Source organism: Vitis vinifera, chromosome 5, assembly GCF_030704535.1.
Source record: "Vitis vinifera cultivar Pinot Noir 40024 chromosome 5, ASM3070453v1".
NCBI lineage: Eukaryota > Viridiplantae > Streptophyta > Magnoliopsida > Vitales > Vitaceae > Vitis > Vitis vinifera.
In genome coordinates, this window is record NC_081809.1 from 12777740 (window position 1) to 12921918 (window position 144179).

The 144179-nt window shown below is 35.9% G+C and overlaps 3 protein-coding genes across 8 annotated transcripts; 1 reads left to right on the forward strand and 2 right to left on the reverse strand.

The window, feature by feature from the left end:
* Nucleotides 1-19629: 19629 nt before the first annotated feature.
* Nucleotides 19630-26664, reverse strand: LOC100266687 (uncharacterized). Of its 5 annotated transcripts, none has more exons than XM_010651933.3 (5): nt 26478-26664; nt 26273-26393; nt 25789-26034; nt 20222-20360; nt 19630-20081 (listed from the first exon to the last, which is right to left on the reverse strand). In XM_010651933.3, the coding sequence occupies exons 1-5, from the start codon at nt 26555-26557 to the stop codon at nt 19960-19962; spliced, it is 708 nt and encodes a 235-aa protein (XP_010650235.1). In that variant the 5' UTR covers nt 26558-26664; the 3' UTR covers nt 19630-19959. The 5 variants fall into 5 exon arrangements, with proteins under 5 accessions (XP_010650235.1, XP_010650234.1, XP_010650236.1 ...); XM_010651932.3 differs by having other exon boundaries at nt 25789-26037; XM_010651934.3 differs by having other exon boundaries at nt 19631-20081; nt 20222-20338; nt 25785-26037; nt 26478-26663.
* A 2262-nt stretch (nt 26665-28926) lies between these two features.
* Nucleotides 28927-69867, reverse strand: LOC100244238 (probable DNA primase large subunit). The gene is made up of 19 exons (XM_010651936.3): nt 69517-69867; nt 68932-68993; nt 68747-68850; nt 68533-68614; nt 68393-68452; nt 68130-68187; nt 66806-66825; nt 66375-66458; nt 66211-66275; nt 65607-65655; nt 65474-65521; nt 65296-65385; nt 65095-65154; nt 61353-61412; nt 46138-46212; nt 38288-38373; nt 29388-29481; nt 29140-29311; nt 28927-29034 (listed from the first exon to the last, which is right to left on the reverse strand). Exons 1-18 carry the CDS (start codon nt 69650-69652, stop codon nt 29186-29188), a joined length of 1359 nt encoding a protein of 452 aa, XP_010650238.1. The 5' UTR covers nt 69653-69867; the 3' UTR covers nt 28927-29034; nt 29140-29185.
* Nucleotides 69868-81390: 11523 nt separating this feature from the next.
* LOC100266580 (bet1-like SNARE 1-1) lies at nt 81391-90857 on the forward strand. Of its 2 annotated transcripts, none has more exons than XM_002285644.4 (6): nt 81391-81631; nt 87088-87139; nt 89004-89151; nt 90081-90137; nt 90216-90275; nt 90378-90857. In XM_002285644.4, the coding sequence occupies exons 2-6, from the start codon at nt 87126-87128 to the stop codon at nt 90465-90467; spliced, it is 369 nt and encodes a 122-aa protein (XP_002285680.1). In that variant the 5' UTR covers nt 81391-81631; nt 87088-87125; the 3' UTR covers nt 90468-90857. The 2 variants fall into 2 exon arrangements, with proteins under 2 accessions (XP_002285680.1, XP_010650239.1); XM_010651937.3 differs by lacking the exon at nt 81391-81631 and adding an exon at nt 86604-86735.
* The last annotated feature ends 53322 nt before the right edge of the window (nt 90858-144179 follow it).

The following is a 144179-nucleotide window of genomic DNA, read 5'->3' on the forward strand; positions in this document are numbered from 1 at the left end:
TGAGAATGCCTAACGTGAATATGATATCGATAAGGAGACAAATGAAGCAAAATGAACTGGTAGTGATATGTGTAATGAGGATGCGAAATGAGCATCGAACCTGAGATGGGTCGCTGTAAGGAGAGAATAAGACGCGAAGGGAATGAGATGAATCACAAGCAACGATAAAAACGATGGCGATACAATGAATACGTGAAGAAAAGTGGTGATCGACCTAGATCAAACATGAAGTGAAGTCACATCAATAATGAACGTAATGATGGAAAGGACAATGACTCGGAGTCCTTAGGAGAAGGTCACTCATCTCTCTCACAAATAGATATGACGAAGCAATACAAATAACATGGGATCTCAGAGAGCTCACATACGAACTCCCAATAACGAACATACTCGATAAAAATGACCCCCAGACATCAATATACATATCCAATGATCGAGAACACTATGCACATACACACATGTGCTAATAATAATGATAATAATAATAATTTTCTTTTTCTTTTTTCTTTTTTTTTTTTTTTTTTTTTTTTTTTTTTTTTTTTTTTTTACATATATACAAATACGCGTACCCTGAACGTGAACAAATGAACCCCAAAGATGATATCAATAACAAATGGACACACCCCCAAGTGATAAGGTAACAAACAAACTCTCTCTGACGAGATGACCTTCTCAAACCAAGGATCTCTAAACCAGTGTCGGTGAGATAGATGATGGAAATGATGTGACTATCCTCCATGTGATGAACTGAGGAGGCTCACCACTCAGGGTGGAGAGAATATGAGACAAACAAATAGTAGATAGGATAAAAAAGAAGAGATGAATAACACAACCAATAAGATGAGATGAAAATGCAGAGGTGCAGTGATAGGAAAAGATGATGATAAAAACATGCCCCTAGGTCCAAGGCTCATGAAACTACCAAACAATGCATGCATACATTAAAAGGGCCCCTATCCCGGTGTGAAAATGTGAGCAAGGCGATGAGAAAGAAAGGCTATAATGCGCATGCGAGGCTCAATGGGCTAGCAACGGACTATGTATCAAAAGGGAATAACAAGGTAATGGCTAACCAAAATGATGGCCACCCATCCTGCGACCATGGTTTCAAACATAGTACCTCTTTAGCTGATCCACATTGGTTGGCTCTGAGAGTCGGTTTCCATCCAAATCCATCAACCATGCAGCGCCCTCTGGGGTCAACTCCCTAATGAAATAAGGTCCGCTCCAGTTGGGTCTGAACTTCCCTCCAAGACCTCTGATCAATCCTCTAATGACCATCAAGACTGAGTCATCCCTCTGTAATGGTCTATCAACAATCTCTGCTATTTCCCTTGCCGATGGGAGATGAAGGAAGAAATGAACTCATCTGATCTCTGTCTCAAACCCTCAAGCTCTCTCCTCGACACCTCTACGACAGTTTTAAATGAAAACTGTCACAAAAACTCCTGAGCTAGGTCATCCCGTGTCCTGCCTCGCAAGGACTCCAAAGATGTGAACTAGCGCTGGGCTGCACCACTCAGAGATGAAGGAAACATAGTGATCATCTGTGACCCGTCTAACCCATGGGCCCTCATCACAGTACTGTAGAGTCGCAGATAAGTGTAGAGACAACTGACGACCATGTACCTCTCAATGTCAGGCATCCTGAACTTGGCTGGTGAATTGGCCACTGGTATACTATCAAGATCGTCCCAAGTCGATGAACTACCAAATAATCTCAACTGCCTGATACGCTACTCAATACGATCCACACATGCATGAGCATCCGCAAGTGAGGCAACCTCAAAATAACCACGTAACATATATGGTGGGGCCCGCGACACTGTCGAGCCAAGTGGTGGTGGTAGATGTGGTAGTGAATCACAAGGCGTCTCATCCTGAACTACAAACTGTCTACTCTGCTGACTGTCTATCTCCTGTTTAGGACTGGCCGGGGCCCCCTGAATAGAAGCCATGGTGGTCGTGAACTGATCAACTGTGACAACCCGCTGATCCATATCCGACCTCTCTAAAAAAACTGAATCAATCTCCCCTCTGCTCTGATCCAATGAGGTAAATCCAAACTGAGAACCAAGACCCAATCCAAAAAGCATGAAGAGCGGAATAAGAACATGTCCCAGGGAGAGTACGAAAGAAATGATAATCTGAACAGAAGCCAGCAAGGCATCCAAGCGAAGACGGACTATCCGATCGTACTAAAACTCGTTCGGATCTCAGTGCACTCTCAACAGGAGACTAAAAAGATGGAGTATCAGATCCAAACTGTGACTACGGAGGCTCTGAAAGCCCTCAGATGCGCCCACGCGTAGGGAGGAAGTCCTAGTCGAATGATCTACGGCTCAACTTACAAGGTGAAGGTGGCTCTAAGAGGAAATGGGTAGACTTCAAAAGATCCCTAGCAGAAGCGATCGTACCCTCCGGCGGTACGCAACCCTCTGCACGCCTCCAAAGAGACGGGAAGCTTCCATGCAAGGTGGTCATCACCTCCACACATGCACTGCCTCGACATCCCAGGGGGTTTCCTATGGTGAAAGCTCTCGCAACTCTCAGCACTCAGTAATCGACTAAAGTGCACAGTGATGGTGTGGGTGCATCCGAAAACCCTAAGAAGCTAAAACAGAAGATGAAACACACTGGCCACACAAATATCCTGAAATCTAGCTCTGGGCTATACAAGTCTTCATAGTTCGGACTCCAATCAGCATCAATATGTAGGCCACCTCCAGAATGCCCCCCAAACATAGATATAGCCCATCGCTAGACCCTACTCCTAATCACTAGCTCGGTCGAAGAGCAAACAAAGTAACAAGTCTCATATCAAATACGAGAGCGAGGAAAACAATGTCGACTGAGACTAGGGACTGGGAAATAAGGGGATAAGTGTGTGTCCCACACAGACAGGCAACTCATGCAATCACATCAGGATGAGAAGAGTCATGCAACAGACAGTCATGCAAAACAGGTATATATCATCCAAATCTACACACAAGTCAATCAAGAAGAATATCTGACAAATGATAGCATGCTCTATGATAAACAAAATAATATATAACTGAGAAAATCAATAATGTCAAATCAAATGATATACAATGGTGAGTCTATACATGTGAGGTAATCAGAACAAACATGGCAAAATCAGAATGACTATGATAAGCAAGGCAAGATGATCAATCAATATAATCAGCATGTCAATGTACTCAACAAACATGGCAATGAAGCACAGAAAAATCAAAATCCTCGATCAAGATAAACAATCTCATAATCAGCATGTCAAATATCTCATACAAATATATCAATGAAGCATTAAGAAACTGGCTATATTAGAATCCCTAACCGAAATAATCAACCAACATGATCAACATGTCAATGTCCCAAGTGAAAGCTCGGGAACTCTCGATGTGCAATCAAGAAATGAGTACCCACTGATCGACTCACCAAACGTCACGTTTGCTTCACTTTAAGTTCAAGCTTGACCCTCTAAAACTTCCCCAGTGGAGTCGCCATTTTGTGGACCCCGCATTTCGGCTCAATGCGTTTCCCACTCGATGGCGAAACTCGATTTTGATTTGAAAAATGATTTTTATTTATTAAAAAGAAATGACTTGGAGTCGCCACTTATTTTTGTTTTATTTTTAAAGGGTAAACAAAATAAGAAAGAAAAACCCTAAGTGTGACTCCTTGTTTTGGAAAAGGTGGTCTGTGAAAACCGGATCGGGTTCGGGGGTCAGGTTACTCATCGGGAAGGTACGGTAAAGACCGTAGCACCCCTCTAAGCCCCTAAAGTCGGGTCTCTACTAATACAGTAAAACTGACGTGGCAATCAACGAGAAAGTCAATGGATATTCACCTAAATCATGCACAATATGAGAATCAAAACACGCAATAGAGATTGACTAGAAATGGAGTGGATGCATACCTCGGCCACGAGCCACAATGCGTACCTCGGCCACGAGCCACAATGCGCTCTCCCTTCTCCTCGTTTCCTCTGTTTTTTCCCCGAAAAATCTTCTATCCTCTCCTCAGCTTCCTCTCTAGAAATCCAGCTCAAAACTCCCCTTCTCCAACCAGCTTTCCCTCTAAAAATTCAGCTCCAAAACCGTCCCCCTCTCCAGCCAGCTTTTCCTTTCTTTTCTCCTCTGTTCCTCTCTTCCTCCGCAAGCCATCCCCGTACCCCGTCCCATCTGCCGCCCCAAAAGCAGCCTACTTCAGAGGCCCTCAGAAAAACAACAAAAATAATCATCCTAGCTAGCTCCAGCTCCTCGGGGGAGGGGGGTCTACAGAAGGTTATGGTAATGTTCCCATTGAGTATGAGGTCATAGGTGATTATTCTACATGGTGGTTGTTTTGAGGCGCATTTGACTTGTCTTCCACTGAGAACCTTTTTTTTTTTTCAAATTTTAGGTTAAGGGGTCCATTGAGATATAATGGAAATAATTGAGATGAGGTTTGTTTGTTTGTTTATTTGTTTGTTTTTAATTTTAAATTCTATTTAAAATTAAATAATATTTAATATTATTAAGTATTAAGTTGTTGGTTTTTTAATATTTTATTTTTATTATGTATTAAAAAATTAAAAAGAAAAAATTAATACATTTATGTTACTTTAGTATAAAAAAAAAGTTAAATATTTTAATATTTTTATTCAATAAAAAATTTTAAAAAATAAATAACAAGTCAAAAAAAGTTAAAAAATAAATAATTTGAAATATGAAAACAAATTATTTTTAACAAAAAATTTAAAAAATAAACCCCACTTGAAATGGTATTTTTTTAACTTAATTTTAAATAAAACTAAAAACTAAACACTATTTCACAAGTGTTAAGTATTCCTAATATTATTTTTTTTTAATAAAAAAATCAATTAATTATTTTTAATATTTTTTAAAAATATATTTTAATCTTTTATATTCAATAACAAATTTAAGAAAAAATAATAATAAATTAATAAAACATTTAAAAAAACAAACCATTTAAAATTTGAGAACAAGTTGTTTTTAGAAAATGTTAAAAACAAAAAAAAAAAAAAAACCAACAACAACAACATCAACAACGACGACGACACCTAAATAAAGTGCTTTAGTTATTGAAACAAAGTAATGGGTTAATTAAACTTGAGCCTTTGATGCCAAATACTAGAGACCAATGGGCAATGGCGGCGCGAGCTGCCTTAACAAACATGTAAATTTGTGAAAATAAATAAATAAAAAGACAGCTGGCACTTTATTGACTTATGATCCGTGAGAGTATAACACGTGGACATAAAGCAGAAAACATTTCGTGTAAAGGGTTGCTTCGTCCTGTGTGAAACTAGTAAAGATTTTAAAATCACCGCCGTTAGGATAAAGACAAGTGATATTATTGGGTTTTATTTGGTAATACAACGCATCATTGGGGTCAATGAAACACCTATCAGCGCATTCATTACTTAAAATATTGTATGTATTATCACTTTCTCTTTCTCCATCTTTGTTATTGAATTTAAAGTTAGATGGTAGAAGCAATTTTTAAACTTACTAAAATGCTATTTATAGTCCATTTTACAGTTATTTTAGAAAGCGTTTTTAATATTTTTAATATTTAAAATTTTTTATTATTCAAAGTGTTAAAGTATATTTTATAACGATTTTAGGAAATATTTTTAATATTTTTAACATTCAATGATAAAAAGTTTCAAGTATTAGAAATATTAAAAACGCTTCTCAGAATCACTATCAAGCAGACTTTAGATTATGTTAGTTTATGATTTTGAGAGGAATTAAAGAATGCATTTTGGAGTAATTTTAGAAAGTGTTTCTAACATTTTTAACACTTGAATTATAAAAAATTTTAAGTATTAAAAATATTAAAAGCGCTTTATAAAATCACTACCAAACAAACTCTAAAAGTGATTTCTTAAAAATACTTTTCTTACAAAAATTGGATGTTTGATAAATTTTATAAAATCAATTTTGAAAAATTTTAAAAATCACTTAAAATAATTTCTAATTAATCACTTGATAAATAATTCTTTCAAAAATTAAAAAAAAATTATACATATAATATATCATCAAAACACTATAAAACCACTTAGTGACTTTTAAAATTTTTTAAGAAATTAAAAATTCTTTTTTTTTTCTTTTTAAAAAATTCTATCTCCTACTAGCTTTCTTGATTTAAATATATATTACTTAAATGAAACTTTGTAATATCAATGTGGTCATTTTGAATTGTGGATTTAGGTTTTAATCTTTAAACAAGTTTTATTAATTTTTTAAAAATAAAATATTTACTTCATACATCTCTTATAAGATTTTGGCTAAATATACCTCATTTCTATTAGTATGAAATTTTGAGTCCATTTAACAATAATTCTAAAAAACGTTTTTAATCTAAAAAAATATTTTTGAAAAAATATAAGATGTTTGCAAAATTTTGAAAATAATTTTAAATTATGAAAATAGTGTATTTTGGAAAAATATTTATAAGTAATTCTCGTAAAAATAACTTTAAAAAGAAACACTTCAATTACAAATACTTCGAGTAAAAGCACTCCCAAAGACATTCTTTCTTGGATACTTTTCTATTATTTTCATTTACTATTTTTACTCATCATCCATCTCACTCAAAATAATATAAATACTTGATAAAATTTTAAATTAGTGAAAATCAAGTGTATCTTTCTAAAATATTAAGAGGAATGAATGAAATTAATCCAAAATAAAAACTTATTTGGAATAGATAGTTGGGAGAGGTTATATTGGTAAAATTAAGCTATTTAAAACAATATATAATTTAAAAAGAGGAAAAAGAAAAAGGAAGTGGAAACCAGTAGTAAAGTAAACAACATTCTTTTATAAAAGTACAGATTGCAGCATATAATGCTTTGAGGCTCATTGGAATCCTACATGGAGAAGAATATGCTCCAAACAAGTCCGTAACAATCGTGCAACATCTATCATTTTCCACGTGGTGGCAACAAACACAAGATTCCATCACAACTCTCCCATGTGGTATGTTTTCTTCAAACTCTATACATTATTCTTAGTTTTAACTCATTCTTCTTCTATTTTTTTCAATTTTTGGTATGCATTTGTGAGCAAAAATACATGCAATTTAGAAATTGAAGGAAATTGAAAATGTAAAGCTCGTTCAAGAAGGAAATTCAAAATCTGATGGTGATTAATGCTGAGGTCATGCCAACCAGAGTCAAGTTCGTCTAGCTTCACTAGAGTTAGGTGGACCTCCTCCCTTGTTTGTGCTTCTTGAAGAGTCTATCTAGTTTCCTTAGAGTTAGACGGATGTCTTCCTTGCACCAAAGGATGTCTGAACGGGTGGTTCAGGGAGGCCCCTCCAAAGCTTAAGTCAGACAAGGATAGCTCTAACTATTTTGTGTGAGAGAATAAGCATATGTGAGTGCGTACCTTGTTCGTGCTTTTTGAAGGGTTTATATAGGGTTGATGACATCGTCACTATAGTGCTGACTATGCACTATAACCTTTCTTGTAATAATGATTGCCCTTAGGGTGGTTGGACAATCATATCAGTTAAGGGCGACTGACTGGTGCTATCTGCTAATGTGCCAAAATCTCGGACCATGCGGTTGACTATCCATTTAGTTTACCAATGTTTGGGATTGTGTGTAACAATTAATTGATATTGACTTTTGGACGTAGTTTTGTCTGTCGCTTAAATGTCAAGCGTCTAATTCGCCGCTTAGATGTCAGGCGTCTAGGTTGGCGCTCAGACATCAGGTGTGGTTTGCCCGTCTGAAAGGTCCAATCAACTTGGTTTGTCTGTCTCATCTGGCATTCTAGGAGTCCAGCCGGCTTGTCTGGCAATGTGGGAGAAGGAAACTTCTCACTTCTGGTGCCAGACGGAGCTTATGTCCGTCTAAATGGGGTGGTCCCAGACGAACTATGTGTTTGTCCTGGTCGGTCAAGGGGTCTTGAATTTGAAAAGGACACGTGAAGGGAAACCCCCATAATTAATATTCTACTTTATTTAACTCTAATGTTATTTTAGATGTCATAATTGGTCTAGAAGTGAGTAACACAAACTTATTATGTTTTGGGCTAAAAGAAATGCATAAATGCAGAGCATATTATGATTTAGATTCTTTGAAATTTATTTTGTTTCTAAATATTGCATTGAAGTAGGTTACATGTTTTCATTCTATTTTGTGAATTCTTTTAATTGGTTTATTTTATTTTATTTTTGTAGTTATGGTTTTAGACTACTATAAGCTCCTAGAGTTAATTCCTTTTAATAAGAATTAAAAAGAATGTCTCAAACCTCCACAGTTAAAGCATTCAATATTCTTACATTTGGAGAAACCTTTTCTTTTTCCATTAGATGATTGTTCATTAGGTCTTTTTCCTTTTCTCGATTCTTGATTCTTGTAAAAAATTTTATTGAATTTTATGACCCTTTAATCCTTTTGGCCATGTCAATTCATCACTAGTTAAATCATATGGCATTTCATTATTCTTTACATCATCCTTAGAAACCTTTAAAATAGAGTCTTTACGCTTTTGAGAAATAGGTAGGATCATCTCATATGTTTGAATAGAGCCTATAAGGTTCATCAACTCTTATAAAATCGATGTCTTTACTCTCTTCTATGACAATTACTTTAGGTCTAAATCTCTTTGGAAGATATCTCAATATTTTTCTACCTTAGAATCACAAATAGGTTCTCTAAGGTTGAATGAAGAATTTACAATATCACTTAATTCAGAATAAAAGAAAAAAAAAAGTTTGATTTTCATACATCCTAATATTCTCAAACTTAGTAGCAAACATTTGCAATTTAGAAATCTTTAAGACATGCATACCTTCATGAATGATTTGAAGAATATTTCATGTTTTCTTTGCACGTTTACAATTTGTTATCCTACGAACTCATTTGGACAAACTTCATTAAAAATACTAAATAAAGCCCTAACATTAACTTCACTGTCTTCATTATCGACTTTGTCTCATTGATATTTAGGTTTAAGTTCTCCTATTGATCTTCCTTAAGCATCAAAGATGAATAGTGGTTCCCAACCATATTCAAGTGAGTTTCACACCCTTTCACCTTGCATTTTGAGAAAAAACATCATTGTACTTGCCAATGGGAATAGTTATTTCCATCAAAATATGATCGACTCAAAGGAGCACCAATTTTTTATTGTTCCATATTGGAATTATAGGATCAATAAAATTTTGATTTTTATCATATTTGATTAATAAAAATTTGATTTTTAAACAATATAGACAATAAAAATGGAATTTTTAATTAATAAGATAAAGAATCAGTTTTTTATCCTGCTTAATTAAAAAGTTGGCATTGCTCAAATACCACTCGAACAATAATCAAAATTCCAATAGAGAACACCTAGAGGAAGTGAATGGGTGATTCAAAAAAATTTAAATAAATTATTTATAATAATATGTTTAAACAAATAAAAAACTGATTTTTATGGTTAATTGATACCCAAAGATTTAGGGATAATAATACTAATTATCATAATAACCAACCTAGCAAACTCAACAATAATCTTAACAAATTAACTTACAAAAATGCTTTTCTACCTTTTTCATAAAAAATAAAATAAAATAAATTAAAGGGATAACCAATTGAAAATGATGAAATCATCCCGCTTTGAAAAATTAACCCTTCATCTTTTTTCAACCTAAAAAGTACTCATTTTGGATAAAAATGGTCTGATTTTTTTTTTTTTTTTTTTTTACAAAAATAACTCTTTCTTTTAAAATACAGATATAAATAATAAAAATATTGGAGGGTATTTGGATTACTCTTTGAGTTTAAAAACAGGAAAAAAATAGTTTTCTTGAAAGGTTAGTTTTAAAATGGCCAATTTTAAATTAAATATCATGAGATTTATGCATGTACCTTCATGTGTTGGGATGACTTCTGCTTTTACATCTTGAGGTCAGCTTAGCATTTTTCTTCCATAAGCTTATTTTATTTTATTTGTTAATTTTAAATTAACTAAAGTTTGTGATTTTAATTTTTCAACTTTGTTGATAGAGACTAGAAAGGTTAAATTATTGATTAAACCATTTTTTCTATCTTATTCAAACTCTTGTTTCCCAATCATTTTCACTTTCGTCTCAAGCCTCAATAGGGAAACACAAATCTTCTTTAGAAGAAAAAAAAATTACATTTTCCAAAAATTGGGTGAATACAATAATCCTTAAACTAGAAGAGGAAATGAAAATATCAAAATAAAATTTATTCATTCAATCCTAAAGTTAAAATATGAATTAAGAAGATAAAATTTAAGATTTTGTTTGAGTTTTTTTAAAGTAATTATTGAATGCTCGAACACAAGCATGAAAGAGTAATACTAATATTTTATTAATTTTTTACTGAATTTTTATACGAAATTATCAATGTTAACACTCGAACACAAGCATGCATGGAGAGTCAATATCAATGTTTTATTAACTTTTTACTAAAAATTTTATATGACGTTAACAATTTTTGTCAACGAACAAACAAAGAATTTACAAATAAAAAAGCGATAATAAAAAATAATAATAGTTTAATGTGACTATAATATTTAAAAACAAAGGATAAACTAGTATAATATTATTATGCCTTAGGAAAGGTTATGGTAATGTTCCCATTGAGTATGAGGTCATAGGTGATTATTCTACATGGGTGGTTGTTTTGAGGCGCATTTGACTTGTCTTCCACTGGAACCTTTTTTTTTTTTTTTTTTTTCAAATTTTAGGTTAAAGGGGTCCATTGAGATATAATGGAAATAATTAAGATGAAGTTTGTTTGTTTTTTTTATATTTAATTTTAAATTCTATTCAAAACTATTTTTTAGAATCACTATCAAACACACTTTAAATCATGCTGGCCCATGATTTTGAGAGAGATTAAAGAATGCGTTTAGGAGTGATTTTAGAAAGTGTTTCTAGTATTTCTAATACTTAAATGATAAAAAATTTTAAGTATTAAAAATATTAAAAGTGCTTTATAGAATTACTACCAAACAGAGTCTAAAAATGATTTCTTAAAAATACTTTCCTTACAAAAAATAGGATATTTGATAAAATTTTTAAAATCAATTTTGAAAAATTTTAAGAATCACTTAAAATAATTTCTAAGTAATTACTTGATAAATAATTCTTTCAAAAATAAAAATAAAAATAAAAATTTATACATACAATATATCATCAAAACACTATGAAACCACTTAGTGACTTTTAAAATTTTTCAAGAAATTAAAAATTCTTTTTTTTTCTTTTTTTTTAATATTCTATCTCTTACTAGCTTTCTTGATTTAAATGTATAAACTTTGTAACATCAATGTTGACATTTTGAATTGTGGATTTAGGTTTTAATCTTTAAATAAGCTTTTATTAATTTTTTAAAAATAAAAAATTAACTTCATTCATCTCTTATAAGATTTTGGCTAAATACACCTAATTTCTATTAGTATGAAATTTTGACCCCGCTTAACAATAATTCTAAAAAACGTTTTTAATTTAAAAAAATATATTTTTGAAAAAATATTAGATGTTTTGCAAAATTTTGAAAATACTTTTAAGATTATGAAAAATAGTGTATTTTGGAGAAATATTTATAAGTAATTCTCGTAAAAATAATTTTAAAAGGAAACACTTTCATTACAAATACTTCGAGCAAAAGTACTCTAAAAAACATTCTTTCTCGGATACTATTTTTATTATTTTCATTTACTATTTTTACTCATCATCCATCTCACTTAAAATAATATAAATATTTGATAAAATTTTAAATTAGTGAAAATCAAGTGTATCTTTCTAAAATATTAGGAGGAATGAATGAAATTAATCCAAAATAAAAATTTATTTGAAATAGATAATTGGGAGAGGTTATATTGGTAAAATTAAGCTATTTAAAACCATATATAATTTAAAAAAAAGGAAAAAGAAAAACGAAGTGGAAACCAGTAGTAAAGTAAACAACATTCTTTTATTAAAGTACAGATTGCAGCACATAGCGCATTGAGGCACATTGGAATCCTACATGGAGAAGAATATGTATCCAAACAAGTCCAAACACGATGTGTCTAATAATGTCTATCTCCAAAACTGAAAAATCAAAAATAAAAAGTCGGTAACCATCGGGCAACACCTATCATTCTCCACATGCTGGCAATAAACACAAGATTCCATCACAACTCTCCCATGTGGTATGCTTTCTTCAAACTCCTTTCATTATTCTTAGTTTTAACTCATTCTTCTTCTATTTTTTTCAATTGGGTATTCATTTGTAAGCAAAAATACATGCAATTTAGAAATTGAAGGAAATTGAAAATGTAAAGCTTTGTTCAAGGAGGAAACGAGAAATAGGTAGGATCATCTTACACGTTTGAATGGAGCCTATAAATTCATCAACTCTTATAAAATCTATGTTCTTACTCTTTTCTATGGCAATTACTTTAGGCCTAAATCTCTTTGGAAGATATCTCGACATTTTCCTAACTACCTTAGAATCATGAATAGGTTCTCCAAGGTTGAATGAAGAATTTACAATATCACTTAATTTAGAATAAAAGAAAAAAAAGTTTGATTTTCATACATCCTAATATTCTCAAACTTAGTAACAAACATTTGCAATTTAGAAATCTTTACGACAGGCATACCTTCATGAGTGACTTGATGAATATTTCATGTTTTCTTTGCACGTTTACAATTTGCTATCCTACAAACTCATCTGGACAGGCTCCATTAAAAATACTAAATAAAGCCCTAACATTAACTTCACTATCTTCATTATCGACTTTGTCTCATTCATATTTAGGTTTAAGTTCTCTTATTGATCTTCCTTAAGCATCAAGGATGAATAATGGTTCCCAACCATATTCAACTGAGTTTCACACCCTTTCACCTTGCATTTTGAAAAAAAACATCATTTGTACTTGCCAATGGGAATAGTTATTTCCATCAAAATATGATAGACTATTCAAAGGAGCACCACTTTTTTATTGTTCCATATCGGATTCATAGGATCAATAAAATTTTGTTTTTTATCATATATGATTAATAAAAATTTGATTTTTAAACAATATAGACAATAAAAATGGAATTTTTAATCAATAAGATAAAGAATCGATTTTTTATCCTACTCTAATACCGATTAAAAAATTAATATTACTCAAATACCACTCGAATAATAATCGAAAATCTAATAGAGAACACCTAGAGAAGGTGAATGGGTGATTCAAAAAATTTTAAATAAATTATTTATAACAATATGTTTGAACAAATAAAAAACTGATTTTTATGGTTAATTGATATCCAAAAATTAACTATATATGTTGAGAAATGTTAGGGATAATAATACTAATTATCATAATAACCAACCTAACAAACTCAACAATAATCTCAACAAATTAATCAATAATTAGTTATGGGTATGACCATCACAACCACCAAGGTAACAAATAAAATAACTTCATAACCAATTAAGCAATCAAACCAAGATATTCAAAGTCATCAACTAGAAAATAAGCGGGAATAACTAGATATGCACTTTTTAGGAAAGCCCTGCAATATATTAGGATTAATCAAATTAACCTAATCTAAGTACTTCAGACATAATATCAAATATAAATAAATAAACAATGAGACATAAGATTATTTATGTGGAAAACCCCCACAAACTTGTAGAGATAAAAAAACACGAGGCCTAAAACCTACCAATTTAAATCCACTATTCGAAATTAAGTTACACAGATTTACCTGACTACTTTACCCTAAAGACTTATTCTCTGGTACCTACAAATTAATCCACGTCCATGATGCAACAACTCCTTGTTACTCCTTAGGACAAAAGGAATTTAGGTTTTTAACCAACAATTCAAAGATCCAAATCCTTGAATGAGAGATTGGAAATGGTGTGACAATAAAGCTTTCTCTCAAAGAGTCCCTCTATAGAATAAAAGGTCTCTAAACTCTTAGATCTCTATGATCTCTAATCTCCTTGCCTGAATCTCTAACCTTCAAAGGGTTATTGGAGATGTATATATAAGTACAAGCCAAGAGAGTCTTGGTATCTTAAGTTTCCAAATTAGAGTTTGAGTGAAATTCATACAAAATACTTTTCTAAACACGACAAGACTAACATGACTGCTTGAGCGTTCCATGCTGCTTGAGTGAGCTGACCACTTGAGTGGGATTAATTGTTTGGGTGTCCCATTCTTTTTGAAAAATCATTTTAAAAACATTTTAAGTTCAAAAATGATATCAAATTTTGTTATACCTCAAAGAAACCTTGTATGTCATAAGTTAAATATTAGTAGATGTACCTATGACTTCCTACTACTTTTGATTTTCAATGGAAAGCAAGTCATTATCTAAAAAGACTTTTATAATCAAACATTAATTAAAACAAAATTGTCAATAATTACACAAGACTCAATGTCCTAACAATCTATGTATCATAACATTTCCTCTCATTCTTGATAGATTCTTATCTCAATTTCTCACATACACTCTTGTATGCTTGATACCTATAGAGAATCATCTTGTGAACGCTTCTTATCCATCTGAGTCTAGACCATGGCTGATAAGTGGCTTTTCTTTCGTTTCTATGGGTACCAATCTCCTTCATCCTACGTTCACCCAAAGTCATCCTCAATTGATCTTAAGCATAGACCTACAAAGACAATGGTTAAGATAAAGGGCGAGCTAGTTAGACTAAACCCACTTCAACGATCTAGTCAGCCATGTTTCGTTATTAGAGAACTAAAAAATAGAATTATGTGTTCATTTTCCCTTCAATGAGTAGCTTTGCTTCTTTTTATGGTTTTAAGGGAGAGAATTGCATCATCTTCTAAGTCATCCATTATGAGCGATATTGTAATGTTATTAATGGATCATCCATTTCACTTTATAAATGAATAGTTTTAGCCATTTCCATCATTAATGAGGGGTCCTCTATTCGAGGGTGGTGGCCTTTGTCTCAAAACTAAATTCCATAGAGACACCAAAAATTGTCCAAGAGGCACTTAGAAATGACAATCGAAGGAAAATAGTGATGGAAGAAATGAGTGCACTAACAAAAAATAACACATGGGAGGTTGTTGATCTTCCCATAGGAAAAAAGGAAGGTGGGTTGCAAATGGGTGTTTACCACAAAGTTTAGGGTTAATGGCACACTAGAAAGATACAAAGCAAGACTAGTGGCAAAGGGGTACACTCAAACTCATGGAATTGATTGCCATCAAACCTTTGCACCTATGGCAAAGATGAACACTATTCTGATTTTATTGTTCTTTGCTACTAATCTTGATTGGCCATTGCAGCAACTAGATGTCAAAAATGTCTTTTTACATGGAAACTTAGAAGAGAAAGTTTGTATGGAAGTGCCATTGGGGTTGGAAGAAAAATTTGAACAAGGCAAAGTATGCAAGCTTAAGAAGGCTCTTTATGGACTTAAACAGTCACTTAGAGCCTGGTTTGGAAGATTTACAAAGACAATGAAGAGTATGGGATAGAACCAAAGTCAAGGGGATCATACCTTATTCTTCAAACAGATAGAAATGAACAAGGTAATAGGCCTTATTATATATGTTGATGACATAGTCTTAATAGGAAATGACCCTGTAGAAATGGAGAAACTAAAAAGGCAACTAGCTAAGGAATTTGAAACCAAAGACCTAGGGAAGCTCAAATACTTCCTAAGGATTGAATTGCACACTCCATTGAAGGAATCGTAATCTCACAACAGAAATACATTCTAGATCTACTAAAGGAGACATGAATGAGTGGTTGTAAACCGACGTAGACCCCAATAAAACAATCTCACAAACTAAATGAAGGAAAAAAGAAGGACTCCAATGAATAAAGAAAGATATCAATGCCCAGTGGAGAAATTGATATACTTAGCTCACACAAGGCCTAACACAGCCTATGCAGTGAGTGTGGTAAGTCAATTTATGCATGATCCTAGAGAAGTGAACATGGAAGCAGTATTTAGAGTGCTAAAGTACCTAAAGTCTTCACCTAGCCAAGGCATTCATTTTAAAAAGGGAGAGAGTTTGATCCTAGAAGCATACACGAATGCTGATTAGGTTGGGTTAATAATAGACCAATGATCAACATTAGGGTATTGTACCTTTTTAGGAGGAAACTTAGTGACTTGGAGAAGTAAGAAGCAATTGGTGGTAACAAGGTCTAGTGCAAAAGCGGAATTCAGGGCTATGGCACATGTAATCTGTGAGCTTCTTTGGATCAAGATAATACTAAGTGACCTTGGAATCAAATGGAAAGAACCTATGAAACTCTACTATGATAACAAGTCAGCCATCAACATTGCATACAATCTAGTGCACCATGATCAAACTAAGCACGTGGAAGTGGATTGACATTTTATAAAAGAGAAACTTGAAAATGGGCTAATTTGCACTCCTTATATTCCTACAAAGGGGCAACTAGTTGATATTCTAACAAAGGGGCTTCCTACTCGGCAGTTTCAAACTATCTTAAGCAAGCTGAGCATGAGAAATATTTATTCCTCATCTTGAGGAGGAATGTTGGAAAATTTGCCAGTTGGAAATTCTAGCAAACTATGTTGACTATTTTTCCAACCCATATGAGTTGTAATAATTGTATAGTTGTACATAGAATCTCCAAGGATTTTTTTTCCTTTCTTAGCATTCTTCACTTATCTTATTTATCTTTGATAGCATGATCGTAGGCACTATTTCTTAGGCTATTTTTATACAATTATTCTATATGTATTCATATGTAATCCTATACCAAAAAAAAAAGTAGCAAAAAGCATTTCAAAAAAGGGTTCTAAATCTAAATGAAAACACAGAATAAAAATATTTTGAATGTATTTGATTTGATTTTGATAAGAAATTGTTTTGGAATGGATATGAGAAAGTCTCATTGAAAAGTTTGATTGTATTAGCATTTTGAACTCAAAAGTTTTTATGAAAATAATTATATGTTGTATCTCTGGCTTATAATTGTAATTGAAAATGTTTGATTCATAAAACTACATTGATATTCCTTATTGAGCTTTAAGTTCATGCCCCTTCGTTGATAATTTTTCAGGTACTCTCAGCTCAGGCGAGAAGTGATGGCTAGGCTGTGAAATTTTTATTTGTTAAGATTTTGGTTCAAACTTTATTTTAGACATTGCTTAGATGTTAAAATTTAATTTGAGTTTGGATTATTTGAGTTTGGAGTTATTTGGACAATAATATTTGGGTAGCTGTATTAGTTTTTAAAATTGAGAATTGAAGATTATAAAATTTATTTATTTTACTACTCTAAACAGAAATTTGATAACTGGTAATTTCTAGTTACAAGATGAATGTTTGTGTTGTCTTTACTTTGAGTCTTCGAGTTTGAGATGTGAAATGACTGTCATACCCATGAAGTAGGTTTTGGGGCATGACAGTATGGATGAATCATCCATCCCTTATAATTCTTAGCTTTATTTCTGTCATTCAAAGGACTTGAAAGTGCGAAGAATCAATCCTCATGGGCTTTGGGATACTTGAATTTTCATGCCTGAAATATTAACAAAATATCTCCATCCTTGTTGGAAACAGTCAGTCTCTGGTCATTTTCATTATGTCCACCATTTTCTATGGAGCTTGTAGGAAAAACTCGTCTAAAGCAACACTTCCAAAGTCACTACAAAATCCCACATTTTGAAACAATAATACTGTTCAATGGAAAATAGTATCGTAGAAAAGGAATGGATGGTGGTATGCACTTTCCTTCCATCTCATCCATTCGGTCAAAGGTGCCCCACTCATTCCTGGTTTTTTTTTCTTGTCCTTTCTTTTTCATTCTGTCACTTGTAGAGATAAATATATTGTTAGATACTTAGATCTTTATTTTTCGAAAGGGCTTGGGAGTGCAAGGAAGGAGGACGGATTTGCTTTGTAAGTAAGCCAATCAGAGACCGAAGACATTTCTGTAGGCCACCCACCGCCAACCTTTAAAAAAGTACATAATGTCACTGTCATGCCCTCCATTTCCTTCAAGCTGTCACAACTCCTTTGCTAAAACAAAATTATACAAAGAAGAGTCGTCACCAATAAAATAACAAGAAAAAAAAAGTTTTTCCATCATCAGCCAGGATAAAGAACGATAATTAAAAAATATAAAAAGCAAAGAAAATAAACAACCAGGAATCCATCTTGGATTCTTCTTCCTCTATTTTTTCCACCACTCAATCACCAATATCCTTAGGTTTGACCTCTTCGAGCGTTCCCATATTGTCCAATCCACATATAAACATTATAACAGCCCAATAATTCACCTTCTAACACCATAATAGTTAGATAAATGGACTTGGATAGAACTCATCCCAAAAGCTAGCTCAATAGGAGAGGGTATCCAATCCACATATAAACTTCATAACAGCCCAATAACTTGGCGATGTGGGACAAATTAACGACTAGAACACTTACCGATTAAAAAACTAAATCAAAAGGAGAGTCATAATATGTGAACCTTATAGTTTTGACTGGGTTTACTGTCCATAGTATTGACTAAAAAACAATATTTTCTTATGTCTAATTGCAAAATGAAAAATATCAAAGAAAATCAAATGTAATTAAAATTAATTAGAAATTTATATATTTTTATATTGAAAAATTAAAATAAGTGAAACGATTTTGAAATAATATATAAAAATAATTTATTAAATTTAAATTTTTTTTCTTTTTCTTTTACTTCATCTTTTCTTCTATTTTCCTCATTTTCTTTCCCATTGCACGTTCCTCAAATTTTCCTGCAACCAAATATAGCCAAAGAGATTCTAAACCTAGAACTCTTTCTAGAAAGTTGAGGCTGAAACCCTTTTGTGGAAAAGATGTTCAAAATAGGCTTTAGAATACCATATATAATAATTAAAAAAAGTAAAATCCCTTCTAGAAATAAGAATTCAACATTATTATGAAACTTCGCATCTTCTATTGTAGTAACTTCACTCAATTTCAAAAGAAGTTAAAACTCCTATTACAACATAGCTGAAAAACACCATTTTGGAGGTAAAGACAAGGCTCTATTTCATTGCAGTCAGATAGCCAAGAAGCTTGTTTTCACCTAGAGTATTTTAACTTGTTCCAACCAGGAAAGAGTATCTGAAATAGACCAAGCAAAAAACCCAATTCTATCACAAATGATGCTACATTATCTGCACAACTTCCCTACAAGTACATGCAGCATGAATTTCCTGAGTTTGCAAATGTTCACATGGTGCATGCCTTCTGAATATATCAAAATGGGAATTTGAAGAATTAAACATTTTCCCTCTAACAGTCAATACTCAATAGAAATTAGTCATCTGCAAGGTTAGATATAAACATGCCCAAAGAATCCCCATCATGGCATGAGGAATAAACTCTGAGCTGACATTAGAGCATATGGAATTTTGTACTTTGTTCTGGTGAAAATCTCTTGTTAGAAGACAACAACCAGCCAACCCCACAAAATTATGAGATACATAAGGCAACATAAGACTGAATTTGCCCTGTATAAAACCTTGACAATTGCATAATTATCTATTTGCATGGCTAGAAGCTTTCTCTTGACTGTGTTTCTGCCTCTGTACTTTGCAATTTAGTATCATTTCACTCTGAACATCAAGCATTTCTTTATTCCAAAAAAAAAAACAAAAAGTAAACCGGTGTTCATGATTATATTAAACAGACCTATACATTATTGAAAATTAAACCAAAAGAAACATTATGACAAAAAGTTCAGTTTATGTATAGCAATAAGATGGATGGCAAGTGGATTCCAACTCTTGCACGGTTACATTCTTTAACTTCCACCAAAACATAATTGTCATCAACCATATACCTGGTTACTTTTAGGTTTGGTTTTTTTTTTTTTTTTTTCCTTTCACATAATTCACAGGCTTAACTTAGACCACCATGAGAACATAAGAAAGGAAAAGCAAAAAGCTAACCCTCTAAATTGCAAAGATAACACAAATCAATGCCACTCCAGACCTCCCAGTGTAGTAGAGCCCACTCCTTCCCATGCTTGATTGCAGCCTACTTCATCGCCATCAACACCTTCCATGTTGCAGTCCCACCAGCCACTTCCATTTGCATCTGTGAGCACAACCAAGAATCTCAATTTCCTCTTTATATTGCTTTAAGATGAAGAAAATGGAGAGATAAAGAACTTAGAAACCAGAGTTGATGGAAGAATAGCTTTTAACTGCTACCTACATGTGAGATGGCATACTTACAGTGATTAAATAGAGGTCTTGGTTTCTTGTTACGAATAAAATTCTCCAGCCTTCCTGTTTGCTTGGGCTTTGGATCACCTCCAAGAACTACCAAATGCTTCCTAGAAATGCCACCTTCTAATCCATGCAAAATTAGTCCCTAGAAATATAGAGTTCAAAACCGAATAGCTTCTCTATTTTTTTGGGCTGCCTTTTAATAGTACATAATTAGGTACATGATTCTTCATGTTCTAAATTTTGCATTCAAAGCTCAAACACATCATAAACATTGAACAGTTTACCAACTTATCATCCAGTAATTTGGGAAACAAATGAAAATAAAAAATGAAGAAGAGTACAAGATCAAAGGGAATGTACATAGAAGATGAAAGAACAGAGCACTTCAAATTTTGTAATGAGACTAGAACTCAGTAGGTGTTTCAAAATAGAGAGATTTAATTAGGATTCAACAGTATAAATGAAATAAGGAATCAATCACTTCATAAGATTTGGCATCCCTAGTTTTAATGCATTCAAGTTTGTAATAACCAAATGTAAGATATACATATCCCTTGCATCATGCAATATAGACAGGCCATGAAGACATCTTGAATTCCTTGAATAAACATTCATAAGAGGAATTTCTCACTTTATTCAATGAAGTTGCTAAAGATACCAAAATATAGGCAGCTAGTTTGTAATATGATTTTATCAACTTCCTCTTTTCCAAACAACCCAATGAAATCCATTCAAAAGACCTTGTTAGAATTTTTCAGTTATTGCTTCGTTTGTACAAGTCAATACAACTCAACTCAACAAAGGCTTAACCCAAATAATTAGGGGTCTACTACATGAATACTCATAGTTAATATAATGAGACATACCAACCTTAAAATTATGTTGGTAATTTTGCTTCAAAAATACAATAATCCAAAACTACCTAAATACAATAAGACATACCAACCTTAAAATCATGTTGAAGACTTTTAAATGAGGGCACAGGTAAGTAAGTTTCAAGTTATTTACCTCCTTTCAACTGTAGCACGCCATTGCTATTTACCTCTTTTCAGCTGTAGCATGCCATTGCTATTTACCTCCTTGTGTGCCACAAGCCAAGCAAAGACTTTAACCTTAGTTGGACTTTAGATTTTCTAAAAAATCCAACTAGATAGAAAGGAATTGGATCAAATGTATTAGACAAGTCCAAGTAGAAAGATTTTGTTGAGAATGAGCTTGAAGAGGACAATGACCAAACTCTCGCATCCATGACGAATGGAGACAAATCCACATAAGGGAGAGATAATATGAGTCTTTCAAGATCCTCAATCTCCAAATCATTAAGGTTACGATGGAAATTAAGGTCCCAAGGAAAAGAAGAGGCATTGCCAAAGATAGCTAAAATGAAAAGATTTTTAATGATAACAACTCTATAAAGGCTTGGAAATTGTAAGCACAAAGGTTAATTCCCCCACCATAAATCTTCCCAAAAACAAATTCTCACCTTGCCACCTACCACAAATTGAATGTGAATAGATAAAAAAAATGGAAAACCTGTGCAATTGCCTTCTAAGGGCATCGATTTGACCATCTAATAAGAATATTAGTATCCCATCCGTTAGGTGCATCCCATTATTGCTCAAAATAACCTAATGTGAAGGGCAAAATTTTGCTAAGAAACCTCAAAAGCCATTTCCTTAAAAGAGTGTGATTCTTCAAAGATATCTTTCTAAACCCCAAACCTCTAAACTCCTTAAGCCTACAAACTATTTCTCAACTAATAAGATGATTCTTTTTACCCTCATCGACCCTTGATCAAAGAAAATCTATTACAATTTCTTAATCTTTGATGTTATTAATGTTGGAATTTTGAAAAAAGAAAAGAAATAGCTAGGAAATTAGAGAATTAGAGTAATTCTACCTTCTAATGACAAATTTTTTTTCCACCCATCCAATCTCCTTGAAACTCCATCCGTCACTGGGCCCCAAAAGATGTTTACCTTCAAGTTCCCCCTTAATAGAAGGCCTAGGTAAGATAAAGGTCAATTTGAGACTTAACATTCAAGTATAGAAGCCAACCCAGAGATTAGATCTTAACTTGTATTGATACCAAGGACTGATCTTACCCAAATTGATCTTAAGCCCTGATAAGTGCCTCAAAACAAGTAAAATTAGCTTGAGTTTTTACAAATTTTTTGTAGAAGCCCTTGAGAAAAAAAATGTTAATCCTATTCTTGCCTACTAAAAACCCTCTAATAAACCACTTTCCTCCAATCTCAACAATATTTAACTTAAAACATCAACTGCAATGGTGACAAGGAAAGAGGAAAGCAAATCTCCTTGTCTTAAACTTTTAGTTGGCTTAACCCATCTTTTAGCATTACCATTCACCAAGACCACAAAACTTGCTAAGGATAAAGACCTCCATCTTGAACTGAACCATTCTCTCTAGCACATGGTTTAAAAACCTTCAATCCACATGGTCATAAGCCTTTTTTAAATCAATGTTGAAGACTACTACTTCTCTTGATCTCGTTCTCTCATCCACCAATTCATTGCTAATCAAAATTGTGTCCAAAAACTACCTCCTTTGAACAAAAAATTCCTTAGAAAATGTAGATGGTATCATTGGAGAGCTTTATAGATATGCTCTAGTAAGACTTTTGCTATGATCTTGTAAAGACTAATGACCAAGCTAATAGGTCTAAAATTTGAGATTTTATTGGTTCAACTCTTTTTGGGCATAAGGGCAATAAAGGTGGAATCAGTGCTTTGTTTTATTACCCCATTATTGTAGAACTCTTAAAAGATCCTCCTTGAATACATCTCAACACTCTTAAAACATTGTGATGGCAAATCAATCAAGCTCAAGTGCCTTTTCCTTAGCTAATTGAAACACAATAATGTAAACCTCCTCTTTTGAAAAGAGGCAACCCAACCATGCAACCTTCTTTGTTGAAATGGGAGACTAATCCAATCCTTCTAACCTCCAAGATTGTCATGGGGCTTAGAGTATAACTTTCCAAAAGAAAAGCACTATCCCCTCCAAGATGTGTTCAATGTTATCTAGAATTACCCCTTCTTTAAAACCATTATCTCCTCCAAGATGTGTTCAATGTTATTTAGAATTACCCTCTCTTCAAATAACAAGGACTTTACGAATTTCCTATTTCGACTACCATTAGCCAAACTATGGAAATATTTTTTACCTCTAATGCACCTCTTCCTTTAACAATATCTCCTTCAATTCCCCCTTCTTTAAGGCGCTCATTCTTGAAATCCCAAAAGTCCAATTCCCTACCTGCTTACTAGTATCAATGCCTACAATGTCAATAAGAATACCTTTTTTTTTCTTCTCTAAATCTCTAAAAGACACCTTATTCCATTCTTTCAACTTTGATATGAAAAACTATAACTTCTTCATGAATTTGTGACCTTTCCAACCTTCCACTTAGCATTCCATCATAAATTGAATCTTTCCTTGAAATCTGGATGTAGCAACCATATGTCTTCAAACCTAAATAGAGTTGGACACGCTTGAATAGATTGGTATCTAGAATAATTGGAGGTCAATCTAAGAAGTACTTCTTAGAGGCTTTAAGGGAACCTTTCCTTCCACTTATTTGAATACTGAAATCTACCCAACCTCATGTAAACTAGGGATTTTTGCATGTTTAACCATGTGAAAGACACATTTCTAAGAAGAGGGTCGACTAATTCACTTTCTCTTGTGAACTAATTAAAATCCCCCATGCTCAATGTATTCTACTTATGACATTAAATCCCCTTCCCCCTACCTCTGACACATGAACACACACGTATAAAAACCATTTCGAAAAAGTTAGGCAAAAAAGGCCTTACAGATCCATCCAAAAATCATTCCTAAGATTCAAATTATTGGAACCATAAATAGAGATAAGCCAAAAAACCCCCTCTTCATATGAATTCGATTTAATGATCATTCTGCATCCTTTCTTGTACATGTTAATTATCATCTAGCCTCTATGCTAGCTTGACCATATTGAATATCTTTGTTAATTCATATTCTAAAGGGAGAGAATCTTATTATTTCTAGAAAATGGGAGAGTTTTCTTAATTTATTATGTGTAAGCATTTTTTCCTTTGTTATAATCGGGGAGTATTAGTGATGAAGAGAATTTTGGAATATAATTTTAGATAATAAGGACATTTTGTTTAGTCTAAAGGATACTTTGGTGGATATCTTGAGATACTTAGATGGTTGATTACTCTATTCGGATCATTTGAGTAATATCTTGTATGTGATTGATCATTTTGTCTATGTTTGCTTAGATATTTTGCATACTTTGATTTCTATTTTCCCTATTAACAACACACTTACCTTTGTCATTTTTATTTAAAAAAAGAGACAAAATTTTGGATTGTTTTTTTCTTATTGTTTCTCCTTACAAACTATGATTCATAAGTACTTTCTTGTTTAACTATGCTTCAAGTGACAAGTTGTTGTTGTACTACAACTCCACCTAAAACCTAGTTCTTCCTATAAATACCTATGATTAATATTGTAAAAGTGATGAAAAGAGCCTTGGAAAAAAATGATCTACTATCACTAATCACTCTGCCTTAAGATTGACATTTTCAAAACGCTTACAAGAAGGCACTTCAAAAATGCAAGAGTTATTGCTTCAATCTACATAGCCTTAGTATGAAGTTCAGGTGATCTACTAAGAAGCACAAAGGAGGGTTATAGCAAGGAAGTGAAGTACAAGTGTTGGTCACTATAAGTTTCTTAAGAGTTGGTAGCACCTAAATTAGGTAAATCATATACTCCTCTTTCACAATTATTGAATTTAATCCACAATCCAATAGCCCATTGGTTTTACATCTATAGAGGTTTCAAGGGGGAATCCGTATGTGGTTTCCATTTATACCAATGCCTCAATTTGTGATTGTTGATTTTCTTTATATTTATTGTTTTTTTATTACCACCAAATTGATTTAGTTGATTTATAATTAAGGTATAAGAAAATTAAGTTTGAAACCTTAAAATTTAATAAAAATTGAATTACCAATTTACTCCTTTCTAGCTACTGCAAATCAAGAACAAAGAACTTGCACTCAATTTTCCATTTAGTTTTCTAAGGCATATCCTCTGTGAATCATTTGTTCACTATGATTTCTAATATGCTTCATAAATCATATATCACTATGGGTTTTATTCTTTTTCACACTTCATAGCACAAATAGAAAACACTTTAAGAATCAATCTTTAGTAAAACTTTACTAAAAAAATGAAGTATTTTGGGGAACAATCCAATCTGGCCTTTTGTCAAAATTCATGTTGAGAACCATGAGAGAATGCAATATTCTGCATTGTATTGACAACCATCACCTGAAAATTATAGGAGTGCCCAAAAGTCTACTCTTGTAGAGCTCAACAGCGCAACAAATACTTCTTTAAAAGATAGATTAACAAAAAAATGAATGGGTTGCAACGATGTGGCACATAAATTAAACAAAGAGACCAATAATATAGCGAGAAATAACAACTGGAAGCAAAATTTAAGTGAAAGAACAGCACGCAAAAATTGAGAAAGGATTGACAAACCTACAGATGGGTCTTTCCTCTTTCTCGATTCTGGCACAGTATTTGTGTGAAAACTTCCAATATCATCAACGCCAAATGAACCCATAAAATCTTCTTTTTCTTTTCTAGAATGCTTGAGCTGTTTAAAAACCTGTATATCAATAGCATAATTTGCTTTATCTTCTCCCCTTTTCTTGACCCCAATGTGTCCATGAATAGACCCACATTCATTGCTGCAGCCTAATGGCGACGAGAATGGTTTCTGCTTCCCCTGCTAACAATGTTATGTATCCAGGAAAGATTTAATTGACAACAATTAGGAGAGAAGTAAAACCCCTCCTAAAACCCTAGAAAGAACTAATAAAACAACGTTTGGCTGCAGAAAAAGACATAAGAAAAAGGGAACAAAATTCCCAAAAGCCATCAGAGTTTTTCCTCCAGAAACACAATTTTTGTTTTTCTATTCAAATTCTAACAAACAAACAGAGGGTAAACCCAACATGCCATACCTGAACGGTTTTCGGGAGCACGGAAGTTGTGTGCAACCGTCGGTCCAGGAAGTCAGAAAGCGAAACGTGCGAGTCCTTGGTAGGAGATTTAACAGGCATACCTTGATCAGAATCCTTGGAACTGAAAAGAAGAGGTTGATAAGCAGAAGCATCAATGGAAGAAAAGAAAAGAAAAAAAAAAAAAAACAGCAATTGGGACATTTACCTACTAGAAGACCTTTGAAGAAATGTCGAGGACAAAGAGCGCTGGTCCCATTCCCTAATCGAAGGATTCTTCGACTTCATTTCTCTGCTTCACACTTCCCTTCTTCAGGTTTAGAATTATCAAGTTCGCTACCGATGACGTCATGCCCCTCACTTTTGGCGCCAAAACTGAAACTTTCCCGGCATTCAAAATTTGGAATCAAAGGAAAAAAAAAGTTTTTCACATTTTCATTAATATTTTAATAAAATTTTAGTTTTAAAAGGTGTTATTTGATTAAAAAGGATAAATCATCCCCATTTTGTACCTTGGACCATGTTTTGACTTTTGAGTCCATAAAAGCTTTATTTAATTTAAAAATCTAATATTTAATGGAGTCAAAATATTGTGGTGGAAATCTCTCAAACCTTAACATAATGTTGATGTCCTTCAACAATTACGCTACAAAAAGTGAGCCGGAGGCCTATTTGATATCACAAATGAAAATCATTTCCTTATTTGATTGTCGAAAAGTATAAAGAAAAGAAAAAAAATATAAAAAAAATGATTTTTTCATATTTGATTGTCTTATAAAATATTTCAAAAAAAATTAAATATAATTAAAATTAATTAAAAATTTATGTATTTTAAAATTATTTAATCTTTATATAGATGAATTAAATAAATTTAAAGTAACAAATAAAAATAATTTATTATCTTTAATTCTATTTTTTATTTTCCTTCACTTTTTCTTTCTTTTTACTTTTCTTTTTTTTTTTTTTTTTTTTTTTTACATTTTCCCTCAAATTTTCTAAGAACCAAACATAATCTAAAGATATTTTTATATTTAATATAAACTTGTGTGGTCATCAGAATGTATGTATGCCAATTATGTAAAAAGAAATTAACGTTTCTTCATCCAAAGAATTCCCAAATGTTTGAGGATTCCCTTTGGTCTATGGGTAATCAATTCCAAGCGTCTTCTGTCATAGACACAACTAAGCTCCTATGCATTATGCCAACCAATTTTGCTTTGATTAGTGTTAACTAAGAGGGTGATTGCCTGATTGGTTAATTAAGCATCCGTTAAGATATATTTTTCATTATTTATTTTTTTAAAATAATAATAAATTTTATTTAATATAAGAGAATTTTTAAAGACTTATAATGAAAATATAATAATTTTAAAATTTTTAAATGATATAAGAGATATTTTTTTTATAAAGTGGATATTTGATAAATCAATTTAATAACTTAATTCAAGTCCTTAAATAAATTATATTTAATAAAATGATTTAATGATATAACTTAAAATAAAAAATAACCTTAAATAATAAATAAATACAAATAACTTATTTATTTTTATTTTATCTTTTTACCCTTATTTATCTTAATTACTTCCATAATCTCTTTGTAATTCCAAAATTTCTATAATTACTTCACCTCCTTTATTATAATTATAATTTATGAAATTAAATATATTAATTTGATGATTTAAAATAAATTTTAAATTAATTTTATCAAAACAATATTAATATTTAAAATAAAAATTAGGAAGAATTATCTTTTGGGGGTAGATGACCCCCTAAATTAACAAAAGGTTCATATAACTCCTCAAATTGAGTTGAAGGATATGAAATAGTAACGGACAAATATACCCTTTAAGAACACATATAAAATATTTTATAAAATTAAGTTAAATAATTTTTTTTCAATAATTTTTTTTTTCAAAAATACTAAATTAAATAAAAATAGTTTTCAAAAATATTAAATTAAATAATTTTTTTTCAAAAATATTAAATTGAATTAAAGTATTTAAAAAAAATATTAAATTATTTTTTTAAAAATTTTAAATTAAATAAATTTATTTTTAAAAATATTAAATTACATAAAAGTATTTTTTTAAAATATTAAATTAAATAAAAGTATTTTTCAAAAATATTAATTTTTTTTCTCAAAATCAACAAATGGCATTTTTAAAAATACTGAAGGATGATATCCTTCAACTCAATTTTCATACTTTCATTGGGTCTTAGGCTCAATTTAAAGAGTTACCTTTTGTTAATTTGGGGGTCCATCTACCCCAAAACATAATTCTCCCTAAAAATTAAATAATAAATTTTAAATTACCAACTTAAATATAATTTAACTTAAAATTAACTTAATTCATCAAATAATAAGTATTAAGGATTACCAAATACCTCATGTTCTACTTTTATATAAAAGTTTCAAACTTTAAAAACAAAAAATGCATTCAAACAAACCTAATTTAATAACTTAATTTAAATTATCGAATAAATAAAAAACTTATGAGTGATTTTGAGAGAAATAAGTGTTTCCAAGTATTGAAAAACACTTATTTACAAAATTATTTAATAAATCTAAATATAAATTATTAATCTAAAATTATTTAAGTATTCTCAGTTATTAAGTGTACTCCTGTGACTATGGTTGATAATATAGCACCACCGAAGACAGTAACATGTAATGGGATTGATTGATATACAATTTTGTTGTTGCTGCGATTATGCATCTTTTCATGGCTGAGATTTGGCTATCATCTCCTCCTGCAGTTTAGCATCTGCATTCAAAGAAATGACATAACATAAAGCAGGAACAAGACAACATTTCAGGTATATCCCACTGGGTATAATCGAGCTACGAGGGGCAGCATATCATATTTTACCAAACAGTTTTCTTTGTCAGAGCTATTACTGGACCGGATTGCAAATTCATCTAGCAGGATCTACTTTTGGATGCAGGATCTTTTGGCTATCACTGAAGTATTGGTTTGGATGATTAATTCCAGCATCACAGGAGGAGCCATGAACAGCTTCAAACGTTAAGGTGCATGCCAACTGCACAGATGTTACCATGTTGTAAATAACAAAACCATCTCGATGTGTATCTAAGGTTAGTAGTAAATTCTATAACCTGATAATGTCGATTTCGGACTTTGTCCATTACATCCTCCATTGCACGATTGCCCACACCCATCTTGCCAAGAGCAGCTCTTAAATTCTCCTCACTGTCACAAAAATGACAAATCAGTCAACGCTTTATTCAATTTAAACTCCAGAATTAGTTTGTTATTTCTGTGAATATAAAATGTTCATTTTGCATCATTAGAGGAATAAAGCATTATCATGTTGTGCAGCAAGTCCCAGAAACCTGTACATAATCATTGTGACTAAAATGAGAATCCTAAGATGAACACAAGTAACAATCAGAAAGGATATTCACATGATAAGAGTACTTGGACAATTTTGAAATAGCTCCAAAAATTGGGTTCAATACAAAATAAATCCTCAACAGTAAGTTGGTCATCTGCAATTGGGCAGATGATTATGCCAGTAAATACCAATATATTTCCGGTAGACAGGGTTAGAAGTCGTTAGCAGAAGTCCAAAAAACATGTAGCCATATGTGGTTCAAGCTTGCGAAATGAAATGATGATTTTTGATGGCTTAACTGAAAGAAAACCATGCTACATGGAACTACTGTGTTAGCACAAGGTACCTGTGTTAACACAAAATGAAGCATGTACAAAGATGGGATTCTAGTTGAACTTGAGAAGTTGCAGTAGTACAGAACTTTGACTTGTAAAACAAACAGTTGGTAATTATACTACAATGATACCATATCTAAATAATAAAAATCGAACCTTCCAAAATAAGAGCATGACAAACATTGTACCACGATCTTACTACAATAGTTAATTGTTTAGCAACATCCAAATAGAAACCATTTGGAATTCTCCAGACTCATTCATGTTTAAATGGTACAAAATGAAAATAAAAAGCATAAAATAAAATAAAATCTTGATTTATTCAAGTCACTATAACCATTTATGACAGAAGATTACATTGATAGAAAATAATGAATTTTAGTCTAAAATTGGGAGTATAATCTACATGAGTACCAATTGTAAGGAGAGGTTAGGATGAGTTTCAGGCAAGAACTAACTTATCTATGGGTGATGGCAGAAAAAGTTAAATTCTGACATGATGTGTAGTGTGATGATTCTTTGCTGAATGTCTCATTCCTCCTTGTTCTCCATTGCAGTTTCTAATAAAACTTGCGTAGCTGATGTTTGGGATAATTCCCATGGCAGGGGGGCATCGGAATCATGCCTTTTTTGAGGCAGTTGCATTATTCGAAAATGGACTGTGGAGCTATTCCTATCCACAAGAGTTGGTAGCATTTAGCAATGACGAGAATACATTGCTGTGGCTCATACCGAGGATCGAGACTGAGGAGGATGTTCTTGTCCTGCCAAGGTAGTTTGGGCTATGAAAGTGAGTTTTTTGCTGAGTAGGCTTCTTGAGAAAAGGTTTTCAAACTCTGGATCAGCTTAAGAGGATGGATTTTAGCAAACTGGTGTTGTTTGTCTAAGAGTGAAGAAACAGAAATTAATTATATTCTTATCCATTGTGATATCCCTTTTCGATATCTCGAGTGCTTATCTAATGAGCCAAGGATATTTTATAGGCTGGCATTGGAGTTTTGTTAGGCAGAAGCATATAAAAGTTTAAGAACTGCATTTTTCATGTTTATTCTGAACTACTTGGTAAGAGCACGATGGCTTAAAGACTGTTTTATTTACACTCTTTTTACTTAGGTCTAATAACTTGGAGATAGTTCATTGTGCTTGTTTGATCTTATTGATTGTTTGGGATCCTGTCAGTGAAGTGATATCTTTTGTTCTTTTTCTTTTCTTTTCCATCTATTGGTGCCATTTGTATACTTCTTGTATCCTTGGGTTTTGCCTCCTCTTTTCTTGCTGCCTCTTTAATAAAATGATTTTTTTCCTATTAAAAAAAATCCACCAGATGGAGCTTTAGGATAGGAACACACCCTCCACACTGAACACCAAACACTATGTTCCTTCATTTCTCCTGTATTTTGTCCAATAGAAAACCATTTTCTAAGAAATTTCCAAAATATTAAATTTCATAAGCAATTTAAAAATATGAACACTATGTATCCAGTAATTTTTCATTCAATTTTTTGGTTCTTCTGTTATGATTTACAGTGTTGGATCTTTTTCTTCTCTCATCAGTGTCAGAACTCCAATGTCTTCATCTTATCTTACCACTTGAGAAAACTCTAAGGATAAGGGTGGATTTGAGGGAAACCATAACAGAATCATGTAGAAGTGCTTAATGTAATAGAGGGTGCAGATGGGAATATATAATGTTCATACAACCACAACTGGTTCATAGTCAAAAGTTAAAAATTTAAAGGTCCATTTTGAAGCTTTGAAATCATGGAAAGCAAGTTCATGAGAGTATGTGGTTGGAACAATATAGCAGCATGGGAAGCTGAATGGGGACAAAGCTCAAGAAGCATTGGATACAAAAAAGACATTCTTTATCATTACCAAAAACACACGATTCATATCATAAAATGGAAGGGCTCAGCTCTTGGCAACAGGGATGGAGATGGAACAAAAGTAAAGCATAATACATTGTAGTAAAACATTCTTTGGTTCCTACATACTATAGTAATGCTTGTGTTCAAGGTGAAGTCCTCATTAGGATCAAAAAGTCTCTATGAGGATTGCCTCAAACAAAACTTTTGCAATCCAAATTATCAACGTGGATGTTTTTGGTGGGGATGTTTTTGGCTTCCAGATGGGGTCATCTCCACCGGCGCCAAATCTTATAGAGATTACCGGCGAAGCTTTGATGGAGGAGGCTTCCAGGTACACAGGTTATCATCCTTGCTCTCTGTTCTCTTCGGGGAAGCGAGATTTCTCTTCTTCTTCTACTTCTCCTGGGCAGGATGGGGTAATCATCATCATTGATGGGGGATCCGAACGGGGTTGTTGTTCAGAAGCAGTTGGGGGAGCAGATTTGGGCCCTTTAAGGGTGATTTTGGCGGATGGGAAGGAGGCGGAGGTTTTTGGTTTGTCGAGAAGGGCTAATGGGGTTGTCGAGGAGGTGATAGAGGATGTTTTGAAAAGGGCTATTCAAGAGGTTGTGGAGGAGAGGGACGAAGTGGGTGAACCGTGCTGGCATTCCAGTTGCTTGGCTAAGTTTAGCCGCTGCTTAGGAATGCCAACGGAGGGGTTCGAAGGGGAGATTTTGTTTTTGTTGAAAAGAATGAAAGAGAGGAAACTTCAGAAGGGGAAGTTGGATGTTAGGAAAAGGAAAAAATTGGAGTCGTCAAAGTTTGAAAGGGAGTTAAGAAAGCTAGAATGGACTGTGAACTATCTGGGAGGAGAAGAGAGGGGGGAGTTTTTGCAGGTCTAGATGAAGATTCATTTGACTGTGATAAGAGGAAGGTGATCAAAGCCTTGATAAAGAAGAATAGGGTGGATTTGGTTTGCTTATAGGAAACCATGATCCAGGAAATGTCAAGGGGTCTTGTTCGTAGTCTAGGAGTGGGGAGATTTCTAGAATGGGGAGCTGTGGTTTCAAGAGGTGTTGTTGGTGGTATAGTGGTGTTCTGGGATAATAGGGTGTTGGAATTGGTCGACTTAGAAAAGGGAGTGTTCTCAATTTTTTGCCATTTTAAGAATTGTGAGGATGGTTTCATTTAAACTTTTACAGGGGTTTATGGCCTGACCCTAAGGAGAGATAGGGAGTGTTTCTGAGGTGAGTTGGGGGCTATAAAGGGTCTTTGGAATGGACCTTGGTGTGTTGTTAGGGATTTTAATACCATCTTAAGCCCTGAAGAGTGCGACAGGGGAGGGAGTTTGAATTCAGACATGAGAAGGTTCTTAGAAGTAATAGAAGACTTAGAGTTAAAGGACTTGCCGTTGCTTGGGGGTCCTTTTACCTGGAGTGGAGGGGTAAACAATCAATCATTTTCAAGGCTAGATTGATTCTTGGTTAATGAGAAGTGGGATTGCCATTTTAGTGGTTCGAGGCAATGTGTCCTCCCGAGACTTGTGTCTGACCATTTCCCGATTCTTTTAGACGGAGAAGGTCTGAGAAGAGGCCCCTCCCTTTTTAGATTTGAGAATATGTGGCTAAAAGTGGAGGGTTTTAAGGATCTTTTGAAGTCTTGGTGGGAGGGGGACAACTTTAGTGGCTCTTCAAGTTTTATTTTGGTGGAAAAACTAAAGGTCTTGAAGTCTAAATTGAAGGAGTGGAACAAAGATATTTTTGGCAAGGTTGAATACAGGAAGGATTTGACTTTGGATCAGGTGGAGTTTTGGGATGCTAAGGAGAAGACTAGTAGACTATCTTTGGAAGAGTTGGAAGCTAGAAAAGAAGCGAGGGAAGAATATAAAAAATGGGTTTTACTAGAAGAGATTACTTGGAGGCAAAAATCTAGGGAAGTGTGGCTGAAAGAGGATGACAAAAATACGGGCTTCTTTCACAAGATAGTCAATGCTTATAGAAGAAGGAACAATGTGGACAGAATTAGGATTAATGGTGTTTGGCTTTCGGAGGAGAATGGAATCAAGGAAGGGATAGTCAATGCTTTTAGGTCTTTATTGTCCAACCCAGGGGACTGACGTCCTCCTTTATTCGGGCTGCAGTGTGAGACTTTGGAGAATATGGATGCTTTTGCTTTGGAAGTGTCGTTCACAGAAGAGGAGGTGTTTGGTGCGCTGCTAGGATGTAGTGGGGATAAAGCTCCAGGGCCTAATGGCTTCTCTATGGCTTTCTGGTAGTAGTTTGCTTCGGACTTTGTGAAGGATGATGTGATGAGTTTCTTCAGGGAATTCTATGAACACGGTAAATTTGTTAAAAGTCTAAATACAACTTTTTTGGTCTTAATCCCAAAAAAAGCGGGGACTGAAGATTTAAGGGATTTTAGGCCTATAAGTTTGTTGGGAAGTCTATACAAGTGGCTGGCCAAGGTTTTAGCCAATAGGCTAAAAAAGGTGGTCTCTAAGGCTCAAGGGGCTTTTGTGGAGGGTAAACAAATCCTAGATGCAGTGTTGATAGCCAATGAAGCCATTGATTCGGTCTTGAAGAATAATGAGAATGGTATTTTGTGCAAACTTGACATAGAGAAGGCATATGACAATGTGGACTGGTCTTTTCTTCTCACAGTTATGCAGAAAATGAGTTTTAAGGAGAAATGGATTAGGTGGATCAAGTGGTGCATATCCATTGCAAGCTTCTCTGTGTTGGTTAATGGCACCTCTACGGGTTTCTTTCAAAGCTCAAGGGGATTGAGGCAAGGCGATCCATGTTTGCCTTATTTATTTGTGATTGTCATGGAGGTTTTTAGCTCTTTTTTTAAAAGGGTTGTGGATGGAGGTTTTATGTCAAGTTGTAGGGTGAAGGGTAGGAGTGAAGAAGGGGTTCAGATTTCCCATTTATTGTTTACTGATGATACCTTGGTGTTCTGCCAAGCTTCTCAAGACCATTTGACCTACCTTAGTTGGTTACTTATATGGTTTGAGGCCGTGTCGGGGTTGAGAATAAACTTGGAAAAGAATGAACTCATTCCAGTAGGGAGGGTAGAGAATATTGATGATCTTGCTTTGAACTTTGGTTGTAGAGTGGGTAGTCTCTCGTTCACTTATTTGGGCCTTCCCTTGGGTGCTCCGTTTAAGTCAGTGACAGTATGGGATGGAGTGAAAGAGCGTTTCCGTAGAAGGTTGGCCATGTGGAAGAGACAATACTTATCCAAGGGAGGGAGGGCGACTCTAATCCGAAGCACTTTGTCGAATTTACCCATATATTTTATGTCCTTGTTGCGCTTGCCAAGCTCAATTAGATGGAGACTAGAACAAATTCAAAGGGATTTCCTTTGGGGTGGTGGTAATTTAAAGCAAAAGCCTCATCTAGTAAAGATGGGAGTTGGTGTGCTTAAGTAAGAAAACAGGGGGTTTGGGGGTCAAATGTCTATCCATTCTCAATAAGGCTCTTCTTTGTAAATGGAATTGACATTTTGAGAGCGACCTTGTGGAATCAAGTGATTAGAGGGAAGTATGGGGAAGATAGAGGGGGTTGGTGCTCTCAGGAAGTGAGAGAGGCGCATGGTGTGAGGTTGTGGAAAGAAATAAGGATGGACTAGGAGTTGGTGGGCGCTAGGATTTTATTCCTTGTAGGTAATGGGCGGAGGGTGAGATTTTGGAGGGATAGATGGTGCGGGGATTCTCCTTTATGTGTGTCATTTCCTTCCTTGTTTGCTTTGTCTGTTGATAAGGAAGCGTGGGTGGCGGATATTTGGGACCCCTTAGCTGAGGGGGGTTGGGGGGGGAGGGGGGGGGGGGGGGTTGGAATCCCTGTTTTTCAAGAGCCTTCAATGATTGGGAGGTGGAGGAGACAAAAAGATTCTTGGAACGGCTTCATGGGAAGAGAGTGCTTGGAGATGTGGAGGATATGGTGTTTTGGACTGAAACAAAGAGTGGAAAGTTCTCGGTCAAGTCTCTCTACCTTGCTCTAGAAGCGGGTTGTCCTTTGTTTCCTTCTAGCTGCATTTGGCATGTGTGGGTGCAACCCAAGATTAGTTTCTTTGCGTGGGAGGCTACGCAGGGCAAAGCCTTAACCTTGGATCTTGTTCAGAAAAGAGGATGGGCCTTGGCGAATAGATGTTTTATGTGTCTTGAGAAAGAGGAGACCATAGACCATCTTCTTCTACATTGTTAAAAAACAAGGGTCTTATGGGATTTACTCTTTACTTTGTTTGGGGTGTCATGGGTGCTGCCTTCTTTAGTTAGAGAGACTCTCCTTAGCTAGCATGGTTTTTTTGTGGGCAAAAAGTGCAAGAAGGTGTGGAGAACTGCTCCTCTCTACATTTTTTGGACGGTTTGGAAGGCGAGAAATAGATTAGCCTTCAAGGATGATGTTTTGTCAATCCAGAGACTCAAATACTCTTTAGTTCTTTCTATTTGGTCAGAGGCTAAGTTGCTTATAGTTGATTGTCCTTTAACTATAGTTAATTTTATTGATTGGTTGGGCTCTAAGGTTGTTTGCAAGGCCAGCTGGGTGTTTTTCTTCTTTTTTGGCCTTTGTGGCGGTGGGTGTATATGTATTGTATACCTTGAGTCGCTTTTTTGGCGTCTCTTTTCATATGAGATTTTTCTTTACTTATCAAAATATATATCTATCTATATATATATATATATATATATATATATATATATAATGAAATTTTTAAAAGGAAATTTTATAAATTTCAAAATAAGACTTAAATAACCAAATTTTTACAAAGAAAACTTTATAAAATTCTAAATAAGACTTAAATAACCAATTTCTACTAAACTTGACCCTCAATAATTTAAGTTAGCAAGATTTTTTTCTTTCTTCCTATTATTGAATAGATCTTGACAACTCATCCCATTAGGATTCTTTCTATTTTTGGAATTTTAGTAACCATATGAAGTAGGCATTCTCAAAGCTATCTACTCGTAAACAGTATCATGTATCATGAGTAAATAAATAGAAAAAAATATATATAAATATATGAAACCACATAAATAATGTAAGGTAAAAACTATAGAGCAAGATAAGATCAATTTCACATAATTTAGTAGGGTTAATAAAGGTAAATATGGGCATTCATCAGTATCATATATATGTAAACATTGACCTATGGAATTTTTTATGGACTTAATTTAGAAGTTAATATAACACTTGCATAAATTTTTCATCACAAAATGAACTTTCAAATGTTTTTAACCATAACTTTGAAGTCAAAGTTCTAAAAGGCCCCCAGTAAAAATTATTATGCTAAAAATTCCAAGTTCCTACAAGTTCCTACAAGTTCCCAACTAAATACACCAAAAATAAACTATGATCATAGACATATATATGCACTGCCTGTCTGTATTCATTATCAAGCCCTTAAAAATTAAAAGATAATAAAAGTAATATATACTAGGTTGGGTCAAAGATAGGAATCTTGTGAAAGGAATATGATGCACATGACCTTGATTAGGAACAAGTTATGACTTCACCCTTCTAGTTGTGTTATGTGACTTTTTTTTGTTCTTTTCTCATGTGGTTAGACATTTTTTATTGCACATGAATTACAATTATTATATTTGAAATTACACCCTCATTTTTGTATTTGTGGTTGAAGTGTAATGTCGTAGTGGGAGTTTCTTCTTCTTCCTCTTCTTCTTTTTTCTTTTTTTCTTTTTCCATAGTTATTATAAATTACAACTGTAAACCAAAACATATATTGCAAAATATTATTGCTATACAATATGATAGTTGATACCTGCCATATGTGGTCACTGATTAGGTATACCATATACCTCTTTAGTGATGCTTAAGGAGTTTATTCAAGTTCTTATTCATTCCCTAGCCTCATTCTAGTTTTCAAGTTTGTCATCATGAATACATGGATTATGTGGTCAGCTATGGACCCCAACTTCATGAAGTTACATTTGGTAGTTAGAAAGTTTGTTACAGCTTTTTTCTTTTTATCTCATTGCATTGTTTCACTTTCAATTTTAAAATAATAATACTTTTTGTTGACACTTGTGTTGGTTTTCTTAAAGTGTTATGTAGAAGATTAGATATATTTGTTTATATTCATAGTTATTAATTTTCGTGTACTATATTATGTATCCCATAGCCAATATTTGGGCTCTTTTTGGCCAAGTTTCCATATACTAATAGCTGGGGTTGAATGGCTAGCACCTGAACAATTGTAACAGAGTAAAAAATTAGCTCTACATTGAGCTGATTGATGAAACAAATTTGAGTATTTGAGACCATTAAGTGATAAGGATTTGTTGGATTAAGATGAATTATATGTTAGAGAAGGCAAGTTTTAAAAAAATAAAAAACAAAAACGAAAACAAAAATTGAAACAAACAATATAATAAAACCTTGTCTCAAGCAAGTTTGTGAAGTTTCCCATAATAATGTCAAAGAGTTAAATAGAAAGGTATGATTTATAAATCTTACCTAAAATGTCGATAAGGGCAACCGTGATGATCGCCTACACCAGGAGTTGATGAAATAATTTTTTGACAAGAATAAGGTGTGTAATCCTGCAAAGGAAAAAACAAAAATGTTTTGAATGTTGTTGGTTTACATGCACATATAGGAAGTCATATCTTATTTTTAAGCACTTTTAAGTAAAAAGGTGAGCAAAACATCAATATGTGTACAAATAACATCAATAAAAGACATAAAATTGCATATATGTTTCAATCATTGTTGTCAAAATTGCAATATGGATTATAGCATCATACAATTCTTACCTCATCTAAGCCATTTCAAGTGTAGATAGGAGTTAGGAAAGATCCTCGGCTCAAGTGTTTTCGACCGCCCTAAATCAGATGAGGACTCATGCTTGTTTGGTTTGGGAACAGATTGGGCCAGGCCTTAGCATTATTAAAGGGATCTTTAGATCCATAGGGCTCAAAGGAGATCTCTTTGGGGGGTCAAGAGAATAGGAGCTTCCCTAAGTTGTGTTTTCATCAAAGGGGGTGTCTTCAAAGTCAGGCAGCTAAGGGGGCTCACAAATCCGATGTGCTAGCTTCACTGCAAAGAGGTTTGAAGGATGTTTTTTCAATTATTGGCTGTAATCTTGTTGGCAAGCCTCGTCATCGGTGGATCATTCCTTGTGCACAGATGACGAAAACTTCTAATTCCCAATTTTTTCCCTTTTTAAAATTTTGAAACCTCTAAGTGGCATGGTTTCCTTTCCTCTTTTCTGTGAGGTTGGTTCTGATTACATGGGAGAAGAGGGGAGGACATGACAAGAACTGGTTATCATTGACAATGAAGTTGAGAATTCTCTCTTGGAATAGTAGAGGTGCTTAGTAGTCGTCTGCACCCATCCACGATCAAAGAAACTCTTTTAAGTTGGCATGACTCCTTTGTAGGAAGGAAACAGAAAAAAGTATGGAGAGCTACTCCTCTGTACATTTTTTAGACTATTTGGAAGGAAAGAAATAGAATAACACTAAAAAACAACGAGCAGTCTGATCAAAAGTTCAATAAAATGTTCTTTCCTCAGTAACCTTTTAGCAACTTTATTTCTATTTATGGAGAAAGCAAGCAGTGGTAGCAACAAATCATGCTTTTTCATGTCTTTATCCAGAGAAAGAGAGAGCATTCAAAGCTAAGGCACAAACCATATTGTGCTGTTAACAAACAGGTCAAAATTCTGAACAAAAATGTAACCACTTGATAAAAAACAAGCTTAAACAAATACACCTAATATGATCCACTCATGACATGTATGCCATAGAATAATGATGAGGAAAGCTAAGTATTTTTGAGGTTTCTTCATTGAAAAGAAACCCTTTAAGTATGTTACAACTTTATTTAAGTTTAAATGACACATTTATCATTTATTATAGAGGTCATAACAGGTTAGATGAGTTAGTTTTGTCAAACCTTTACAACAGAAGCACAATTAGAACTAGGCAAATCTACATCAACTTTGTGCCAAGAACATTTAAAACCATATAGTTTTGGTAGGTTGCCTAAAGAACTACTACCTTGCTTACTGCTGGCTCAATCAATGGGAGGGGTTTTCAAAAATCATAATTTGCATAATACAGAATGAAATTCATGACTGCTTTTCATTGACCGAGATTCATTTCTAATATCGGATCGTTCTTTCAATCTTCAATAGCCTGCACCCACTCTTTCTTGGTCCACTATCCTGTCTTAGCCAGCCCTGTCCTCTACCCCAATGGAGTAGGTGTGGTTTATTTTAGATCAGGTATGCTAGGGATGAAAAGAACCATATACCTGCATCAACTTCAGGCTAGTGAGAAGTGTAGATAATTATGAGTTTTTTTTTATCTTTTCTGTTAGTTTTAGTTAGTACTTTATCCGTTTGGCATTCAAAATAAATAAGGTCGGCTTGAATTAGAACTCTTTTATTTTGTTGTTTTGGATTATTCTTTAGAGTTATCTATATCCCTAGTTTTTAGGAGAAGTCCTTGCTAATCAGTTAGAGCAAGAGCCTATTTATTTCCCTTGTTTTTTCACAAAGTTAAAAAAGAATAAATAAAAAAAAAAAAGGTCTATGCATTAAAGACTTTATGGTATCAGAGCAGAAAATCTTATGAATCCCGGCAATGGTAAAGACGGCAATGACAGGTAGCAGTGGCAGAACTGATGCATGAAGAGACAGCCAGATTCAGGCGAAAATGCAAACAACAGCAACGTTCCAGGTCAACGATAACGCCTCCCTGTAGATTACCACACACAAATTAAATGGGAAAAATTATCTTCAATGGTCCCAGTCCGTCAAATTGGTGATTTGTGGCAGAGGAAAGTTGGGCTTCCTCACCGGAGAAACGAGTGCACCAAACAAAACAGATCTGACTTATTCGTCATGGGTAGCAGATAACTCAATTGTAATGGCATGGCTGATAAATTCAATGGAACCAAAGATTGGTCAGATTTTCATGTTTCTCTCATCCACAAAGGCAATCTGGGACTCGACAAGAAAAAAAATACTCGGATATGGACAATGCAGCACAGTTTTTTGATTTAAAAACAAGAATAAAAGAAATGAAGCAGGGAACGATGAGTGTTACTCAATATAACACTGAATTACAAAATATTTGGCAGGAATTAGATTTATTTTATGAATCTGATTTGGGATGTGAAGATTGCTGCCTGAAACAGAAGCGGATGATCGAGAAGGAGGGTGTCTTTGAGTTCCTTGCAGGCCTTAATAGGGAACTTGATGAAGTCCGTGGACGGATACTAAGCAGATCGCCATTTCCATCAATCAACGATGCCTTTGCTGAGGTAAGAAGAGAGGAGGATCGAAAACGAGTCATGCTTGGAGATAAAAACAACAATCAAGGGCTGGTTGATGGCTCTGCCCTTGTCTCACGCAGTGTACCAGCGGACAAAAGCAATGGAGAGCAATGAAAATGCCTGTGGTGCGACCATTGCAACCGTACCAGGCATACTTGTGACACTTGCTGGAAAATTCACAGAAAGCCAGCAAACTGGACACCAAGGAGACAACCAGAAGGTAGAGGATTCCAAGCCCAAACCTCAACTAGTGATCCGAATATTAACTTCAACAAATCAGAAGGATCCGAAAGTGCTACCATCCGTCTTAACAAGGAACAAATTGAGCAGTTGTACAAACTTCTCAATCAATCCTCATTAACCAGAATGAATGGGGATTCTAATATAGGATCATGTTCAGTAGCTCAGAAAGGTACCTTTCTTACTGCTCTTAATGCTGCACGTACAAAAGGAATGGTGTGGATTGTTGATTCTGGAGCATCAAATCATATGACAGGAACCACTAAAGTGTTTTCATCCTATATACCATGTAATGATGGTCAGAAAATTAAGATAGCAGATGGTACACTATCCTCAGTGGCAGGAAAGGGCACTGTTTCTTTTTCAGATTCATTAGAACTGAATTCTGTGTTTTATGTACTAAATTTATCATGCAATTTGTTGTCAGTAAGAAAGCTAACCAAGGACTTGAATTGCACTGCTAAGTTCTTCCCTTCTTGTTGTGAGTTTCAAGATCTATCTTCAGGGAGAACGATTGGGAAAGATTGGGAATGTGACGGACTCTATTATTATGAGGATTCAGCCATGGAGAATGGACAAGCTAATGCTGCAAGTAGTGAGTTAGGTTCTTTTTCTAGTAATGATGAAATAATGTCATGGCACTTTAGGTTAGGCCACCCCAATTTCTTGTACTTAAAATCTTTTTTTCCAGCCCTATTTGGTAATAAAAATGTTTCTGATTTTCAATGTGAAATATGCCAAATTGCAAAAAGCCATAAAAATACCTACCCACCATGATCGTATAAAGCCTCACGACCTTTTTCCTTGATACATAGCGACATTTGGGGTCCCTCACGAGTTCCAAACTTAACCAATACTAAGCGGTCATATCTTTTATAGATGATCACACACGAATTTGCTAGATCTACCTATTAAAAGAAAAATCATAAACAACCCAAACTTTTAAAGAGTTTCATTCTATGATCCAAAATCAATTTCAAACCGACATTCAGATCCTCAGAACAGATAATGGAACAGAGTATTTTAATTCCATCCTTGGACCTTACCTAAAAGACCATGGAATCATACACCAAAGCTCATGTGTAGGCACCTCCCAATGAAATGGCATTGCCAAAAGAAAAAACCGCCACCTCTTAGAAGTAGCTCGATCCCTCATGTTTACTACCCACATGCCAAAACGTTTTTAGGGCAAAGCTATCTTAACTGCAGCCTTCTTAATCAACCAAATGCCCTCTAGGGTACTCAACATGAAAACACCCTTAGACACACTGCTTCAATCCTACCCTAACTCTTGGCTTCATCAGAACTTACCCTTAAAAATCTTTGGTTGTACCTCATTTGTTCACTACACAACTCCCAGTAGGTCTAAGCTTGAGCCTCGTGCCATTAAATGTGTTTTCCTGGGTTAGTCATCCACTAAACATGGGTACAAATGCTTTGATCCCATTTTGGGTAAGCTTTTTATCACTATGGATCTCCAATTTTTTGAAAAAAAAAACCGTACTTTCCCATCACCACTCTTCAAGGGGAGGATATGAGTGAAGATTGCTTTCAGGAAATATCATCACCTCAATTGCCAAATAGCCCACCAACTGAGCAACTGCCACCATTACTATCTGAATCACCCATTATAACTGAATCTAGAGTGCCATCAATGCTCGAAAATTCTGTTACAGGGGAAGATACTAATTCACCACCTGCAGAACCACCAAAACAACAGCTCCGTGTCTATTCTCGGTGACAGCCTTCTCAACAAATAGAGCTCAACACATCATGAGTTGACCAAAAGTCTGAACTGGAGATTGAACCAAAATCTGACAACAACAGTCCACTTGATGTTCAAAGTGAACTTGCCAAAAGTCTGAACCAGAGATAGAACTAGAATCTGACAGCAACAGTCCACTTGATGTTCAAGGTGAAACTTGTGAGGAAACAGGTGACAACTTAAACAAGCCAGTAGCGCTTCGAAAGGGAGTAAGATCGTGTACCCAACATCCAATCTCAAACTTTGTCTCACACCACAGGCTGTCAACCTCATTTCAAGCATTTGTTACCCATATTTCCTCTGAAGAAACAATGCCTAGGAATATACATGAAGCCTTGAAAAACCCAAAATGGAGGGAAGCTGTTATGGAGGAAATGAAAGCCTTGCAGAAAAATAATACATGGAAAATTGTTGATTTACCAGGTGGTAAACATCCAGTGGGCTGCAAATGGGTATTTACAGTGAAATATAACCCGGATGGTTGAAAGATACAAGGCCAGGCTTGTAGCGAAGGGATTCACCCAAACTTTCGGAATTGATTATTCTGAAACGTTTGCTCCGGTAGCAAAACTAAATTCAACAAGGATCCTTCTTTCTTTGGCAGCTAACTCTGATTGGCCATTGTATCAACTTGATATCAAGAATGCCTTCTTGAACAGAGAGCTTGTTGAGGAAGTTTATATGGAACTTCCACCCGGATTCTTTGATGACCAAGGTAACAAAAAGGTGTGTAAGTTAAACAAATCTCTTTATGGTCTAAAGCAGTACCCAAGGGCTTGGTTCGGAAGGTTCTCCCAAGTGCTAAGATGACACGGATATAGTCAAGGATATGTTGATCACACTATGTTCTACAAACATTTGGTTGATGGAAAAATTGTTATACTAATCGTGTATGTAGATGATATTATACTTACAGGGGATAACATAGACGGAATGGAGAAGTTGAAGAGAGTTTTGGCAATTGAGTTTGAAGTTAAAGACCTTGACCTCTTGAGGTATTTCTTAGGAATGGAAGTGGCGAGAACCACACAGGGAATTGTTGTGTGTCAACGAAAATACACAATAGATCTTCTTGAAGAAACCAGGATGCTAGGCTGCAAACCGATTGATACACCTATGGAAGTTAACTAGAGGGAAGGAAATTTAGATGAGAAAATGTCAATCGACAAGGGGAGGTACCAACACCTAGTTGGTAAGCTAATTTATTTGTCTCATACTCGCCTAGACATTGCCTTTGCAGTCAGTCGTGTTAGTCAACATATGCATTTTCCTACTAAAGATCATATGGAGGAGGTGTACGAGATCCTGAGATATCTCAAAACTACTCCCGGTAAGAGGCTGTTTTTTAGAAAAAATGAAGAAATGAGTCAAAATTTACATAGATGCTGATTAGGCAAGGTCAGAAAGTGATCGACGTTCAACTATTGGGTACTGTTCCTATGTTTGGGGAAATTTAGTAACGTGGGACGTAAAAAGCAAAGTGTGGTGGCTAGAAGTAGTGCTGAAGCCGAGTTTCGTGCAATTGCTCACAAAATTTGTGAAGGTTTCTAGATTAAACGAATGTTGAAAGAGCTGAAAATAGGAGTACACCAGCAAATGCAGTTTTTTAGTGACAACAAGGCAACTTAAGAAATTTCATGAAATTCGGTTCACCACGATAGAACCAAACATGTTGAAGTTGATCGACATTTTATTAAGAAAAAGATTGAGAGTAGAGTCTTAGACATTTCTTACATGCCTACAAAAGAGCAAGTTGCGGATGTTTTAACAAAAGGTATGTCTAGAAGCAACTTCGAGTATATGGTTAGCAAGCTAGGCATGTTGAATATTTTTTGCCCAGCTTGAGGGGGAGTGTAGATAATTATGAGTTTTTTTTATCTTATCTGTTAGTTAGATAATTATGAGTTTTTATCTTATCTATTAGTTAGTACTTTATCCGTTAGGCATTCAAAATAAATAAGGTCGGCTTGGATTAGGACTCTTTTATTTTGTTGTTTTGGATTATTCTTTAGAGTTATCTATATCTCTAGTTTTAGGAGAAGTCCTTGCTAATCAGAGCAAGAGCCTATTTATTTCCCTTATTTTTTCACAAAGTTAAAAAGTAATCAAAAAATAAAAAAGTGTATGCATTAAAGACTTTAAAGGGTTTATAGGGTTCCCACTAAACCTATCCTGTTTAAAATTTTAACTACAATTTTGAACCATAAGGTGAATGTAGACCTCAATATTCCACAATATGCCAACCATGAGCTTTCAATAAAGGGAAGAAAGTTCTATAGGCATTACTCCTGTTATAGAAATCAATATGGAATCCAAAGTAGGCACATAACTCAAATCAACATCAATACAATAGAACACCATTACTACATGGGACCCAGTTTTCTTCAGAGCATGTAAATAACTAAAAAACTTCAGATGATCATAGAAGGGGAAGACTTTAAACATTATACTATGGTTATGTGCTTGGTTATTATTCCTATTATCTCTCTCTTCATGCAGAAATACGTCTATACAAGCAAATCTTTGTTATATAAGAATACATGAATGATGGTAAGTTCTTTTTTATCTTCCTTTTAATTGTAAAGCTCCCGCACTGGAATTCATACTTAATATAATTGTAGTAGCATTGTTATGGATAATTACAATACTTTGAGCCAAGAGTTGAATTGTAGATCTATAAGTGCAGAATGACATTCTTTGGTGAAATATTTCAATCTTTTCTTTCATAGTGGAATATGAAACCTTTTAGAGCAATTTTGAGAGCATAAAGACTTGCTTCCAAGTTCCAAATTTTTAAATAAACGAGCATGGTTAATAAAATATGGATTTGAGCAAAGTAGTAAGCAATTATTCTAATTTTGGTCTTTTTAGTCGTATAAAATTGGAAAAGAAAGGGCCCAAACCTCTTAATGGCCCACAACTTATGACATGCAGTGAAATAACCGATTCTTGATCTCCTGTATGAAATCAATACTACATCTAAATGCTCTTTAATGGTGTTAAGGTGATGTCTTACTGTTCTCTTTCCTTCTTTTCCGTAGTTATGGCGTATGCTGTAAGCATATTCTTTGTCAAACCTTTCAGAACCAACCTATGACAAAAAGAGCAAGCAATAAGCATTAAATTAAAGAGCACATAATCACAAACATTCTAATATAACATTATAACCATAAAATATAAATATGCATAGATAGATATAGAGATAGCATGATAGATAGAATGTCTACGGTGTGCTACTTATCCCTTGACCTTAGAGATCACTCACTGACTTTGACTTTGTGATATAGGACAATGAAAGCACTTTTTTTATATATAGAAGAGAAATTGGGCTAAGAAAGCAATTAGATGAGAAGAGAAGAAGAATTTAGATGAGAAATTACAAGAGAATAAGGATAGAGAGAAAGAGAGAAGAAAAATATTCTGAATACTTAAAAGAAATTGATAATGATCTACATTGTTATAATCAGCCATATTTATAAGTAAGAAGATACCAATCCTAAAGGAAATACAATTTTAATCCTAGTTGAAGTACTAAACTAAATGAAAAGCATTAAAACTAAATTACAAGGTCAACTTTAACAAGAATAGAAATCCCAATTTTAAAGCAATAGGAATTCTAAAATTTGAGGCAAATAGGAATCCTTCCCATCCTCTATGTCCACATCAAGAATAAACTTGAAATGAATAATCTTGATCCTATCAATTCTCCCCAACAAAAAAGGACTTAGCCTCCAATAAATTACTGGTATGGTACTGTTGGAAGTTAGAGTCAAATATCATTTGAATTCCTTTAGTTTTAGATAAGTTATTTGAATTAATCTTTGTTGTTTAAATTTTATGCTTATCAGATTAGGCGTCTTATCTAAGTTTGAAAATAAAGATAGCTATCTATTTGGTAGTTATCCTATTTTTTTTAGTTTAAATTCTGGTTTCCTAGATTTTGAGGATTCTATTTAAGTGTCCTGGTATAAATTAGGGTTATATGTTATTCTTTGGAGTAATGAAGATTTAATTACGGTGCATACTAGTTTTTCTTCCTTCCCGATAACATGGTATCAGAGCTGATTCTTAGTTAAGGAAAAACAATGGTTAAAACAGCCATGGCTGGAGCAAACAGAGGCAGTGTCACGGAGGAATCTACGGATACCTCTCAGATGCCCTCTACAATTGCTCCCATTGTAGTCACTCCAGAAAATACCCCATTACAGATTACAACAAAGAAACTGAATGGGAAGAATTTTCTCCAATGGTCGAGTGATTCTGATGGCGATCCAAGGACAGGGAAAACAGGGCTACCTCGATGGCACGATCTTAGAACCAATAAAGACAGAACCTTCATACACAACCTGGTTTGCAAACAACAATATTGTCATGTCATGGCTTGTGGACTCCATGAATGATGATATCAAAAACAACTATCAACGTGATCCAACCGCAAAAAAAATTTGGGACTCGTTGAATCTCTTATTAAGACTTAGAGAATTCTGCCCACTTTTTTGAGTTAATAAATATGGCACAAAACTTAAACCAAGGAGATACAGACATGAGCACCTATTTTACCTCTCTTTCAAAGCTGTGGCAAGAACTAGACCTAGCAGATGACTTTCAATGGACGTGTACAGAAGATTGCGAAAGGTTTAAGGAAAGAATTAACAAGGAGCATATTAACAATTTTTTGGCTGGACTCAACCAAGACCTTGATGCTGTTCATAGTTGAATTCTAGCCATCAAACCTCTACCTGAAATTGAAGAAGTGTTTGCTGCAGTATGACTAGAAGAGACACGTAAAAGAGGGATGCTTGGTCCAACAAAGACCACTGTTTCAGTCCCATCTAGTGATAATTCTGCCCTAGCTGCTTGTGGAGTTGATGGAGCTCTTGGAGATGCCCATGGAGATACTCATAATACACGAAGAAGTGGTAATCTCTGGTGTGAACATTGCCAAAGATCTAACCATAATCGTGAAAATTGCTGGAAGTTGTACGGGAAGCCACAAAATTGGAAGGACAACAAAGGAAACAGGAGTACTTCTCAGAACCCGAGAGGATTCCAGACTGCATAAGAACCTGGAAACAAGACTGGTGAGAATTTGTTAAATGTCTCACTAAATAAAGACCAACTTGAACAGCTTTACAAGTTGTTAACGCCATCAGTTGCTACTGTCTCGCCTCCATTAGGACTTAACACATCTTTCTTGGCCCAAAAAGGTACTTTTTGGACTGCTTTAAGCAATACCACTGAAAAACTGGACCCTTGGATCATAGATTCTGGAGCTTTAGATCATATGACGGGGTATGCAGGTTCCTTCTCTGCTCATAATCCTGATTCAAGGCATATTAAGGTGAAAATTGTAGATGGTTCCCTTGCAACACATGCAAGGACTGGTACAATTGTTCTAAACCCTCATATAACCCTTTATCATGTTTTACATGTTCCTAAATTGGCCTGCAACCTACTATCCATTAGCAAACTCACCAAAGATCTTGATTGTTCAGTCCAATTCCTACCATCTCATTGTGAATTTCAGGAAGTGACTTCGGGGAAGAGGATGACAACTTTGAGAATAAACAAGCATCTACTGCAAGTTGTGTATCTTCTTCTTTGTTTAGAAAAAATGAAATAATGTTGTGGCATTTCAAGTTAGGCCACCCTAATTTTCAGTACTTGAAACATTTGTTTCCTTCTCCTTTCAGATATAACGATGTTTTTCAATGTGAAATTTGTCAACTTGCCAAGCACCAATGTTCTTCATATCCATCTAAAACTTCCTTCCACACCATTCACCATGATCCATAGTGACATATGGGGTCCTTCACGAATACAAAGCTTAACAGGAGAAAAATGGTTCATCACATTTATTGATGATCATACAAGAATAACATGGGTTTATCTTCTAAAAGAAAAAAGTGAGGCTGAACAAACCTTCAAAAATTCTCATCTCATGGTCCAAAATCAGTATAATACAAGAATAAAAATCTTACGTACTGATAATGGTACTGAATACTTTAACACTTTACTTGGGGCATATTTGTTGGAACAAGGAATCATTCACCAAAGCTCGTGTATAGGTACCCCTCAACAAAATGAAATTGTTGAGAGGAAAAATAGACATTTATTAGAAGTGACCTGATCTCTCATGTTTACTACTAATGTACCAAAATATTTGTGGGGGGACTCGATCCTTACTGCTTGCTACCTTATTAATTGCATGCCAACCCGTGTTTTGAGTTTCAAAACATCATTAGATATGTTCACCCACTTATACCCACAAATCCGAACCATAGGCTCCCTTCCCTTAAATGTTTTTGGTTGTAAGTCCATTGTGCATATTCAAGACACCAATCAAAACAAGCTTGACCAAAAAGCTATGTCATGTGTGTTTGTAGGATGTTTAACCACACAAAAGGGATGCTGTTGCTATTCTCCCGAAAAAAGAAAATATTATGTCACTCTGGATGTCACCTTCTTCAAAAATCAACCTTACTTTCCCAAAATTTCACTTCAGGGGAAGAATGGGAGAAATGAGAATTTTTGGGACTTGTTTCAAATCATAACACCAACACCTTTTCCAGTTTCTAAACCCAAACCAGAGTCAAACAAAACTCCTACTGCCCAGACCAATACCTTGGAACAGCCACCTTTAAACACCTCAATCACTCAGCCAATCTCACTCAAAAACCTGCCAACAATTTCTCCAAACCAACCAGCAACAACAATCTCACTCAAAAACCTATCAACAATAGCTCCAAACCAACCAGCAGCATCTGAACCTTCTCAATTTCAGTCCACAGTAGCAACCGAACCTTCTCAGCTTCAGCCCACAGCAGCAGCCGAACCTTCTTAGCTTCAGTCCACAACAGCAACTGAGCCTGTAGTAGTGCCCACAACATACTGTAATATTAGGCCAGGGGGAGCTCAACAGCATCAACAGGAGCTTCGTGTTTATTCCCGGCAGATCCGACCAAGAGAAGTAGGGTCCACCATGGTTTTTCAGCCCTGTCAAGAGTCGGATCCTAGAGTTCTTCCTGAGGTAAATCATCTTAATCTTCCAATTGCGGTAAGAAAAGGGACTAGGTCCTGTACACAGTATCCTATCTCCAATTATGTTTGTTACAATCATCTCTCACCTTCATTTCAAGCTTTTATATCAAGACTTGCAAAAACAGAGACTCCAAAGAATATTTATGAGGCCTTGAACAAGTTAGAATGGAAGAAAGGAGTCTTAGAAGAAATGGTTGCTCTTGAGAAGAACCATACATGGGATATTGTTAACAATCCAGAAGGGAAAACAGCAATTGGATGCAAATGGGTGTTTGCTATAAAATACAAATCAGATGGATCCATAGACAGGTACAAGGCGAGATTGGTAGCTAAGGGATTCACACTAACTTACGGAATTGAATACCAAAAAACATTCGCCCCGGTTGCCAAACTCAATATCGTAAGAGTTCTACTATCCATAGCAGCAAATCTAGATTGGCAGCTTCAACAACTAGACATAAAGAATGCATTTCCCAATGGAGACTTGGAAGAAGAAGTCTACATGGACTTACCACCTGGTTTTGATAAGGAGCGGAAAGAAGGAAAAGTCTATAAACTAAAAAAATCTCTTTACAAACTAAAACAGTCGCCTCAAGCATGATTTGAATCACGAAGGCCATTTTACAACAAGGATATAAGCAAGCTCAAGCTTATCACACCTTGTTTTTCCACCAAAAAGATGGTAAAATTACTAGTTTAATTGTATATGTGGATGATATTATACTGACAGGAAATTATTATGCTGAAATGGTAGAATTGAAAAATAGGCTAGCTATTGAGTTTGAAGTTAAAGATCTTGGATCTTTGAGGTATTTCTTAGGAATGGAAGTAGCAAGAAACAGGAGTGACATTTCAGTCTCTCAAAGAAAGTACATCTTAGACTTATTAAAAGAGACTGGGATGCTTGGTTGCAAGCCAATCGATACTCCAATGGATCCATTGAAAAAAATTAGGGAATCAGAAAAAAGTACTCCCATTGATACTAGAAGATATCAATGATTGGTGGGAAAATTAATCAATCTTTCCCATACAAGACCTGATATTACTTTTTCCGTAAGCATGATAAGTCAGTACATGCATGCTCCATTCGAGCATTTGGAAGTTGTATACAGAATCTTAAAATACCTTAAAGGGTCTCCGAGAAAAGGGTTATTTTTTAAGAAGGGTCAAACTCGGACCATAAAAGGTTATACAAATGCAGACTAGGCAGGTTCTGTGGAAGATAGGAGGTCTACTTCCGGCTATTGTAAATTTGTTTGGGGGAACTTAGTAACTTGGAGGAGCAAAAAACAAACTATAGTCGCAAGAAGTAGTGCTAAGGCGGAACTTTGGGCCATTGCTCATGGCATATGTGAACTCTTGTGGTTGAAACGTTTACTAGAAGAGTTAGGTGTAACAAGAATTATGCCAATAAAGATGTACTATGATAATAAAGCTACCATAAACATATCTCACAATCCAGTTCATCACAACCAAACTAAACATGTGGAGGTTGATTGTCATTTTATGAAAGAAAATATTGAAGATGGGACCGTCTGCATGATCTATGTGCCCACAAGTGAGCAAGTTGTTGATTTGCTTACAAAAGCTCTCACAAGAAGACCGTTCGAACAGCAAATTACCAAGTTAGGCATTGAAACCTGTACAACCCAACTTGAGGGGGACCATTGGAAGTTAGGGTCAAATATCATTTGAATTCATTTAGTTTTAGATAAGTTATTTGAATTAATCTTTGTTGTTTAAATGTTATGCTTATCAAATTAGAAGTCTTATCTAAGTTTGAAAATAAAGATAGCTATCTATTTGGTAGTTATCCTTTTTTTGTTTTAGTTTAAATTCTGGTTTCCTAGATTTTGAGGATTCTATTGAAGTGTCCCAGTATAAATTAGGGTTGTATGTTATTCTTTGGAGTCATGAAGGTTTAATTACAATGCATACTATTTTTTCTTCCTTCCCGATAACAAGTACTACTTGAGAAGATTGAAATTAAGTCTTCAAAACTCTTCATCTATAATCCAAGTCACATTAGAGACTAGTCTACCCTACCATTTGGCAAGATAATGGTGATAAATAACATAAGAAGATTCATTAACTTCATCATCTAGCACGTCCTCTATTTGCTCCATGTGTGGGACCAATAAAGACATTATTGGTCCCACACATGGAGCAAATAACGGGAATTTTTAAAGTTATAGTGGGACGAATAAAGACAATATTTGATTAAGGGCCTTACAAGCACCTCGAGAAAGAAATATATTCTTCACATTGAAAATTAGACTAATGTCCATGTCATTTGGTAAGGCAAGTAAATATTCAATGGGCCTAAGTTCGTGAATGATACAAAAAGATCCATTTTCTTGAGGAAACAACTTCTTGAAGGAATGTTTGGAGTATCTCTTAAGACAAATAGAGACCATGAAATAATCCTCTTCATTAAATTCTTGATTTCTATGATGCACATCAACATAAAGTTCATAACTTTCATTATTTAATACAATTTTATATCATATATTAGCATGAAGATCATGAATGAGTTCAAGGAAAAATTCGTCAAATTTAGAAGGTCTTGATTTGGACTATAAAAGCATGAGATCAATAGGTTAACCAAATGACCATAAACAATCTCATATGGCAATTTTTTTGTAGAACGATTATAGGCAAACTCAGCTTTTGGCCATATTGAATCCCAATGACCTCATTTCTCTCTAACAAGACTCCTAACCACATCCCTTAGACTACAATTAACAACCTCTATTTGACCATCATGAGAAGAATGGTCACAAATCTCAAATTGTGATTTTCTTGTAGAATAATTAACATAATTGTTATAGGCAAACTTTGTTGTTGGCAATATCATATCCCAATGACCTTATTTCTCTCCAACAAAAACTCTTAAGCAAGTCTCCTAGACATGGTTAACAACATCAATTTGATCATCAATTTAAGGATGAAAAGCTAAGGAGAATTCAGATTGGTGCCAAAATTTCTCTAAAGGTCTTCCAAAAATAACTAACAAATTTGATATCTCTATCAAACATTATGCTAGTCGGTAACCAATGAAGCCCAACTATTTACTTGTCGAATAATTTGGCCAAATGTGAAGGCATCAGTTATTTTGCTATAACAGATAAAATGTGTTAAAAAACTTATCAACCACAGCAAAAATAAAATCATGTCCTAGAGGTGTTTTTAACAACCTAAGGATATAATTCATACTAAGGTCCCTCCAAAGTGTGTGTTGTATGGTTAAAGATGTGTACAACCTAATGTTTCTCTTCTTTACCTTAGCTAGCCGACAAGTTCAACATTGCAACACAATTTTACAAATATCTCTTTTCAAGGAAGACAATAAAATTTATCCTCTACCAAAGTGACCAGCTAGACCTTTGCTATACAACTCCTAAATCAAGAAATCTTGAATAGAAATACAAAGAATGCACAGTTTATACCCTCTAAAAAAGTAGCCATCATGGATGATTTTTTTTTTATAACTAAAACGAGTATTGTATTAATGAAAAGGTATACACAATGTATGCATATACAAAAAACCAATAAGGGTGATAACACAACCGCACCCTACGGGGAAACCTAACCAATTCACAAAATCTATCAAAGAAGTAATGCTATCCCCCATGTAAACCCAATCCCAAAATAAATACAAAAAAAAAAAACTTTTAAAAGTTTGATCTAAGCATTCCTTATCCTCAAAAGCTCTCCTATTTCGCTCCCTTCGAATGGACCAAAAAATGCATAGAGGAGCAACTTTCCAAGCCTTTTTCCCTTTTTTGCCAACTAGGACACCATTCCAACTTGGAAGCACCCCCCTCGTAGAAGAATGCATCACTCACTAAATATGAAAAAGAGCACAAACCAGCTGCCACAATGTACTTGCTTTCAGACAATGAAAAAGTAAATGATCTCCTATTTCCTCTTCAGCATTGCACATGTAGCACCTGTTTGGCATCCTCCATCCCCTCCTTATGAGTAGATCCTGTGTCAAAATCTTAGCCCAAGTTCCCTCCTAAGCAAAAAAACTAGTTGTAACAGGGGGTCTAAGAGTTCTACACTGTACTGTGCACAAAATGCTCCACCCTCCTACTTGCTAGAGAGGAGTAAAAGGACCGAATTGAAAAATCACCATCCTTAGTCTCCAACCAAACCTAGCATCAAAAGCACCCGAAACGATGAAGTAATTATGCAACCTCCCGAATAAGAAATCTACCCCTTCTAACTCTCAATCATTGAATTGTCTAATAAACCTCGGTCCCCAACTACCCCCATCCCAAATATCTACCACCCAAGCATCCTTGAAGGAAGCTATAGCATAAAGACCCGGGAACTCATCCGTCAATAACAAATCACCACACCATCTATCTTTCCAGAATTTTGCTTGATTCCCTAAACCAACCTGAAGCCTTGTTTTATCTTTGAAGACCTCCCAACCATTTCTAATTGTCTTCCATACTCCTACACCATACCTCCCTCTCACCTCCTTTGTGCACCACTCCGCCTCCTGAATCCCATACTTACCAACGATTACCTGCTTCCAAAGAGGGTTCCTTTCTTTCACAAACGTCCAAGACCATTTACCCAAAAGTGCCTTATTGAAGAGAGAAAGGCTTCTAAAACCCAAACCCCCATTTTGCTTCTCTAAACACACAATCGACCAATTAACCAAATGAGGTTTTTTCTCCAACTCTCCTCCTTCCCACAGGAAATCTCTATGCATTTTTTCCAATCTGGTCGCCACTCTTTTGGGATAACAAATAGGGACATAAAGTAAATGGGCAAACTAAATAAAGTAACTCTTAATCAACGTTTACCTTCCACCTTTTGACAAATATTGTCTCTTCCACAAAGCAAGCTTTTTTGGGAACCGTTCCTCCACACCTTCCCATGCCCTACTAGACTTGTAAGGAGCACCCAAGGGGAGGCCTAAGTAAGTGGATGGAAGAGAACCCACCTTACAACCTAAAACCTCAGCAAACTCCTCCAAATTTGGAACCTCCCCAATGGGAATCAATTCACTTTTCTCCAAATTAATCTTAAGACTCAAGCATGCCTCGAACCACATAAAAACCCAACTCAAGTACTCCAAGTTTTCCTTGCTTGCATCACAAAAAATGAGAATATCATCTGCAAAAGAACAAATGGGATACCTCAACACCCGCATTATTCCTCTCTTTAACTCGAAAACTCTCAATAAAACCACCATCATTTGCCCTTGAAATCAAATAGGAAAGGATCTCCATCACCAAAATAAATAAATAAGAAGACAAAGGATCTCTTTGTCTCAACCTTCTAGAGCTGCCGAAGAAACCAAAAGGAGAGTCATTGACCAAAACAGAGAAACGGACCGTAGAAATACACCATCTAATCCAACCTAACCACTTGGAGCTGAAACCCATTTTATCCATCACCGCTATAACATAGTTCCAATTTACATGATCATACGCCTTTTCTATATCCAATTTGCATAGCAAGCCTCTCAAGTTAGCTTTAAGTCCAGAATCTATGGCCTCATTAGCTATCAAAATTGCATCTAAGATCTATATACCCCCCACAAAAGCATGCTGAAAATCCGAGACCAAAGAGCCCACCACCTTCTTGAATCTATTAGCTAGAACTTTGGCTAACAACTTGCACAAACCGCCAACCAAGCTGATAGGCCTAAAATCCTTTAACTCTTCAACCCTCCCTTTCCTAAGCACCAAAACTACAAAAGTAGCATTTAAACTTCTCTCAAAGCACCCCGACTCATAGAAATCACCAAAAAAAAACCCAAAACCTCATCTTTTACAACATCCAAGCGGTCCTGCCAAAATGCCAAAATAAAACCATCCAAACACAGGGCTTTATCTCTACTCATACTGGACAAGGCAAAAAAAACCTCCTCTTTAGAAAAAGAAACCTCCAAGGCTGCTGAATCTGCAGGGGACAGAGAATTAAACGCCAACTCCTCTATGCTTGGCCTCCACTCCCCTGTATCAGATAGCAACAATTGAAAAGCTCCTGCCATACTATTCTCCCCCTCTAGACAAACACCATTAACCCTTAACTTTTCCAAAAAAATTCCTCCTTCTATTTTGTGGAAAAATCTAGTATTTTTATCCCATTTTTTTAGCCATAGCCCTCTTGATTTCTACCTCCAGAAAATCTCCTCTAACTCTGACCATTTTTTAAACTCATCTACAGCTCTCCTTGTCTCCTCAACCTCCTCCACTATGAGGGCTCTTTCTCTTTCGTTTGCATCCTACTGACCTAATTGCTCCAAAGCCTGAAGTTTTTTAGTGGACACATTCCCAAAAACCTCCTTGTTCCACACTTTGAGATCCTACTTCAAACTTTTGAGCTTAACCGCCAAAATATGACTGTGAGACCCCCGAACACTATATCCCTTCTACCAACACCTTATGAGATCTTTGAACCCTTCCTCCTTTAACCACATTTTCAAATCTGAATGGAATTTTTCCATTTCTAATCTCTCCCCCATCCAACAATATTGGTGCATGATTAAAGGTTGGATTGGGCAAGATTTTCTAAACCAATCCACTGAACTAGTCTTCCCAATCATCAGAGACTAAAAACCAATCCAGCCTAGAAGTTGAACTATTGTTTAAACCACCACACCATGTATACTCACCATCGGAAAGGGTAAGGTCTTTAATGCCCAACTCATCGATAACCTCTTAAAACCATCTCATTGTAACTAACATTCTCAAACAGCCCCTCATGTCTGTTGGAAATCTCACCACACTAAAATCACCCCCAATACACCAAGGATCCATCCAAAGACCCATAATCACACCCAACTCAGCCCAAAAATCTTCCCTCTCCTCAACGAGAATAGACCTGTAAACATGCGAAAACATCCACACAAAACCACCTTCGCAATTTATAAATTGGCACGACACTAAAAAGGCACCTACCTCCATCTCAAGAAGCTCCAACACCCGCTTATCCCAAACACCACAATTCCTCTTGCTTGACCTCTAGCATCCACTACTCTCTAGGCCAAACATCTACACACACCTAGGCTCCTCACTATTCTGGTTGTTATCTGTTGAACCTTTGTTTCTTGAAGACATACAAGATCGATCGAGTACAAGTGAATCAAAGATTTAATCACACCATGCTTATTCCCCTCATTAATCCCTTTAACATTCCACGAAATAATCCAGAGCTTCATTGACTCACCCTGACTAAATCCCTATAAATTATCCCTCTTCCTCTCCCACACCTCGAATTGGTCTTGAAACTAACTGAGCGTTCCAATTTCCGAAGCCTCCTCTCCAACTTTGAACCACTCACCTTAGCCTTTTTGGTCCCTTGCCTTACTACCTTCCATTTTATTCTTAGTTCCAATTTTTCCAAGAGGCTTACAATTTCCTCTTCATAACCATCCACTGGAAGCCCCAAAACTTTGCTAAAAGCCACTAATATGCTAAAATTTCCTTGGAAACAAGGGATATACCGCCTCTGCACCTCTAGGGCACTTCCCTCCCCCATAACGTAAGCCTCTTCCTCCTCCCCAATCGAAAGTCTTGATTCCACCGCTACACAGTTTGACTGAAGATTTACCCTCTACCCATCCTTCAAAATCATAGAAAGAGGGCCATTTCTCACATCTTCTACCATCAGCGGATCCTCCCTATCCATTGGCGATAGATCTCCCTAGCAAATCAACCCTACATCACAACGAGCCCCCGACAGCCCCACAAAAAGGAGTAGAAGAGAGTCCCCCCAACTTCAGAAAAAAAGATAGACATCGTACCTTGAAAACAAGCCACCTCCAACATCAAAACCTCATCCACAGGTGAGAAAACCTCTCTCAATTGCCTTTTGCCAAGCTCGTCAATAGGGAACACCCCCCACTTAGGGCAAAGAATATCCCCGCTATTAATAAGGAAAGAGGGTTAGGCCTTACACCCTTCTTTCTCCTCTGCATCTACTTGGATCGAGCCCAAAAAACTCTCATGGGCCAAACTACTAGGGAGATCTTGGGCCCTTTTAAACACCAAGGCCCTACTATCAACAAGCTGGCCTGTCCACCCATCATTAGGCCAAACCCCCTCAACAAAAGGTCGAACGGTTGTCATGAATGATAAAATCAATGTGATCTCAATAATGGCCTCTTGAATTTCTTGATAAATGTCATCAAAATCAAAATAAGTAAGATACTCATCCTTCATTCTCTCAAATCTAACCACATGAACAGTCAACCTATAAAAAGGTTACTACTTAACTAAGGCCTTCAACAACTTTATTTTCAATTATTGCATGATGGTGGAGAACAAATGTGTTTTCTTGAAAAAAATATATCCACCTAGCATGTTTAGGCATTAACTTTTTTTGAGAACTAATATACCTTAGTGTTTGATGGTCAAAGTACATCACGATCTATTGAGATAATAGATAATACCTCCAATGACCAAGTGCTTACACAACAGCATAGAATTCTTTATCATAAGTGGAATACCTTTGCTTAGCCTCATTGAGTTTCTCACTAAAGTATGCTACAAGATAACCCTCTTAACTCAAGACACCACCTATGACAACACTTGATGAATCGCCATGTTGCCTCAAAAACTTTTGAAAATTTTGAATGGCTCAAGACAGGTGATTTAACCATTTGGTACTATATCTCCTCAAATGCCTTGCTTTGCTCCAATGAAACTCCCCTTTTTATCATGCTATAAATAATGAAAGCCATTATGATACTAAATACCTCAACAAATCACTTATAAGTGCCAAATCCATGAAAACTATAAATATTAGAAATGGATCCAGGCTCATGCCACCCTCTAATAGATCTAATTTTCCGCTCCTCTTAAGACTAACCATAGATCACAATATCATTAAAATATACCACTAGGAACCAAAAGGACGCAAAACCTGTGTAAAAACCCTCATAAGTATACTAGGTGCATTAGATAACCTGAAGACATGACTAACCACTCATAAAGTCCATTTTAGGTCTTAAATGAAGTTTTCCATTCATGTCCTAATCTAATACAAATTTGGTGGTAACCATTATGTAAATCAATCATGGTGAACCAATCTAACTCTACCATCAAGTCTAACATGTCATCCAATATATGTATGGGAAACCTATACTTATGGTTATTTTTTGATGGCATGACTATTTATGCACATTCTCCAAGAACTAGACTTCTTAGGGATAAGCAAGACAGGGACAGCACAAGGGCTAAGACTATGTTGAATAAAACCATCCATCTACTTGCCTATTTATTTCAACTCCCTCTTTAGGATTCAATGTATAGTATTAGAGATTAAATAGTTGAGACTTTAGAACTAGATCAGTGGCATGTTCAATGTTCCTCATGGGTGGTAACTCACTAGGTAGATCTTTAGGAGTTTTATCTTGAAACTCAACCATCCATATGCCAATAACTCATAAGAAACATTTTTAGTTACCAAGGCTAACATTACACTGGAATTTTGTCCTTTTGTGTTAAAATATAGATGTTTTACTTCTTCCAAGTTTAAGTGGAAATTTTAGGTGCTTGACATGTTGAACTAGTTGATTGGGTTAATGTCTTAAACCATGGCTGCTATCATTTTTAGTGGGCTTAGAAGGTTTTAATAGGACAGACTTACCATTATACTTTTAACCGGTAAGTATTTTCCCTAACAAAATGGGTGAAATCAAAGTCATGAACAACATCCACAGGGTAGAAATCATACCAAATTAAATTCAAGTAATTTCCCATTATAATAGGAACTAGACATCTTTCAAACACAAGCTACTCTACATGGATGAGAATATGATTTAAGTTGAAGTTTCGCTTAAGCAACAACTTTGAAATGGCATTCATAGGTGACTCAAACTGATGTCCTTGAATTTGATGTAGCCCTAAACTAACTTGTAATCAAGAGAATTGCTCAGCCATCTTGCAATGAAATTCAATCAATTCATGAAAAAATTCCACCCAAAGGTAGTATAGGGTTGGTCTCTAGATTTTTGTTGAGATAAATTGGGTCTTAGATTGGAAGCTCCATGAATTAAGAAAGTATAGAAAATTTACAAGATGGGTGTATGGGCCTATTTTTAATTTTATTTTTTCAAAATATGCTAATATGCTTCTTAAATCATAATTAACTTGATGAAGGGTTACTTCAAAGATGTGATGTGGAAATCAAAATTTAATAAAGGTAAAATATTTCTTCTTTTTTACCCTTTTTTAAGGTAAGTGTAGGAAGGAAAAGACAAGTAAGGCTTTAAAGTAGCTCACTAACCAAGTCTCAAGAAGGGGTCACAAATTATTGACTTTTCAAACAATAAAAATATTAATCAACTTCAATGAAAGAATATGCCTTATCAATTCTCCTACTAGTCTCCAAAGTAAACAGAGTCTCATAATTAAAGCTTGTAGGGTGTGAATGGGCTGATCTAAACCTTCTAATGATGGCAGATTTTTTTTATTTTTTAAGGATCAATTTACACTAATGCCAAATTGATATAGGATAATGGAAGCACTTTTTTTCAAACAGGAGAAATTTGGCTAAGAAAGGAATTACATGAGAAAAGAAGGATAAATTAAATGAGAAATTATGAGAGAATATGGAGAGAGAGAGAGAGAGAGAAGACACAAATTTTCTGAATATTTATCAAAAGTAATAATGATTCATATTACTAAAATGAGTCCTATTTGTAAGTAATTGAAGATGCCAATCCCAAAGGAAATACAATTTTAAGCCTAGTTGAAATACTAGACTACAGACATAAAAATTGGAATTAAATTAAAAGTTAATTTAATAAGAAGAGAAATCCTAATTTTAAAGTAAATAGGAATCCTAGTTTGAGTGCAAATAGGAATCCTTCTCATCCTCTATGTCTACATCTAGAATAAACTTGAAATGAGTGATCTTGATTCCCATCACTTATGCCAATCTGTTATTTAATGAGTGATCTACTTATTCCACAGCTCATTGCATATATTCAAGGTTAGAGACCATGTGTATATGTTGTTGCTGCCAGTTTATCATAAATGTATATATTATCGTGAATCCATTGGCCAAGTAGCCAAAAACAAAAGTAGTTGTTGCTTTGTTCCAACTTGTATACACAGTACTAAGATTAGACAGAATAATTCTGCAAAAACAACTGAATCCATAGAAAGCATAATTTATATAGAAGATTAAATACTTCGGTAGCACCATAATTACCTTCTGGGAGAACTCAGCTTTCCAGAAAGCAAGGGCATCATCCAATTTCAATCCAACCCCCTACAAAATTTAAACTCTATTAAAAATATAATTCACAGGAAAAGATCTTTATGATTTCACCAGCATTAGATATTTAGAGATCTCCAAAATCTCCGTCTACAACAGCCCTATTTCAACCCAAGTACAAATATGTGTACGTGTGCACATGAGAGCACATGTGCTTATGTATGTTTATCTCTACATATATGCATACATACTTCAGCACATAAATATGCTTATCCATGTTTATCTCAACATATCAACATACATTCTTCAGCACATCCGTATGTAAGTAAAAAAAAATGCAGAAAAAGGTTGTACATGTTTGAGGCAGCAAACTCAAAGTAAATGAACTGCATCAGTGGTAGAGCCACTCAAAGCCTAGGGCAAATCCTAACAAAATTGAAATTTTTTAAATTATCTTAACATATTTGAAATTTTTTGTTCTATTATGAAATTTTTGAAATCCTAATGCCTCCTTCATAGTTTTGTTGCCCAAAAAAAGCATGACAAAGAAAATCTTGAACTTTAGACCTATTAGCTTGATCACTAGTCTTTACAAGATAATAGTCAAAATGTTATCAAGGCGTCTAAGAGGGGTACTACATGAAACTATTCATTCTACTCAAGGCGCGTTTGTTCAAGGGAGACAAATATTGGATGCAGTTCTCATAGCCAATGAAATAGTGAATGAGAAAAGACGTTTAGGGAAGGAAGGAGTTGTATTCAAAATCGACTTTGAAAAGGCTTACGACCATGTGAGTTGGGATTTTTTGGATCATGTGTTGGAGAAGAAGGGGTTTAGTCCTAGATGGAGGAAATGGATGAGAGGTTGTTTGTCCACGCTATCTTTTGCAGTCTTAGTGAATGGAAACGCTAAAAGGTGGGTTAAGGCATTTAGAGGCTTAAAACAAGGCGACCTTTTATCCCCCTTTTTGTTTACTTTAGTCGCAAATGTACTGAGCAAGATGTTATTGAGAGCAAAGGAAAGAAATTCGTTGAAGGGTTTCAAGGTGGGTAGGAACAGTACAAGGGTGTCCCATTTGCAATTTGCAGATGATACCATTTTCTTTTCTAACACTAGTGAGGAAGAATTGCAAACTCTCAAGAGTTTATTGCTAGTGTTTGGGCATATCACTGGGCTTAAGGATAATCTTGACAAGAGTAATATTTATGGCATCAATCTTGAATAGAATCATCTTTCTAAGTTGGCCGAGTTGCTAGATTGCAAGGCTTCTGGTTGGCCTATACTCTACTTGGGTCTTCCTTTGGGAGGGAATCCCAAGGCTTGTGGTTTTTGGGATCCAATGATTGAGAGGATCTCGAAAAGATTAGATGGGTGGCAAAAGGCTTATTTATCTTTTGGAGGTAGGATAACTCTTATCCAATCTTGCCTCACCCACATGCCTTGCTACTTCCTTTCCTTATTTAAGATACCCGCTTTAGTGACTACTAAAATTGAGAGATTACAAAGGGATTTTTTATGGTCAATGGTTGGAGAAGGTAAAAAAGATCATCTTATTAGTTGGGATGTAGTGTGTAAGTCGAAGGCAAAAGGGGGTTTGGGATTTGGGAAGATTGCTCTAAGGAATGTCGCTCTCTTAGGGAAATGGTTGTGGAGGTACCCTAGGGAGGGTTTAGCTCTATGACATCAGGTTATTTTAAGCATTTACGGATCACACTCTAATGGTTAAGATGCCAACACTATAGTCAGATGGTCACATCGTTGTCCTTAGAAGGCTACTGCACAAGTCTTTCAGGAGTTTTCCAAGTTTACTCGATTTGTGGTAGGAGATGGGGAAAGAATTCGATTCTTGGAAGACTTGTGGTGGGGGGACCAACCTTTGGGATCCCAATATCCAAGACTATTTAGAGTAGTCAAGGATAAAAATATTCATATTTCTTCAATTCTCGGATTTACTTGTCCCTTATCTTGGAACTTTAATTTTCGTTGCAACCTTTCCGATTCTGAGATAGAAGATTTAGAAGGCCTCATGCGGTCACTTGATTGTTTGCATTTGTCATCTTCGGTTTCAGATGCGAGCTCCTGGTCTTTATCTTCTTCAGGGCTTTTTACAGTCAAATCTTTCTTTCTTGCCTTATCCCAATGTTCTGGTTCTCCTCCAGTTTTCCCTTCTAAGTTCGTTTGGAATTCTCAAGTCCATTTCAAAGTCAAGTCCTTTGTTTGGTTGGTGGCACACAAGAAGGTAAATACTAATGACTTACTACAATTGAGAAGACCCTACAATGCTCTTAGTCCTGATATTTGTAAGTTGTGCATGAGGCATGGAGAATCAACAGATCATTTTTTCCTACATTGTTATTTGACAATGGGGTTATGGCACAAATTATTTCAGTTAGCCAAGACGGATTGGGTCCCCCCAATGAGCATTTCCGACATGTTGTCCATCAATTACAATGGTTTTGGTTTATCTAAGAGAAGAATAGTTTTGTGGCAAGCTGCTTGCATAACTATAATTTGGGTTGTGTGACGAGAAAGAAATGCGATGATTTTTTAGGATAAAGCAAGGAATTCAGAGAATCTTAGAGATTCTATTCATTTCCTTGCTTCTCTTTGGGCTTTTTATTCCAAGGTCTTTAAGGGGACTCCCCTTATTGTGTTACAACTTGATTGGCTAGCGGCGTGTAATTCCTTTGGGTTGGTCTAGTCTAGAGAGTTTGTTCGTTATTACATTGTAATTTCTTGTTTTCGTATTCTTGTAGTTGAGTTTTCTTTGGTGGGAGGATTCCTCATCCTTCTCTTGTACTTCTTTTTTCTATCAATATATTCTTTTGTTGTTTCCTATCAAAAAAAAATTATGAATTTTCAAACAAAATTGAATTTTTTGTAATTTTGTATGTTATATTTTATTAAATGAGTATTTTAACTGTAGGTTCTCTCTAGTTTCAAGTTTGAAAATTTTAAAATATATTTACTTTTATATTAAATTTTTATTGCTTGATTTCTCATAAAATTTAGTGCATTTAAATGTTTACATGCTACTTGATTTTTTATAAAATTTAGTGTATTTAATTGTTTACATTAAAATTATAAGTAACAACTATTAAACTTTCATAAACTATCAAACTTATATTTTACTTTTAAGGGTTTTAGTGATTGTGTTGTTTATATCTTACTTTGAGGATCAATTATTCTGATACTTTATATGAAAGATAATCATTAAATAAAATATTTCAGCACTTTTAATTGATTTATATTTAATTATTTGAAAAAAAAATCCTTAATTTTACTATATAAATTATTGAATTCTTTAAAAAATTTTGTTAAAAAAATGACTACATTGTTTAATATTTTTTAGTGAAATTTGTTGTTATTGCTTTTTAAAATTTTTTTGATAAATTTCTTTGAATGTTTTTTATAAACTTTTATAATAACATTTAAAACACTTTTTTAACTAATGTGTTGGTATTTTGGCTATTTATCATAACTAATGTCTAAACGTAATTAATTTGTTAAATGATAATGAAGGTCATTAATTATATTTAAAAGTTATCATAAAAACTATAATCTGCTTGCCCCCGTTGACAAAAATTCCTAGCTCTGCCACTGAACTGCATCATAGATGTCAATGCTCAAAGTGCAATGCACATTATAAAAATAAATAAATAAATAAACAAAACAAAGTAAAGTGGCCCACATTCATGCATTTTCAAACATAATTGCACATGCATTACCACAAACCTTGAGAAAAAGACCTAATTGCATCCTCCCTCCATGCTTTAAATGATGATCCTCCCTTAGCTGCACATAAATGTCATGATATAATCAACTAAAGAGAAAACAAAATAGATCATAAGAATTTGAAAACCTGCAAGAGGAACATTAATAAGCCCAAAATAAGCAAGCTTCGTACCTTTTACCTAGTATAGTCAAACTTCTTACCTTTTCAAATAGGTGACGCATGCACAAAGGAAATGAACTGTTAGCTACTTGATCTATGTCTTTTATTGATATCTCTACAAATTCTCTTGGCTGCAGAAGCAATGAACAAAATTGAATGCGATCACCTTGAAAATCTTTCACCTAATGGTAATGTATAAAATGAAGCATTGCAGGATACCTGAGAATAGTCTGGACCCAAATAGCTTGTAGATAAGGCTTCTACAATCTAAACAACACCAAGAAATTTCAAGCACTTTTCTTGAAAATAAACAACACTTTTTATTCTACATGGTTCGCAAGGCAATACTCACAGGAGTCAGCCGCTCCTTCTCTTGTTCTCTGATGGTAGAAGTCCATTTTCTGCAAGAAAAAGATGCATCTTCTGAGTTCAAATCTAAAGAATGCAATCCCATTCTGAGTTATATTTGATGATGGAGCCATGTGATGAGTGGAAATGATTGCATATTCACTGCCAAACAATGTCTTTTTGTTCTCCATATTTTCAGAAAACAAAGATGATCTGCAAACCTACGACAAGAATAAACCTAATAAAAACCTTCAACTTCTGCCTCATGGTGAAACAGATGTAGGCTAAAAGCTATTTATAGTGGTATCATGTAGTGAGCACTGGCAAATATATTATATGAATAATAGAATGCAGGATCTTTCTCACACAATAAAGTTAAGGCACATTTCAACAAGAAAAGCACAAATAATTTCAAATAAGTATATTTATTGCAGCAATAGGCAAGATATAACCAATATATCCAAAAGATTTTATAGTGATGAAATAAGAAAGCTAAGTAGCACAGTTTTCTAATTGCATGTGGCTGTACATGCCTATTCATATTATAAATGTATCCATTGTTTTTCGAAGCAATGAAGATGGTTTCAAAAGTATAACACCAATGTTACCTGTTTGTCAGCACAAGTGCCTTAGATAGATGGCTGCGAAATTGTGTGACAACGAGAGAAACCACCTGAGAAAAAAATAAGGCAAATAAACATTAATTAGAGTGAGAAGGTTGATCATTTTATAGATTAAGTGCACCAATGAAAAAGCAACCATTAATGTCCACCTGATTCATAGCAACATATGCATGCCCTTTCTGAAGAAACACTCTACGGCCAGCTACAAGTTCAGGGACTTCTTCAAACGGTACCTTCATTAGGGAGGGGAAGGAAGATTTATAAATAAGGCAACCCAACTGCATGGCAGTGAGCATTGAATTCAACGTCCCTTTTGTTTAATCTTTTTATCTTCTGCCCAAAAAACAGGACAGCCAGTGGTTAAAAAACCATCTGATTGTATTAATTCTGATGTGGGAGCCATCCCTGCTTGATTTTGAGCAGTTACTCATGTTTGGACAACCATCTTGAATGCATACCACTTACTCGTGTAAGAAGGCTTATTCCCATACCCTTCTGCTAGGATAGATATTCCTTTAAACAACAACCTAAGATTGCATTAATAAACCTGAGGAGAACTAACAAAGCAAAGGAAACAAACCTTGAAGTATATAGCATCAGCTGCAAAAAGAAGGAAAGGACAGAAGAAAGAAAGCATATTAGAGAAAAATGTACTATCACTACTATACTAAGGTTTTCTGTACCCAAAAGCAAAAAAAGTTGAAGCAAATGTATAAAACATAATGTCTAGACTCTAGAAGGAATTACATTTTTAAAGAAAACAAAATAAGTGAATATAAAACAAATAAGATAAACTATACAATTGAAGAACATAAAATAAAGGACCAAAAGAAAAAAAAAATAATACAGAGATAGGAAGGAAGCTCAACCTCAATTGCTTTTTTAAGAAAATAAATTAAATGTTCCAAAAACAAATTTCCCAGCATTTATATGGTGATAAAAATGTTATTATTTTTAGGGCCACACCCATGAAACTGATATGATGATCAAATTGGATTCATGAACATATATGGCATTTGATACCAATTTTATGACGGATCCAATCCTAGATTAAAATCCACCTAAGCCTTTTATGACCTATATGCGAGATAAACTAGGCTCCGATACCATATTGGACAATCAATTTTCTTAAAAGTTTAAGCTATTAAGATTTGGACTCACAATGTATATCATGCTCTCTAACAATCACAAACTCAAACCTACCAAACTGCTTCAAACAAGCAAAGGTTTGATTGGGTTTTTCAAAGATCCACATATATAGGGTTAGCCTAAATCTAACCTGATAACAAAACCAAGTCACACTTAAGCCTACAAAACCTGCAATCCTGACCCCACAAACCTAAATAAAATGTTACTATTATGAGTTTATAATTTAACTTTTATTATTGTTTTTTTTATTTCTTTCCAGATTAGCAGGTTAGATCATGTTTGATGCCATCTCAAATCTCAGCCTACATCATTGGAAACCTTGGTTCTCATATCCTTTTGGATCCATAGTGCAGTTAATCATACCGTGAATATGATTTTATTATTCAGAAGGGGGCTTAATTTCACATCTTTTCCATGATCCAAACAATGGGGACCTAGATATAATTATTATTCCATCCCAGGAGATATGGTGCCCTAGATACCGTGCCAAACATGGCCTAAGGCCAATCTTGGCTTCAAGAGAAAGGGATATGTTTCACATAAGATTTGGGCTCAAAGCCAATCTTGCCAAACATTTGGGCTCAGAAAATTGTACTTCTAATAATACCTCTAAGTAAAATTAAGAAATCTATAGATGACCAAGTGTTTCACATAAGATTTAAAGGACAGCATCATAATTTTGAAAAACATATAGAAAGAAAATGGTTATTCAGATCAAAGATGGCCAGTAAACTGAATGAGTAATCTGTTCTTACCACTGGGTAAAGACTGCCCAAAGGAACGTGCAACTTGGCCCAATTTTTCCTTTACACTCTGTAGAAAAAATAGGTAACAGTAAATAATTGCAAGACAAATTAAAAGGGGCCTTAGGTTGGGATCTTGTCACAAATTTAAGCTTATGTGGATTTTTGCTTGCAATTTCCTGTCTTTTCAAGGTGTGCAATTTCCTGATCCTTTCACATATAAAACAGATTTAACATAACAAGAAAAAAGCTCAATTTAGCAGATGGAATAGTACCTCAAATTCGGCATGGCTAACTGCTTTATAAGGATGGTCAAATTCTGCCAATAACACCCTCTGTGATCCAGGGAGCCAATAATTGATCAGAATTTGACTTGAATAGTACATTAGCTCCACATAATATGAATAAATCCTACCTGAGCTTCTGGAGTTTCAAGACGGAATCGGTGGCGAAAGAGGGCAGTCTCCATGGAAAGAAACCATTTCCTTAACTCTTCCCTAAAGCACCAGGATAAGATCATATTTAGAAATTGATAAATAAATAAATAAATTTCAAACACCATAAGAATGCCTGAAATCCCAAAAACTAGAGAATGGGAGATAGAGAAAATGAGAAAAACAAAAACTTACGTTCTACAATAAACGAGCCTAAGAACAAAGTGGGAAATTATATCCTTGTTGACAAACTCAGATGCCTGTGGATGCCTCATATTTGCCTTCCATAGATCGCTTACCTTGTAAATCCAACAAGTCATCAAGTATAAAGAAAAACTATCTAAATTAAAAGAAAAATGAACCTCAGTCTATAATTCTACCAATTTTTCCATTTCGTCAGGCTTCTTTCCTCGGGATAATCCATCAGAAATCCCTTTAAGAACTGCATTAAACATTAATAACCTCCAATTAACCCAAAAAAAACACCTTAAAATATAAATCCCAAGATTAAATCCTGATGGTTCTCATCTTCGATTTAGAAAAAATAGAGCAATAAGTAAATAAAAAAGTAATAATCTTAGTCTTTTCCTTTTTAAATAATGAAAAAAAATAATTAACTACGCTAAGTCAAAAAGTTGTATTAGACTCATATTAGTAGACTTCTTTTGTCTAGAATCATTTTTAAAATTCTGAATTCATTTCTTTTCCTAAATTTTCTTGGCAACCAAACGCGAACCGAAATCCAGATAAAAGAAAATGAAACTCCCAATTTTCGTGCAAGACCTGAAAGTTAAAATAACATGGAAACCCTAACGCGCCGGTTGTATACGGAATAAACAGAGGAAATGGATTTGCCTCACTTTTCTCAGTTTTAAACAACGAGAAACTTAACAGATAGAAAATTGAACTTCTTTTTAGTTCCTAGATTTTCTCAGTAACCAAACGGATATCAAGCAATGATATACCTCGAAGCCGATCTATGGCAAAAAGTTCAAAATCTTCTAGCCTGACTTGCAGGGGAGGAGCTGAACGGTAGAGAGGGAGTGTTGAGACGACATCGTCGACCTTGGAAGACCTCCTCTGAGATCGGATTATTTCCATTTTTGCCCTTCTCACAATCGCAGTGCAGCTAGTTGCCTAGATAACAAAAAGCTTCATCTTCACCCCCACAAAAGCGCGCCAACATGTGGCCGAGTGAAAATGGCGGGAAACCGCTTTGCAGGTCAGCTCAAGCCCAGCCCAATAATCCCCAGTCCGCAAAGCCCAACCCATTCCAACTGCGTGCAAACTCCCTTTTCTTCCTCTCCATCTTACCAATAATTTACTCTCCACCGGATAAAACTTTATTTTATTCCATTTTTTCCACCTGCCGTTAAAAGCTATAAACATGTTATTTTGAAAAAATTCTTTTGTGATAGAACTTATTGATGTATTAGGTTTAATCGGCGATTTTATTCCATTTTTTTATTAAAGAGGATATAGTTTACTTATTTGGGTCTGTTCGGTCTTAAGACAAGTCAACTTTATCAAATTTGGATTTAGACTGATTTGAAGTTGTCAAATTCAAGGTAAGATTGTGCACGTAAGGTTGGTAAAAATTTTAGAATAGATGGTATAAGAAATTAGAATGGAAATTATGGAGGAAAAGTTAAAAATTGGAAATAGGGTGAGGTGGTGTTTGTTTGTTTTTTTTTTTTTTAATTTTAAATAGAATTTTAATGTTTAATAGTATTAAATATTAGGTTGATTGTTTTTTTAATACTTTATTTCTATTAGATATTAAAAAGTAAAGAAAAATCAACATATTATTTTTTCCATTTAGAAAAAGTCAAATATTTTTACTGTTCCTATTCAATAAAAAGTTTATAATAAGTTATGAAAAAATAGAAAAATAAATAACAGTAAAAAGCTAAAAAAACAAACGTCTTCTTAGTCTTCAAATGTCTACCAAGGATATTCAAATGCCTCCCCGAGGATGTTTAAAATTCAACCTCCCATTTTCATTTCCTACTTGGTTTTAATTCTAAAAACTCACTTTTGAAAAGTTTTAAAATTGGAAAAATCTCCATAATTGATTGTTAGGGTTTTTAAAGTATAAAAAAAACACATTAGATTGAAAATGGAAACCCTAAGAGACACTAGTCATTTTCTAACGTTTAAGCCACTATTTCCCAATTTTTTTTTGAAAAAAAAAACATTGGACTATCACAAAAGGTCAATAATGGCTCTCAACACGTAAACTTTAATAAAGATTTCAAGAGATCCATTGAGGAGCAAAGCATAGAAGAATGCTTCAAAGAAGACATGAAAGAATTATGTAAGTGTTGATGGTATAAGTCCCAGAGCATGGATGCATCTAATCAGGAAAAATTATGTATATTTTTTCACATTTAGAATTTGGTGTTCTTGAGTTTATTTAATTTTATTATTTTGTGTGGATATCATTGACATCATTAATATCATAAAATTTGGATAAAAATTATAAATTTGAGAATCCAAGGGATTACCTATTCACCTCCTCTCTAGATACTTTCATATGTCAAAACAATTTTTTCAAGTGGTATAAAAGTAGTTTATTTTATTTTAGATTGTCTTACTCACAAAAAAATATGAGAAAGTCATGCAAATAATTTAGAGTGATTTTGAATATGAAGATTTTGAACTCCTAGGTTCAATTGATAATGAGGAACATAATCATCTTGTTACTTCTACTGCTTCATTATGGACATCTCCTAAAGTTAAATAAAAAAATCTAGGGGAATCTAGCAATGAGGAAGAAGAGAAATCTGTACAATCTAATAATGCTTTCTACTATGAAAGCAATGAGATAAAATGTGAGAACACAAAAAATTAAAAAGATCTTAAAGAAAAAGAACTCTCACACTGCATCTCTATAGTTTGAGAATTGTGAATCACATAAAAAAATAAAAAAATAAAAAATTATTCTCATAAAAATGACATGAATGGTAGGATCAAGAAACTTATAGTTTAAAAAAAAAGTTTAATTAAAAAATTAAGTTTCTTGAATGTGAACACTATGATGTGATGGTTAAAAGTAATTATCTTACCTCAAAGTTAGGTGGTGTTTGTTTTTTTACTTAATTCTAAATAGAACCTTAATACTTAATAGTATTAAATATTAGGTTGTTTGTTTTTATAGTATTTTATTTCTATTAAGTATTAAAAAGTAAAAAAAATTATTGTGTTATTTTTTCTATTTAGAAAAAGCCACATATTTTGGCTTTTTCTATTTAGTAAAAAGTTTATAATAAGTCATGAAAAAGTAAAAAAACAAACAACCTAAATTCTAAAACTAAATGGTTTTTAGCAAAAAGCCAAAAAAACAAACACCACCTTAGATTAACTCTAATAATAATGAGCCAAAAATAATTTTTTTAACCTTACTTCTAAAATCTTAACTAAAATAATTCAAAAAAATGATACTCTCTAGAGATAAAAATGTTTTAGGTTACACAAGTAAAAAAACTTTGTCCAATGGAAAGGTTATTTTTATGAAAGCGAAGGATGTTGGAATCTCTAGATTAGTCCATTCCAATCCTTGGATCATTGGATCATTAGTTTGCATCTTGCTATCATAGTAGAGATCTAGATCGAGGCAACAAAAACATTAAAAAATGTGAATCTTAGATATAGGTATTTCGAAAACAATACTTGTTATTTGGATGTTCCTAGATCAATCCATGTTGGTGAAAAGGTTAGTGTAGATCTCTAATACCTCGCAATCTTCCGTCTAATAGTTCTCTTTCCCGGATCCTTGGCATGTAAGGATGGTGGATTCCTCTTTATGGGGATGAAGGCTAGGGTTCATTTCTCTGAAAGACTAAATGGTAAAATTGCAAGCCCTAAACCCTTCAAGGGATTTATATAGACTTACCTATGGGCTTAAGTCAATTGAGCTCATTTTGGGCTCAAGTCACTTAATATAGTCCATTAGTCTTAGTTAAATCTTGTTAAGCTCTAATTAATCAATTAACACAATTTAGAAAAACCACTCATAAGCTTTTATGCAACCTTATATATGTACCAAAACATCATTATGCACATATATAAAGAAAAAACTCAAATGTCCCTCAAACAATGTGCTACTAAGGAATATGAGCTCAAATGAGGACCATTGGAACCCATAAAAAAGTATTGACTCCCTTGAAATCCAATATTGAATTTGACTCAACATTCCACTATAGAGAGTTAAATGCACTTCAATATCATATGATATTAGATCAAGATAAAAAAAAACCTCAGATGTGACATACTAATAACTGTATGCAAACTCCCCTATGAACTAGTGTTCATAAGCTAACAAGGTGAATAATATCAACCTTTCAAGATTACCTTTACCATTCTTAAGTCTCAAATCCTCTTATTATGTAATCAATTGTGTTAGAAAGATTAGGCTAATCCAACTTATGGTAATCACCTTAGAGTGGGGGTGATGGTCTCTTTTTGCAAATTTAAACTATGTGAATGTAAGAGGCAAATATATGCAAGTATATAATAAAACAATATAAAGACAATTGCATATAAAGTAAAAGAGTAGGGAAGAGAGAATGCAAACACAAGATTTTATAGTGGTTTGGCGCAACTTGGCCTACATCCACTCTTCTCTAGTTTCAATCCCAAGCTTGAGGTTTCACTAGTTCAAGGCTTTCAAACCAAGCCTTCAAGCAATACAATTGGATTATGGTTTCAATCCACCCTCTTGGACTTTTGGCTCCAAGCACCCTTTACACTTCTTAAGAAATACCCCACTCTAGAACAACGTCTCAAGTGATACCCCACACTTGAGAATTTTTCTCTCAAAGATATACAAATAATTTATCTCACAAAATCCTAGTACAAAAACTTTAAACTTAAATAATACAAAAAAATCAGGATTGAATGGTGCACTAAAGATATGCAAGTTTTAGAACAATGATGCACTAAAAAATACTCTTCCAAGACTCAAATATATTCAAGAAAGGTTTGGGAAGGTTGAACTCATAAACAATGAAGATTTGAAGCCTTTTTATTGAGAAAAAAGCCAAACTAGCCATTGGGGGTTCGACCGCTCGAGCTGGGGGTCCACCGATTGATTAGCTGTTGCATTTAATGCTTGGCAGGTGACTGTTGGACCTCAACCAAACCTTGACCAGACCTCGTCCGGTTGAGGTGTGGGTCGACCGGTTCCTCATCTGGTTAAACAACCATTTTGGAAGAAGGAGAAGGTTTTATGCACCTCTCGACCGGTTACTGTTCACACCCTTGACTGGTTGAACTGGGGGTCGACCTGCTCTTAGACCAGTTGAGCTGGCGATCGACCGGTTGTTCATTCGGTTCAACCGGTTGAGCCGTTTTTGGCTCAACAACCAATTTTTTCAACTTAAAACCTTTTAAATAAGTTGAAAAACATTTGACATAAGGCTTTTGTTGAAAACATGAAATCATCCAATTTTAAAATATTTAAAACAAAATAACTTTTGGATGATTTTGGTGCATAAGTAAAGAATGTAATGCATGAAAATCCTAGTGCACCAACAACCTTACAAAGAGATCTTATGGAGGTTGGGTCTTGAAAAAGACTTCTCTTTGAGGTGGTCTTCTTCTTCATGATTTCTCATTGGCTTGATTTGTCTATGTGATTGCCACTTTGGAAATTGTTTTGCCTAATCACACTTGAAATATAATCATTAGGTCTAAACCTTGTTTTGTTATCATCAAAACCAAGATTAATTAAACCTTGGTTTCACAAATTGACATACTATAACTCTCTACGAGCATATGTCAAATCCACTAAAGGAATTACTACAACTATGGATTTCATGATCACATGTCTCCTTATGATCACCCAAAGGGATACACAATCTCATACTTATGTGATATCATGGTGCATATCTTAAAAATACCTATTATCACGTACCTTAATCAATAGTAAATTAATCCATAGGAGATATGACTACCTTAGAGTCTCATCCATAGGTCAAAGTCATTGAAGACCTCAACACTTGCTCAATATTCTTTCAAGTTTGAGAGCTCATGCAGAATAATGGCTTAGTGAAGTTATGACTACCTAATAATCAATGTCATGACTCACTATAGGTCATGTCCAATGTGTAACCATAAATACTAGTGCACTTACCATGGAAAACACATCTCGATGATCAAGACAAGTCATCCCTCTAATTAGGAAATAGTGCACTACAACTTTAGATGGATTGCCTAAGTCTATCATCCCTTTAATTAGGAGATATTGGAACTTTTATAGCAAAAGTTCCTATGCTCCTCAAAACAAAGTTTACAATCAATCTAGCAATTAAAAATTAGATTTTTACAATGTAGAAAAATCCTATGCTCTTAAACAGGAAGCTTACAACCCAATATAAGAGAAAGTAAAAGAAATCACAAGTATAATCAATATTAAAAATTAACCATAAATATTCATCATTGGGGCCATGGAATGAAACAAACAACCCTTCAAAATAAAGTTAAGACACCTAAAGTAGATCTAACATGCAAAATCCTATTCTAGGGCTCTAATACCAACTGTCAGGAATTCTTAATTACTTCGTTCCCTGGCCCTAGATCATATAAAATACATGAATTTATCTTAGGCTTCTTTAGAAAACTATCTAAGTGGAAAAATGACTTCAAAAACCATTTATATGCTCAAATATAGAGAAGAGAATAAACATACTTGGATTTGGATGTTTCCAAATCAATTCCAAACCACATAAGTTGTCAAAAACATAGTAGAGCTTGCTTACCCGATGCTCTTCCACCTAATCTCTCTTTCTATGAAGCAAGACATGAGAAAAGTGAGTTTTCTCTCTAAATGATAACTAGGGTTTCTCTCTAAAGGCTTTATTTGGAAGATGATAGCTAGGTAAAACTCGCAAACCCTAACCCCTAACAAGGGTATATATAAGGCTCCTTATGAGCTTAAGTGACTCGTGTCCAAATTGGGTTTTGGTCACCTCATCTAACCTAATTGGGTCCATACCAGAAAGATAATTCATAAGATATAGTACAACTTTGTGTTTTTACCAAAACACCCTAATGCAAACTCATGAACTAGAAACCCAAATCCCTCAAAATAAATGCCTCAAAAAATTAGGAGCTCGAGTAAGGACCACTAGGACTCATAGGAAAATAATAAGTGCCTCATAATTCAATTTAAAGTTGATTCAACACTCCATTAAAAAAAATCAATTTCACTCTAGTATCCTATGAAATTATGGCGAATATAACTTGGGTTGTGCCCTACTATACACTATAAGCAAACCCCTCATGAGTTGGTATCCATAATCTAATAAGGTAGTGTTATCATCTATCAAGATTACCTCTCCAATCCTTGAGTTATATATCTCACTTATCATGTGATCAATTGACATACTCTAACTCCAAAGAGTATATGCCAAAATTCAAATGAAGGAATTGTTATGGTCATAGTTTTCTATATCACATGTCCTTTGGAACACCCAAGAGGACATGCTGTCTTAACAACATGAAATATCATGATGTCTTTATTGAGAATATCTATTGCCACTAGCCTCCATCAACATTGACCCAATTAATCGAGATATATGACTACATTAGGGTCTCATCTATAGGTCAAAGTCTCCTATTGATTTTGACACAAACTCAATATCCTCTAAAAGTTAAAAGTTCATGCAACATAGTAGCTCTGTGAATCATGATAATTGATAGTCTTACTTTATGATTCATCATAGGTCTAGTCTAATGTGTAACTATATATACTACTATAGTCATTAAGGAAAATTCGTCCTGATGATCAAGACAAGTCATCCCTCAAATTAAGAGGTAGTGTACTATAATAATCTCTACTAAATTGCTCAAATTCATGAACCAATTGTGAACAACTCATCATCTTGTAAGGAACTCATGACTTGTGTCATCTATGTAACTCCTAATGTACCTAATGTTAGGAACTCTAGATTACTCCTTTCTAAGCCTTGGATTTGGTAGCGTGCATGCATCTATCTCTAGGGTTCTTTAGATCTAATGAAACAAAAAAATATGATATCGAAAACCATATTGGAATACAGATTTAGAGATTGAGAGGCTCATACCTAGATTTGGATGTTTCTAGATCAAATTCGTAAAGAGAAGAAGTCTATAGTTTGTAGAGGTCTTGTACACCCAAAGTCTTCCGCCCAATGACTCTAACCACGACCTTGACACTCCAAATGGTGAGCTTTGGAAATGAGGAAGCTTTGGCTCTTTCTCTTCAGAGATGGAAGGAAATAGTCACACTAAAGTCCTAAGAAACCCTAATTCTTAGAGGGTATTTATAGGGTTCCCCTACTAGGCTTAAATGACTAGAGCCCATATAGACTTAGGTCACTTAATTTAACTCAAAACGGGTCATAATTGATTAATTAACCACATAGAGTCATTTAATTAATTAATTAATCCAATTTAGAAACCTTGTTCATTATCCCCTATGCAACTTTGCATGATTACCAAAACACCCTTATGCATAAAAGTGAACTTATAGTCAATCCAACTCTCATAAACTATGTTATCATGGAATATAAGCTCAAAGCAGAGACCATTGAGACCCATAGGAGTATTGGCCCCCTCATAATCTAATTTTAAAGTTAATTCAACATCCCACTACAGAGAATGAACTACACTTCAATACCCTATGTACATAACAACAAGACGAAGCTTAGGTCGGTGATCTACTATCCACAACATGTAGACTTTGCACGAACTAGTATTCATAATCCAACAAGGTAATGCTATTACCTATCAAGTTTACCTCTTCGATTCTTGAGTTTAGATCCCACTTATTACGTGATTAACTAACATACTCTAGTTCTAAGGAACATATATCAAATTCCACTAAGGGAATTACTACAACCATATATTTCATAATCACATGTTCTTTAGATCACCCAAAAGGACATGTCATCTCAAACCTATGAGATATCATAATGCCTCTATTGAAAATACTTGTTACCACCAACTTTCATCAATAGTGAATCAATCCTTAGAGATATATGACCACTTTAGGGTCTTATGCACAAGTTAAAACCTTCAATTGATTTTGGCACAAACTTAATATCCTCTCAAGGTTAAGAGTCCAGGCAATATAATAGTTTGGAGAATTATGACAATTGATAACCTTTCGTCATGATTCACCATAGGTTCTATTGAGTGTGCATCACATATACTAGTGTACTTACCATGGGAAACTTATCCCGACGGTCAAGACAAGTCATCCCTCCAATTAGAAAATAATGGACTATAGTCTGTGTTCGGTTACCTAAATCCATAAACTAGTTGTGGACAATTTATCTACTTATAAGAGACCTGTGATTTGTATCTTCTATGCAACTCCTAATGCACTTAAAACATGTATAATGTTAGAGATATAGGTTGAATGTTCAAATCAATGTCTATGCATAAAAAGGATAACCTTGGGACAGTGAAATCTAACTTTGTTACATCATGTCTTGTTTTTGGTGGCTTAATCCCAACACCCAAGTCATATACAATGCAAGTGATATAGGCGTGTATGTTTAGATAACAAATTAATACAAATAAGATAACAAAGGGAAACCAATAAACATAAATAAATAAATTTATGAATGAATCTCATTTTGTTACATCATGTTATACTTTCTAGGACTCAATCCCAACATTAAGGCATATCCCTAAAAGGGAGTGAGTAGAGTTGAGAAACTCATTATTGATTTAACTCTAGGGAATATATAGAAATCTTTATTCTGGGCCTTGGATCTATTAGGGTGGATGCAAACTATCCCTATGACTCTTTAGATCTAAGCAATATGCATATAAAAAACATTATATCTATAAATAAGTATTTTTTACTTTAGATATAGATGTTCCTAAATAAAATCTTGTTGATGAAGATGCACAAATATGTGGTTGATCTCACAAACCCAAGAGCCCTTTTTACTCGATAGCTTTTTCCAAATCCTAACACGTGAGGGGTAGAGTCCTTTGAAAGGGTCCTTCTAGAGAATAGAAGACTAAATGGCAAGAGTGAAACCCTATACCCCTAAAGGTTTATGCCTACATGTGAAATAAAGAACATAACTAACCCTTATAAATTGTGTCATCAAGAAATACAAACTCAAGCTAACAAGTAAATATTAGTTCCCATAGAATCTAATTATAAAGTTGATTTATCATTTCACTATAAAGAATCAATTGCACTCTAATATCCTATGATATTACAATGAGATATAAAAACTTAGGTTTGTGACCTGCAATCTACTATATGTAAACTCCTTAGATCATTTCTAAATCATTTGCAGTCTGATGAATATGTCAAAAAACCACTGTAGAAGTTGTTTACCCGGTGTTCTACGACCCAATCTCTCCTTCAAGGGTTTAAGCACGAGAAAATTTTCTTTCTAGAAGACCACTATGGTTTCCCTCTCTAATGGCTCTTTGAAAGATGATTGGAGGAACTCTTAAACTTTAACCCCTTAAGGGGTATTTATAAGGCTTCCTATGAACTTAAGTGACTCAAGTTGAAGTGACTCAAGTTGAAATTAGGCGTGGGTCACCTAATCTAGCCCATCTAGGTCCTACTTAATTAATTAGTCTTACTAAGCTCAAATTAATTAATTAGCCTTATCTGAAAAGATAATTCACAAGGTATAATGCAATCTTACATTTTTACCAAAATGCCCTTATGCACATTTAAGAACCCAAAACTTCAAATCCTAAAAAAAATGCCATGATGAATAAAGAGTTCGAGCGAGGACCAGTTGGACACATAGGAAAATGTTGTCTCCCTCATAATTTAATTTTGAAGTTGATTCAACATTATTAAGCATTCGTGATAAAAAATCCATAACCATAGTTGATCATGATATAGATGGATTTGAGACTCAAGAATTGAAGAGGTAATCTTAAGAGGTATAACTACTACGTTGTTAAATTACAAACATCAATTCATGGGAGTATGATTGCAATGAATAATAGGTTATTGACCCAAAAATTAATTAATATATTTGTATATGAATTTAATGTCATAGGATGTTAGATTGTAGTTGACCTTTTCCTATGGAGGGTTTAAGTCAACTTGAAAATCAAATTTTGAGAGAGCCAATATTTTCCTAGTAGTTCTAGTGTTTCCTACTTGAGCTCACATGTTTTTATGACAGAATATTTGATAATTTATTTTATGTTGAGTGTGCTTAAAGGTACATAAGAAAAATGTTGCACAAGTACTTATAATTAAATAGTTTGTGATTTCTATTTGGACCATTTATTTAATTGGAGCCCATCAATTGATCAATCAATTAATTAGGAAGTAGGTTGGATTAAGTGACTTAAGCTTATATGTTGGGTCTTAGTCACTTAAGCCCATTTGGTGGTCTATATAAACATTCTTAGGGTTTAAAGTTAGACAATCTTGTGATCTTCCATCTTCAAGAAAGAAATCCTCTATCTCCTCAAGTAAGAGAAAACCACACTTTTCTTATGCTTGGATCTAGAGAAAGAGTCATCGAATGGAAGGCCCTATGATATCGAGGTTACTTTATATTAGCTTGAAAAAAATCTTGAAACATCTAAATTTTGGTATGTTCACTTCAATCTCCTTAGAAAGATTGTTTTTTATTTTTGAAAAACTGGCTTATTTTGATGCACCTAAGGATCTTAGATCCATGCTCCCTTCTAGATCCTGATCCTTATGATGGATTTTGGGATGTGAGGCTTTGACACAATAAATGGAGGCTTCCATAGGGTTTTTTTGCATGCAAGGATGATAATCAGAGACTATGTTTAATTGATTGGATGTAATATGAATTTGATAAAAATTGAAATAATAGTTTGATTGATGATAAAATAAGATTAATTATCCTAATATTTACGTTATCCCATGGTCAACCAAATATGTAATAACTTAAAAGTAGTGAGAATGGAGATATGGTAATCTTAAATTGAGATTTGGGATTTTTAAAAATATAATGTAAAACAATACTAATATATGTACTATTTAATAGAACGTTTAATATATACAATTTTTTATGTATTTAATAACATAATATGATATTTTTGCTTATAAATTTTAAATATTTTAATGATGAATAATCAAATACATACTAAATGATAAATTATTGAATAGTTTTCAAATAATACTAAATATAAAGAGATTTCATTTTTTTTAACAACAAATATTATGATGTAATATAATTTTTATTTTATATATATATATATATATATATATTATTTAAAATGATATTTTAGCATATACATATGTTTTTTCAAACTAATCCTATTATTTTAAATAGATGGATATAATTTTCAATAATAAATTAATATTATTTTTATTTATTTCATAAATTAATATAATATATCTCATTGGATATATTACCTCATGATATTATAAAATATATATATATTATTTTATCTATCCTTTGAACCAATATTTGCATAAGATACATAAATTTGGGTTTTGACTTACCGATGTGCCCCGTGCCTTGAAGTGGTTTGTTGACTAGGCATCCATACCATTGGGTAGATGGTGGTGAGTTTGATCGGGACTTTTAAAGGGCAAAGAACACGATTTGAGATTACAAGCCCTGCAAAATTGAGGGCTCGAGCCCAATTTGTCCCTTTTTATTTTATTTTCAAATTCCGATGCCATTACATAATTGATCCTTTAAAATAAATCTTTAAGCTTCTAATGCACGTTTAAAAATTTTGAAATATTTTTATTACAATAAAAGTTCATATTCCCTCTCGAAATAAACCGTAGAAAGAAGTAAAAACATAAAGGAAAGAACGTCTGCCGTTTTATCTATTTTATAATTACAACATGACTATATCCATTTAATCAATTTAATAAAAACAAAATAAAAAAAGAAAAAGAAAAAGAAAAAAGAAAAAGAAAAATCTCATTCTGTCTCTGGTCATCTCTCCCGGCATACGCCGCCCACAGCCAAAGCCACACGGCCGGCAACGACGATTCTCTCCTCTGTTTCTCTCGACGTATCATTTTCGCATTTTCCTTGATGCCCACCAAGTGGAAAGCAGAATATCAGAGGAATCCGTTGTGGTTTTTTTACGAATCCGGTAAATCTCCTCTCCTCTTTATCTTTCTGTTCCAGATTCCAAACGAAGTAATTGTATGGTTGATGAGGAAGCATTTGCTTGTTGGTTTTTTTTTTTGCTGGTCACTCAAAGCCCTAGTTTCGGGTTTTGGGTTTCTTCGGATTGAGGTTTTATTTATTTGTTTTTTCAAAACTTTCCTTTTTGTGGTGGCGAAATATAGGTGCGTGATGCCAGAAATTGTGTTTTTCTGTTTCCGATTTATTTGACTTGAGGGAGGGAAAATGTTGGATGGAAGCAATGTAAATCAATTTTTTAGGTATGGTAATGTGAATTTAAAATTTTAAACAGTTTAAACGACTTATAATCATGCCAAATTGATAAATATATTGATGAATTACGCCAACCCAAATTGGTTGACGAGTTATGGATGTCAACTTGAACATGATTCAACCCAAAACTGTTGGAAGATTGCATGATTGAAAAGTTGGTGTTTTCACATGGGAAATGGATGAGGAGTGGAACGTTATTTATAATTGAACCCTTTTGCTAAGCATCACGAAGCTTGAGGAGAGAAATTGAAGGTCCACATGTCCGCACAAGGCATAAGCCCATTCCTTAGGATTTCAGGGGCTTGGTTTGAAAACCATTTAAGTAGGTGCATTGCGCCTGCAAGACGAATCTACCTTAGTTTGGGTCCTCATGGGGATCTCCCTTAGTTTGGTTTTAAAGTGAAGGCCACATGGTCTAAGGGCACAAGGTCTAAGCGCATTCCCTTGGAATTCAAGGGTTTTGTTGGAACACCATTTAACTAGGTGCATTCCACATGCAAGAGGAATCTCCCCTTAGTTTGGGCCCTCATGGGTGGACCCAAATAAGGCCGCTTTTTGCATCGGTTATTTCAAGTTTTGAACCTTTGTTTTTTATCAAATCAGGCCTTTTTGCCTAGTCCATTTTTATTCTTGTTTAAGTTTTTATTGTTGCTAATTTCTATCCTTCAAAATCAACAATTTCACCAAAATGAAAATCATTTTTCACTTTTTGGGGAAAAACCAGACAAAAAAGAACCTAGCCATTTTATGGAGAAGAAGAGCATACTACTTTTTCTATTTTATAATTTCTTTCCAAGTGTTTCTTTTCTAGAGAAACACTCGTGCTATTTGTAGCTGGAGTGTCTAAGAGGTGGTTTGTGGTTGAAATGCTCCATCTAAGATGGTCAGCTATTGTACCCTAGTGGTAGACCGTTGTTAATCCTATTGCATTTAGATATTATATCAGACAGTTCGAGATCTACTTTAAAGGCAATGGCTGGACTTTGCATCCTTCTTTGATGAGTGTTTTTGTTCTCTTCAGATTCTCTACAGTATAATTGAGTTTCTGTAGTTTTTTTATTACAATGTTCTGCATCCTTGTTTCACGCTTCATACATATTACACCAACGACTTAAAAGTATATCTAAATGGAAGGTTCCTTGCTCTAGTCAAACTTGATATCTCTAAAATTGATTTGTGCAATCAAAAGATGACAAGAATGTGGGTTTTTTTGCCATAGATGTAGTAAACCTAGGTAACATTCTGACTTGACCTAAACTACAACTAGGTTTTGCAAAATTTGTTGCTTGGAAGAGGGGAAACAAGCAAGTCTGCCATGTGATCTTGAGCACGTTTTCTAATGAAGTTTTTGATGCTAACTGCTCATTGAAAACTGCAAAAATATATGGAAAAACCAAAGAAAAAGTGTAGGAGGGAACCAATGTCTTTGGGAGACATAATAATCCAAATTAGGAATGAACAGAAACAGAGACAAGGTCAAGAAGGGCAAGGAACTCGCTTTGAAGGCTAATTTGGTAGTAGATAAGCTTAAGAAAAATAAAAACAACAAGAACAACTAGATAAAAAAAAATACACTTTTATTTAATACACTCTTATTTATCAAAAAAAGGAAAAAAAGAAAAAAAGAAACTAGAAATCATAAATGTAACCCCAATTTTGTGAACAAGTCACATTCAATTTAAGAGGAGAAATCACTTTGTTTATGGAAAGCATGGTTATCATGCAACACAATTTGGACATAGGAAGATGAATGAGGAACCAAAACCCAAGGCAAATTTGGCTGATACCGATGTTTAACTATAGTGGTTTCCTTTGAGGTGAACATAGTCCCCGTTGTGAAGGATTGTGTGGTAGATTTTATGGTGTTGGGCACATCTATGACAACAAGAGTACATTTACCTCCTCTATTGTAGTAGGAGAAGGTGAGGAATAGGTATTCATGGGTCACTTAGGTCTTATCTTGTGATTGACAAAGGGAAGGTGCTTCTCAAACTAACTTTAGGCAAATACGTTAAAATATATAGACAAAAGCCATTGGAAGAGAAATTATAAATTTTGATTACTCATATAATTAACCGTTTTGATATTATTTATTTATTTATTTTTGATAACCAATGAATCTTCCATGGCCAAACGCTTAGGACTCTTCATGGGGACCCAAACCTTGGGATGTTGATTGTTTCACAACAACCAATACTAAGTAAATTCAGGGTATTATCAGTATCAAAATTCAACCAATACTGGGACCACACTTTCCAGTGTTTGCCCTAACCAATTGGGCTAAACTGCGGGTAACTGTTGTGATGTTATATGAAAAAGGTTTTTATCTTAAACCAGAGAAGAGGTCATTGATACACTTACCATTGGTGCCCTTCCTATTCCCATGAGCCCTTAATGATGGAAACAAATTCTAATCATAAAACTTTGGATCCTAACAAATTTGTTAACACTATAATAACAAAAATTTCATATCCTTTCAAAGTTTAGCAAAAATTTCAAATTATTTCCAAATTTAATGTCTTCTTGTGGGTAAACGAAATTCAATAGAAGCACTTAACAAAGAGGAGGATGCTTGCAATGTGTACAAGACAAGACACATAGAAAGGGTGCTGAGCAGCTGGAAAAGACAATAAAATCCTGAACAAAGCGAACATGTTCTTGCATAATCAATCAAATATGAGGGAGAGAAATTTGAAGACCCTAAAGAATCTGTTGTGCACCCATAGAAAGGATCTAGGAAAAGAGTCTTTCATAGATTGAACTAAACTCTCATTCTCTCCAAAAGTTGTCCTATTCCTTCTTCCTTATCCAAATGATTCAAAACAAGCACTGTGGAACCTTCTCCATGCCTTTTTACATTTTTAGTCTACGAAACTCTCATGCCATCTAAGTAAAACCTCTTTTACCAACCAAGGAAGCACCTACAAGAGACTAAATTGAGAAAGCTCAGAAGCTCCATAAAATCCATGTGCCAAACTGCAATTGTCCAGAATGTGATTAGCCACTTTTCATGAAACTTGTGCAGTCAATGAAGATTAACTAAATTCCAACCTCTTTTCATATGATTCCATCCTCCTTCATAGGAGACCAATTGGCCAGTCCAAGGATGCATAGAAGGATATAACAAAGAATTTCATGTTCCTGGTGCAACCAGCTTCAAACAATCCTTTTAGCCTGTATACACCTTCATTGACTGAATCCTTTGTAGGAAAAGATCCACACTCTCCAATTCTTAATTATGAAAGTTGTCATGGAACAAGGACTTCAAATTGCCCTGTTCACAGCTTGCAAAGCCCAAGTTGACCTCTAACATCTTGCCAACTACAAATTGACATTGACCACCTTGCAAACTCCAAATTGATCTTTACCGCCCTGCAACACTGGTCATGGCATTGCCAAACACGGGGAAAGGAATCTCTCAATGCCTAATCATTGTAGCAAATATCCGACCACAATTTCATTGTGAAGCTGTCATTGACAGTTAAAACTAGCCTTAGAGAGAAAATCTTCTCCTCTTCGATGTTTTCCCTGGCTAACTCCTAATCCCTTTTTCCCCTTTGTAGACAATCACCCTTGGGCTCTTCCCAAATTTACCAAAATTAATCCATCTTAAATAATCTACTTCCCCACAAACCTCCACAATCATTAACCTAGAAGAGATTTGCCAGGAATGAGCATGTTATGAATACCCAACTACACTTCCATGTCCATATAAGTTGAACTGCTATAGGAACCATGAACAAAGCAAAAGTTGGACAAATGAACTAGATAAAGTGCTTTTAATCAGAGTCACACCCACTCCGATCCACCACCACTCACCAATCATTTTGACATGCATATGGTCCTTCTGCAACATTTGGAGACTAAAGGAAAATCTGAAAGAAGCAATTGAAACAGTTTAGTACAAAATAGAAACTCCCATAAACAATCTCCAGCCTTGTTTGGAATAGCTTTAAGCTACATACTTTTTTTTTTTTTTTTGAAGCAAAAGCTCTCCTAATTGAATTATTCCAACACATGAAAACTTTCATCTACACATTTTTTTTAAGCAGAAGCTCTCTTAATTGAATTAATCCAAAGACATGAAAACTTTCATTGGACTTAAAAGGAGGTTTTGACTTCCAAAAAGCCAATCCATACAGGGCCTTCATTGTATCCTGGATATGCATGAAATGTATAAGAATTTTGAAAGACTCTAGTTAAATCTCTAGAGAAAGTAGTAAATAAGGTAGCAAATATTTTGGCTAATTTAAATACAATGTAGATTCCAGAGCTATATTAATGATGCATAATCCATTGATCTCAATGTGAACTGGGGCTTGGACAAACTTATTGGGTAACTTAACCCTGCTTGAATATGATATAAATTCTAAACTTATATTAATGACATAAATCCAACCAATCTTAACTAGATAAGTTTGAGTTTAACTAGTTAATTTGGAATTCATCCAAATTTAAAAAATTCAACTTGAAAGATGTATTGTATTAAAAAAACAGTTAAATTAGAATTACATTGCCCTTCAATCTGACCAACCTATGGGTGCAATCACCCTTAAGCAGAACAAGTGGAGTAGCCGTCCTCCATATCTGCATCCATCATAAACAAAAGTGAACTGGAAATTGACGGTTGAATTGATATCACACCTAATCTCCAAACAGGTTAAAATTATTACGATTTCACTGGGACCCACCGATTATCGTTTTGCCCAAAATGGATCACTCACTTTGTATAAATCCTAGCTTTCTATTGCCACAGCTCTCTATCTGTTTTGGCGATTCTCAACTTTCCTCCAAAGGTAACAACTTTCTCTCCACTTTCCTTTTCTTTCTTCATTTTCCCACACTTTCTTGCAGATCTGAATATTTCACATTATCCTTTTCATTTATTAGATTGAATTAACATATATTTTGGAGCAATTTCTCTACTGATTTTCTTGTGAATGAACCCTGCAATTTGAACTATATAAAACAGTTCCAAATTTTATTTGTAAATTTGTTGAATTTTATTTTTTTTCATCAGCAATTTCCCCCCTTTTTCTTTCATGATTTGTTGTTGAAGTTTCTTTGTTGGATCATGCTCATGACTTATTTTGACTCATTGAATGGAAATTGTGTGTAGAAGCACTTATAACACTGTGATTACTACAGGAATAAGCAGAGAAGGAGAATCCGTGATCTCATAAGACATGAATTCCAGAAGGTTCGTTACAATTACATTATACGTTTCAATTATTGTGAATCAAATTTCCTTTAGTTTTATTTATTTGGTGACTGATATTTGTAGTTGTCTGCAGATTCATCTACAGAAGATTCTAACTTCGAAAAATATATATTAAAAAAAAGTGATCTTCACATTTTATCTGATCCTTTGATACTGCATGTTGCTAAGATTGAATAAATTTTAAGCTTATTATTTTACGCAATTTTTGCTTCAAGTCTTGGATTACATCACTGGCATCATAACAATAACACTAGTTATATATGCTCCTTTTGAATCTTCAAATATTATGTGAAATGTTGAAAATCATAACACAAGTGATAAAGTGATTTATCTGTATAGCTTGGTGTTATAGAGGCTCTTAGATCAGATCTATTAATTTTTTTGTGCATATTTGTAATGTGCAAATTACCATTTATCTTTGATTTGCGATTTATAATTTTATGCTACTGCACTCCAATTTAAAGTTTCCCTTGTTTGCAAGTTAATTTTTATCGAAACAGTCCCCAACACTTACTCCTGTTTGGTAGCGTGGACATGCATGTGCCTACTTTCTTTTTGTTAAAGTTGTTGAAACAAGAATTTTATCGTTTTGTGTTGTGTTTTCCACTTCGTTTTTACCCTCTCAAACTCTCTTGTTTACATGCTGATTTTTTTGAAGCCTATTTCTGTTGACCACCTCTATGCTTCATGCAATAGACATGACAATATTTCATTTAATTTACTTTTTCATCTATATCTGGTATATATATTCACCTTGTTTATTACTATATTTGGTGTAGATATTGTTTCTGTATTTGCTAGGACATAAGCAGACACATTGAGTTATTTCTTGCTTATAATTTATAACTTAAACCCTCTCTCTCTCTCTCTCTCTAACTAACATGCTGGGACACATAGTTCTTGATTTTGATAAGTTAGCAATATATCCAGTAAAAAGCCATATGTTTCATTTTCTATTATGAACTCAAATTTAGGGTGTTGTGAATTACTTCTTATCAACTTTATCATTGATCATATGATGTGCTTCGTAGGAATAGTGCTACAGATCATTTTCTAAGTCTCGTCTTTTCAATCTTGAACGGCTATGTCCATCTGTAGCAATGGGATAAAAATAAAAATAAAAGATAGGGAAAGAAAAGATGAAGAAGAAAAATAAGAATCTTAAAGTCTCACTATGATCTTTTAAAAGTCTCACCTAGAACAAAAGTAATAGAGTAATTAACATTATTCATTATCAAGGGTAAGAAGACTCCATTACTTTTGTTCTAGGTGAGACTTATTATGACTCTTGTTTTCAAAAATTCCTTAATCTTCTAAATAATAACATTAAGAGAAAATATAAACTTTTTTTAAGCATTAAAAATTTATAGAAACTTCTTATAATAAGAATAAGAATTTATAATAAAAAGGATTTATAAATTCTAAAAATGATTCAAACAGAATTTTTAGAAAAAAAGATGCTTTCCTTTTAGAAAATAGAAAGTTTAGAAATATAGAAACTTCTTTTAAGGAGTAATCTCTACTAAAAAGACTTCCCAAATTCTAAAATTATGACTAGAGAACATACAGAGTTACAAAATTATCTATGTACTTTTTGTAGAGTAATTCAGAATTTTTTTTATTTCATTCCATTCCTTTTTTGAGTACATCTTGGAGATTCATCCCTATTAGGCACAAACTTCCATCAAAGATTAACGTGTTTATAGTTCTTTCAGTATCTTGAATGTAGGTCAAGAAAATAATCCTTGGTATCAGTGGCTTATTCATCTTGGTGTCTTCTATTTGAACTCCCATCTCTTTGTAGTTTTTCTGCAGGTCCTTTTATTTTATTTTTTCCATACAGGGATCACCGAGGCAATAGGGCCGCCACTTTTGATGGCATTGAGGAGGGTGGTATCAGGGCCTCGTCTTCCTACTCCCATGAAATTGATGAAGTTGATAATGAAACTGCAGTGGATGGACTGGAAGATAGAGTTGTTATGCTGAAGCGAGTAAGTTCACACTGGCTTGTAAAATGGTCATTCTAGTGCAACTCTCGTCAAATACCCAAAAATTGTTAAGAGCTCTTTTCCTCTGTCTCTGTCTCTCTCTGCTGTTCGGTTCATTTATTTTCCATTTAATAGGAAAGAAGGTGGAGAAGAACAAACAAAAAAGGGAAAAAGAAGGGAACTTTAGAGTTTAGAACTGGCAACTATTGGGGGTTGGAATGGATCTTTAAATATTCCAAATTTTTTATTGTTTTCCTCTATCTTCCTCACAACCAAATGGAGTGTTTTTGGAATACTTTATTCTGAAGGAGATGAAAGATACTGCATTCTTTATACTTTTGAGTAGTAATAAGAGATGTTTGACTGCCAACTCCCCCTGGGGTGCTTAAGTGCTCTAGGAGAATTTTTGATTGAATGTTTTGAGGTTTGAACATTAGAAGTTGTTTTATCTTTTGCTGAGTGCCTTTTTTTGAACATCATCACTACCTTTATCAGTTACCTTCTTGGTTGGAGGTGGTTAATGTGTGGAATGGGAGAGTTTTTCAAAATTTAAACTCATCCTTAGGAGAGGAGAGGGAGAATTAGGAAGTTTTGGAGTTACTAAAAACTCAAAATTTTCTGTTTCTTTCTCCAAGCACTAATGTCTCTGTATATTGCCATAACAGTAGATTTAGTACTTCAAATTTACTAACAATGTAATTAACTTGCAAATAAGTCAGCTAGATTCATTAGACATCCTTTATTATAAGATGATGCATTCGTGCATCTTTTAAACTTTTGAGCTGCATCCCAAGCATAGAATAATGCATTTTACATTGTTAATTCAACAGTTGATGAGTGATATAAAGAATTTAACGTTTTTTGGCTGCAGTAACAATACCTGTTATCACCCCAAGAAAACACTAATGCATTTTATATTGTCATTTCAACAGTTGACGGGTGATATACATGAAGAGGTAGAGAGCCACAATCGCATGCTTGATCGTGTGGTATGTGTGCTGAAGTAATGAAACCTGCTCCATGTGTTTTAATTTATTGTCTCTCACATGATTCTGTTCACGATTCAGGGGAATGAGATGGATGCATCAAGGGGAATCCTCTCAGGAACCATGGAACGGTTCAAGATGGTAAGTAGACTAGATAACCTCTATCTATTGGTGTAATATTTTGCTTTCTCGAAAACATGCTTTTTCTTGACTGGGCATGATGAATATGTTTGATCTGACTAGGTGTTTGAGACCAAATCAAGCCGGAGGATGTTTACGCTTATTGCATCGTTTGTGGTCATTTTCCTAGTCATATACTACCTGACTAGGTAAATGATACACTATGGAGGGTGTGTTAAAAGCAGCTAAGTTTTATGTTAGAACTGGAAAACCTCTTTTAATTCTGTTAGTTTCTTCTGTTTATAAGATACTGGGACCTGTGAGGTTGTGTAAAAAGATCTTTCGATGTGTTGGATGGTCAATGCATGGAGCAGGGTAAGTAGTTGGTATGCCATTTGCAGCATACCAGCAAGCATTACAGTAAATCTCCACGCCCCTGAATTTGGGTCACTCCTTTCCAGCCAGTTTAATTTGTTTGGGATGAGGAGGGGTGTGGCGGCCTGAGCTTGGTGAGCCTTGTGAGCCACAATCCCTGCTTTATTTTGGCTGAGAAAAACAGGTATTGAAGATAAAAGAATAACAGAAAACTTGTTTATTAGTTTATTTGTCTTGGGTTTGTAGTGGTAAGTACAGGTTTGTTGGTTTATAAACACACATTAATGGGATTAAAAGCAGTCACAAAAGACTTCTTCCCAATGTCGATACCAACAGGCGTTCATAATTCAATTATAACTTTTCTTCATACATAATTTGTTTTCCAAATATGACTATAACACCTAATAGTATTGAAAATGTAAATATCATCCTGAAGTTTACTACTAATGTTTTAGCGTTTGAATTTGGCATGAATTTCGGTTGGTTTAAACTCCATTTTTTCCTTTTCCTTGTGTATGTTATTATTGAAAACTAGGCATCAATTTAAGCTGATTTGATGTCTATGAATTGGGCATTTTAATAATTCCAAATGAGTTGTATATGTAAGTTAGTTTTGAGCTATCATTAGTATTGTTGAATGCTTAGGTTTTAGTATTAAAATTATCCTTTTTTCAACTATTGTTTCCTATTGTAATTGTCCTGGAATACATCAAAATGACCATGAGTATATTTTTCCCTTTCATAAACAACACTTTTCTCTTATAATAAATAACCTTTTTTAACCTTTTATCAAAAATTTTATACCAATTTCATAAGGGGTGGTTTAGTACATTAGAGGTTATATTTAAATTCAAATTCATGAAGAGTAATGAATATTTCAGGCTTTTATCACAAATATTTCTTTCTTAGGCATAAAACCAATTTTCCAAACCAAATTTCAAACTCATTTCCATTTTATTATACATCATTCAAAAGAAAAAAAACTTTTGCTGTCCCCAAACACTACTTGTGTTCAAGGTCAAATGGGGGATGGGCTAGAGATGCTATCAATACTGTTTTTTTAAAGCCCCAGAATTAGAATGTAAAGTAAGGCCTGGACAAACACAAGAGGAAAGAGGAGAGGGGTGGTTGGAGATGAGGATTTACTTCAATCCAATGACAAGGGAGATGATGGAGATGTTAGTTCTTAATTCAAAGTCTGGCTTGATCGTCCAAGGCATTGAGCTTAGAGGCCAAAATAAGCTGCATAGATTATATATATACAAAATAGTTGAAGTAAATAACTTTAGCTAATTAAAATTATTCAAATTCTTGTTTTACTAAAACTATTAAAAAAAATTCAATACATTTATATTCATTTATTTTAAAAAATTAAAATATGTCAACAAAAATTTTTAATTTTATTGAAATATGTTTTATTGTGTTTTGAAGAAAAAAAATTAAATCATTCAAAATTTTAAATGGTATGTTATATAATTTTATTTGAAAGTCCATTTTAAAAGTCTCTCAATATTTTTTTTTGTAATTTTATTTAAATTATTAAAATTATTTGAAATTGTATTTATAATTTATCTTATCAAATTAATTTTTATGTAAAGCTTATATTTTATAAAATATTAAAAATTGATCTTTTATAATTTTCTTTTTTGGATATTTTAGTTATTTGTCAATAACTTTATCTTTCAATTTTTCTTTTTAATTTTTAATTTTTAATTTTTTAAAATCAACATAACTAAAGTGGTAAATATAATGAAAAATCAGAAATAAAGTGCTCATAATTTTATTTTTTTGCAAAATTTTAAAATAAAAATATGAAAAATATATAAATAAAAAATTAAAATAAAAGGATAATGTTGGGTTTTTCTTTTGTTTAGAAAATCAGTAATAAATGGTCAATATTGGGTTTTTCTTTTGTTTAGAAAATCAGTAATAAATGGTCAATATTTGGTGATATTTTCTATTAGTAGTAAATATGTTCTATTTGTCAATAACTTTATCTTTCAATTTTTCTTTTTAATTTTTAATTTTTAATTTTTTAAAATCAACATAACTAAAGTGGTAAATATAATGAAAAATCAGAAATAAAGTGCTCATAATTTTTTTTTTTGCAAAATTTTAAAATAAAAATATGAAAATATATATAAATAAAAAATTAAAATAAAAGGATAATGTTGGGTTTTTCTTTTGTTTAGAAAATCAGTAATAAATGGTCAATATTGGGTTTTTCTTTTGTTTAGAAAATCAGTAATAAATGGTCAATATTTGGTGATATGTTCTATTAGTAGTTAGATCTTTTATGATCCCTAAATTCACACCCCCCCCCCCCCCCCCCCCCCCCTTCTCTTTTTTTTTTTTTTTGAAAAAACAAGTTGATTTGTTTTCTTCGTCAAAAAACTAGTTGCACCGATTTTGCCTCCTTTTTTTCATTTTCCCAATATGCGATATTTCAACCAATAATTCTACCAATATCATTGATTTTTGGCTATAGCATCTTTGATGCTTTAACATTGCATCTTTTCTTATAAAACTCCTATCTAATGCAAACAAACTCCAAATTTGTAAGGAGTATAAAACACTCTTTGGTCCAAAGAATTAGTCATATAAGTTAGAATTAAGTTTAATTTTAAAATTCTTCTACAAATTCCATTTTCTAGAGAGAACCTTAATGAGGGTTATAATGGAGGTTAGCAAATGATAACTTGCTAATATATCACCTATATTCTTGATCAAGGAACTGCGAATAGGTAGTTATAGTTGAATATCTTAAATTAAAAACTTTTAGTCCTATTATAGTTGAATCAATTATTATCTGATTGATTATTGAGATGAGTTGGTTTGATAGTGTTTTTAAAAAACATTTTCAACCTAAAAAGTGTTTTTGAAAAAAAAAGAAGGTATTTGGTAAAATTTAGAAAATACTTCTATAAATTTGAAAATTTATTTTTAGTGTTGAAAAATCACTTGTAGTGTTTTTTGGAAAAACACTTGATAAGTGATTTTCTTAAACAAAGCAGTTCTATTAAAAATACTTTCAATAGAAACAACGTTAAACACACTATTAATTATTGACTCAAATTAGTCCTATGAGATATTTTATGAATTCTGATAATCTAAAATATATTCAATTATATAAGAACATTGGATATAAATGCAAAATTACCTATAAAGATTGTCTAAACCTCTATAAATGCAAAACAAAAATCTACTAAATATAAAAAATGGTACTTAGTTTTTCTTGGCTTGAATTTTTCTTCTTACAATTTTTATACTGACCAACACTTATATGTATTCATCATATCCACGATGCAACATTTCCCTATGCTCCTTAATAAATCACCTTAAAACCATATGCGGGTTTGGTAATTCAGTTAATTCTCGATATTTGCTTTTTCTCTCTAATGTAATGTAATACCTGAAAAATTAAAATAATAACCCAAATTCCCACAAGGTTAAAAAAATAAAAAATAAAAAAAATAAAATAATGAATGCAACAAATTCAAAGGGTAGTGAACATGGAAGTTTAAGGAAAAAGAACGGAAAGAGAATGTGGAAAGTTAGAAGAACCAAAAAAGAGGAGATCCATATATATGGTTGTAATCGTACCCATCATGCATAATAGACAGAATGATTACGAACAGATATAATTTAATAAGAAATGATAAAGAATTAATTGAAAAGATTGAATGCATTGTACTTGAAATTGCAATAAATCATTGGTGGCTTTTTGAAGCTAAGGTTTCTAATCGTCTCCTCACAACGAGGAATAGGGCTATGAAGTGGAAGACACATTTGTTTTCCCAAGTTGTTGTCATGATTCAACCAGTAGCTATGGAAGATGGAGGGATGCGACTATCAACGGTGGCACCTTTCCCTTGTGAAGTTGAGAGAGTTACTTCAAGGGGTTTATTATACTTTGGGTAATATTTGGGCTGGTTCGAATAACTAGGCTTTGATATAATTTAGGTTTGGCTGTTAAATTAAGGATATTTATGAGATTATTTAAATCAATAAAGGGTATTTGTGGAAAAAATTATAGACAAACAACTCGTACTTTTAATAGTAGTATAAATAAGTGCACACCAAGTACTTAAATTCAATTCTTTTAGAGTGTAACTATAATATGTATCAAAAAGTGCAACTAATCACATTGCTCGATGTGTATATTTAAGTCTCATTGCTTCGGACAAAGTTGATCCATTGTTTTGTATCTTAATTTCATTTTTTTGTATTTTGATCTCATTATTTGTATTTGGTTTAATTCTTTTGCATTTGATCATATTGTTTTATATGATCATTTAATGATGTAGATTTTACCATGAACTTTCAATAACCAATATATAAAATTCAATAAATACCTCTTTGGAATATTAAAGTTGTCCATTTTCTTATTTTAACTATCAACGGTATTCTCTCCTAGATTATAAGTAGCATCATTTAAATAAAAACAGAGTTTCTAAAAATCAAAGCTAATAAAAAAATCTATATATATAGGAAAATTCTATGGTATTAAAGAGGTGCCATATAGAACATTTGTTATTAATAATTGGATTTCAAGATTGAATCTCCACCATTCAATTAAGAAAAAAAACCAATAAAAGAACTATAAATACATGATAAAAGAGTTTTATTGATACATAGGTAAAAGGAAGAACCCATCAACTAAATAAAGATATTAAGATGAAGAGTTTTTGAACTTTCTTCATTTAGCCTTTTTCTAATAATAATACATATGTATATTTATTATACATATGTATATTTTTTTTTCTCTAAAGCTACCATACACTTTTCTATAATTTATAATTTATCAAAATATTCTCCATATTTTATGATATTTTGAAATAATTTACAGAAAACCTAAAAATACATTAAATTTGTTTTAAAAAATATAATGATTTTGGATCAAATTATTATAATTATTTTTAACTAAAAATCTGTCAATTTTTTCTTCTTATCTTTACTCATTCTACTAACATGACAAGAATAAATGATTATATTAAAAACACTTCCAAGAATGAGTACATTAGTTAAACATGCATACTAGTTCAACATTTATTATATTTTAAATGGTGATCTAACCACAAGTGATGCGATGGAGGTAAGAAAAAAAATTACTAAGGTATTAAGGTGTCAATATGATTTAGTATGAATAATTTGACTAAATTACTAAAAAGCAAAAAATCTAAAGTATAAGAAAGGGATTTGTATTTCACAAAGAAAATACATTCTTGATCTTCTAGAGGAGACTGGTATGCTTGGGTGTATACCCTTAGACATCCCTATGGACTCAATATCAAGCTTAGCTTAAATCAAAACAGTATTTCAATTGACAAAGGACAATATCAACGACTCGTAGGGAAGTTGATATATCTTTCCCACACAAGACTAGATATTAGATTCTTTGTTAGTTTGGTTAACAAATTTATGAATAATCCTACCAAAAAACATTTAGATGTTGTCTATAGAATCCTTTAATATCTTAAATGGGCTCTTGGAGAAGGGTTATTTTTCAAAAAGAATCCTAATAGAGAAATTATGATCTACATATGTAGATTGGGTTGGCTATCCTATAGATCATAGATCTACAATTGGCTATTGTTCATATGTCTGGGGTAATCTTGTTACATGGATGAGCAAAAAGCAAACTATTGTTGCTAGGAGTAGTATTGAAGCTGAATTCAAAGCCTTAGCCAATGAAATTTGTGAGGGCATGTGGATTAAGAGTCTATTGGAAGAACTCCGGTTTCCTATTGATTAACAATGAAAAAGAATTGTTTTTAGGACAATTAAGTTGCAATTAGTATTGCTAAAAATCCTGTTCATCACGACAAGACTAAGTATGCAGAGATTGATCATCATTTCACTAAAGAGAAGATTGATGAGGAGATTATCACTCTTGGATACATGCTAACAACTCTTCAAATAACCAAAATTCTCACCAAAGATCTTCCTAGAGTTAACTTTGAAGAAATGAAGTCCAAGCTGGGAATGCTGAACATCTAAAACCCCGCTTGAGGGGGAGTGTTGATTTCCATGTGAATATCCCTAATTTGTTGGGATTTTGATTTTGTATTGAAACCGGGATTTGTTTCCCACTTTCTGTTTTAAATTTTATTTTCCTTTTCTTAGGCATGCATCTCCTAGATTGTAGCTAGATTTTTATTTGGAAAATTTGATTCTTAGCATATATAATTTCGATGTTGTACATGCTCTATAGAGAAATATAGAAATATACCAAGTTTTTTGCACTTGTATTATTAGTTTTTCTGAGTTAGTAATATGAATGACTTAAATTTTACTAAAATTTTCTAAAGGGAAGAAATTGAAAGTTGGTTTAATAACCCTTCTATTTTTGGATCACATGGGTATAGGCGTAGGTTCCCAAATAGGGTTGAGTTGGTCGAGGTTGCTCTTGACAAGTACTAAATGGAGCCATGGAAAGACTTGTTGGTCTTCCTTTTCTAGAAAAAGCTCTCACTAGTATTCAAGAGAAGTATGGCGAACTAGTGCCAATTGGTTAGCTCTAGGAGACACATGTTGTCACTATATGTAGGTGGTTACTTGACTTGACTCATAACATTATTGGAATAGAGCCCTTATATTGGAATAGACACATGATACTTCAAGTTCTTACCAAAGAGAGACCCTCGATTTCCCACCATTGCTATTGGGTGCTCAGATGTACATTTAGATACTATGTTGGGATAGTTATGATGATGGTACAACCACTTCTCCTTCTCAATAATATTGGTAAGAAGTCAAAGATTTTTAAGGAATATTGATCCTAGCATATCAATAGTAAAGGTTTTTTTTTTTTTTCATCAATTATGTTTATTTATTTATTTATTTTTTATATATGTGTCTTTGCGATATTATGAACCCTCTATGTTGTCCCTAGCACATATTTTTCCTCTCAACCCACTCTTTTTTTAGCTTGTGTTTAGGAGCCTTTTTTGCTCAAATTTTCATCGTTCCTTGTTGGTCTATATTTACTCGACTTTGTTGAAATTTCTTGCATCTCACAAGCATTGCCAACTGCTTAATACAACTTGAGCATCAAATCAAGGGCCATAGTATTGATTTGGTTCAAGGCCTCAACAGTGTCATCAACCTAATCAGGTCTCCCAGATTCTTCAGGCATTTTGACTCCCATCCACCTGGGATGATTGTTCTGGTGGCACAATGTTGTTCCTCCTACTAGGATGTAAAGAGTTCCTATCAAGTATCTCATTTTCACCATCAAAAGCAAGAGATTATCAACACCATTGGGTTCACATATGGAGCTAGCTAGGTGTGCAGTTGTAGTCTTATTCGACTTTTTGATTAGTGGAAATGCAGAGATTTACATAGCGATAGTTGAAGGAGAGCCAGTTATAATAAGTTGCAAGAGGTGGTTTTCAAAACTTGTAGTTCACCTGGGTATAGTTTGGGATCCATGACAAACCAATGGGTTTACTATTCCCATCTTTCATGAGTCTTAGTAGCATCATGCACTAATAGTTCTTAAGCTCATCTAGAAGATATGTGATGATAAGAAAATAGAAGGGAACGACACTTTCTGTTTCCTCAAATTCTTCGTCTCCCTACCATGATTTTACTGCTATCAATACCATGGCAGTGAGTCACAGGAAAACCACCAAGGAAATCACCTTAAGTGAGATCAATGGCTGCTCCTTCAGAAGCTGTTGCTATGTTTGATGACATGGTTTCTGGGACCAAACAATTTGACTGGGGAGGACTCTGGTTCCAGTTGAAAGAACTGATTCACCATTTGTTTGCTCTTGAGATAAATCCTGAGAAGGCTCCAGAACCTTCTAGTACTGTGGTCATATAGTTTCAGTATGAAAAGGATGTCAAGTAGAGTTGTTTAAGTAGTTAACAGGTTGTTGTTTACGTAGTTAACATGCTGTTTGTTGTTTGTAACTAATTAGAAAGTTGTTAGTCATTTGTAACTAATCTTTAAATTTCTGTATATAAGAAACACAACACTTATCAGTGGTGTTGTTGTTGTTGCTCAATTTAAGTTTTCATCCCTCTGGTTTTCTCTCAAACAGGTGCTTTGCATATCTTCTTCTTCTCTTCATATCTCTGAGCTCTTTCTTACTATGCCCTGATGATAGGCGTAGCACCAGTGCTACTGTATATTTTTTTGGAGGCAATCTGGTCTCTTGGTCAGCTTCTAAACAAAAGGTGGTTTTTCGCTCCAATACTGAATCCAAATATAGGGGCTTGGCCAATGTAGCAATTGAACTCACTTGGATCCAGTCCCTACTTAAAGAACTCTTTGTTCCCCTGTTTCAGCCTCCTGTTATTTATTGTGATGATCTCAACACTACTTATTTGCCTGCAAATCTTGTCCTTCATTCTCGGGCTAAACATGTAGAAATTGATTATCATTTTGTTTGTGAACGAGTCCTACAGAGAACTCTTGATGTTCGATTTCTTCCATCTGAAGATCAAGTTGATGATATCTTGACCAAAGCTCTCTCCACTCAACGTTTCCTATATCTCTGGAGCAAGCTCACAGTTCTTTCTCATCCTATGTGCTTGAGGGGGATGTCAAGTAGAGTTGTTTAAGTAGTTAACAGGCTGTTTGTTGTTTGTAGCTAATTAGAAAGTTGTTAGTAATTTGTAACTAATCTCTAATTTTTTGTATATAAGAAACAGAGCACTTATTAGTGGTGCTGTTGTTGTCGCTCAGTTTTCATCCCTCCGGTTTTCTCTCAAACAGGTACTCTACATATCTTCTTCTTCTCTTCATATCTTTGGGCTCTTTCTAAGGAGAAGGCCATTTGGTTTGAGGATCAAAAGGTAAGGGCTTATGTGATCTGGTTTGATTGTTGGACCAATGAAGATGAGGCTCAAGCTGTTGTTAAGGAAACTACAGTTGATTTGTTGGACTCTTGGTGGCCAAGTCACAGTCAACGACTTTGTCTGAGTTACAACTGTCATGGAGAACTCAAAGCATTAGTATTGATGAATATCCTCCAGATGGAAATCAGGGTTTTGATATCCCATCAGCTGTGATGAACTTCCCTGACTTCCATGTAAGCATGCATTTTTTGAAGGATGACTCTTTAAACAAGTCACCCATGTTGTCAAAATTCCAGGAAGGAAGCCCTGTTCTATGTTATACAAAGGCATCATACTGAAGCAAAAGGTAGTTCTGCGTTGACTGCCTCACCTCATGGCGATTCTATTGAAGGTGGTGGTAGACCAGGGGAGTCTATACTTTGTGAACCCATTGGTGCTGATAATCTTTTGCTTTTGATGGTGAAAATGAGATACTTGATAGGAACTCCTTACATCCTAGTAGGAGGAACAACATTATGTCACCAGAACAATCATCCTAGGTGGATGAGAGTCAAAATGCCTGAAGAATCTAGGAGACCTGATTATGTTGATGACACTGTTGAGGGCTTGAACCAAATCAATACTATGGCCCTTGATTTGATGCTCAGGTTGTATTAAGCAGTTGGCAATGTTATCTGCTACATTTCACACAACTTTGAAGTGGTCAACACCTTGACTGAGTCTTCCACCAGATCGTATCACTTCCCTACAGTTTAGGAAGTGTTTCATAAACTGCTGATAGTGGTGGCAAATCACAAACAATGTGGTTTGATGGGAAGCCACAGTTTATATGTATTAGTCTTGGTCCTCTCTGCTGTTTTTATCTTCAGTAATACACCATCTCATAAGAGAGATCAGAGCTTGGAAAATCAAAGACTTGCATCAATTACAAGAAATTCAAAACAATGGCCGGAGGTAAGTAGATGATCCTAAGTCTTTTTCAGATTTGATTCATGTTGCAAAAGTTCATATACTTTGGATCAAATATATATTGCATGTAAATTCTTACATTTGGTATTAGAGCCTTATGAATCCTACCTTTGCTTTGGTATTGATTTTTTGCATAAGAAATCTTGTTACTTTTATGATCTCTTAAATCATTTGCAAAAAGAAAATCCATAAATGAAGAGGGTTGAAAAGGTAGAGCCTTGAAATCTGGTTCTGAGAAAAGTGAGAGAAGGGCTTTCAAATTTTCCAAAGCAACTGGTGCAGCGGTTGTGAGCCGTGACGCCATTGCGGTGGGTTTATAAACTTTTTTTAGCTTTCTCCGCCACCAAGGTTGATGAAGACGAGTGAGACCCATGCGAGGAAATGACCAAAGCGGTCACCTCACTCGTAGCGAACGTGTGTGAGAGTCACAGCCGTGAGTGGGGATCAAGGAACGTTGGGAAAGGAAAACCCAATCTGAAAACACCATGCCTCTGCATGTGCTCTCCGCACTGGTTGTAACGCTAGCCGACATCAAGGAATACCCAAAAACCCGCGCTGACTGTGACTTTGAGTCACGCAAAGCCTTCTCGGAGCACTGCCAGGCCTGCATCATTAAGTTGTAGGTTGCTTTAAGGTCGAGCACGGTGTTGCCGTTAGGAGAGGCGCCGTCTAACAGGTGCATTCAGTCTCCGCCTACCTGTGCGTGGCTGCAGAACCCATGCACCTTACGGTGGTGCCAGTCTGAAGGAAGGCCGCCGCGCATGGAAGCACTGTGTGAGGCTTTTCCTGGCTGGTGATGCCGCCGCGCGTGGAAGCATCGGTGAAGACTGTTCTAGCTTGGTGTTGGAGGCGGCTGTAGGGCATCGGTGAAGGCTGTTCCCGTGTGATGCAAGCGGCTCCAAAGCTTGGACTGCTGCTGGTGTTGGAAGGCTGCCACGCTGAGTTTCAGTGTGGGGCAGCCGGTGATGGTGCAGTCCACGTGGGTGGCGGCGAGCGCGTCGCTGCCGATGATGAAGCAGTCCACGGGGTGGCGAAGAAATAGGATCATGGGTTCGGTGCATGTGATATTAAGTTGATGGAGAACCTAGAGAGAGATTAGGTTTCCAATGAAGCCCACTAAAGAAATTGGGCCAGTTTAGTTCCTTATGTCCGGTTGAAATAAATTTTGTTGGGCTTGGAACTGGATTGTGTTTTTATATGGGCTTGGGCACCCAATTACAATTTGAAATCTCTTTTACTTAAAAAAAATTTTAACGAAATTATTATGTGATTTTATACATGCAAATTAAATTATTTTATGCTAATTTGTATGTTGTATGTGTAAATTTGTAGCTTTAATTGCATGAAATGTTGCCTAAATTTGTGATAGATATATTAAAGTTATATCATATAGTTTTAATGTCTAGTGAACCATATAATTTTAAATAATTAAGGAATAGCCACAACATCCTTAATTATATAAAATTATATATTAAGTGGATAAGGATCACATAATGAACATTAATTGTAATTAAATATGTAAATATGACGATTTTACCCCACATGGATTTTTTTATGTTTATATAATTAATTAGGATAAAATGTTAAAAATTAATTTTTCTTAATTTACCCACATGAGTTAGGAAGAATTAATTTAATGGTTTATCATAAAGCTTATAGAGAAGATATCAAACTATATTCATAATAAATTTTATAAATTCAGTAAAATAGTTTGATAAAATCTATCATAAAGATAATGAATCTGATTGAATTAAAGATTTAGCCCATAGGCAATTTTTAATAAAATTAGATTCAATTTTTAAGTGTGTTTTACATTGGTAAAACATGAATTTATTTAAAGCCTCAAATATTAATAAGCTTGTAATCTTTTTGTGCAGTTTTACCTAGCATTTCTGATAATCGTTGTGAGGTTCTCGAACTCAGGGGAGATAATTTTAAGTTATGGAAGGAGAGAGTTCTTCTTCAATTAGGGTGTATGGACATAGACTATGCCATAAGGAAAGATGAACCACCTAAGATCATTGATACCAACACACCTGATCAAATTTTACTGTACGAATGCTAGGAGAAATCTAATCACCTTAGTGTGATGTATATTAAGACAAAAATTAGTGCTGGTATATGTGGTTCAATCGAGCGGCACGAGAATGTCCGCGAATTGCTAAAAGCTATTGACGAACAATTCGTCACTTTAGATAAACCCTTGGCAAGCACCCTAATTATGAAATTCACATCCTTGAAGCCCACCGGAATAAGAGGTGTACGCAAACATATCATGGAAATGAGGGACATAGTGGCTCAATTGAAGAAGCTCAAGGTAGAAATGTCTGAATCCTTCTTAGTGAACTTTATCCTTAACACTCTTCCGCCTCAGTATTGACCTTTCAAAATCTCTTACAATACACATAAAGATAAGTGGTCTATCAATGAATTGATGACCATGTGTGTTCAAGAGGAAGGAAGGTTAATGATGGAGCAAGGAGAAAGTGCCATGTTGGTGATGCAAAAGAAAGGAAAGAAAGAAAAATCTCAAGCCAGCTAGAAAGGGAAGCAACAAATTTCTCCCAAACTTGACATTAAGAAAGACGAAAAATGTTTCTTCTCTAAAAAGAAAGGACACGTAAAGAAGAAATGTTTGAAATTCCATAAATGACTTGAAAAGAAAGGTAACCCTACCTCATTTCTTTGTTATGAGTCTAATATGGTTAATGTAAATATCAACACATGGTGGATTGATTCTGGATCTACAATCCACATTTCAAATTCCTTGCAGGGTATGCAAAACCTAAGGAAGCTAGTAAGGAGTGAGCAATTCATCTTATCCGGAAACAAGATAGGCTCGCATGTGGAGGCAATAGAGACATGTTATTTAAATTTAGATGGTGGTTTTGTTTTGGAATTGAAAAGGACCTTTTATGTACCAAGTTTCTCACGAAACTTGATTTCAGTTTCTAGACTTGTACTGTTTGGATATTCCTTTCATTTTTCAGAAACATCTTTCGGTTTGATTTATAAATCTGATTGTGTTGGGAATGGTATTTTGTCTGATGGTCTTTATCGCATATTCTTACAAAATGATACCACTTATAATTAATTACATGTCCAAACTGGCATTAAAAGATGTGTTGTAAATGAGGATTCTTCTACATTATGGCACCGGAGATTAGGTCATATCTCCATAAATAGAATCAAAAGGTTGGTAAATGATGGGGTACTTAGTACTCTAGATTTTACTGACTTTGAGACTTGTGTGGACTGCATTAAGGGAAAGCAGACCAACAAGTCAAAGAGAGGTGCCACTAGGAGTTTTGCCATATTAGAGATCATACATACTGTTAGCCCAAGGGTTCTCCTAATCAGGTTTTGATGATAACAAACCATGGTTAAGTGACTAATTGGTTTGAATGGTAAAGAATCTTAGGTATAAATTCGAAAATTCATCAAATGACCAAATGGATACAAGATCGAGACTTTTGGAAGTCTTTTGATCATAGAAAATGAATGTAAGATGAATGCATGGGTGCACTTAGGTTTTTCATACCTTTTCATGCATCTTTGAAACCTCGGTTTATTCTTTAAAATTTTAATTTTATTAAAACCCGAGTTTTATCAAATGTAATTTAGGTAAAACGTTTCAAAATTGGCATACTAATTTACCTAAAGACCTTGCCTAAGTGTTAGAAAAGAAAGGAATTGAAAAAGATAGGTTTTTGGGGCCAAAAGGCTGAACTGGTCAAGGCTTTGGCCAACTGGCTCAACCGCCTCAACTGATTGGGGAACCGGTCGACCGGTTGCCCTTGTCCGGTCGAGGTCCCGTCAAGGAGTGCCAAAAATACTCTCTCTCATCCAATAGCTTTCTCTTCTTGGTTGAGGTTTCCTCCTTCCTGATCGACCTCTGGTCGAGGTCCGGTCAAGGCAACGGTTAGCTGCCAAAGCATTAAATGCTCCAACAGTTAGTGAACCGGTCGACCCCCAGCTCAACCGGTCGAGCCTGCCTTTTTCTTTTCTTGGATCTCGAGCTTAGAAACCTATAAATTGAGAGCTCTACTTCATTTATGAGATAGAGAAAACTTGCAATCAATTGTCTACCTACCTGTTCTTAGCCTAAAGCTCTCATTTATTTCTTAGTGCATTAAATCCTCACTTGCATATCTTTTAGTACACCCTTGTGAGTCATCCTAGCTTTGTTTTTTATTTGAGCTTTCTTTGAGCTAGGTCGATGGATTCTTTTTTGTAAAACTTGAGTGTTAAAGCCTTCAAGAGATTTGAATCTTGAAGAGATTGTGTAAGAGCCCATTGGAGCTGGAATCTAAGTGTAAAGGATTGGAAGCTTGGTTGAAGCTTCAAGTTAGTGGAACCCTCACTCGGTTAGGAGATTGAGGAGAGTAGACGTAGGCAAGGAAGTGCCGAACCATTATAAAATCCAAGTTTGAATTCTCTAATTCCATCTATTTATTTTTGATTATATTGTGCTTGAATTTGTTGTGTTGAAATTTTTTTTGAAAAACCTAATTCACTCCCATCTTGGGTGTTTTTTTTAATTAAGCATAACCTTTATTTTCTCACATACTGATATATGTAGTCTAGACATGGACTCTCATGGTCAGAAATACTTCATCTCTTTCATAGATGATTTCTCACGATACATGTATCTCTACATACTTCATAACAAAAATGAAGCATTAGATGCCTTTAAGGTTTTCAAGGAAGAAGTAGAGAAACAATGTGGTAAACAAATTAAGATCGTGAGATCAGATAGAGGTGGAGAATATTATGGTAGATACTTGGAAGATGGACAATCACCTGGGCCATTTATGAAGTTTCTTCAAGAGCATGGGATTGTTGCCCAATACACCATGCTTGGTTCTCCAAACCAAAATGGTGTAGTAGAAAGAAGAAACCGAACTTTATTGGACATGGTGAGGAGTATGCTAAACAACTCAAAACTTCCTAGATTCTTGTGGATTGAAGCACTTAAGAAGGCAGTGTATATATTAAACCGAGTTCTAACCAAGGCTATCCCAAAGACACCATTTGAGTTATGGAAAGGTTGGAAACCAAGTTTGCGACATATGCGTGTTTGGGGATGCTTGTCTGAAGTGAGAATTTATAATCCACAAGAGAAGAAATTGGACCCAAGGACTATAAGTGGGTATTTCATTGGATATGTTGAAAAGTTTAAGGGGTACATATTTTATTGTCCATCTCACAACACTAGGATTGTGGAATCAAGAAATGCTAAATTTATGAAATATGACTTAGTCAGTGGGAGCGATCAATTTAGAAACATAGTTTTTGATATTGATCATACAAAGTCTCAATCTTCCACTTTAAGTGATAGATTGTTTGTTGTTCATAACACCCTTCAAGTTCAAACGGGTGTAGAATGAACAATAGCTGAACTTCAACCAGTCATTGAAGTTCCACAAGCTGTTGACAACGTTCCAGTAGTTCAGGTTGATTAGGAGTTACTTGACACTTCTGAACAACAAGTTGAACCTCATACTTCCTTAGAAGATATTGGTGTAACCTTAAGAAGGTCTACTCGAACTAAGAGGTCAACGATTCCTAGTGATTATGTAGTGTATCTACAAGAATCTAACTATAATATAGGAACTGAAAATGATCCCGAATCTTTTTCACAAGCCATGAGTTGCAAAGAATCAGAATTGTGGTACAATGACATAAAGGAAGAGATGAGTTTCGTGAGGTGCAACGATGTTTGGGACCTTGTTGAGTTGCCTATTGGTGCAAAAGCCATTGGTTGTAAATGGGTTTTTAAGACAAAGAAAGACTCATTAGGCAACATTGAGAGATACAAGGCTAGAATTGTTACAAAGGGGTTCACTTAGAAAGAAGGAATCAATTACACAGAAACCTTTTCTCCTGTATCTAAGAAAGATTCCTTACGTATTATATTGGCATTAGTAGCTCACTTTGATTTGGAATTGCAACAAATGGATGTGAAAACTGCATTTCTTAATGGAGAGCTAGAGGAGGAAGTTTACATGAAACAACCTGAAGGATTCCCCTCTAGTAATGGTGAGCAATTGGTTTGCAAGCTTAAGAAATCCATATACGGTTTAAAACAAGCATCCCGCCAATGGTATTTAAAATTCCATAACATAGTTTCTTCATTTGGTTTTGTAGAAAATGTTATGGATCAATGCATATACCTTAAGGTTAGTGGGAGTAAAGTTTGTTTTCTTGTTTTATATGTGGATGACATCTTACTTGCAACCAATGATAAGGGTTTACTTCATAAGGTGAAACAATTCCTCTCTAAAAATTTTGACATGAAGGATATGGGTGAGGCATCTTATGTCATTGACATTAAGATCCATAGAGACGGATTTCAAGGTATCTTAGGTTTGTCTCAGGAAACCTATATCAATAAAGTTTTAGAGAGATTTCGGATGAAGGATTGTTCACCTAGTGTTTGCCCTATAGTGAAGGGTGATAGGTTCAATTTGAACCAATGCCCGAAAAACGATCTTGAGAGGGAACAAATGAAGAACATTTCATATGCTTTTGCAGTCGGAAGTCTGATGTATGCTTAGGTTTGCACAAGGCCTGACATTGCATTTGCTGTTGGAATATTAGGACAATATCAGAGTAACCCAGGTTTGGACCATTGGAAAGCTGCAAAGAGAGTGATCAGATATCTTCAACGAACCAAAGATTACAAGCTTATGTATAGACAGACAAGCAATTTAGAGGTTTTTGGCTACTCAGATTCAAACTTTGTTGGCTGTGTTGATTCACGTAAATCAACATCTGGATACATTTTTATATTGGTCGGTGGAGCTATATCTTGGAGGATCGTTTTAATCAGACCTTGACTGCTACTTCTACTATGGAAGCTGAGTTCATATCTTGTTTTGAGGCTACTTCGCATGGTGTATGGCTTAAGAGTTTCATTTCTGGGCTTAGAATTATGGATTCAATATCTAGGCCATTGAGTATATATTGCGACAATTCAAGTGCAGTCTTTATGGCAAAGAACAATAAAAGTGAAAATCGAAGTAAGCACATCGACATTAAGTATCTAGCCATAAGAGAGCGTATTAAAGAAAAGAAAGTGGTTATTGAGCACATTAGCATTGAATTGATGATCGCTGATCCTTTGACTAAGGGCATGCCACTGTTGAAATTCAAGGATCATGTAGTGAACATGGGACTTAGTTCCCTTATGTAGTTTCTATTGTACAAACTCTTATTATGATGTTTTCTCATATTGATGTGCACCTTTATTTAATTTTGAAAAAATTCAACTTCATTGGACCAAGAATGAACATAGGGTTTATTCATTAAGTAATATTGCCACATAAAGTATAATGTTAAGAAATGAATACAGTGTAATACATGGAAGGTAACACTCGTTATATAGAGGACTTATCGCCATGATTCATGTATTTGTTACTTAATGTGGATAATTGATGGACTAAGATGAGACATTAGGTTAAAGGTGTAGACCAAGTAGGAGAATGTTATTTGCTACATTTCACACAACTTTGAAGTGGTCAACACCTTGACCGAGTCCTCCACCAAATCGTCTCAATTCCCTACAATTTAGGAAGTGTTCCATAAACTGTTGATAGTGGTGGCAAATCACAAACAACGTGGTTTGATGGGAAGCCATAGTTTATATATATTAGTCTTGGTCTCGAACTTGTCTCTCTGCTGTTTTTATCTTCAGTAATACACCATCTCATAAGAGAGATTAGAGCTTGGAAAATCAAAGACTTGCATCAATTACAGAAATTCAAAACAATGGCTAGAGGTAAGTAGATGATCCTAAGTCTTTTTCAAATTTGATTCATGTTGCAAAAGTTTATATACTTTGGATCAAATATATATTGCATGTAAATTCTTATAGGCAATGCTTGTGAGATGCAAGAAATTTCAAAATTTTGCTCAAGAATGTTGGTGGTATATCAGTGGCGAGTCAACCGATTAGCAAATTTATTAGAGAAGGTGATAAATCTAGAGCACCAAGTCTTAATGATCAATTGGTTAAGCTAGGCTGTAGAGCAGATGATGCTTCAATTGCTTCTTTGATTAGTTTATATGGGAAGCAACACAAGCTGAAGAAGGCCATAGAAGTCTCTTTCTGCAGTAGAAGGCTCTCCTATCACTGGGAAAATTATATATATCTCAATGATTTATCCATATGCCAAACGAGCTCTCACTGAAGAGAATTGTGGATAGCTACAATGATTCAAGAATCAGCTTCATCGGTTCAAGCTATGATTTTATGTAGGTACTATGGAAGGTTTCAAACGACCTTAGTTATGATATGACAGTCAATAAAACCGTACAGGTGGACTTTATTTCCACCTCATGGTTCCTATCTGCAGAGCACATCAAGGCACTTTTCATTGAGACTCCCTTCACCTTCAAGTTTGGAGAAAATTTGCACCTCAGCTATCAGCTTCTGTTGGAAACTGAGGATAAACCCAGGCAGCTTGAATATCAAGAAAAGCATGAGTAGGAATTTCATGCACTTCTCTCACAGGAGATCATTACACTCATGACTGAGATAGAAAGGCTCACAGAAGAGATTGATTTAATTTCTGAGCTGGCAGAACAGAATGGAAGTTTGAGAGCAGAGTTTGAACGGATGAAGATGCCAGTAAAGAAAACTGAGCTGGTGAAATATCCTGCTGCATTTAGTAATTATCCAATGTCATCCTCAGCCAAAATGGAACGGCGGTCCTTGTAGACAGTCAGCAAACTTCAAGCCAGCAGCCTAATTCAAATTCAATTGCCAAGTAACAAATCAAGGCAAACCATGCTTCTAAGTTCATTTATGAGCACCAACAAGTATGGGTTCATACATTAGAAGGATTTCAGGTCTTTCATTGAAGAGCCGGAGGCCATGAGATTCACTGTGAAATAACTGTATACGAGTTCCAATGATGGGCTTTACTAGAAAATGATTTCTCACAACAGCCTCATGTTTTTGAAAAAGAAGCTCAATTTCTTTTTCTAGAGGACTTCTTGGCATCAGATTCTAACTCCGAGGAGTCTACTAATTGGAGCACTGGAAAATTTCAATGACACATTGAAGGGACCCTGCACCCTCAGTGATATCTTAATAACTCTGATGTTCACCATGGGTTTGGCAATGCTTCTGTCAAATTGATTCCATAGGGTTTCAAAGCCAGTGTTGGATTATTGAAAAGAGAGTGAAGGACTTGCTGAGGCTAATTTGAAGCTTATTCAGGATCTGGCAAAGCAAGAAAGGTTCGAGCTGTTCCTCGAGGAAAAGTACCTTGGAAGGCTTCGCTCTACAGATTCATAGTGGAAACTGCACCAGGAATGTCTGAGACCCTTCTCTCATTTCAGATTTCCTCATTCTGGAACATACCAAGGATAATCAAACTTCCTCATCAGCAACCTTGCTGAAGAGTGGTCCCCCACTTATTGAAAATAGGATGCATGCCGACATGCTTGAAAGTTCTGAAAGAGGCAGGACAGCATCTTCATAGCTGCCACCTGGTAAAGAACTCCAGTATGGTTGAGTGTCGGCTGCAGAACTGGTGCAGACAGTTCATGAGATGCTCTGAGCAGCTGGGATCAATATAAATGTGGAGGGGAACAGGTTAACAATGCTATCTGAGAACATGTTTGCATCGAGGGTCAGTTCCCCAAGGGAGAGATGTTTCTGATATACCTATGGCATCGGATCACTCAAATGCATCTACTAAATCTGATGCAGAGGCACTGCCTCTACTAGTTGAAACATCTGGATCTCAGGAAAGCACTGAAAATTCTGCTTGGGCGAATGGCTATTCTAGGGAGCTGGGAATTTATGCTGATGATCTATCGAGGAATGATGTTGATTCTGACCTTGCGTCTGAAGTTGGATTTGGTGATCAAGCAAGTTGGGTGCCGCCAGGATAGGCACCAGAATCTGACCAGAAATGAAGCCAAGGAACCAGAAAAGCGTGTGTTCCATCTGTTTACTGGTAAGCTGAATTTTGGAGCCATGAATGTGTGGTTTCTGTTGAATCCTCCCTCACCAAAGCAACCATTCTGGTAATGCAATGGAATCAGATGATAGCCAAAACTCCGAGCCATTTTTACAAAAGGGTTTCACTGTTAGATCATCATAAGAAAATGATTCTTTCAGAAAGAATGCCAGTTGAGATTCATGGAAAAGAAGAAACAGCTGTGAAGTTTGATTTGGATGGGTTTGTTGTCATTGGTGGAGTTGACTCAATCACAAATGCTTGCCTACTTGCTGAAAACTTAGGAAGTTCTGATGATGGGATGCCTCGGTCTTGTGGATTGATTCACAAGGTGATTTTTAGAGAAACTGACCAATTGGTAATTCTGTTGGAGTGGATGGTTGCGATAATGGTTTTTTGCCCTAATATTCAAACCAAAGCCCAGTCTGAAATTGATGCACCATGGTCTTCAAAGGCTTTACTCAACATCACATTTCAAGGAACTCTTCAAGGCAATGCCTATTCAGGACAAGACTCTTTCTGGAGCAAATTCTTTTGGGGAATCTACCTGTCCACTTTACATATTCTGTGAAATCATATAGCAGCTCTCTGTTTGGCCTTTCTCTTGGGTTCTCTTCTACCTTGAATGAGAAAATGTCAGTTCTTCTTGCAACCCAGGGAATCACATTGCTTACGATGAACCAATTCTCAAGACCTGACAGATTCACAGAGTTTTGTATCTTTACTCATACCTGATTCTCCCATTTTATTTGAGAAAATCTGGTTCTAGAATTCCATTCGCGCCCTTCTCATCCGCAGCTATTGCATTGTCAAATTTTCTCCGAAGTGCTAGCGTAAATGAATCAAAAGCTTAGTTAGAAGTCCTAACCTGCTTTTGTCTGAATTATCAGAGTTTTCAAAGGAAACATTGCAGCAAAACATGAATCCATTGGACCCAGCTTATAGTCTCAATGTTGATGGTGAAAACAGCTATGCTGATCCAGAAGAGTGCAGTGAAGATAGTGACAATGATGAAGATTACAGTAGTTTCCAGAGGCCAGCCTTTTTGCTTGAAGGAGAACCTGATTTTGATTCCAGTCCTCCAGAAAATGGATTAGAATATCTTCATAAAGCTATTGCACCAAGGCCATCTGGTAGAGGCCAGGGTTTATCACAGAAAGCCACTGCAGTAGCTGTTCTGTCATCTGTTCTTACTGCCGAAACTAAGAAGCGGTCACCTGATGCCTCTCCTGCTCGATCTAGTAGAAATCCTCCTCTCCCGGAGAGTAGCCCTTCTGTCGGGACAAAGAGTAAATTGTCGGTTTCTGAAACCAAGGATTCTCAAGAAGTGTCAGATGTCAATGGGAACGAGGAGCTCACAAAGGGAGTGGTGCAGCACATGCACTTCTTGCAAATTATGCATGGACGCCACCACAAAGGATGCCACAACTATGAGTAGCCGGAATGGCCATATTCCAATCTTTCTCTGAGACACTTTGGACAGGAAAGGTTGTTCTGATTACCTGGGTTATCATTTCTCTGTTCCAACAGGTCCAACAGGTCCCATGAGTTTTGGTGGTGAGATCAGTTCAGCATTGTTGGGACTGCAACAGGAAATATGGGCCTTATCCTGCTGCAACTCGCCTGGACTGCATAGATGAGTTTACAGTCACTGTGCCAATTTTGAGTCTTGCTGGAACAAGTGATAGCTTACCAGTTGGGGAACAATGGGTGCAGAAACTAAAAGTGGAAGGAGCAGAGCAGTTTTGTTTTTAGACCTTTTGTGATCGTCATGCAGAAAAGCAACTCAGTAGCTGAAGTTGAGTATATTGATAAATCTGAGAATGCATCTCCAACTGATGGAACTGAGCAGCAGCGCAGGAAATCTGATCAGGAACTGGACCTTACTGCTCCACCACAAGCTTCTGTTGATGATTCAAGTTGTAATTCTGAGACACCAGAGTTGAGTTGGAGTGCCTTTGCTGATGAAGTTGTACGCCAAAACCTAGTGAGCATGGAGTCTGAAATCAATATGGCCAGTTCCTTTCCAGCCTACCAGCAATCCGCAGCGGTTTCCTCATGCAACCACCAGTGGTGCAGTCTCAGTCATACCCTCGGACCCCACTCCTGCATGGTACTTTGTTGCATACTATCCTCCTCATGATGCGTTTCTTTCATTATCGTGTGGATTTACATGCCTTAAATTGGGTTTTGTAACTTCTTTCCACTAATATATATATATATATATATATATATATATATATATATATATATATATTTAAATTTCATCATTAGGAGATTCTAGATTAATAAAAATCAATTTTAATAAAAAATTTGTTGCCATTTCCCTCAGGGCACGCATTTTCTTATTTTCTTTGATTTTTTTTAACACTTTTCTCGATTTTAATAAACATAGATAAATTCTATAATTCCAAATGATGGAATTTTCTCCAAATTCTTATGATCATTTTTCATGATTATCAGGAAGATGGAATTTTAGAAAATTAATTTATGCAAATAAATTGGGCAATGGTGGGGCCCAATATTTGTGACACTCTCAATTTCAATTGCTATACTTGATTGATACATGTCGACTTTGGCTTACTCTATGATATACATGTGATTATTCTATACTCGTTTACTAACCCCATTTTCCATGAGGTGCACGACTTGTTGTTAAGGTACGCTTCCTTCTCTACTTTGTTCATTTATTCTTTGTTATCATGCATCACTTGCTTCGATACTTTATTCTCATTTGTCGATATCCATCAATTAGCCAATCAATTGCCACACTTACCCGACTTAATTAGTAGAGACCTAATTTTTAGGGCGTAGAGGGGTGTTAAGACTTATCACTATACCTTCCTGATAGGTAACCTATCCTTCGGACCCTGGCTCAGTTTTTCACAATCCTGTTTTTCTTTTTTGGGAGTCACACTTAGGGTTTCTTTGTTATTTTGTTTTTTTTTAAATAAAAAAAATAAGTGGTGACTCAAAACCTTTTTCAAAAATCAAAATTTCACAAATAAAAAGTGAGTCGCGCCATCGAGTGGGAACACACGTGAAAAAGGAGCCTTTTCTCACATTTTTGGTGGGAGAACAACACATTTTTGGTGAGGGGTGATGTTAGAGAGCATGTGTTTTTGTTATTGGGAAGGAAGAAAAACTAGTATGCACCATAATTAAATCTGCATTACTCCAAAGAATAACATACAACCCTAATTTATACTGGGACTCTTCAATAGAATCCTCAAAATCTAGGAAACCAAAATTTAAACTAAAAAAAGATAGGATAACTACCAAATAGATAACTATCTTTATTTTCAAACTTAGATAAGACTTCTAATATGATAAGCATAAAATTTAAACAACAAAGATTAATTCAAATAAATTATCTAAAACTAAAGGAATTCAAATGATATTTGACTCTAACTTCCAATACTCCCCCTCAAGTTAGGTTGTACAGGTTGAACATGCCCAACTTGATAATTTGTTATTCAAACGGTCTTCTTGTGAGAGCTTTTGTAAGTAAATTAGCAACTTGCTCACTTGTGGGCACATAGATCATGTAGACAGTTCCATATTCAATCTTTTCTTTTATAAATTGGCAATTAACCTCCATGTGTTTAGTTCGGTTATGATGAACCGAATTGTGAGATATGTTTATGGCAGCTTTATTATCGTAGTATATCTTTATTGGCATAATTCTTGGTACACCCAACTTTTCTAGCAAACGTTTCAACAACAAGAGTTCACATATGCCATGAGCAATGGCCCGAAGTTCTGCCTCGACACTATTTCTTGCAACTACAGTTTGATTTTTACTCCTCCAAGTTACTAAGTTGCCCTAAACAAATGTACAATAGTTGGAAGTAAACCTCCTATCTTCCATATAACTTGCCTAGTCTGCATCTGTATAGCCTTCTATGGTACGAGTTTCACCCTTCTTAAAAAATAAACCTTTTCCTGGAGACCCTTTAAGGTATTTTAGAATTCTGTATATAGCTTCCAAATGCTCCTCGCATGGCGCATGCATGTATTGACTTACCACGCTTACGACAAAAGCAATATCAGGTCTTGTATGGGAAATATATATTAATTTTCCCACCAATCATTGATATCTTCCAGTATCAATGGGAGTAATTTTTTTTGATTCACCAATCTTTTTCAATGGATCCATTGGAGTATTGATTGGCTTGCAACCAAGCATCCCAGTCTCTTTTAATAAGTCTAAGATGTACTTCCTTTGAGAGACTAAAATGCCACTCTTGTTTCTTGCTACTTCCATTCCTAAGAAATACTTCAAAGATCTAAGATCTTTAACTTCAAACTCAACAACTAGCCTTTTTTTCAAATCTACCATTTTAACATAATCATTTTTTGTCAGTATAATATCATCCACATATACAATTCAGCTAGTAATTTTACCATCTTTTTGACGAAAAAACAAGGTGTGATTAGTTTGAGCTTGCTTATATCCTTGCTGTAAAATGGCCTTTGTGAATCTTTTGAACCATGTTTGAGGTGACTATTTTTGTCTGTAAAGAGAATTTTTTAGTTTACAAACTTTTCCTTCTTTCCGCTCCTTATCAAAACCAGGTGGTAAGTCCATGTAGACTTCTTCTTCCAGGTCTCCATTGAGAAAGACATTCTTTATGTCTAGTTGTTGAAGTTGCTAGTCTAGATTTGTTGTAAGGGATAGTAGAACTCTTATAGTATTGAGTTTGGCAACCAGGGTGAATGTTTCTTGGTAATCAATTCCGTAAGTTTGTGTGAATCCCTTAGCTACCAATCTCGCCTTGTACCTGTCTATGGATCCATCTGATTTGTATTTTATAGCAAACACCCATTTGCATCCAATTGGTGTTTTTCCTTCTAGTTTGTTAACAATATCCCATGTATGGTTCTTCTTAAGAGTAGCCATTTCTTCTATGATTGCTTTCTTCCATTTTGACTTGTTCAAGGCCTCATATATATTACTTGGAGTCTTTGTTTTTGCAAGTTTTGATATAAAAGCTTGAAATGAAGGTGATAGATGATTGTAACAAACATAATTGGAGATAGGATACTGTGTACAAGACCTGGTTCATTTTCTTACTACAATTAGAAAATTAAGATCATTTACCTTAGGAAGAACTGTAGGATCCGACTCTTGACAGGGCTGAAAAACCATGGACTCTTCTTCTCTTGGTCGGATAGCCGGGAATAAACACGAAGCTCTTGTTGATGCTGTTGAGCTTCCTCTAGCCTAATATTATAGTTTATTGTGGGCACTACAGGTTCAATTGTTGTTATGGACTGAAGCTGACAAGGTTTGGCTATTGTTGTGGGTTGAACTTGAAAATATTCGACTACTACTGTGGACTAAAACTCAGAAGGTTCGGATGCTGTTGGTTGGTTTGGAGCTATTGCTGATAGGTTTTCGAGTGAGATTGTTGTTGCTGGTTGGTTTGGAGAAATTGTTGGTAGGTTTTTGAGTGAGATTGGCTGAGTGATTGAGGGATTTAAAGGTGGCTGTTCCAAGATATTGGTCTGGGCAATAGGAGTTTTTTTTGACTCTAGTTTAGGTTTAGAAATTGGAAAAGGTGTTGGTGTTATGTGATTCATGCCCAATTGGTGTCTCAGCTGATTCGTGTCCAGCTGGTGCTCCTTGATTGAGGGGGTAATCAACAAAATTTATAACCTATAACACCATATACTAGGGTAGCAAAGAAAAAGCTACTATAGTATAGTGGCTCTAGGATCGTCCACTGGGAAAGATTAACAAGCTCTCAATGATACCAATTCCAAGTGAATTGGTCTTGTTTCATTTCAAGGTTAGCTTAAGAAGTAAAACACAAACTTTGATTGGTAAAGGTTTAGACTTAAACTAACTAACATAACAAATGTTTGGAATAACTTAGGAAGAAAAGCATTCCTTGGAGAGTTAGGTTCACTGGGGTGGTTCCTCATGCAAAAGACATAGCTCCGGTCAGATGGTTCCTTTCCTCGCATTAGAGATTCAACATATAGTCAATTCTCTAACCGGTGTTGTACAGATACATCCTTCAATTAGATTTCACTTTAATTCTCTCACTGATGCAACTTGCAATGGTTTAAGCCTCTCACTAAGCCTTAACCGTTCAAGGTGATCTTTAACCTTGGACTTCCCTTCTCAAGCTCGCAAGAGATAACTAATGGATGTCTATTTGGAGTCCAAAAGCTTACCAAGTGTTGGCAATTCCAGAAAATCCTACCCTGAAGTCACCTCCCAGAGGCTCGCAAGGGGTAAACTAGTGCATTTCCATGGTTGGAAATCACTTGCCTTACCAAGTGTTGGCCCAGGTGACTCCAAAGTGTTTTAAGTTAACTAAAAAGATAGAAATCACTAAAGGATTTCACTTCCTCTTCATTAATAGCTAAAACCACAAAGCTTTGCATTCTTGCACTTGGAACCTCCCCCGGCCACCTTAGCTCCAAGGAATTAGAGGTTTAGTTACTCATTCTCTGGGGAAAACTCCTCAGAGAGTTCATAACTTAGTATTAACTAAAAAATACAAAGTGAGAAGGTAAGGCAGTAGAAAGAAAATAAACTTTACTTGCTTACCAAAACTTTACAAAAGGATCTCCTCTCTCTGAGAACAGGCTCCCGAGAGGTATATATGAACATAATATAAAACTAATTATTACATAGATATTTAGTCTTTTTACTAACTTAAAAGCTAAGGAATCTTGTAATTGGTGGCTTACAAGGAGTATTTTGGGATTTAGACAACAAAAATCTGATGTAAAATATCTCCCAATGTCGGTAGCAAATATCGGGGTGCTTCAGGAACCATTTTGCAAGAGAAAATGGTGTTTGCGAGATTTCGCAGACACTCAAGAGGGCTGCGGAATCATTTCGCAACAACGTGCTATCTTCGCAGGGCTGCGAAGTTGGCTTCCACCTTGAGGTTCCCAGCTTCCCTCTCGCGGTATATGTCGGGCAACTTCAGAAGGAAATGCACCCTACTGTACAAAAAGGCTGCGAAATCACTTCGCAACAAAAGGGTGATTTCGCAGCACTTTGCAAAATGCTTCCTTCAGCTCGGAGTGATTGGCTTGCAATGGCTGCACTTTCTTCGTTTCAACTCCGAATTGCACATCGTTTGAAGAATTGGATTGTTGACTTCCTGAGCTTTGAAATGGTATATAGCATGCATCAATTGGACTTCAGAAAGTGCTCCAAAAGTGGCTGCTACGACTGTCATCAAGAATATGCTTCATGGCAGATTCTCTTTACTTTTTCTCCTTGCAATCCGGATTTACTCTTGGCAAATGACTTCTAAGCTTTGCCCAAGATTCCTTATAACTCTCCTCAGTCTTGACTTGCTTTGGTGATCAAATTACTAACAAAAACACCAAAACTTGCATAAAGTGATTAAAATCCCTTTCAAGGGTCCTTAACATGCCAATTGAGTTAAAAGGCCTAAACTACTACTCAAAAGTGTTTAAAAGGATTAATTATAGGCTATCAAATAGCACTTTTTGAGTAGTAATCATTATGATTTGAAACAAGTCCCAAAAATTCTCTTTACTCCCATTCTCCCCCCGAAGTGAAATTTTGGGAAAGTAAGGTTGATTTTCGAAGAAGGTGATACCTATAATGACAAAATATTTTCTTTTTTCAGGAGAATAGCAACGATATCCCTTTTGTGTGGGCGAATATCCTACAAACATACATGACACAACTTTTAGGTCAAGCTTGTTTTGATTGGTGTCTTGAATACGCATAAAGGACTTGTAACCAAAAACTTTTAAGGGAAAGGAGCCTATAGTTCGAATTTGTGGGTATAAGTGGGTGAATATATCTAATGGTGTTTTGAAATTCAAAACACAGGTTGGCATGAGATTAATAAGGTAGCAAGTAGTAAAGATTGAGTCCCCCCACAAATATTTTGGTACATTAGTAGTAAACATGAGAGATTGGATCTATTTTTCCTCTTTGCAATTCCATTTTGTTGAGGGTTACCTACACACGATCTTTGGTGAATGATTCCTCGTTCCAGCAAATACCCCCCAAGTAAAGTGTTCAAGTATTCAGTACCATTATCAGTACGTAAGATTTTTATTCTTGTATTATACCGCCTTTGGACCATGAGATGGAAATTTTTGAAGTTTCGTTCAACCTCACTTTTTTCTTTCGAAAGATAAACCCATGTTACTCTTGTATGATCATCAATAAATGTGATGAACCACTTTTTTTTTCCCATTAAGCTTTGTATTTGTGAAGGACCCCATATGTCACTATGGATCATGGTGAATGGTGTGGAAGGTTGATAAGTTTGAGATGGATATGAAGAACGTTGGTGCTTGGTAAGTTGACAAATTTCACATGGAAAAACATCTTTATTTATGAAAAGAGAAGGAAACAAATGTTTCAAGTACTAAAAATTAGAGTGGCCTAACCTAAAATGCCACAACATTATTTCATTTTTCCTAAACAAAGAAGAAGATGCACAACTTCTTGTGGATGCTTGTTTATTCTCAAAGTAGTAAAGTCCACCAAGCTCTTTAGCATTCCCAATCCTCTTCCCCGAAGTCACTTCCTCAAATTCACAATGAGATGGTAAGAATTAGATTGAGAAATCAAGATCTTTCATGAGTTTGCTAATGGACAGTAGGTTGCAAGCCAATTTAGGAACATGTAAAACATCATAAAGGGTTATATGAGGGTTTAGAACAATTGTACCAGTCCTTGCAACTGTTGCAAGGGAACTATGTACAATTTTCACCTTAATATGCCTTGAATCAGGATTATAAGTAGAGAAGGAACCTGCATACCTCGTCATATGATCTGAAGCACCAGAATCTATGATCCAAGGGTCCAATTTTTCAGTGGTATTGCTTAAAGCAGTCCGAAAAGTGCCTTTTTGGGCCAAGAAAGATGTGTCAAGTCCTAATGGAGGTGAGACAGTAGTAGTTAATTACATTAAGAGCTTGTAAAGCTGTTCAAGTTGGTCTTTATTTAATGAGACATTTAACAAATTCTCACTAGTCTTGTTTTCAGGTTCTGATGCAGTCTGGAATCCTCTAGGTTCTGAGAAGTACTCCTGTTTCCTTTGTTGTCCTTCAAATTTTGTGGCTTCCCGTACAAATTCCAACAGTTTTCACGATTATGGTTAGATCTTTGGCAATGTTCACACCAGAGATTACCACTTCTTCGTGTATTATGAGTATCTCCACGGCATCTCCATGAGCTTCATCAAATCCACGAGCAGCTAGGTTAGAATTATCACCAGATGGACCAAAACAGTGGTCTTTGTTGGACTGAGCATCACTCTTTTGGGTGTCTCTTCTCGTTGTACTTCAGAAAACACTTCTTCAATTTTAGGTTTTGATGGTTAGAATTTGACTATGAACAACATCGAGGTCTTGGTTGAGTCTAGCCAAAAAATTGTAAATACACTCCTTGTTAATTCTTGCCTAAAACCATTCACAATCTTCTGTACATGTCCATTAAAATTCATCTACTAGGTCTAGTTCTTGCCATAGCTTTGAAAGAGAGGTAAAATAGGTGCCCACGTCTGTATCTCCTTGGTTTAAATTTCGTGCCATATTTCTTAACTCAAAAAACTAGTCAGAATTCTCTAAGTCTGAATAAGAGAGATTCAATGAGTCTTAGAATTTTTTTGCGGTTGGATAACATAGGTAGTTGTTTTGGATATCATCATTCATGGAGTTCACAAGCCATGACATGACAATATTTTTGTTTGCAAACCAGGTTGTGTATGAAGGATCTGTCTTTACTAGTTCTAAGATCATGCCATCAAGGTAGCCTTATTTTCCTCATCCTCGGATCACCATCAGAATTGCTCTTGACCATTGGAGAAAATTCTTCCAATTCAGTTTTTTTGTTGTAATCTGCAATGGGGTATTTTCTGGAGTGACTATGGTGGGAGCAATTGTAGAGGGCATCTGAGAGGTATCCGCAGATTCCTCAATGACACTACCTCTGTTTGCTCTAGCCATGGCTGTTTTAACCATTGTTTTTCCTTAACTAAGAATCAGCTCTGATACCATGTTATTGAGAAGGAGGAAAAACTAGTATGCACCATAATTAAATCTTCATTACTCCAAAGAATAACATACAACCATAATTTATTCTAGGACTCTTCAATAGAATCCTCAAAATCTAGGAAACCAGAATTTAAACTAAAATAAAATAAAATTAGGATAACTACCAAATAGATAGCTATCTTTATTTTCAAACTTAGATAAGACTCCTAATCTGATAAGCATAAAATTTAAACAACAAAGATTAATTCAAATAGCTTATCTAAAACTGAAAGTAAAGGGTAGAGAAGAAAACCAGCGACAAATAAAGAGTCTAGGGGCTGAGGACTTTTGGAGAGTGAAGGGGTTGTGAACAGAGAAGGGACTGCTTTGTGGGTTTTTGATGATAAAGAAAACTAGGAGAGGAACATCTTTTGAGAGTTACATAGAGAGCTTGAGGGGGACACTTTCGGCTCGAGAAGAAAGGCTTCAAGAAAAGAAGAGAAGGATAACAACTTGAGGAAGAAGTAGAGAGCACTTTGGGGTCTTACAACCAAGAAAAATGGGGGAAAAAATAGAAGAAGCCAAACAATTCTTTGCTTGAGTGGAGATTGCTCAGGTATGACCCCTGTTATCTTCTATGCTTTCATTTATATTATGTTCTTCCTCATTCTCTTACTGAATTTTCGGCATAGTTTGTTTGGGTGTGGACATCAAGGGCCATACACTTGTTTTGTTGAATTTAAGATTGCTTATGCATGACCTGTTTTGGTTTTATTTTAGTTTCTTTGATTCTTTCTGTGCATAGTTGATTCATTGATTCACCTATGAGCTAGATATTTGAGAATCATACTCTTGCTTCTTATTAGATTCACTTGTTCTAGGCCCATTGATTACAACATGCAATGAGCCCTTGTTCAATGGTTTGTTTATTTGCTTTAGGTATGCTCTATTTTGGGATGTTTTATTCTTTGTTCTTGGTTTCAGCTTGTATCTGTGCAGCAGAAGAGTGTGCAATATTGGGTGGATGCCTTATAGGGATGGCCAACTTGCCCAGGTTTCTGGGGAGATTACTTGTAATAATGTTCCTTTGGAGAAATCTTTCCAAAGGTTCCCTAAATGAGTTTATGCATCCACAAGTCTATGTGAGACAGGATAATGGCGGTGGTTACAAAGACAGAGAAGGTAGAAGGTAATACTAATGGAATTTAATATCTAGGCATAACATGGTTGAACTAGAGCCAAAAAAATTTCAATTTCTATGGGCCTTTGCACTACTGATTCTATTTCAGGGACAACACTCTAGCCCTAGCATACAAATAATACCACTGGATTCTGCAAAGGCTAAACTGAGTGGAGATTCATCAGTGGAAGAAATGAATCCTCTGGGTTTGAAGTTGTATGAGTTTGTGTTGTCAGTATTCTAGTCTCTAGAAATTGAAAGGTTTTTTAGTATAAGATTTCTTGCTATTGATATTTGCCAAGAATTGTTGCAACATACCTAGTTGCAACTTTTGATGCTGGTACTAGTTGAAGGACCTGATTCACCATTGTTTGCTTTTGAGACAAATACTTGAGAAGGAATCAAGGAAGGATTCATTTAAAGGTTCTTCCCCTGCTAATGACCCTGTTTCTAAAGGGTAGTAGCATTCTAGACAAAGCAGTCGACTTATTAAAGAATAAAGTATCTGCTCCTCAACCTGCTGATATTGCTAAATCTACTGGTGTAGAAGGTGCATAAATGATCACCCAAGTATCTGATGGCATAATTCCTGCATTCAAATCTATTACTGAGGAGTTCTTGAATACCTCTAGTCTATCAACAATTGAGTTACATGCAAAATCACTTGCAAAGGATGCTGGTTATACTGAGATGAAGAGTAGATCACTTCTCACCTCCCTGGGAAAAAGGCAGTGTCAGAGGGTTCATCAGGAAGCATAAAGAAGCACTAGAATCATATTTTGTTTCAGAAAATCTATATCATTGGATAGACCTCACCTTCGGACACATAAAGAGAGGGAAGACTACTGAAGGATTCTTTTTGAGAACTAATATGAGTGAGTACATGGAAAGACATGCGGTTTCAACATTGATAAGAGCACTGCCTGATCATGCCGGTTATGAGGAAGGAGGGTTAGTGACATTTCGGGTGTTATCAAAGAGTGGAAGTCAAGGAAGACATGATTGGAGATGGGCAACCTTGAAGTCAAATTCATCTGATGGGCATGTTTGTATCAAGTTTGAAATTGGGATTAACTATGCCGATCAGTTAGAGGGTTCAACTTCAACTGGCTCAATTTCAACTATATAGTTTGGTGGTGGAAGGCAAACCAGTGATCAAGTTAATGAGGAACTGAATTTCACCATGTACAGAAGGATAGCTCAGTTAATACAAGGGAACACCTGGTTAGTCCCAAACCCTTAGGGATTTGCCAAAAGCATAGCTCATAGTTCACAAGGTACCTTATGTTCTAATCATCCATCTGGAGTAGTTTGGCTCATGTGATTCTGGACAAAAGATGTTATATTTATATAAATATATATATATATTGTTGGTTAAAAATAAAGTGTAAGAAGAGTTACACTTTTGAAAATAACTTTTGGAAAATAAAGTGTAAGAAGGGTTACACTTTTAATGTGTGAATTAAACACATGATTAAGTTTTGAAATGTTACAAAACTTGAAAGGTTGAGGAAGACAATGAGTCTTCTCATCTTTGTAACTTTATAAACTTAAGAGGTTAAGTGTAAGAGAGTTACACATTTGAGATTAAATCATGTTTAATGTGTGAATTAAACATATGATTTAATTTTGAATGTTACAAAGATGAAGAGGTTGAGGAAGACAATGAGTCTTCTCATCTTTGTAACTTTATAAACTTAAGAGGTTAAGTGTAAGAGAGTTACACATTTGAGATTAAATCATGTTTAATGTGTGAATTAAACTTATGATTTAATTTTGAATGTTACAAAGATGAAGAGATTGAGGAAGACAATGAGTTTTTTTTTTCTCATCCTTGTAACCTTTTTTCAACCCTAAGAGTGCTATATATGACTTTTCTTCTTTTTGAAATCTTATGTAGAAAAGTGAAAAGGCTTGATCAATCCCAAGACTATTTCCTTTTAGTTCCCACAAAGATTTCTAGAGGTGGGAGGAAATAGAGTCTTTGGACAAAGTTCCAAGAACTTGTTTGAGCCTTTCTTGTGTTCTTCTTCTTCTTGTTCTTATTTTGTATCTTTGAGAGTTTTATTGTATCAAAGTGAGTGTGTGAGAGTGTTTCCTTTCTCCATTGTATCCAAATTTTCTCAACAATCAAAGACTCTATTCTCAATGGAGGGAGAAACTATCAAGATTATGAACTAAGACCTTGTGAGGTTGGATCGTTTTGATGGTTCCAACTTCACTAGGTGGCAAGACAAGGTGAGATTCCTTCTCACAGCACTCAAGATTTTCTACATCCTTGATCCTACCTTGGCACCATTATCGGAACCAAAGGAGAATGACACACCTTAAGTGGTGGCGTCAAGGAAGAAGAGGGAGGAGGATGAGCTCATATGTAGGGGTCATATTTTGAACGCCTTATCCGATAGGCTATATGATCTCTACACCAACACCAATTCTGCAAGGGAGATTTGGGAGGCTCTTGAAAACAAGTACAAAGCCGAGGAAGAAGGTACTAAAAAGTTTCTTATTTCTCAATAATAGATTTCAAATTTTTTGATGAAAAGCCTCTCTTACCACAAATTCATGAGTTGCAAGTAATTGTGAATAAGTTGAAAGTTCTCAAAATTGAACTTCCGGAGGCCTTCCAAGTTGGTGCTATTGTGGCTAAATTACCATCAAGTTGGAAAGGTTACCGGAGAGGATTCTCCACAAGAGTGAAGATTACTCCTTGGAAGAGATTCAAAAACATCTTCGCATTGAGGAAGAATCGAGATCAAGAGACAAAATGGTGGAAGAGTCCAATGGTGGGACTAACAAAGCCAATGCGGTTTCAAAGGCCAATCATCCTAGAGGTAAAAATAACAAAAGGAATTCCGGAAATTATATGAGCCCCAAGAAAAATCAAGAGCAATTTAAGGGCAAGAAAGGTCCTTGTTTTGTGTGTGGAAAACCCGGGCATTATGCTAGGGAGTGTAGGTACCGAAAGGACCAAAAAGGGGCTGTGGTGAATGCAATTGATGAGGAGATCATTGCAACACTAAGCGATGTGTGCGTTGTCCAAGGAAATGTGCAAGGATGGTGGTATGATACTTGTGCCACAGTTCATGTTACCTATGACAAATCTCTTTTCAAGACCTTTGAAGATGCAAAGGGAGATCAAGAGGTTCAAATGGGCAATGAAGGAAGATCCAAGGTGTTTGGCAAGGGCACTATTGAAGTTGCTTTTACCTCCGGAAAAAGGGTTACCCTTATAAATGTATTGTATGTCCCCGATATGAATAAAAATTTGGTTAGTGGGGATTTGCTTGGCAAATCGGGTATCAAAGCAGTGTTTGAATCCGGTAAGCTAATTTTATCCAAATCGGGGAACTTTGTGGGAAAGGGGTATTCTTGTGATGGGATGATCAAACTTTGTACCAATGACAATATCATTAAAATGGCTTCTACTTCCGCTTATATGTGATTCTTTATTTTTGTGGCATAATAGGCTTGCACATGTTGGTTTAAGCACTATTAAAAGGATTGTGAAATGTGGTTTGATTGCTTGTGATACCAAGAAATTTGAAAAATGTGAAATATGTGTTAAATCAAAGATGATTAAAAAGCCTTTTCATAGTGTTGAGAGATCATCTAATTTGCTTGATTTAGTACATAGTGATCTTTGTGAACTTAATGGCATGTTAACAAGAGGTGGAAATAGGTATTTTCTTACATTCATAGATGATTGTTCTAGATTTACCTATGTGTTTTTGTTGAAAAACAAAAGTGAAACTTTCAATGCCTTTAAAGTTTACAAAGCCGAAGTTGAAAATCAACTAGGAAAAAATATTAAGGTGCTTAGAAGTGATAGAGGTGGTGAATATTTCTCTAGTGAATTCAATTCTTTTTGTGAAGAATATGGCATAATACATGAGTGCACCGCACCCTATACACCTCAACACAATGGCATAGCGGAGAGAAAGAATAGAACATTCTTGGAAATGGTGAATGCTATGTTATTGCATGCTAAATTGAATTTCAATTTGTGGGGTGAAGCTTTGTTGACTGCTTGCCATATTTTGAATAGAATTCCTATGAAGAAAAAAGAGATATCTCCATATGAGTTATGGAAAGGAAGGAAGCCTAATATAGGTTACTTCAAAGTGTGGGGGTGTCTTGCTTATTGCAAGAAAACGGATCCAAATAAAACAAAATTGGGTCCAAGAGCCATTAAGTGTGCATTTGTAGGCTATGCCTCAAATAGCAAAGCTTATAGGCTATTAGACTTGGAGTCTAATGTGATAATTGAATCAAGAGAGGTAGAGTTCTTTGAGAATTTGTTGAGTGATAGCAATTCTCAAGTACCTACTAGTGTTGGAGAGTCTCAAGAGGAGACACCTTCAAAGGTTGTTGAGCAACCCATTGTGCCTCGGAAAAGCCAAAGAGCTAGAAAAGAGAAAGTGTTGGGATCGGATGAGATTGACTCTCAAAGAATTTCCTTTTACTTAGTAGAAGGAAATAGAGAAGATATTATAAGAAAAATTCCTATAGTACTTCAAATAGAGGAGGATCCCAAAACATACAAAGAAGCTATGGCTTCTAGAGATGTTGCTTTTTGGAAAGAGGCTATCAATGATGAAATGGATTCAATTATGTCCAACCAAACATGGGAATTGGTAGACCTTCCACCAGGATCTAAACCAATAGGGTGCAAGTGGGTATTTTGAAGGAAATATCACACTGATGGCATGATTCAAACCTTTAAGGCTAGATTAGTAGCTAAGGGGTTTAAACAAAGAGAAGGTATTGATTATTTTGATACCTATGCGCCGGTGGCTAGAACAACATCGATTAGGATATTGTTTGCTTTGGCATCAATTCATAATCTATTTGTTCATCAAATGGATGTCAAAACGGCATTCTTGAATGGGGATCTCAATGAGGAGGTCTACACGGAACAACCGGAAGGTTTTGTTCTACTGGGGAATGAAAACAAAGTGTGTAAGCTTGTCAAATCATTATATGGTTTAAAACAAGCTCCCAAACAATGGCACGAAAAATTTGATCATGCTATTCTTTCGGATGGATTTAGACACAACAATGTGGACAAGTGCTTATGTTCTAAGACTTGTGATGACTATATGGTCATAGTGTGTCTATATGTGGATGACATGTTAATCTTGAGTGATGACATGAAAGGAATAATCGAAACGAAAAGGTTTCTATCCACAACCTTCAAGATGAAAGATCTTGGAGAAGTTGATACTATATTGGGTATCAAAGTGAAAAGAAATAGTGGGGGTTATGCTTTGAACCAAACCCACTATATTGAGAAAGTAGTTAGCAAATTTAGTCATCTCAAGATTAAAGTTGCTAATACTCCATTTGATTCAAGTATAAAACTTGAAAAGAATGATGGTAGATCGGTGGCTCAACTTGAGTATGCAAGTGCAATTGGAAGTCTTATGTATGCTGCTCAGTGAATTGGGGTGACATTTCATTTGCAGTTAGTAAACTAAGTAGGTTTACTAGCAATCCAAGCATGGAACATTGGAAAGCTATTGGTAGAGTTCTTGGTTACCTAAAGAATACCAAAGAACTAAGCCTCCAATATTCAAAGTTTCCTGCTATAATTGAAGGGTATTTAGATGCAAGCTGGATATCGAGTGTGGGAGATAATTTATCTACCACAGGTTGGGTGTTTACACTTGGTGGTGGGGATGTCTCTTGAGGATCCAAGAAACAGACTTGTATATCACACTCAACCATGGAGGCAGAGTTTATAGCTCTAGCTGCAATTGGAAAAGAAGCTGAGTGGCTTAGGGATCTCATGATGGACATCCCTTTTACTACAAATAATGTGTCAACAGTGTCAATACATTGTGACAGTCAAGCCACTCTAGCTCGTGCGTACAGTGGAGTGTACAATGGGAAGTCTAGACATATAAGCATTAGACATGAGTATGTAAGACAATTGATTCAAAATGGAATCATCTCAATCTCATTTGTAAGGTCAAGTGGAAACTTGGCGGATCCTTTTACTAAACCTCTTACAAGAGATTTAGTAAGGATAACATCTAGAGGGATGGGACTAAAACTCCTTAAATAAAACTCGCCAATGATGGTAACCCAACTTAATACTACGAAATGACTAGTCTTAAGTTCAATGGGTAAAAACAAGTCATTGATAAGTGGGTTGTGGCAGCATTAGAACATGTGAGTTCCATCTGTGATGATTAATGCTGGTTGTTACCGTTGGAGGGTTAAGCTTAAAGCTTTTAATGAAATTCAGTCTATGTGTGACAAGCATCTTAAAGGTAACAAGGATGCTGGAAGAATTTCACCGATGTGAACTTAGGGGTGGTGCCGCCTCTCATGAGAGTTGGAGTTTCTTTCAAGAAAGTTCATGAATGGATTGAGCACATGGCCATAAAAGTGCTAAGCAAGAAAATAATAGGCACTCGTGTGGTTAGTGGAAGTGTGTGTGTTGTTACCGGTTTCGTTACAAGGAATAACTGGTTCAATGCTACAAGCAACCTGGGATTTCAACGGAGCTTTGTGACAATTACACTAAGGTAAAATTCAAATCGAAAGATATTTTATTTTATGCATTTTCACTATTAAGGTTATAAGGGTTTATGTTTATTTTTAACCAAGTGGGGGATTGTTATATTTATATAAATATATATATATATTGTTGGTTAAAAATAAAGTGTAAGAAGAGTTACACTTTTGAAAATAACTTTTGGAAAATAAAGTGTAAGAAGGGTTACACTTTTAATGTGTGAATTAAACACATGATTAAGTTTTGAAATGTTACAAAACTTGAAAGGTTGAGGAAGACAATGAGTCTTCTCATCTTTGTAACTTTATAAACTTAAGAGGTTAAGTGTAAGAGAGTTACACATTTGAGATTAAATCATGTTTAATGTGTGAATTAAACATATGATTTAATTTTGAATGTTACAAAGATGAAGAGGTTGAGGAAGACAATGAGTCTTCTCATCTTTGTAACTTTATAAACTTAAGAGGTTAAGTGTAAGAGAGTTACACATTTGAGATTAAATCATGTTTAATGTGTGAATTAAACTTATGATTTAATTTTGAATGTTACAAAGATGAAGAGATTGAGGAAGACAATGGGTTTTTTTTTTCTCATCCTTGTAACCTTTTTTCAACCCTAAGAGTGCTATATATGACTTTTCTTCTTTTTGAAATCTTATGTAGAAAAGTGAAAAGGCTTGATCAATCCCAAGACTATTTCCTTTTAGTTCCCACAAAGATTTCTAGAGGTGGGAGGAAATAGAGTCTTTGGACAAAGTTCCAAGAACTTGTTTGAGCCTTTCTTGTGTTCTTCTTCTTCTTGTTCTTATTTTGTATCTTTGAGAGTTTTATTGTATCAAAGTGAGTGTGTGAGAGTGTTTCCTTTCTCCATTGTATCCAAATTTTCTCAACAAAAGATTGACAAGAAAGTTCATTTTAGTCCTGTAATGGACTTAAAGCCTTTTACCAGTGAGCACCTCCACTCCAAGGGGCACTTTTGAGTTTGATGCCAATGGGTTTCTTTGACAATGTGATAAACTTTGGAGCTGAGAATCCTGCAATTATAGCTGGTGGGGCCTTGATTTTGGGGTGTCTGATTACTACTCAAAACATGCTATTTTGTAGCTTGTAATTAGCTCTTTTAAGCACCCTTGAGTAGTAATTATTACCTTTTAACTCAATTAGCATGTTAGGGACCTTTGCAATCGTTTCTAATCAAATTGTGTTAAGTTTTGGTGCTTTTTGATAGCTTTATGCTCACCAAAGCAATTTAAGAATGAGGGAGAGCTATATATAATTCATGGCAAAGCTTTTGGAAGCTCAAATTTATGAAGAAACCAAGCTTTGGAGCCTCATAATCCTTTGCCTTAGTCGTTCAAAGTAAGCAAGGAAAGAACAATGGAGAAGAGGAAAACAGGGTAAGGAAAACAGGGGACACAGCTGCAGTCTTCCTTTGCACTTTTGGAGCACTTCCCGAAGTCCATTTTTTACATGCTATATACCATTTCAAAGCTCAGAAAGTCAAGAATCCAAACATTCAAGCCATGTACGATTTGGAGCTGAAATGAGGAAGATATGGCCTTCGGAAGATAACTGCATCAAGCTGAGGGACAATTTCGCACAGTGCGAAATTGGAACTCCAACGTGCGAAATGTAAAAATGGATAGCAGCTGTGTAGTCGTGGTAAAGCCAGCATGTGAAGTTGATTTTTCAACTTGTGAACTTAAATCTCAACGTGCAAAAGTGAATTCTAAAGTGCAAAATCACCTTGCGAAATTTTCGCATGTCACAATGCAACGTGCGAAAATTGGATATTTTTGCCGACTCCTTTTCTTCTGATATTTTTGTGTCTAAATTTTCATTTTCTCCTTGTATTCAGCCACTCATGTAATTCCTTAGCTAGGAAGTATCCAAGGAAGGGTAAAATTACCTTCCTATATAAATTCTCTTGTAAACACTGAAAAACTCACTCTCGGGGAGTTTTCTCCAGGAGACCAACTTATGTAAATTTTACACTTAGTGAAATACAGAGATCTCTTTTGCTTTCTTTCTTTCTCTACTATTTTCTATTTTCATGGAAGCCAAACAGCCTCTGAGGATGTTTTCCCAGAGGATGAGAGGCTAAACTTATAGTTTCTTGGAGCAAAGGAAGCTAGGTGAAAAGTCCAGATTAAAAGGTGGAACGTTTCCGTGCATTAAATTCAGGTAGTTGGAGTCCATAAATGGTTTCTAAATTCAAAGTTTTGCTTTAAATCCCTTAGAATCACTTTGACTGGCCAATACATGATAAGCTTCAGGTCTCTATGGATGCTTATTGCTAGATCCATATCAGTCCATTAGTTATCATGTACGAGCCAGTGGAAAGTGATTCAAGGCACCCATAGTGTCTTAAGCCATTAATGGATCTTGACTACCATCTCTATTGACTTTTTATGGATTAAATCTTCATTGTCAAACCTATACCGATTTGGGAAATAACTATAGGTTAAATCCCCAATGCGAGGAGAAAAATCCGGAATTTTCCACTTTGCATCCTGAACTTGAACCTAGCAACCTTTAGCTCCGGGAGACTTTCTTTCTTCCACTTTTACTTAGTTCTATGTGAGTTTAGTTTCAATCACCACTTTCAAAACAATTTTATTTTCTTTTAAACTTCAAGTTTGTGCAAAAGGAAATCATCAGACTCAATTCCTAATTTAGAGCCTGTCACTGATAGAGTGAGTCACTGATAGAGTGAAAACCCATCCCTGAGTTCGACCCTAGAACTGCTATACTATAGTAGCTTTGCTACGCCAGTATAAGGTCATAGGATTTATAAATATTTTTGATTAAAAGACCCGACTGGGCATGAATCAGTGTCATTGGTGTTGTCTCAGTTTCTGAAGAAGCCTAATCATGTGGGGTTGAGTCTACAAAGAATGCTTATGCAAAATTGAGGGATGATACCACTGCTCAGTTGCTTGATATAAGAGCACTAGTGGAGTTTAGGCAAGTGTGAAGTTCGGATAAGCAGGGGTTCTTGAAGAAGCTTCTTTTGAAGTTTAAGGAACCAAAGAGTACCACATTGTTGATTCTTGACAAATTTGATGAGAATGGGGAAATGGTTGCTAAGTTGGCCGTTGTATATGGATTCAAAACTGCTTATGAAATAAAATATGACACAGTTGGAAGCCACTCCCAATAACTTGGACTCGTCAATACCAACTAGTTGGTGTAAATGTCCCATATACTTTTGCTACTTCACCATGGGATGCGACCAGATCCTCAGTGCTTTAATCAGAATATCGATCAGTTGCCAATTCAAATATCGCATGGGACTCATTTCTGCCATCAAGTTATGAAGAACTCATTTCAAAGTTAGAGTCTCCCATAGTCTTTTCTTCAAAGAAAGACCTCTGTCATGACCCAAATTTCGGGCGACCCAGAATTTGGCCCATTACCCTAAGTCAATGGTTTGACCTTAAGGGTGCCTCCTAATCCAAGTTGGTAGTAAACCAAAATGCTCTGAATTTTTTTTTTCTAAACATAAATCACACTAGAGCTCTTTCCAACTAACATTCTAATTTATCAATATACAGATATTTACTCAAGAGCAACAAGAAAATCCAACAACAATAAGATCTCCAACTCAAGTCTAAAATGAAAGTCCATAATATGAGGAAATTCAATCCAAAACAAGTCCACATACAATTACATAGTTTAATAATACACTAGAATATGTTTTCAAATAACCCAACATAACCAAGGATAACAAAATCCTCTAAGCTACTCCAAAATCTCCTAAGGCATCCTCAAGCCCTCACTGTCTCATTTGCTGATCATCAGGACCTACATCTGCATCTAAAAAGATTTAAGAAGGAAGAGGTGAGCATTCCACATTGCTCAGTAGGGTGCCTTACACCCAATGGGTTAATTGGGATTACTAAGGTTCAAGTGAACACAAAATAAACGTTCCACCATAATTGATCAACCCAAACATTTTCATTCCTATAATTATAACAATTCAACAATTTTCAACAATTAAGTAAAATGCATGTGGATATGTGATACACAGTCATACAATGCACTATCCTTCTCAGGCTTTCATCGAAGGATACGCATCCGTACCCAAATACACTCCCCATTCGAAGTCTTCCCGAGGTAGATTTTTGGGCCTTTCACCCTAGGAATCTCATTCCCTTCTTAATTCGCCTCACACGAGCCTTTACTTTTCATTACTATTTTATTTTTCTTTCTTTTTCTATTTCATGCACTTTTCACAGTTTTTATTTTCTTTCACACAACCATGATGCAAATGAAATGCAATGAGGTTAATTATCCTCATTCACAAGTATCACAAATATAAAATAAAATTCTTACTAATCCAAATATTATTAAAATTACAATTTATACCAAAATTCCATAATTTTTCAACAATCCCAACAATTCCAATAATCAAATATAATTATTTCTCCCCAATAAAATTACCAAAAACAACCAAATAAATTTTCAATAATTCAAATATCAATTAAACATAATCTATATGATTACAACCCAAAAAGTGCCATTTTGCGCCTTTAATTCATTATGTTTTAAGCACTTTTGTGTAGTAGTTCTCCATCTTTATCCCAATTGGCATGTTAAGGACCTAACAATGACTTTTAATCATATTTGTGGCTAGTTTTAGTATTTTGACAGCTTTTTGGATCATTAAGACAAGCCAAGTAAAGGAGAGAAGCAAAGAGGAAAAACAAACAAAGTGAAGAAAATAGAGGACAACAGCTGCAGTCTTCCTTTGCACTTTTGGAGCACTTTACGAAGTCCATTTTCTACATACAATATACCATTTCAAAGCTCAGGAAGTCAAGAATCCAACACTTCAAACCGTGCACAATTTGGAGCTGAAATGAGGAAGATATGGCCTTCGGAAGACAACTGCTCCAGGCTTGTGCGAAATTCTCACAACACCTTGAAATTTGCACAACACCTTCTGGTTGTGCGAAATTCGCACAACACCTCTCCTTGTGCGAAATTTCGCACAGCAGCCCATGCGTGGTGCGAAATATCCTCTGTTTTGCCAACTCCACACGAGATCTTTTCTTTTAGATATTTTTGTATAAATTTCCATTCTTCTCCTTGTAATCCACCAACCATAAGATTTCTTAGCTAGGAAGGTTGGAAAAACTTCTCTATATATATTTCCTTGCATTCGTTGTAATAGAGAGAGATATATAGATATAGAAGTATGTAATATAGATATATCAATATATAGAATATACAGAGCCTTGCTTTGTTTTTCCTTCTCTTTCATTTTCATTTTCTTGCTAGCCAAACATTCTCTGAGATGTTTTCTCAGAGGATGAGTGGCTAGGCTTTTTGTTTCTTGGGTGAAGGAAGCTAGGTGAAAAGTCCAGATGAAAAAGTGGAAAACTCCCGTGCGTTAAATACAGGTAGTTGGAGTTCATAAATGGCTTCTAAATCTAAAGTTTTGCTTTAAATCCCTTAGAATCACTTTGAATGGCCAATACATGGTAAGTGTCACACCCTCGAAAATCACCCTAAATTTTTCACCTGGTGTGCGGTGCTAAGGACCCCTCCTTAGCCAACCTTCCTTCCCAGTCTTCACAACACTCACACACACAAGCAACAGCAAACCAAAGAGAGACAAGGACACACGAGGTTACAGGAATGTCTTCCCAACTTGTATTAGTTCTCAACCTACAAGATACAAAATTGTTCCTTGAGCCAGAGGATGATGCTTACAACCCAAGCATTCAGAGATCCTCTTCCTCTCCTTCCTCTCTATCTCCTCTCAAGGCTGCAGGAGTCCTATTTAAAAGACTAGCCCTGCAGTTTCTCCTCAGGTGGTGGTGCAACTGCTCAGAACCGCTCTGAACTGCTGGTATAACCACCCACCACCCAGATGGTGGCCTGCTGAGAAACCACCCACTTGCATCAGCATTGCCTCAGCCCCCTGTCAGTCTATGCAGCTCCTTGACTTGCTCACTAGCTGTCCAAGCTGCATCAGTGTGCCTCCCCCACACTGATGAGTGAGCCCAAGCCATGTCGAGGTGCCCATGGTCTGGGCCTGTTGCTTTCCCTTCCTGTGTCAGGTTGCGCTTCAACGAGCCATGGCATTGCGCCCATGGCTGTTCCCTCTTGGTGCACAGGGCATTGCGCCCCTGTGCTGTGCATAGGCACTCAGGTGCTAGTCGGTTGTTTGTCTGATGCCCCATCTGGCCATGGCATTGCGCCCATGGTCTTCTTGGCTGGTTCGCTTGCACAAGGTTTAGGCGCCCTCGTGTTGGCGCGGGGAGGGGCTAGGCCGCATCATGCCCCGTGCTACTGCAGCCACGGGTTGCATGCCACACATGTCGTGGAGCCCATGCGTGCATGCTCAATTGCCATGCCAAGGTGCCTTCTTGGTGCGGTCAAGGCTCGCTCTAGGCGCGGTCAAGGCTCGCTCTTGGTGCTCATCCCCCTTGAGACACCCACCCCCCCCTTAAAGAGCAATACGGGCCGTTTTCAAAGTTTCTGGAGGAGACATCAATATGTCTGAGGAGACATAATGAAATATTTAAATAAATACAAATTAATTTAAATTCCCAAAATATCCCTCTGCACCACTCCTTAGCCCAAGTGCCTTCAAGGTGCGCATGGTGCCTGTCTGGCTTGCCCTTGGTGCGCGCCTGGCTCATCCGTGGTGCGCGCGCGGTGCGTGTCTGGCTCGCCCACGGTGCGCGCGCGGTGCTCGCCTGGCTCGCTCACGGTGCGCGTGTGGCTCGCCCGCGGTGCGCGCGCGGTGCGCGTCTGGCTCGCCCGCGGTGCGCGCGCGGTGCTTGTCTGGCTCGCCCGCGGTGCGCGCCTGGCTCGTCCGCGGTGCGCGTCTGACTCCTTTGTGATTCTCACACTAAGCTTCAAGGATTCGAACCACCAACCCTCTAGGCTTCCCTTGCTTTCAACCCAGGTTCTCATGGGTGCAAGGCCTACCCATGAGGCCTGTTCATCCCGGTCTAGATCAAGTGGCTAAGGGGCTGACAAACCCACCCCCACCTGCTGAAGTCGACGCCCTCGTCGACTTAGACCGCCAATAAGCCTGGACCTCCTTCTCAAATTGCCACAATGTAACATCTCTTTCCCATGAAGCTTCAGCTTCTGAAATCCCCTTCCACTGAACCAAGAAATCAGTTCGCCGGTTCTTTTTGCTATGTCCCATGGTCCTATGATCCAATATCTTTTCTAACTCTCTATCAAATTGTTTCATGACCAAGGGAGGTGCTCGCTTTGTCTGCACCCTCTCTGCATCCAGATCCTCATGGTATGGCTTCAGAAAGCTCACATGGAAGGTCGGGTGAAGCTTGAGCCTCTCGGGCAGCTTCAACATATAGGCCACCTGGCCAATCCGCTTTATCACCTCAAAGGGTCCATCATATTTGGGAATAAGGCCCCTCTGCCTTGTCTTACTGCTGATCTTCTTCCATATCTGGGGAGTCAATTTCAGGAGGACCCTGTCCCCAACCTGAAATTCTAAGGATCTTCTATCCCGGTCTGCATACTTCTTCATGCGTCTGGCTGCCTTCTCAAGGCTGTCCCGAGCTTCATCAAGCATCTCTTGCCGGGACTGCGCCATTTTATAAGCTGCAGGGCTGTTACCTCCTACCTTCTGCTTTGCCACTTCTAGAGGCATCCGAGGTTGTACCCCAATGGCTAACTCAAAGGGACTCATCCCTGTTGCTGAGCTTCTCTGCAAGTTGTAACACAACTGTGCAGTGTCCATCAAGTCCACCCAATTCTTCTGAGTTGCAGTGACATAGTGCCTGAGGTATTCCTCTAGTAATGCATTGATCCTTTCTGTCTGCCCATCTGTCTGAGGGTGGTTGGCTGTGGAGAACTTTAACTCTGAGCCTAAGAGTTTGAACAGCTCAACCCAGAACTTTCCGGTGAATCTTGCATCACGATCACTTACTATATCCCGCGGTAACCCAAAGTGTTTAACAACATTGCTGAAAAACAACTTAGCTGCTTCCTCCGCCGGGCAAGTATCAGGAGCAGGGATAAAAACAGCATATTTTGAAAATCTATCCACAACAACAAAGACAGATTTAAAGTCACGAACCTTTGGAAATCCAGAAATAAAGTCCATAGAGATACTCTCCCAAGGTTTCTCTGGAATGGGGAGGGGCTGCAGCAGCCCAGCAGCCTTCTTCCTTTCAGTCTTGTCCATCTGACAAACTAGGCAAGTCTTTACATAGGCTTGCACTTCCTCACCCATCTTAGGCCAATAATAGGATCTGGCTAATAGTGCCAGTGTCCTTTCTTCTCCGGGATGGCCTGCCCACTTCGCATCATGAGTCTCCCGTAGTAGTTCCTTTCTCAAGCCGCCTGCAGGTACATACCACCTTCCTCCTTTTGCCACAAGGAGGTCACCTTCTAGCCAATATCTCCTGATCACACCCTCCTTTACTTGCTGCCTCAGCCTGCCATATGCAGCGTCCTGCTCTGCAGCATGTTTGATCCTCTCATTGAAGTCAGAGATGACTTCTGAGAGGGCTGTGATGTAAGTGATCAATTCCTTCCTACTCAAGACATCAGCCACAGTGTTATGTCTCCCTGGTCGATGCAGCCATTCAAAATTGAAGTCAGCCAGGAACTCCTGCCACCGTGCTTGTCTAGGGCTCAGCTTCTTCTGGGTTTTGAAGAAAGTGTTGGCCACATTGTCAGTGACCACAGTGAAGATGCTCCCCAGCAAGTAGTGTCTCCACTGCCGCAGGCAATGCACCACAGCAGTCATCTCCTTCTCGTGAGTGGAGTATCTTTGCTCAGCATTGTTCAGCTTCCTGCTCTCAAATGCCACGGGGTGCCCTTCCTGCACCAAGACTCCACCCAAGGCTCTATCAGAGGCATCCGTTTGGACTTCAAAGGGTAAGTCCAAATCTGGCAACCGCAGCACAGGCTCAGTGGACATGGCTTCCTTCAGGCTTTCAAAAGCCATCTGACACTGTCTGCTCCAATCCCACTGGTTGTCCTTCTTCAATAGGTCAGTAAGGGGAGACACCGTCTTTGAATATCCCTTGATGAACCTTCTGTAATAGTTGGCCAAGCCAAGGAATGACCGCAGTTCTGTCACTTTGGAAGGCACTGTCCACTCCATGATGGCCTGCACCTTACCCTTATCCATTCTGATCAGGCCTGCACTGATCTTGTGTCCTAGAAATGTGATCTCCTCCTGAGCAAATTCACATTTCTCTGGCTTTACATAAAGCCTATTCTCCCTCAATCTCTGGAACACCAATCTCAGGTGTTTCTCATGTTCTGTTAGTGTCTTGCTATAAACAACAATGTCATCTAGATACACTACTACAAACGTATCCAAATAATCAAACAGAACATCATTCATTAAGTTGCAGAATGTAGCAGGGGCATTGGTTAATCCAAAAGGCATTACCAGAAACTCGTATGAGCCATACCGAGTTACACAAGTTGTTTTCCCCTCATCTCCTGCTGCAACCCGTACTTGCCAATAGCCCGATCTCAGGTCCAACTTGGTGAAGTAAGAAGCCTTTGATAGTCGGTCAAAGAGCTCTGCAGCCAAGGGGATCGGATACTTGTTTTTGATGGTCACCTTGTTGAGTGCTCTATAGTCCACGCACATGCGGAGAGAGCCATCATGCTTCTTTTGGAAGAGCACTGGTGCACCATATGGAGCCCTTGAGGGCTGGATCAGGCCTGCATCCAACAACTCCTTCAGTTGCTTACGCAATTCCAGCAACTCTGCAGGGGACATTCTATAAGGAGCTTGTGCAGGGGCCTTTGTTCCAGGTAGCAATTCTATCTTGTGATCAATAGGTCGCCGGGGTGGCAGCTCCTTGGGGAGTTCTGCAGGCATAACATCACTGAACTCCTTAAGGATTTTGACCACAGAATCAGGGACCTCCATAGTCTGTCCCTCCTTGATCTCGATCAAGGCTGCAACGTAAGTCTCCTGGCCCCTCTTCAATCCCTTCTTCAATTGGATGGCAGACAACATCTCTGGTTGGCCCTTGCCACCATCCTTTGCCCTCAATGCTTGCACAAAGCAGGGCTGCTTTTCTTCCAACACCATCAACCCACCAAGGTGGGGAATCAGGGCCACCTTAGCCCTCAGGAGGAAATCCACACCCAAGATCAAATCAAAATCATCCAAAGGTACGCAAAGTAGGCTACACATACCTTCCCAGTCACCAATTTTCATGGGGACATTCTTGGCTACCCCTTGGATTTTCTGAGCTTTACTGTTCACAGCTTTGATCCTGCTAGTGTCCTCTTCCAACCTTAGTCCCAACCTAGCTGCTTCCTTGGTGGCCACGAAATTATGAGTGGCACCACTATCCACCAATGCCTTCACTTTCACACCGTTCACAATTGCATGTATATGCATTAAGGACTTCTGGACAGGGGTCTCACCATGAATCACGTTCAGAAGTTGCAGGGGGTTGACTCTGGGAGGAGTCTCTGGGTCAGAATCTCCCTTGTCCTCTGCAGTCACCAAGGCTGAGAGCTTCTCTCTTTTGGGGCAGTCCTTGGCTCGATGAGGGCCATTGCAGATGAAGCATCCCATCATCCGGGTGGTCTGTTGCACAACCTTTGTGGTTTTCTCCACTGGTTTTCCTCCTACAGCGGGCTTTTTGCCCTGTTTCTTCCACCCCGACTTCTGAGAAGTCTTGCCCTCAAACTTAGCCTTCTTGCCTCCTTCGGACTTGGGTCTCTGTGTGGTGGAGCTGGCGCCACCCATCTTGTAGTCCACCAAGCAATCTGCTGCAGCCATGGCGGCAGGGAGATCACGAACTCCTTGTCTCCTGAGTTCCGTCTGAGCCCACCCTTGCAATCCCGACATGAAGTTGAACAGCTTGTCCTCCTCTGACATGTTCTTAATATCCAGCATCAAGGAACTGAACTCCTTGACATATTCCCTCACAGATCCGGTGTGCCTGAGTCTTTTTAGTGCCTCCCTGGCCACCCATGCCGTGTTGGTGGGGAGGAACTGATCCTTCAGTTCCTTCTTCAGAGTCTCCCAAGTGGTGATTTGGGGCCTTCCAGACTCTGCATCATCTTCCATCCTCGTTCGCCACCACAGTTTGGCATCACCAGTCAAATACATACTGGTGATGGAAACCTTCTCGCCATCAGGAACATGAGTAGCCTTAAAGAACTGCTCGATGTCCCATAAGAAGTTTTCCAATTCCTTCGCGTTTCTGTTGCCGTTGAAGCCTTTGGGCTCAGGGACTCGAACTTTGGAAGGGGCTTCAGGGCCTGAGGTAGATCCCTGCAACACCGCCTTCTTCAGAACAGCGATGTCTTCTCCATAGGTCTGCAGGGTCACCTTGAACTCATCAATCCGAGACTGCATCTCGGTTTTGAATTCAGCCATTTTCTCCTCAACGAAATTGTCATGGGACTCCAACATGTTCCTCTGTAATTGGATTTCTCCCATGGTGTTTTCTGCCCATGAAGCCACAGTGCCATCATCACGTGGCCATTCTCCCAGCGCCTCCTCTAATTGAGTCATCCTCTCCCGTAAGGCCTCCATTGCACTGCCACCAGCCATCTCTGGTGCTTGCTCTGATACCAACTGTCACACCCTCGAAAATCACCCTAAATTTTTCACCTGGTGTGCGGTGCTAAGGACCCCTCCTTAGCCAACCTTCCTTCCCAGTCTTCACAACACTCACACACACAAGCAACAGCAAACCAAAGAGAGACAAGGACACACGAGGTTACAGGAATGTCTTCCCAACTTGTATTAGTTCTCAACCTACAAGATACAAAATTGTTCCTTGAGCCAGAGGATGATGCTTACAACCCAAGCATTCAGAGATCCTCTTCCTCTCCTTCCTCTCTATCTCCTCTCAAGGCTGCAGGAGTCCTATTTAAAAGACTAGCCCTGCAGTTTCTCCTCAGGTGGTGGTGCAACTGCTCAGAACCGCTCTGAACTGCTGGTATAACCACCCACCACCCAGATGGTGGCCTGCTGAGAAACCACCCACTTGCATCAGCATTGCCTCAGCCCCCTGTCAGTCTATGCAGCTCCTTGACTTGCTCACTAGCTGTCCAAGCTGCATCAGTGTGCCTCCCCCACACTGATGAGTGAGCCCAAGCCATGTCGAGGTGCCCATGGTCTGGGCCTGTTGCTTTCCCTTCCTGTGTCAGGTTGCGCTTCAACGAGCCATGGCATTGCGCCCATGGCTGTTCCCTCTTGGTGCACAGGGCATTGCGCCCCTGTGCTGTGCATAGGCACTCGGGTGCTAGTCGGTTGTTTGTCTGATGCCCCATCTGGCCATGGCATTGCGCCCATGGTCTTCTTGGCTGGTTCGCTTGCACAAGGTTTAGACGCCCTCGTGCTGGCGCGGGGAGGGGCTAGGCCGCATCATGCCCCGTGCTGCTGCAGCCACGGGTTGCATGCCACACATGTCGTGGAGCCCATGCGTGCATGCTCAATTGCCATGCCAAGGTGCCTTCTTGGTGCGGTCAAGGCTCGCTCTAGGCGCGGTCAAGGCTCGCTCTTGGTGCTCATCCCCCTTGAGACACCCACCCCCCCCTTAAAGAGCAATACGGGCCGTTTTCAAAGTTTCTGGAGGAGACATCAATATGTCTGAGGAGACATAATGAAATATTTAAATAAATACAAATTAATTTAAATTCCCAAAATATCCCTCTGCACCACTCCTTAGCCCAAGTGCCTTCAAGGTGCGCATGGTGCCTGTCTGGCTTGCCCTTGGTGCGCGCCTGGCTCATCCGTGGTGCGCGCGCGGTGCGTGTCTGGCTCGCCCACGGTGCGCGTGCGGTGCTCGCCTGGCTCGCTCACGGTGCGCGCGCGGTGCGCGTGTGGCTCGCCCGCGGTGCGCGCGCGGTGCGCGTCTGGCTCGCCCGCGGTGCGCGCGCGGTGCTTGTCTGGCTCGCCCGCGGTGCGCGCCTGGCTCGTCCGCGGTGCGCGTCTGACTCCTTTGTGATTCTCACACTAAGCTTCAAGGATTCGAACCACCAACCCTCTAGGCTTCCCTTGCTTTCAACCCAGGTTCTCATGGGTGCAAGGCCTACCCATGAGGCCTGTTCATCCCGGTCTAGATCAAGTGGCTAAGGGGCTGACAGTAAGCTTCAGGTCTCTGTGGATGCTTATTGCTAGATCCATATCAGTCCATTAGTTATCATGTACAAGCCATTGGAAAGTGACTCAAGGTGAAGACCCATAGTTTCTAAAGCCATTAATGGAACTTGACTACCATTTCTATTGACTTTTTATGGATTAAATCTTCGTTGTTAAACCTACACCGGTTCGGGAAATAACTATAGATTAAATCCCCAATGCGAGGAGAAAAATCCGAAATTTCCCACTTTGTAGTTGGCACCTGATCCTAGTAACCTGAAATCCCAAGAAACACCTTTCTTTCTAATTTCTTTCTAGTTAATTTTAGTTACTTTATGTTAGGTTAGCTTAATACCATCCGTTTTCATTCAAACTTATGTCTTCTTTTAAAGCTAACAAAGAAAAGAAAAAACACCAATTTAGTTTTTGAACTAATATCAATTGCAAAGTGAAAACCCATCTCTGTGGACGATCCTAGAGCCACTATACTATGCTAGCTAAATGCTACCCCGGTATATGGTGAAATAGGTTTATAAATTTTGTTGATTACTCCCGTCTGAGGATTGAGATCAAAGCACATCAATTGAGTTGAATCAATTGGAACACCAATCGGGCATGAATCAAATGGCACCGTTGCCGAGGATGGTGCCACTTTACAGTGATATGACCTTTTCAGAGTACTTGTGATCTTCATCACAAGTTTGGTGAATTTTCTTTTCCTTTTACTAACTCTTTTTATTTGTTTATTTTCTTTTGTTCATGTTTTAGTATATCTTTTATTTAGTTTTTAGTTAATTTTAATAATTTTCTTTAGAATGTTATCTTCTTTTATTTTCTTTTGTTTTCTTTGTTTTTAATTCACAAATTGCTAGTTGTGCATGCCATATTGAATCGAGATATCAGAGGAATCCATGAACTTCATGAGTTATGTGGCTGAAGTTTTAAGAGGATGGGATGAACCAAATGCTAGAAATATGGGCAGAATGACATCTCAACCTAAAGCTAAGGCTAAGATGTATATTTTGAATGACGGCATGGACATGAAGGCAAAGATTGCAGCTATGGAAAGGAGATTGGAAGAGCTAGAAATGAACCAGATGCAAGAAGTGCAAGCCATCTCTCAGACACCATTGCAAGCTATGCCTTGTGCCATTTGTCTATCTTATGAGCACTTGGTGAAGGAGTGTCCTACCATTCCAGTGGCGAGGGAAATGTTTGGTGATTGCAACACCTACAATTCCAATTGGAGGGACCATTCAAAATTCTCTTGGAAATCACAACCACCTCAATATCAGCAACCTGCTCAAGCACCACAGCAAGCCTCAAACCTTGAACAAGCTATGATGAATCTTAACAAGGTCATGGAAGACTTTGTTGAAGCTAAAAAATCCATCATTGATCAAGTCAGGCAAGAAATTGACAGCCAAGACAGAAAGATGGATGGGAGGTTGAATGATCTGTCTCAGAAGACAGACAATCTCGAATACACAAGCTCAAGGTCTGCCAACCTCAACGCAATGCAAGAGAAAGAAAACTTTCCTTTTCAACCTCATAAAAATCAAGAGGGTATCCATGAAATAGAGGTTAGGGAGAGTGATAAAGAGGTTGATCTGCCCGCATGCAAGCTAGAGCATGAGGTAGAGAGTGAAACAGAGAAAGAAAAGAGGGAGGAAATCAAAGGAAAGAAAAAGGGGAAAAGCATAGAGAAAGATGACTATATAGATGAAGAACCTCAGAAGATAGTCATCAAAGAAGAAATAATGAAGAAACAGATGCATCCACTTTTCCCCTAAGCTTTGTATGGCAAGATCATACAAAGCAAGTCTCAAGTGAGGGATGCAAACTTCATATGGGATCCGGGCAAGCTAAATCAGGATCCAATTTTTTGATGGACTTAGTCTTTCTAAAGACTAGCTAGTCCATATCTTTTTGTTTTATTTTTAAATTTGTTTTGATTTTGATTTCTTGCTTTAATTTTATTTTGGTTTGATTTAACTTGGGTTTTTTGATGATCAACACAGGGGAAGCCAAAAACAGAGGAAAACAGAGCAATTCACACCACCCTACCCCCTGGTGCGAAATTCGCACCACCATACCCCCTTGTGAGAAATTGACTTTGTGAGCATTTTCCAAAAAGCATGCTCTCAGTCCCTACCCAAAGTCTCAGTGCGAAAATGCACAGGAATGCTAACATTGTGCGAAATTCGCACAACACCACCCCACCCCCATTTCGGAAACTATTGGACACATTTTGATCACTTCCTGAAGTTCATTTCATGCTTACTATATATCGTTTCAAAGCTTGAGAAGTCAGAAGTCCATAGCTTCAAACGGTGCTCAATTTGGAGTTGAAACGAAGAAGTTATGGCCGTTTGAAGACGACTGTGCAAAGCTGAACGGAAATGTTGCAGCCGCACCCCATTTTGCTACTGTTGGACACGTTTTTGGAGCACTTTCTGGAGCTCAAATTATGCATACCATATGTTGTTTTGAAGATTAGGAAGTTAGGAGTCCAGTGCTTCAAACGGTGTGCGATTTGGATTTGAAACGAAGAAGTTATGGCCATTTGAAAGAATCCAATTTCGCATTTGGGTGGGTGAATAATGATGCCTGCACAACACATCCCCTTGTGCGAAATTCGCACAACATATCCCCTAGTGCGAAATTTTCGCACCACCCTTCCCTTGTGTGAATTTTTGAGCTTCTTCATCCCTACCCTCCCCAATCCCAAGCCTCTGAGCCTCATTTCTTTGCTCCATTATGCCTAAGACCCGAGGAGGCTATGCCTCAGCTCCCCAGAGCAGTCAGAGAGCCCCGCGCACCTTGGGATCACACACATGAAGCCTCTCACTCCATTTCTGACCTCCTTAAACCATCAAAGCCCATAGCTCCAACTGAGAGCTCCAGTTGAGGAGACTATGCCATCCAAGGAGAATACCAGAACAGAGGCCAAAGTCTTGATCCAACCCACTCAGAAGGCCACCACAGATGCATCAGCTCCACAGGACCTTACC

Coding starts and splice junctions, on each gene's coding strand:
- LOC100266687 (XM_010651932.3), bottom strand. CDS start 26,557: ATGAAGTCGAAGAATCCTTCGATTAGGGAATGGGACCAGCGCTCTTTG. Junction 26,394..26,477: donor CTTCAAAGGTCTTCTAGTAG/GTAAATGTCCCA, acceptor TCTTCTTTTCAG/TTCCAAGGATTCTGATCAAG. Junction 20,361..25,788: donor GAAAGAGGAAAGACCCATCT/GTAGGTTTGTCA, acceptor CTATATTTCTAG/GGACTAATTTTGCATGGATT.
- LOC100244238 (XM_010651936.3), bottom strand. CDS start 69,652: ATGGAAATAATCCGATCTCAGAGGAGGTCTTCCAAGGTCGACGATGTC. Junction 38,374..46,137: donor GAAAAGAAGGAAAGAGAACA/GTAAGACATCAC, acceptor TTTCCTTTGCAG/GATTACACACCTTATTCTTG. Junction 29,482..38,287: donor TGCCCTTATCGACATTTTAG/GTAAGATTTATA, acceptor TTTTTGTGACAG/TGAGGAGAATTTAAGAGCTG.
- LOC100266580 (XM_002285644.4), top strand. Junction 89,152..90,080: donor GAGTTGTTATGCTGAAGCGA/GTAAGTTCACAC, acceptor TCATTTCAACAG/TTGACGGGTGATATACATGA. Junction 90,138..90,215: donor ATCGCATGCTTGATCGTGTG/GTATGTGTGCTG, acceptor TTCACGATTCAG/GGGAATGAGATGGATGCATC.